The sequence below is a fragment of the Nipponia nippon genome, unplaced genomic scaffold (assembly GCF_047370975.1).
Source record: "Nipponia nippon isolate SJK-2023a ecotype South Korea unplaced genomic scaffold, ASM4737097v1 scaffold_44, whole genome shotgun sequence".
In the NCBI taxonomy this organism is placed as follows: Eukaryota; Metazoa; Chordata; class Aves; order Pelecaniformes; family Threskiornithidae; genus Nipponia; species Nipponia nippon.
The window spans coordinates 880,835-1,002,730 of NW_028262363.1; the positions used below are offsets into that span (position 1 = coordinate 880,835).

Sequence of the window (121,896 nt, forward strand, 5' to 3'; positions counted from 1 at the left end):
CATCCATATCTCCACCCAATGATGCCTCCATCCATCTGTCCATCCATCCATCCCTCCAATGATTCATTCCTCTGTTGATCCCTCCATCTATCCGTCCATCCCTCCGTCTGTCCCTCCCTCCCTTCATCCAACCGTTCCATCCTCATCAGAGGATGGTCCCTCCGTCCCTCTGTTCCTCCATCCATCCATCCATCCATCCATCCATCTGTCCCTCCATCCCTCCAACCATCCCTCCATCCCTCTGTCCCTCCATCCATCCATCCATCCTTCCATCCATCTGTCCCTCCATCCAGCAGTTCCTCCACCCCATGGTCTGGCCATCCCTCCCTCCATCCATCCCTTCATCCATCCAACCATCCATCTGTCCATCCATCCAACCATCCATCCATCTGTCCCTCCATCCATCAATTCCTCCACCCCATGGTCTGACCATCCCTCCATCCATCCAACCATCCGTCCCTACATCCCTCCGTCCTTCCCTCCATCCATCCCTCCATCCCTTCATCCCTCCATCCATCTGTCCCTCTATCCGTCCATCCAACCATCCATCTGTCCCTCCATCCAACCATCCGTCCATCTGTCCTTCCATCCATCAGTTCCTCCACCCCATGGTCTGACCATCCCTCCATCCGTCCACCTATTCCTCCATCCCTCCATCCATCCAACCATCCGTCCTTCCATCCCTCCGTCCCTCCCTCCCTCCATCCCTCCCTCCATCCATCTCTCCATCCATCCATCCATCCATCCATCCATCTGTCCCTCCCTCCCTCCCTCCATCCATCTCTCCCTCCCTCCCTCCCTCCATCCCTTCATCCATCCCTTCCTTCATCCATCCATCCATCCATCCATCCATCCATCCATCCATCCATCCATCTCTCCACCCTCCCATTCATCCATCCATCCATCTCTCCTTCCATCCATCCATCCATCCCTTCATCCATCCATCCATCTGTCCATCCGTCCATCCATCCATCTCTCCCTCCTTCCCTCCCTCCCTCCCTCCCTCCATCTGTCCCTCCACCTCTCCATCCATCCATCCCTCCCTCCATCTGTCCCTCCCTCCATCCGTCCCCCCGTCCCTCCCTCCCTCCCTCTCTCCAACCATCCCCCCATTCCTCCATCCCTCCCTCCACCCCCCATGCTCTGACCATCCCCCCCCGCCCCCGCTCCCCTCCCCCCCCCAGCACCCAGGCCTCCGGGCAGGGCCCTGTTTGGGGACACCCGGGTCCCTCTGCTCTCCTGCTCCGGATAATTGGGGCTGCGACAGGGCAGGAGCCTTTTGTTCTCCAGAACAATAGATTGGGGGGGGGGGGAGGGGGGGGGCACCGATGGACCCAGCCCTCCAGGGGGTAGGGGTTGGCCAGAGAGCCCCACGGAGCACCCAGGGGCCTGGGTGGGGAGGGGGACGCAGGCGTCTGGGGGTGACACCTCAAATGTCCCCAAGGACCCCCCCGCCCAAAGATCTCCTGCCCCCTCCCATCCCCTCCAACAGGGACCCAGGCGTCTGGGGACCCTCCCCACCCCCCAAAAGGGACCCATTGAGGTATCCCCTCCCCACGTCCCCCCTTGACCCCCACCCTAGGCACCCAAGCGTCCCCTTCCCCATCCCTCCCCTACCTTGGGGGGACCCTCCCCACCCCCCAAAAGGGACCCAGGCACCTGGGGACCCTCCCCACCCCCAAAAAGGACCCATTGAGGTACCCCCTCCCCACGTCCCCCCACCCAAGGGACCCAAGCGTCCCCTTCCCCATCCCTCCCCTACCTTGGGGGGACCCTCCCCACCCCCCAAAAGGGACCCAGGCACCTGGGGACCCTCCCCACCCCCCAAAAAGGACCCATTGAGGTACCCCCTCCCCACGTCCCCCCACCCAAGGGACCCAAGCGTCCCCTTCCCCATCCCTCCCCTACCCTGGGGGGACCCAGGCACCTGGAGACCCTCCCCACCCCCCCAAAAGGGACCCAGGCATCCAAGGGCCCTCCCCACCCCCCAAAAGGGACCCAGGCACTTGGGGACCCTCCCCACCCCCCCCAAAAGGGACCCAGGCACTCGGTTGTGGGTCAGCCCCTCCCTCGTCACCCTTAATTACTGAGCAAATGAACAAATGGCACCGGGACATCACGGTCCAGAGAGCGGCTAACGAGGGGCCCCGGATGCCTGGGTCCCCCCCCCGGATGCCTGGGTCCCCCCTGAACGCCTGGGTCCCCCCCAAACTCCTGGGACCCTAAAATGATCTGCGGAGGTCAGGACCCCACCCCATGTCTGGATGCCTGGGTCCCCCTCCGCCACCCAGATTGGAGGTCTTGGGGGAGGAGGGGGGGGTCCAGGGCAGGTTTGGGGGTCCCTGAGGGGGTTTGGGGGGTCCCTGGGGTGGCTTTGGGGTTCCCTAGGGTGGTTTTGGGGTTCCCAGGGGGGATTTGGGGCTCCCAGAGGGGATTTGGGGGGTCCCCTGAAGGGGTTTTGGGGTTTCAGGAGGGCTGAGGGGGTCAGCAGGGGAGGTTTGGGGGTCCCTGAGGGGGTTTCGGGGGTCCCTGGGGTGGTTTTGGGGTTCCCAAGGGGGATTTGGGGTCCCCAGAGGGGACTTGGGGGGGGCCCTGAAGGGGTATAGGGGTTTCTGGAGCGTTGAGGGGGTCCACAGGGGAGGTTTGGGGGTCCCTGAGGGGGTTTCGGGGGTCCCTGGGGTGGCTTTGTGGTTCCCGGGGGGATTTGGGGGGTCCCCTGATGGGGTTTTGGGGGTTTCAGGAGGGCTGAGGGGGTCAGCAGGGGAGGTTTGGGGGTCCGTGGAGGGGTTTGGGGGTCCCTGGGGGGGTTGGGAGGTTCCTGGGGTGGTTTGGGGGTTCCCAAGGAGGATTTGGGGCTCCCAGAGGGGATTTGGGGGGTCCCCTGAAGGGGTTTTTGGGTTTCAGGAGGGCTGAGGGGGTCAGCAGGGGAGGTTTGGGGGTCCCTGAGGGGGGTTTGGGGGGTCCCTGGGGTGGCTTTGGGGTTCCCGGGTGGCTTTGGGGTTCCCGGGGGGGATTTGGGGGGTCCCCTGATGGGGTTTTGGGGTTTCAGGAGGGCTGAGGGGGTCAGCAGGGGGGCTTAGGGGGCCCTTGGGGTGGTTTAGGGGGTCCCTGAGGGGGTTTGGGGTGTTCCTGGGGTGGTTTTGGGGGTTCCAGGGAGGATTTGGGGGGTCCCCTGGATGGGTTTTGGGTTTTCAGGGGTGCTGAGGGGTCCCCGGGGGGTTTGGAGGGTCCCCAGGGGGTTTGGGGGGTCCCTGGGGTGGTTTTGGAGTTCCCAGGGGGGATTTGGGGGGTCCCCTGAAAGAGTTTTGGGGGGTCCCCTGAAAGAGTTTTGGGGTTTCAGGGGTGCTGAGGGGTCCCCGGGGGTTTGGGGGGTCCCGGGGGGGGGTTTATGGGGGTCCCCAGGGAGCTTTGGGGGGTCCCTGGGAGGTTTAGGGGGTCCCCGGAATGGTTGGGGGGGTCCCTGGGGTGATTTGGGAGATCCTCGGAGGAGTCTGGGGGTCCAAAGGGGGTTTAGGGGGACCCCAGGGAGGCTTATGGGGTCCGCAGGGGGGTTGGGGGTCCCCGGGGTGGTTTTGGGGGACCCCAGGGTGTTTTGGGGGGACCCCAGGGTGGGTTTGGGGGTGGGAAGCAGAGAAAAGCGCCGGGAGAGAAAACCATTTTTTCCCCATTTTTTTTTTTCCTGTGCCTTTGTGCGGGAAGGAGCCGGGGAGTCACAAAATTGGGGGAAGAAATGGGGATTTGGGGTCTGGTGTGGAGGAATTGCCCCCCCCCCCAATCCCACCGGGATGCCCCGATCCCCCAGGATCCTCTGGATGGGATCCCCCCTATACTCCAATCCCTCTGGAATGCTCCATCCCAAATCCCCCCTCGATGCCCCAATCCCCCAGGATGCCCTATCCCAAATCCCCCTCGATATCCCAATCCCCCAGGATGCCCCATCCCAAATCCCCCCTCGATATCCCAGTCCCCCAGGATGCCCCATCCCAAATCCCCCCTCGATGCCCCAATCCCCCAGGATGCCCCATCCCAAATCCCCCCTCGATATCCCAATCCCCCAGGATGCCCCATCCCAAATCCCCCCTCGATATCCCAATCCCCCAGGATGCCCCATCCCAAATCCCCCCTCGATATCCCAGTCCCCCAGGATGCCCCATCCCAAATCCCCCCTCGATGCCCCAATCCCCCAGGATGCCCCATCCCAAATCCCCCCTCGATATCCCAATCCCCCAGGATGCCCCATCCCAAATCCCCCTCGATATCCCAATCCCCCAGGATGCCCCATCCCAAATCCCCCCTCGATATCCCAGTCCCCCAGGATGCCCCATCCCAAATCCCCCCTCGATGCCCCAATCCCCCAGGATGCCCCATCCCAAATCCCCCTCGATATCCCAATCCCCCAGGATGCCCCATCCCAAATCCCCCTCGATATCCCAATCCCCCAGGATGCCCCATCCCAAATCCCCCCTCGATATCCCAGTCCCCCAGGATGCCCCATCCCAAATCCCCCTCGATGCCCCAATCCCCCAGGATGCCCCATCCCCAACCCCCCCTCAATGCCCCAATCCCCCAGGCCTCTCCAGTTGGGACTGGGATCCCCCGCCATCATCCCCCCACGACACCTTCCAGTGCCTTTCCGGGGGGGGGGGTGTGTGTGTCACCCTCAGGGTCCCCCCCGGGGCAGGCAGAGCCGCCGGCCACCCCGCACCCCGCACCCCGTCCCCGGCGGGCAGCGAGCGCCCTCGCAGACCAGGGTGCTGTGCAGGTAGCAGGTACAACGCCGGCTGCAGTTACCCACGAAGACGTCCTCCAACACCTACGAAACCCAGGAGAACCCCTGACGCCATCACCCCCACCCCTCCAACGCCACCCCCAGATTTCCGCACCCCGTCACCGGGGAGGGGGGGGGCTCACCGGGAGGTACCGTCCCTCCTGGAAGCAACCGCAGGTGCTGGGGAGCAGGCACCGGTGGCCGTCGGTGAAGAAGCCCTCGGCGCAGCGGCAGCCCTCGAAGCAGGGGCCGGCGCAGGGCAGGGGGTGGGCCAGGCGGGCGCAGCTGCCCTCGCAGGAGCGGGCGCAGAGGGCGTAGAGGCTGTGCTCGCCGCAGGGGAGGGCTGGGGGGGGGGGGGGGAGGAGAGAAGGGGACCCTTGGGTGCTGGTGCCATCCCCAGATTGGGATTGAAGCCTGGAACGATGGTGTCTCCATCCCAGGGTTGCAATCCCATCCCAATCCCATGGTGGCAATCCCATTCCCTGGTTGCAATCCCATCCCCTGGTTGCAATCCCATCCCCATCCCATTTTTGCAATCCCATCCCCATCCCATGGTTGCAATCCCATCCCGATCCCATGCCCGCAATCCCATTCCCTGATTGCAATCCCATCCCGATCCCATGGTCGCAATCCCATCCCATGGTTGCTATCCCATCCCCATCCCATGCCCGCAATCCCATCCCGTCTTTGCAATCCCACCTCCCCCACCTTTCCCGCCCGGTGAGGATACTCACGGCAGAAGCTCGCCGTCCTCCAGCCCTCCACCGGCGCTCCGGCCTCCTGGCAGGCCGTGCCGTAGGCTTGCAGACTGCGGCACAGGGTGGCCGTGGCCCCGGCGCTGAGGACCATCTCCTGGAGGCAGTGCTCGAAGAAGTCCTCAGGGCCAACCTGCCCGTGGCAGCCGCTGAAGGGCCCTGGTGTCACCACCATCATGCCACACGAGTTCTCTGCGTGGTAGGGCCCGGTGGCATCCGGTGGGTGGAGAGGACACCTTTCACAGATGTCCGAGCAAGGTACGGATTCATCCGGCAACTTCCAGGCCACCACCAACTCCTGGGTCCCGTTGACTTGGTTGCCGTTGGGTCCCGTCAAATCGTTGTCGCCGTTGCCGTCAAAGTCACCGCAGAGGCCGCACATCTGCCCCGCGTAGGTGCTGGGGACGGTGACCAAGAGGATGGCGGTGGCGGCGTAGACGAGCCGGTGGCCCGGGGCCGTTTGAAGGACGATGTTGTTCCCTTCTTGGGTCACCCAGGTCTTCCCATCGTCCACCGAGAGCGGCAGGGCCCGCATCTCCCCGTCCACCTGCGGGCAAGGGAGGAAGGAGATGGAGGGGGTGAGATGTCCTCCCACCCTGCCCCACCACCCTTGGGTGCGCCCGCGGCGACGGAGGAGGTGCGCCAACCCCACGCGTGTCCCTCCGGAGCTCCCGGATCCCACCCTGCGGCTTTCTCCGGCATTTTTTTTTTTTTTTCCCAGTGGATAAACCCCCTTTTGGTAGGGTGATGGGGCAGGATTCGTTCCCCAGCAGAGAAACTGAGGAAGAGGGAAAGGAGAAATCATGGCAGAAGGTGGTGGAGAAAGGGGGATGAAGGCCAGGAGAGCCGTTTTGGGGAGAGGAAGAGGAGCAGAAGGATCTTGGAGAGCTTTTGGGGGAAAGAAGAGAAGAACAAGGATCCTGAAGAGGTTTCTAGAAGAGATGAAGAGGAGAAGAAGGATCTCGGACATCTTTTTTGGGAAGAAGAAGGATCTCTGAGCGCTTTTTGGGGGAGAGAAGAGGAGGAGGAGGATCCTGGGAAGCTTTTTAGAAGAGAAGAAGGATCTTCGGGAGCTTTTTAGGGCCGCTAAAGAGGGACAAGCAGCATCCTGGCGCACGAGGTCAGTGGGATCCATCCATGGGCGACCAATTGGGATGGGGCTACGGCTCAAAGAGGTTGAGCCGATGGTTGCCCACCAAGAAGAGAAACACTCACGTCAACGCTCCACGTGCTCCCGTTCCACATGGTGATCTGGGAGCCCCCGACCGCCACGGTGACGCCTCCGTCATTTTCCAACGTCACCTCCAACTCGCGGCCATCTCCTTGGCAGACCTTGGCCAGGACGTACCGGCAAGAGCCGCCGAGGGTGAAATTCAACCCATCGAAGGTGACCAAGCGCCGGGAGCCCAAGAGGACGCAACGGCCACGCTGCCCGCCGTGACAACCCCGTACGCCTCTCTCCACCCGGCATTCCTGTCCCGGCGGACACGGGGCCGCCCAACACGCCACCGTCCCCACCGCCGTGCAACGGCAGCGCTCGGCGCACCCATCCCCGGCGTAAAACTCCTCTCCCCGGTGGTAGTAACGTCCCCGATGGTGACAACCGCAGGCGGGTGGTGGCACGCAACGCTCGCCGCTGAGGAGGAAACCCTCGTCGCAGAAACACCCCTCGGTCCCCGGTAGGTCGCAGGTCTCCGGGTTGTCGGGGCGGCCGCACGCGGCGGGGCAAGCGGTGCCGTTGAGCTCGTAGTGCGAGTGCGGGGGGCAGGCGGGCGCTGGGGGCGGGGCAGGAGGAGCAGTCAGCGGTTTGGGGTGAAAAAGGGGGAATTGGGGGACGGGGCGTGGGACGAAGGTGGTGTCCCTAAAATTACTCAACTTTGCGTATTCTAGGGAGGTTTTTTTGGAGGACGGAGGTGCCTATTGGGATTTTCCTCCTCCGTGGAGCTTCCCCGTCTCCTTCTCGACCCCAAACCCAATGGAAATCCCAATCCGGAGATTTTGGGGGGATTTTTGCGCTGTGATGACCTCAGGTAGAGATCCCCATTCGGGCTCTGTGGATGCTCCCATCTCCCTTTCCACCCCCAACTTGGATGAAGATCCCCATCCAAGGATTTTTCTACTCCAACTAGCTCGGATTGAGATCCCAATCTGGGAATTTCCTCCTCCGAGAATGCTCCCATCTCCCTCTTGACCCCATTTCCAATGGAAACCATGATCCAAGGATTTTCCTACTCCAGCTAGCTTGGATGGAGATCCCAATCTGGGATTTTCCTCCACCAAGGATGCTCCCATCTCCCTCTTGACCCCATTTCCGATGGAAACCACTCCCCAAGGATTTTCGTACTCCAACCAGCTCTGATGGAGATCCCAATCTGGGAATTTCCTCCACCAAGGATGCTCCTATCTCCCTCTTGACCCCATTTCCGATGGAAACCATGATCCAAGGATTTTCCTACTCCAGCTAGCTCGGATGGAGATCCCAATCTGGGATTTTCCTCCACCAAGGACGCTCCCATCTCCCTCTTGGCCCCATCTCCGATGGAAACCACTCCCCAAGGATTTCCCTACTCCAACTAGCTTGGACAGAGATCCAAATCCAGGGATTTTCCTACTCCCACTATCCTGGCAACCCCCTGAGGCCACCTACCGCAGAAGGTCTTGGAGCGCCAGGGCTCGAGGACAACGCCAGCCTCCTGGCAGGCAGCGGCGTAGCCCGTCACCGCCTGGCAGACGACGGTCTTGTGCCCTCGGAAGATGCAGTAATCGGTGACGCAAGCCTGGAAATAGCTCTCGGGGTCAACCAGGGGGTGACAAGACCGGAACGGCCCCTCGGCTGACAGGATGAGCCCACATTCCTCCCCGTTGGCCCGTTGTTTGCGGCCGATGATGGCACGGCTGGAGCATTGGCGTGGTGTTGGCTCGTCGCAACCCGGCGCCGCCGTTGTCACCGCTTTGGGGATGTCATTGTGGGGGTCACCGTCGAAATTGCCGCAGAGGCCGCAGAGAGCCCCGGCGTAGGTGCTGGGGACGGTGACAGCCAAGTGGCTCTGCCCGTCAAAGGAGATGGTCAAGTGGAAGTCGGTGAGCAAGAAGGTGCCCCAGCCCCGGCGGGCGATGGAGATCTTGCCCTCAAGTAGGGTGTGGGGTAGGTTGACCAAGAGACCATCAACCTGTGAGGGGACAGGGGTGAGTTATGGGGGGCTCGTTGCGGGGGGGGGGAGCACCCCGAGGGGGGTTGAGCTTGGGGAGGGGTGGCAGCGGTGTTGGTAGAGCCCCAGTGTTGACCCCAAACCAGACCTAAACACAAAGGTCAACTCCAACCTTAACCCCAAACCCCGATCTCAACCCCAAACCCCAACCTGAACCCCAAATCCCAACCCCAAACCCCAACCTGAACCCCAAATCCCAACTTCAACCCCAATCCCAACCCCAAATCCCAACCCCAAACGCCAACTTCAACCCAAATCCCAACCCCAAATCCCAACCTCAACCCCAATCCCAACCCCAAATCCCAACCCCAAATCCCAACCCCAAACGCCAACTTCAACCCCAGTCCCAACCCCAAATCCCAAATCTCAACCCCAAACCCCAACCCCAACCCCAAACCCCAAACTCAACCCCAAACCCCAACCTCAACCCCAAATCCCAACCCCAAATCCCAACCCCCAACCCCCACCTCCACCCCCAACCCCAACTTCAACCCCAGTCCCAACCCCAAACCCCAACCTCAACTGCAAACCCCAACCCCAAATCCCAACCTCAACCCCAAACCCCATCCCAACCCCAAATCCCAACCCCAAATCCCAAATCCCAACCCCAAATCCCAACCCCAAACCCCAACCTCAACCCCAAACCCCAACCTCAACCCCAAATCCCAACCCCAAATCCCAACCCCAAACCGCGACCTCAACCCCAAATCCCAACCCCAAATGCCAACCTCAACCCCAAATCCCAACCCCAACCCCATCCCAAAGACCAGTTTTAAACTCAACCCCAAACCCCCACCTCAACCCCGAGCCCAACCCTACCTCAAACCTCAAATCCAGCTTCAACCCTAAACCCAACCTCAGTCCAAACCCCAACCCTCAGCCCAGCCTCAAGCCCAAACTCAACACCAGCCCCACCATCACCCCCCAAACCAGCCCCAGCCTCACCCTCCAGCATTAACCCCCGCTGGAACCTCAAGATCAACCCAAACCCTAACACCAACCCCCAACTCCAAGCCCAACCCAGATCCAGTCTCCACCCAAACCCAATCCCACACTCACTACCCAACCAGGAAACCCAACTTCAGCTTCAACTCCAACCCCAACCTTAAGCCTGGCCTTGACCCAAACCCTAATCTCAATCCCAAGATTAACCCCATCTCAAACCCCATCCCCAAGCCCAACCCAAAGCCCAGTCTCAACCCCGACCCTCTACTCAAACCTCAGACCTCACCCCAACGCCGAATGCGGTGCCAGCCCCATCAACCTGAAACATCAATCCCAGTCCCAGTCCCAGTCCCAGTCCCAGTCCCAGTCCACATCCCAACCCTAACTCAGACCTAACTCCAATCTCAACCTCAACACCAAACCCAAGGCCAAATCCAGCCCAAACCTCGACCCCATCCTCATTCAACCTCAGCCTCAGCCCCATCCCCACCCTCGATCCAACCCAAACTCCAACCCCAAATCCAATCGTAGCCCAAAACTCAACCCCAACCTCAACCCCGACCCCAAAGCCAAGCCCAAAACTCAACCCCAACCCAAAACTCAACCCCAAAGCCAAGCCCAACCCCAAAGCCAAGCCCAAAACTCAACCCCAACCCAAAACTCAACCCCAAAGCCAAGCCCAACCCCAAAGCCAAGCCCAAAACTCAACCCCAACCCAAAACTCAACCCCAAAGCCAAGCCCAAAACTCAACCCCAACCCAAAACTCAACTCCAACCTCAAAGCCAAGCCCAAAACTCAACCCCAACCCAAAACTCAACCCAAACTCAAGCCCCTTCCCCCCCCCCAGTCCCCCCATCCCTTTCCCCACACCCATCAGGACCCCACCACCCTCCCGTCACCCCCCCAAAACCCTATCGAGGCCCCGTGGTGGGGCCACCCTCACCATGGCCCTTCCCGGGAAATCGTGACTGAGGGTGACGTTGTACCCGGAGACGATGACCTGGACCGAGCGGGCGAAGGAGGCGCCGTGCGGCCCCTGCCCCTTCTTCTGCACCAAAACCTGGAAGCCCACCAGCCCCCCGCTCGCCCCGCACGTCCCAGCGAACTCGTAGAGGCAGCTGCCTCCAAAATCATAGCGCTGCCCGTCGAAGGTGACGTAACGCAGGTCCCTCCCGGAGCTGCACGTCCGGTACTTCTCGGGGTAGCACCCGGTGACCCCCTTCTCCACCGCGCACCGTTCGCCTCTGCGACACCCGGCTTCCCGACACCGAACCTGCTGCACCTCGGGGTCGCAGAGGCAGCTGTGGGTGCAATTGTCACCCGCCCAGAAGCTCTGCCCGGGGGCGTAACGGCGGCCGGCGTGGTGGCAACCACAAGCCACTGCCGCCGCCACGCAGCTGCCGTTGAGGAGGACGAAGCCCTGGGAGCACTCGCAGGTCTCTTGGCAGGGAGTCGAGCAGTTTTCGGGGCTGTCGAGGTGGGCGCAGGTGCGGGGGCAGCCGCAGGGGTTGTAGTGGCTGTTTGCCGGGCAGGGCAGGGCTGTGGGCAGGGGGGGGAGAGGTGAGCGACGGGTCCCGAAAACCGCAAAGCTGCAGCACGGGCATGAGATGGTGGTGGTGATCCGCGGTGCAAGCTCTGCATTGCAAATCCTGAGCCCAGTAGCAACCTGGGTGTTGCAAACCCCAAATCCCGTTGCAAACCCCAAATCCTGGTGCAAACCCCAAATCCCAGTGCAACATCTGCACTGCAACCCCAAATCCCACTGCAAACCCCAAATCCCGGTGCAAAGTCTGCATTGCAAACCCCAAATCCCGGTGCAAATCCCAAATCCCAGTGCAACATCTGCACTGCAACCCCAAATCCCACTGCAAACCCCAAATCCCGGTGCAAAGTCTGCATCGCAAACCCCAAATCCCGGTGCAAATCCCAAATCCCAGTGCAAAGTCTGCATTGCAAACCCCAAATCCCGGTGCAAACCCCAAATCCCAGTGCAACATGTGCATTGCAAACCCCAAATCCCAGTGCAAACCCCAAATCCCGGTGCAAAGTCTGCATTGCAAACCCCAAATCCCGGTGCAAATCCCAAATCCCAGTGCAACATCTGCATTGCAAACCCCAAATCCCAGTGCAAACCCCAAATCCCGGTGCAAAGTCTGCATTGCAAACCCCAAGTCCCAGTGCAACATCTGCACTGCAACCCCAAATCCCGGTGCAAACCCCAAATCCCAGTGCAACATCTGCATTGCAACCCCAAACCCTCTGCAAACCCCCTGCAAACCCCGACCCCAGGCCAACGCATGCATTGCAAACCCCGACCCCGGCGCAACTCCCCATCCCGGCGCAACATCCGCGTCGCAACCCCGAATCCCAGCGCTTTGCAAACCCCAGCCCCCCCCGTTCCCCACTCACCGCACCCCTCCGCCCGCCGCCACTCGGGCACTGGCACTCCCCGCTCCTCGCACGCCGCCGCGTAGCTTGCCAGGGCCCGGCAAGCGCTGCCGTTGCTGCAGGCCTCCCCCATGCACCCCTCCAGGTACCCCCAGGGATCGACCACCCCTTGGCACACCCCGAAAAGCTCCCCCCGGGCCAAGCGCCCGCAAAAAGCTTCGGGGCCGGTGGAGGAGCCGGCGTCGGCATCGCCGCAGACGCCGCAGATGCTCTTGGCAAAGGCGTCGGGGACGGTGACGTTGGCGACGCCTCGCCAGTCGTAGGCCACGCGCAGGGAGAAGTCGGTCTCCAGCAGCAGCCCGGCGTCGTGCCGCGACACCCGGACGCGCGCCCCGTGCAACGTCACCGGCAGCGGGCGGCTCCGGTTGTTCACCTGCCGCGGCGGGAGACGGAGGAGGGTGGTTCGGGGTTTTGCAGGGCGGGTGTCGCGCGCAAGGGTGTGGAAAAGCACGCCCGGGTGTGCAAGGGCCTGCAGACGCTTGCAAGAGCATGCAAACACGTTCAGGAGCATGCATTAGCGTGCAAGAGCACGCGGTTGTGCAATAGTGATAAATTGCATGCAAGAGCATGCAAAAGCCTGGATGAGCATGCACGAACCTGCATGAGCGTGCAGTCCTGTGCAACAGCGATAAATTGCATGCGAGAGCCTGCATGAGCGTGCACAAGCCTGCAGTCACGTTGAAAAGCGTGCGACTGCATGCAGAAGCGCGCATCGGCGGGCAAGAACATGCACGCGCCTGCAAGAGACCACGGCGCGAGAGCGTGCGCTAGCATATGAGAGCGTGCAGTCGTGCGCAGCAGCGATGAATCGCGTGCACGAGTGTGCACACACATGCAAGAGCATGCACGGGCGTGCAAGAGTGTGCATCAGCCCCACCCCTTGCCCCCCAACCCCCAATCTGCTCGCCACGCCCCTCACCCGGACGAATCCCTCCTCGCCCCAGGCGGTGGCCACGGTGACGTTGTAGACCCGCACGAGGAGGGAGGCGACGCCGGCGTCGAGCACCGCGGCCTCCACGCTGAACGCGGGCAGGGAGGCATTGGGGCCGCAGGTCCGCGCCGCGACGTAGCGGCAGGGGTTGGGCAGGGTGAAGGCAGCGCCGTCGAAAGTGCGGGCAGCGGCTTGCAGCTGGCACGTGGCAGCGGCCACGGCCTCACAGCGGGGGCGGCAGGAGGAGACGTGGCAGCGCTCGCCGGGGCGGCAGAGGATGCCGCGGCATGGGTCGGGGTCGTCTGGGTGGGGAAGAAAGGGAGGTGGTGGTGAAACCAGGTGCAAGCAGGAGGGGCTGCAGCCCCGGGAGCGTGCTGCAGCGGCGTCGCACCCTGGGAGCTTGCAACACCGCCATTGCACCTCGAGGAGCGTGCAAGATCAGCGTTGCACCCCGAGGAGCATGCAGCATCGGCGTTGCACCCCGAGGAGCTTGCAACACCGCCATTGCACCTCGAGGAGCGTGCAAGATCAGCGTTGCACCCCGAGGAGCATGCAGCATCGGCGTTGCACCCCAAGGAGCGTGCAACGAGGAGGTTGCACCCCAAGGAGCGTGCGATACCTTTTTGGCACCCTGAGGAGCGTGCAACACCGCCGTTGCACCCCAGGGAGTGTGCAACAGAAGGATTGCAGCCCAAGCAGCGTGCAATACTGAGATTGCACCCTGAAGGAGTGTGCAACAGCAGCGTTGCACCTCGAGAAGCGTGCAACACCACCACTGCACCTCGAGAAGCATGCAACACCACCACTGCACCCGGAGGAGCGTGCAACACCACCACTGCACCTCGAGAAGTGTGCAACACCACCATTGCACCTCGGGAAGCATGCAAGAGCGCCGTTGCACCCTGAGGAGCATGCAACGCCGCCACTCACCGCACTCGCACACCGCCCAGCTCCTGGAGGCCGCCTCATCCCGGCCGCCGCCGTAGCTCAACACCCCGAAGGTGCCGTTGGGTCTCTGCAAACGGTGGCTGCCGCCGGCGTCCCCCAACGCCACCTCCTGCCACCAGAACTCCCCGCCGGGCACCCGCCGCCAGCCAGCGGCATGCAACGGCTGCCCGTTTACCGTCACCTCCGCTCCGCCACCCGCTGCCACCAGCACGACGGTGGCACCGGGCGGGGCGCGCAGGCGGTAGGAGCTGCAAAACTCGCCCAGGGGTGCCACGGCCGCCACGAAAGGCTCGGTGCCGGCGTGGAAATAGTAAACGGCCACGGCGGAGCTTGCAATAACGGCCACGGCTTGCAACGGCCGCAGGGCGATGGGGAGCACGTCGCCGGCTTGCAACGTGACCCAAGCGGCGGCGGTGCCGGTGGCGTAGCGGAGGCGGGTGCCGCGTGCCGCGAGGACGTAGGCGACGTCACCGCAGCTTCGCGTCGTGCCCAGGGGCGCCACCACGAAGCGACGTCCCCAGCGTGGCGGCGGCGGCGGCTCGGCCGCGTGGGCGGCGGCGGTGGCGTTGAGTCGGGAAGGGAGCACCCGCCTGGCGCCGAGGTTGTGGGTGCTCTGGAGGTGGAGGGTGCTGGTGGGGACGGGGCGGTGGAAATGTGGCCGGGCGCGGCCGCTGCCGGGGTTGAGGATGGCGAGGAAGCGGTGGCCGACGGCGGGGGAGGCGGTGGAGGCTGCGAGGGGGGAGAGGGCGGCTGTGGGGGCCAGTGGAAGGGAGGGCGGGGAGAGGGGTGCAGGATGGGGTGCAAAAGTGGGTGCAAAGGGGCGGCGCGAGGACGGGGTGCAGAGGGCGAGGCAGGAGGAGTGCGCAAAACTGCAGTGCAAAAGGGGATGCAAGAGGGGATGCAAGAAGCGATGCAAGAGGGGATGCAAAAGGGGATGCAAGAGGGGATGCAAGAGGGGATGCAAGAGGAGCGTGCAAAACTGCAGTGCAAAAGGGGATGCAAGAGGGGATGCAAGAGGAGCGTGCAAAACTGCAGTGCAAAAAGGGATGCAAAAGGGGATGGAAGAAGGGGTACAAAAAGGGGAGGGAAGGGGGTTGCAAAAAGGGGTGCAAGAGGAGAACGTGAAATTGCAATGCAAAAGGCGCTGCAAAGGGTGATGCAAGGGGCGGCGCGAGAGGAGCGTGCAAAAATGTGGTGCAAAAGGGAATGCAAAAGGGGATGCAAAAGGGGATGCAAGAGGAGCGTGCAAAAATGTGGTGCAAAATGCAGCGCAAAAGGAGATGCAAAAGGGAATGCAAAAGGGGATGCAAGAGGGGATGCAAAAGGAGTGTGCAAAAATGCGATGCAAAAGGCGATGCAAGAGGAGCGTGCAAAAACGTGATGCAAAAGGTGATGCAAGAAGGGGTTGCACCCCTTGCACGGCGGGGATGCGGAAGGCAAAGCAAAAGGGGTTGCAAAACGGGATGCACGAACAGGGTTGGAAAAAGAGGGTGCAAGGAGCGGGCGCAAGAAGGGGATGCAAAAGACGGTGCAAGAGGAGCGTGCAAAAAGGGGAGACAAAGGCAACGCAAGAAGTGGGTGCAAAAATGCGATGCAAAAGGCGATGCAGGAAGGGGGTGCAAAAGGGGATGCGCGAACAGGGTGCAAAAAGCGATGCAAAAAGGGGGTGCAAGAACAGGGTGCAAAAAGGGGATGCAAAAGGGGGTGCAGAAGGGGGTGCAAGAACAAGGTGCAAAACAGTGATGCAAAAGGGGAATGCAACCATGTGCAAGAAGGGGGGCAATAGTGCACATGAGCAGACACTGGCATGCATTAGCATAGATTAGCGTGCATTAGCATGCATTAGCATGTCCCAGGCAGGGCAGCAGATGGCAGCAGCGACACGAGAGTGGGAACATGGGTGCAGGAGCACCCAGGTGTCCACCCCCCACCCCCCCCCCCGGGGTCCCAGGCACCCCAGGTCCGCCCCCAGGGGACCCAGGCGTCCGGGCCCAGCCCGCCCCCCCTCAGCACTTACCTCCCAGTAAGACCAGTGCGACCCCCACCAGTAACTTCCTGGCTGTCCCCATCATGGCTGTAAAGCAAGGGGGGCCGGGGGGTCACGGGGGGCCCCAGATGCTTGGGTCCCCTTGCAGGAAGGGGGTCCCCAGATGCCTGGCTCCCCCCAAATGCTTGGGTACCCCCCAGGACCCCTGGGTCCCCCCCAGACCCTGGGTCCCTTCCATGGAGGGGTCTCCTTGGACGCCTGGGTGCCCCTGGACACCTGGGTCCCTCCTGGACACCCAGGTCCCCTTCCATGGAGGGGGTCCCCAGACGCCTGGGTCCCCCCCAGGACCCCTGGGTCCCCCCCAGACCCTGGGTCCCTTCCATGGAGGGGTCTCCTCGGATGCTTGGGTGCCCCCAGACACCTGGGTCCCTCCTGGACACCCAGGTCCCCTTCCATGGAGGGTCCCCAGATGCCTGGGTCCCCCCCAAATGCCTGGGTCCTCCCCCAGGACCCCTGGGTCCCTTCCATGGAGGGGTCTCCTTGGACGCTTGGGTGCCCCTGGACACCTGGGTCCCACCTGGACACCCAGGTCCCCTTCCACTGAGGGTCCCCCCAGATGACTGGGTCCCCCCCAGGACCCCTGGGTCCCCCCCAGACCCTGGGTCCCCTTCCATGGAGGGGTCTCCTTGGACGCCTGGGTGCCCCTGGACACCTGGGTCCCTCCTGGACACCCAGGTCCCCTTCCACGGAGGGGGTCCCCAGATGCCTGGGTCCCCCTGGGTGCCTGGGTCCCCCTCAGGACCCCTGGGTCCCCCCCAGACACCTGGGTCCCCCCACCCCAAGGGAGCGTTACCGCGCGACGTCTCCGCAGCAGCAGGTGACCCAACGGGTGTCTGGCTGGACTGGGAGCACCCATGGGTGCTGCCACCAACGATGATTTCATCACAACCCGGCTGGGTGCCAGTGTCCCCCGCGGCTGGGAACCTACGGCAGATATCGGGGTTGATTGTCACCGGCCCCAGGGCACCCAGGCCTCCGGGAGCACCCAGGGACCTGGGAGGGACCCAGGGATCTGGGAGGAACCCAGGGGTTTTGGGGAGACCCAGGAGTTTTGGGGGCACCCAGATGTCAGGGGGGGACAACCCACCCATCTGGGACTGTTTGCATTTGCACCCAGGCTGGATCATTCCTCCCTCCTTTTGCATTTGCACCAGGTTTAATCGTTGCATCGTTTGCATTTGCAACGAGTTTATTTCTCTCGTTTATTTTGCATTTGCATCTGGTTAAGTCATTGCACCGTTTGCATTTGCATCGGGTTTAATTATTTCTCTCAATTTTTTTGCATCTGCACTGAGTTAAATCCTTGCACCATTTGCTTCTGCACTTGGGCCTGCTTATTCCTCCCTCCTTTTGCATCTGCGTCATTTTTAATCATTGCACCCTCTGCATTTGCACCCAGACTGGATTTTTCCTCCCTCCTTTTGCATCTGCGTCATTTTTAATCATTGCACCCTCTGCATTTGCACCCAGACTGGATTTTTCCTCCCTTCTTTTGCATCTGCGTCATTTTTAATCATTGCACCCTCTGCATTTGCACCCAGACTGGATTTTTCCTCCCTCCTTTTGCATCTGCACCGGGTTAAATCATTGCACGTTTTGTGTTTGCATCCAGCCTGGGTTATTTCTCCTGATTTTTGCATTTGCACCGAGATTAACCATTGCACCGTTTGCATTTGCAACGAGTTTGATTATTTCTCTCATTTCTTTTGCATTTGCACCGGGTTAAATCATTGCACCGTCTGCATTTGCACCCAGCCTGGGTTATTTCTCCTTATTTTTGCGTCTGCACCGGGTTAAATCCTTGCACCATTTGCTTCTGCACTTGGGCCTGCTTATTCCTCCCTCCTTTTGCATCTGCATCATTTTTAATCATTGCACCCTCTGCATTTGCACCCAGCCTGCGTTATTTCTCCCTATTTTTGCATTTGCACCGAGATTAACCATTGCACCGTTTGCATTTCCAACGAGTTTGATTATTTCTCTCGTTTCTTTTGCATTTGCATGGGGTTAAATCCTTGCAGTTTGCATTTGCACCCAGCCTGGGTTATTCCCCCCCCCCTTTTTACATCCCTGCTCTGCCCCATTGCAGCACCCTCCCTCCCCACCTCTCCTCCACCTCCTCCAGAGGAATTTCAAACCAACCCCACCAAAACCTGCCCAGATCCGGGTTCCTTTTGGGGAAAAAAAAGCAGAAAAAAAAAAGATTAAATTACAGAAGACTTTGCTTTTCGCAAGCCAGCAGCCGGATTGCGAAAGGTCGGCAGGGGATTAACCCCTGGAGAAGCCTTTTGCTCCTTGCAAAGCTTTGCTTTTTGCAGGGGGGCGGGGGGGAAGGAACCCCTCGGCGTTTGCACGCTGCAGCCTTTTCCCCCCTCGCCCGCAAACTGCGTCCGCAAACCCGCGCGCCGCCGGCATTTTTGCAAAACCTTGCCAAAACCAAAAACCCTTTGGGCGAAACCTTGCCAAATGAAAAAAAAAAAAAAAAAAAAGCTTTTGGCATGGCTTTTCTTGCAGCATCCCGCCTCGTTCTTCCTCGCAACCCCGGCCTGGCCAACCGCCCGCAGCTCAGGTTGCAAAAACAACCGGGCGCTTCGCCAGCTCCTCTCGGATTTCTGGGAAATTCGGGCCTCCCGCTGCCAAAGGCGCTTGCTCCCACCGCCCTCCTGCGTCTCCTCGCTTCGGCTTTTGTTTTATGATTAATCTTTATTTATTAGATTTTTTTTTATTTATTTTTTTTTTTTTGCAATGCAGACAGCTGAGATGGGGCCACCCCGGGGGAGGAGACACCTGATATTTCTGCTCCCCCCGGAGGTAAATAAAAAAGCAAAGAAGGGTTCCGCCGCCTCCCGGGGGTCTTGCACAATCGGGGCGGCAAGGTGGAAAGCGGGGCGGCGTGACGGCCGCTGGCTGGCGGTGGCGGGGCGCGGGGAGGGGGTTGGGTTGCGGGGCGAGAGGCGCTGAGGGGCGCGAGGCCTCGCTGGGATTCGCGACGGGCGTTGGTGGGGTTTGCGGTGCTCGTTGCTGCAGGTTGCAGTGCCTCTCGCCGGGGATTGCGATGCCCCTCGCTGCAGGTTGCAATGCCCCTCGCCGTGGTTTGCAATGCCCCTCGCCGTGGATTGCAATTCTGCTCGTTGCAGATTGCAATGCCCCTCGTCGTGGTTTGCAATGCCCCTTGCTTCCGTTTGCAGTGCCCTTCACCGAGGTTTGCAATGCCCCTCATTGCAGGTTGCAATGCCCCTCGCTGCAGATTGCAATGCCTCTCGCCGTGGTTTGCAATGCCCCTCGCTGCAGATTTCAAAGCCTGCTGCTTTGGATTGCAACGGGCCTTGCTTTGGTTTGCAATGCCTGTTGCTTTCATTTGCAATGCCCCTCATTGCAGGTTGCAATGCCCCTCGCTGCAGATTGCAATGCCTCTCGCCGTGGTTTGCAATGCCCCTCGCTGCAGATTTCAAAGCCTGCTGCTTTGGATTGCAACGGGCCTTGCTTTGGTTTGCAATGCCTGTTGCTTTCATTTGCAATGCCCCTCATTGCAGGTTGCAATGCCCCTCGCTGCAGATTGCAATGCCTCTCGCCGTGGTTTGCAATGCCCCTCGCTGCAGATTTCAAAGCCTGCTGCTTTGGATTGCAACGGGCCTTGCTTTGGTTTGCAATGCCTGTTGCTTTCATTTGCAATGCCCCTCATTGCAGGTTGCAATGCCCCTCGCTGCAGATTGCAATGCCTCTCGCCGTGGTTTGCAATGCCCCTCGCTGCAGATTTCAAAGCCTGCTGCTTTGGATTGCAACGGGCCTTGCTTTGGTTTGCAATGCCTGTTGCTTTCATTTGCAATGCCCCTCATTGCAGGTTGCAATGCCCCTCGCTGCAGATTGCAATGCCTCTCGCCGTGGTTTGCAATGCCCCTCGCTGCAGATTTCAAAGCCTGCTGCTTTGGATTGCAACGGGCCTTGCTTTGGTTTGCAATGCCTGTTGCTTTCATTTGCAATGCCCCTCGTTGCAGGTTGCAACGCCCCTCGCCGTGGTTTGCAATGCCCCTCGCCGGGGATTGCAATTCCGCTCGTTGCAGATTGCAATGCCCCTCGCCCTGGTTTGCAATGCCCCTTGCTGGAGGTTGCAGTGCCCCTCACTGCAGATTGCAGCGCCCCTCACTGTGGTTTGCAATGCCCCTCGCTGCAGATTGCAATGCCCCTCGCCATGGTTTGCAATGCCCCTCGCTGCAGATAGCAATGCCCCTCGCCGTGGTTTGCACCCCCCATTGCACTGGTAATAAAATTGCGCGTGATTTTTTAGGGTTGGGGGGCTAAAATGCAATTCCTCCACCCGACCCGGGTCCGATCCCCCGTTTTCATGCACCCTGTTGAGTTTTTCGCCGTTGCACGACCTAGCTTGGAAAGGCCGGACCTCCCGGGGTCGCCTCCACTCATTTTTTGGGGGGGAAAAAAGGCAATTTCTTCATCCCCGGGGATTAATTCCGCAGGAAAACACCCTTCCCTAGAACAGAGGCCACCTACGCTGTGAGCAACGGCGGAGAAAACATTTTTTCCGAGGAAATCATCGAACTCCGTCTCCTCGCAAATATTTGGGCTCGAAAAAGAGCGAGTGAAGTCCTGGGCCTGGGGAAGGTGTCCAAAAGCCACAAGTGATTTATTCCCTTTATCTTCGGGTGGATTTTCTGGGATTTCTGGTGAATTGGGTGCTCTGGGGAAGATCACCCCTGCTGGATGTTTCCCTGGCAGGTTGCGAGAAGCCAAAATTCGGTGATTTATCCCTTTTTTTTTCCCTCGTCGCTTTGATTTTGTTAGAATTCTTCAGGGATAATTTATAAATACGGTGGGATTTTATGTCATTGCGTTGGGATTTGCCTTAATTGCGTTGGGATTTGTCTTAATTGCTTGGGGATTCGTTTAATTGTGTTGGGATTTGTCTTAATTGCGTTGGGATTTGTCTTAATTGCTTGGGGATTCGTTTAATTGTGTTGGGATTTGTCTTAATTGCGTTGGGATTTGTCTTAATTGCGTTGGGATTTCTTTTAATTGCGTTGGGATTTCTTTTAATTGCGTTGGGATTTGTTTAATTGCGTTGGGATTTATTTAATTGCGTTGGGATTTCTCTTAATTGCGTTAGGATTTGTCTTAATTGCGTTGGGATTTGCTAGAGTTCCTTTGGGATAATTTGGAAACGCTTCGGGATTTTTCCGTAATCGCTTTGGGATTCGTTAGGAGCGTTTTGAGGTGACAGCGAAGTCGTTCGGAGTATTTTACGATTAATTTGAGATCGTGCGATTACTCTGGGAGGGGTTTAGGATTGCTTTGGGATTTGTTCGAATGGATTTCCTGGGAATTCTTTCTCATGAATCCCTTCAGGATCTTCCCCTGCTCTCCCTGGATCGCCCAAAACCTGGAATTCTTCAAGCGCAAAACCCCAGACGTCGAGCAGCTGCTGACGGCACCGCTTTCCTGCTGACTCGGCGAAAAAAAAGGTTTTGGTGGAAACGGATTGACCTTGCAGGAAAAAAAATTGGTGGTTTTTTTTTGTTTTTTAATATTTCAACATGGGGATATTGAAATATTGTCTTAAAAAAGCTCCCAGGGAGAGGGGCGGTGGATGCACAGCGTTGTGCAGTGTTTCACCATGGGAGACGTGTTGGGTGGGTTGTTTGACCATGGGAAGACACGTTGGGGTGTTTCCTGACAGGAAAATTGTGGTGTTTCACTGTGGGAGATGTGTTGGGTGGGTTGTTTCACCATGAGAAGACATGCTGGGGTGTTTCCTCACAGGAAAATTGAGGTGTTTCACCATGGGAGACGTGTTCGGTGGGTTGTTTGACCACGGGAAGACATGTTGGGTAGGTTGTTTCACCGTGGGAGAGACATTGGGGTGTTTCTCCGTGGAAAATTGTGATGTTTCACCATGGGAGACGTGTTGGGTGGGTTGTTTGACCATGGGAAGACACATTGGGGTGTTTCCTGACAGGAAGATTGTGGTGTTTCTCTGTGGGAGATGTGTCAGGTGGGTTGTTTCAGCATGGCAGACGTGTTGGGTGGGTTGTTTCACCATGGGAAGACACGTTGGGTGGGTTGTTTCCCTGTGGGAAGACATGTTGGGTTGTTTCCCCATGGGAAGACATGTCGGGGGGTTTCAATGTGGGAGATGTGTTGGGGTGTTTCACCGTGGGAGATGTGTCGGGTGGGTTGTTTCCCCATGAGAGATGTGTCGGGTGGGTTGTTTGACCATGGGAAGACACGTTGGGGTGTTTCCTCACAGGAAAATTGCTGTGTTTCACCACGGAAGATGTGTTGGGTGGGTTGTTTCACCATGGGAAGACACGTTGGAGTGTTTCACCCTGGGAAACGTGGATATTTTCGCTGGGGGAAACCACACCGTTTCGGGGAGTTTTTCCCCCACAGGAAAAATGTTGGGGTGTTTCCCCCCCGACAGCGGGAACAGAGAAGACAATTCCCATTTTTTCCCCCCACCCCCGAATTTACGAAGCAAAAAAAAACCCCAAACCACCAAACCCACAAGAAAAAACTTTGTAAAAAGGGTTTATTGATTTACCCAACAGCAGGCAGCGTTATACTGAAAACAGTCAACAGGAACAGTGCATTTCTGGGGGAAAATGGCTGGGATTTGGGTCTGTGGATCTCAGTTTTCTGTTTATTTTGGTTTGAGGTGTTTATCTCGCTTTCCTTCAGGCCACTCCGGTGTAGATGGATCATCTCGCCTTTGGGCTCTACCTGAAGTAGATCAGGTCTTTAAAATACACCTTTTTTCTCCCTGATTTCAGGCCAGATCAAGCGTTTGCCCTTTTTTTTTACAGGTATTTGAGGCCACGTGACCTGCTACCATAGGCGTCCATCATAGCTCAGTGCTGGTTTCCCTTCTGCGCTTGCAGAAACTCAACCCGAGACGCCCATCGGTGCTTCCAGAGGCGTGAAAACCTCGGCGGGAGTATTTACAAGAAGTACGTGAACTGCGAGCGTGTGCGGAAACCGTTCCCTCGCGTCGGTCCCCGCGGGGTTTCGCCTACTGCATAGGGTAGACGGGGGCTTCCGCTTCCATCCGCACGAGGTTGGAGGTGCGGCTGAAAGAGATGAAACGTGGGCAGCCGTCAGGGTTCCCCTTTGAAGAGGAACCAACAGCCCTTCCTCACCCTCATCATTGCATCCCCGCCGGGAGGCAGAAAGTTGCATCTTCCCCTTCCCGCAAGGCGAATTTTCCTCGACGCCACCATGTTTTTCTGGGGCCGATCCCATCCCCGCGCATGAGATTGCGCTCAAAAAGTTTCCAAGCCTGGCTACTGCCTTACGGCGTTGTTGGCTTCATCTTCCACGTCAGGGACGTCGCCAAAAAATTGCAGTTCCTTCCCCACCCGCCACCCCGTTGTTGCAACGTTGTCCCATCTCCCCCAGGAGCATCCTGGTAGCCGGCAGCAGAGGGGAAGCAAGGGTTAAATGATCGTGTTAGGGCACGTGGCGGGGTTCGGAGTTGGTGTGGAGGTGCTGTGCGGGACAGGCAACGCGGTGGGAGGGCCGGGGAAGGCGGCGGAGCGAGGACAAGCTGGCAGGCATGAGAGGGCGAGGCGTGCAGGCGAGCAAGCAGAAGGTGGAGATGGGATGGCCCTCGGGGGGATCTTCATTGCCCGGTGGCGGTGGCTTTGGCTTTGCTCTGTGGTCAGTAAAACGGCGCTATAATGGGCAAACCGGCTCTATAATGGGCAAAATGGCTCTCTATTGGGCAAAATGGCTCTCTATTGGGCAAAATGGCTCTCTATTGGGCAAAATGGCTCTATAATGGGCAAAACGGCTCTATAATGGTCAAAATGTCTCTCTATTGGGCAAAATGGCTCTATAATGGTCAAAATGGCTCTACATTGGGCAAAACGGCTTTCTATATTGGGCAAAATGGCTCTATAATGGGCAAAACGGCTCTATACTGGGCAAAAGTCCTCTATATGGGGCAAGATGGCTCATTATTTGCCAAAATCACTATGTATTTGACAAGATCACCTTAGATACAGCAAGATCACCTTATGTTCAGCACGATTGCTCTATATTTGGCAAGGTGGCCCTCTATTCAACTGGATCGCCCTATATTCGGCAAAATCGCTCTGTATTGGGCAAGATCAGCCTATATTTGGCGGAGTTGCCCTATAGTTGGCAAAATCACTCTGTATTTTGCAAGAAGGCCCTGTGTTCAGCAAGATCCTTCTATATCAGGCGAAATTACCCGATATTCAGCAAGATCCTTCTATATCGGGCAAAATTACCCGATATGCAGCAAGATCCTTCTATATCGGGCAAAATTACCCGATATGCAGCAAGATTCAGCCAGTGAAATCTCTCTATAGTCAATAAATCAGCCTGTATTTGCCTCTCTGCTTCTCGTGGGGACAAACCCGAGCAGCGTAGCGAAGCAGAAGCCATCCCATGAGACCCCAAAGAACCAATTTTCGGTTTGCTCTTGGCTCGGTTTTTTCTTTCTGCGAAGGCAACTTTCCCGGGCGTCGTGATTTTGGTCGATAGCCATTTTGTCCTCCGGGTAGGACACGCAAAGCTGAGGCATTGGGTGTCTACTCCTCATACGTGTCTCTCTAAGAGACTCTCTGGTCCATGCTGAAACCAGAACCCCCCAATTATTCAGGTAATTAATTAGGGAGGGTCGAACAAATTAAGCCGTATCCAATCATGGAGCTGCAGGAGCATTTGTAGCGTGAGATGTGACAGCGAAGGAGGAGAAGAGTCACTCACCAGAATAATTTCCTTGGGTTTGTGTGTCAGTCGCTGTGGATGAAACCAAAGAAGATGGAGAAGTCCTTCCCCGATGCCGCCTAGCCCAACCCGCTGATGCCCCATGGAGGTTGTTCCCTACCCTCTTGCTTGCCCAGGCTTAAAAAAACATCAACCCATGGTTTGGGGCGGGGTCGGGTCTTTTGGGGGTCACTCACCATCCCGCAAAATCCTTGGCTTTCCAGGCATCGACAACCTCTCCGATGCTCCTCACGGTCCGGCCATCAGGCAGCTTCAGGTCATCGCGGGGGTCGCCATTGAAGTTGCCGCAGGGAGCGCAGAGCTGGTTGACCAAGGCGGCTCCTACCGTCACCGTCACCTCCCCGCTGGGGCTGAAGAGCACATCCATCCCCGACGTATGGGAGATGGTGATGTTCCTCGCCGCCGTGCTCAAGGAAATGGCTTTGGACACCACAGCTGGAAGGCGGGTGAAAAGACCGTTCACCTGCAGCGAGGCAAAATGCCAGAAACAGGTTAAAAAATCCCAGACTGCCCCATCAAAATAGGACAAAGCACACAGATATCCTTGAGGTTGAACACCTAAGGGCGTCTAAAGGACGAGGAGAGAAATCCCACCCAAATTCCAGGTCTTCATTTAACTACTCATCTTGCTCGGCCGCAATGGTTGCCCACGCCCTGCCCCGGCTTACCCACACCTCCATGTTGTTATTCACAGTGATAAAAGCTTCGCGGAAGAAGATGAAGACGGCCACGGCAGCCGGGATGCTGTTGTCCCGGCACTCGCTGACCTCCACCACCACCTTGAACCAGTTGGGTGATTGCTCGTTGCAAAGGGAGGCCACTTTGTAAGCACCGCTGGCGAGGAGCCTTCCCCCGGCGCCGTCGAACGTGGTCAAGGAGGCCCCCGGAGAGAGCCGGCACTGGCCTTCCCGCTTGACGCAGCGCTGCGCCCCGTCCCGCGTGGCGCAGACCTCGTCCCGGGGACACTGTACGTCCTCGCAGACAAGTCCCTGGGATGGGTGGCAATTGCATTTTGTGGAGCAGTTGCCGGAGATGATGGTCTCACCCGCCTGGAAAGGAAAGGCTCAGAGGTTAATCCATATGGACGCCGTCTCCGAATTTTGGGGGAATTTCCCACCTTTAAGGGGGGGAAGAAATCCCGGAGAGAGAAAGAAAAACGGTGAGATGGATTTGGTGGAGTTTGTGCAACTCAACGAATTAATTGTCCTTTTTTGCCTGGTCCAGCGAATCAAAATATGCATTTGAGGATGTTATTAATTGCATTATTTTGGACGTGCGTCCTTAAAATGAAGCGGCAACCCACCTCGTCGAAGACCAAGTCCCAAAACGAGTTGCATTGACTAACTGGGACAACCCACCTCATCAAAGATGGAATCCCCAAATCCGTTGCATCATCTAGGTGGGACAACCTACCTCATCAAAGATGGAATCCCCAAACCTGTTGCATCATCTAGGTGGGACGACCCACCTCACTGAAGATTGAGACCCCAAGTTGCATCGATGAGATGGGACAACCCAACTCATCAAAGATTGAGGCCCCAAACCGGTTGCATTGATGAGATGGGACAACCTACCCCATCAAAGACTGACTCGCCAAACCAATTGCATCATCCAGATGGGACAACCCACCCCACAATCCTTCCTCAACTTGATTTTCACCAAAACCACCAACGCCAAGCCTTGATGGTCAACCTCACCTTGAAATACCGTCCCTGGTGCATGCAACCGCACTGCTCCAAGGACACGCAAGCTTCTCCATCGAAGAGGTACCCATCGTCGCACTGGCAACCCTCGAAGCACGTCCAGCTGCACGGGGCCGGCACGGAGAGGCTGGCGCAGGTGAAGTCACAAGTCCGGGTGCAGAGCTCATAGTGGCTGTGGGGTGGGCAGGAGAGGGCTGGAATAAAGGGAGAAATACAAAAAAAACACCAAGTCAAGACCCCAAAACCCCCCCAAAGATCATGACCCTTTTTTTCTGGACCCACCGGGGCATCCCCAATGGTCTTGGGCATCTCTGATAGCTCCAAGAGATGCTAAACCAACCAAATTTTGCTTTTAACGGCCGTATCGCTAATCACCTCGAGGCAAAGTAGAGGGACACCCGTTTCGAACTCATTGGACACAAATATCGATGTTTTGGAGGCGGTGAGCTGGAATTTCTTTCCTCCGGGGTATTTTTGGTGGGAAATAAGCGATTGAAGGCCCGAAAAGAGGGTTTTGGGGGAGGTTTAAAAATAATTTCTGGGCTATTTAATAGATTTTTGGGAGGAGTTAAGCAAAAGGCAGCCTTGCATGATATTGCACAAGTCATTCGTATGTCGTCTTGGTTCGGACAGTGAAGGCAACTTTGCCTCGAAAGCAGGGGAAAAAAAGCCACGATTGCAAAATTGGAGGGGTTTGCTGGGGGAAAATGTGGCTTTGGAGGAAAATAGGAGTTGAAGTGGCTCCATGGAGATATTCTGGAGCACTTACGGCAAAAAGCGGTCGTTCTCCACCCGCCGATCTCGGCCCCGGCGGCTTGGCAAGCGGCAGCGTAGGCTTGGAGGTTGTGGCACAGGACATCACGAGCACCGTCGGCAGCACAAACGTCATGGAGGCAGTGGTTGAAATATTCCACCGGGCTCACCCAGGGGTGACACGGCCCGAAAGGTCCCGCTGGGTCGCGGATGAACCCGCAGGAGTCACTGGCGCCGTAGGGAGCAGCGTCGGTGGCATCGCACACGGGGCAGACCTTGCCGTTGCAGCCGTCGGTGCACGCTCTGTCCTCCATCGGCACCTTCCAGGAGGTGACGAATTCCTCGGTGCTCTGTGCCAGGGACCCACCGGGCAGCTGGAAGTCATCACCGGGGTCGCCATTGTAGTTGCCACCCAGTCCGCACACGCGGCCCCGGTAGGCGTCGGGGATGGTGATGAGGAGGTAGGTGGCCACGTTGTAGAGGAGCCGGAGGCCGGCGGCGGTCTGGAGGACGATGTTGTTCCCTTCTTGGCCAATCCGTAGCTTCTTGTCCTTCGTCACCAGCGGCAGCGTGTAGCGCTCCCCGTCCACCTGGGATGTGCACGGAGGATGGGGAGGGGTTTGCACTCATGCGCGCACCGGGGGATTTTGCACGCGTGCGCTCGCCGATGGATTTCTTCCTGCACAAGTGCACCGACGGGTTTTGCATGCATCGAGGCATTTTGCACGCGCTCGTGCAGCAGGGGCTTTTGCAGACATGTGTGCACCAGGGGATTTGGCACGTGCCAGGGGATATTACACACACGTGTGCACCGAGGGACGGGGACACCCCAACTTCCGGATCAGGGGATTTTGCACGCACGCAGCCACCAAAGGATCTTGCACGCACGTGTGCACCGAGGGAGAGACGTCCTGACTTACCAGTGGAGGGATTTTGCATGCACCAGGAGCTTCTGCCTGCGCGTGTGCACAGGGGCTTTTGCACAGATGGCTGCACCGAGGGATTTTGCACGCGTGCGTGCACCGAGGGATTTTGCGTGCACGTGCGCACCACGGATTTTGCACGCCCACGTGCACCGAGGCGCGGGACCCTCCTGACTTACCGTCACCTCCCACTTCCGTCCCCTCTCCATGCTGACTGTGTACCCGTGGATGGAGATGACCACCTTCTTCATCAGGGCCACATTGCCCCGACCGCCCACGTCGTGCTCCAGCAGCACCGAGAAGTTCGTCAACCGTGGATCCGGTTTGCAGAGCCGCGCCAGGACATAGGTGCAGGAGCCCAGGAGGTCGAAGGCTCGCCCGTCGAATGTCACGTAGTGCGGGTCGCCTGACACCACCAACCGCCCGTAGCCGGTGGGGTAGCACCCCAACACCCCATCCTCTACTCGACACTCCTCGTGGGCGCTGCAGAAGACCTCCTCGCACTCCACCACCCCTTTGGCTTTGCAACGGCATCTCTCCCGGCACGAGGCGTAGAAATCCTCACCCTTCTTGTAGTAGCGGCCCCCGTGCTCGCAGCCGCACTCGCCCGCCAGCACGCACTCGTCACCGCTGAGGACGAAGCCCTCGTCGCAGAAGCAACCTTCGATGCACAGCACTGACGTGCAGTCCGCAGGGATGGATCGACCCTGACACGTGGCCGGGCAGCTGCTCCCGCAGAGCTCGTAGTGCGAATGACGGGGGCAGGAAGGGCCTGCAAGAAGCAGAGGAGAAAAACGTGAAGCCCTACTTGGCTTTGCAACCGAAAGCATCAGGGTGAGTATTTCCATCGTTGCACCGAAGCTTGGGGGGCAAATGCAAGCGAGTCTTCAGTGGTGGAGCATCAATATCACTCTGGAGGGCAAAGGGGATTTATTTTGCGTTCCCTTTCCTTGCGTTAATGAAATACGTGGAGAGCAACGGGGATTTATTTTGCATTCCCCTTCCTTGCGCTAATGAAATATGTGGAGAGCAATGCGGATTTATTTTGCATTCCCCTTCCTTGCATGAAGGAGGGAGGTGGAGGAAAAATACGGATTTATTTTGCTCTGTTGCACAAAGGAGGAACAAATTTTGCTTGGGAAATGGGTTGGAGGGAATTTTCCTGCATCCATATTTGCATCTAAACTCATCGTTTGGCCTCGGGGCTGTGGAGGGAGAGAATAAAATAAGTTTTCTGGAAGGAATGGTTGGAATAGGGGGCAGATAAATCCTCTCCTTTCATCAGCCCAAAGCCTGGGGTGCAAATCCAAGCAAATCTTGAGTGGCTGAGCCTCAGTATTGCTCCGGAGAGTGATGGGGACTGATTTTGCGTTCTCCTTCCTTGCATCGGGGAAGAATCTGGAGGGCAACGGGGACTGATTTTGCACCGTTGCATGAAGAAATGAATTTTGCTTTGGAAACGAGTTGGAGGGAATTTCCCCACATTCGTATTTGCATCTAAACTCATTGTTTGGCTGAGGGGCTGCGGAGGGAGAGGATGAAGTAATTGCGTTACAAGGAGATGTTGGAACTGGGGCAAATAAACCCGATTTTGGAGACGTTTTGTGTTTCCATTGGCTCTAAGCAAAGCCAAGAATGGGCGGTTGGGCTCAAAACCTTATTTTTACCGCCAAGCGCGAGGGGGAATCCCCTTCTGGCCCCGCTCACCGCAGAAGGACGGCGTCCTCCACTGCTCCACGCCGACGCCGTGGCTCTGGCACTCCGTCACGTAGGCAGCGATGGCTTTGCACAAGGTGTCTCGCTGGCCTTTGTAGTGGCAGGCGTCGAAGGCGCAATCCTCGAGGAAGGGCGCGGGGTCGATGGCGCGGTGACAAGCCCGGAAAGGCCCCCCAGCTCTGGCGATCACCCCGCAATAGCCGTCACCGCGGTAGGGCTGTTTCTGCTCCTCGTTGCACACCGGGCAATCCCCCACACAACCGGCCGAGCAGCCGGGGACGTCTCCCACCTTCCAGCTATCGGCCAGCTGGATTTCATCCGCAGCCCGTTTGCCGTCGCGAGTGATGAAGTCATCATCGGCGTCGCGGTTGGCATTGCCGCAGAGGCCGCAAACGGCGCCGGCGTAGTCGTCGGGGAGGATGACGCGGGCGTAGCTGTACCAATCGAAGCTGACCCGCAAACCGAAGGCGGTGCGGGCGAAGCCGTGGACGCCGCTGTGGTAGAGCTCGAACTGGTCCTTCTGGGTGAACGGGAGCTCCACGAAGGCGCCGTTGACCTGGGGAAGGCGGGGGGGGGAGGTCAGTGGTGGCAGCGGGTGCCAAACGGCTCGTGCAACCCACTCGAGATCTGGGCGGTTTTGCAAAACCTTTTGCAGGGGGAGGATTTCCGTGCGAATGCGAATTAGTTGAAATTTGAGTGGTTTGGGTTTTTTTTTTTTTTTTGCAAACCCCTTTGCACGAGGAGGATTTCTGGGAGAATTCAAATCAGTCAAGTTTGGGGTAAACGCTTTGCATGAGGAGAATTTCCCGAAAACAAATGCGAATCCCTTGAGATTCGGGGGTTTTGGTGAAAATCTTTTGCCCGAGGAGAATTTCCAGGCGTAGGGTTCTATATTAAATGGAAAATATTATGGTTGGGAGGGAAAAATAAAGGAGAAGTTGTAGCTCAGCCTTTTGTGCAACACTTTGGCTAAAACAAGCTGGGAATTGAACCTTTCCCAAATTAATTGAGTCAGTTTGCAGCTGTCAGGGAGGAGGGGAATACAAACTCAGAAAGCCGCATGGGAGCAAAAAAAAAAGAAGCCGAAGACGTCAAGCAAAGTGGCTGCTTTTGAACGTGGAAGTATTTTTGCGATTATTCATGGTTATTTTTCCCCTCGCTTAGTTTCCCAGAGCGAAAATGGGCTGTTTCCAGCACGCCATGAACAAGTTGTAGGGTTTTTTTTTCTTTTTTTTTTTTTTTTTATATTGAGTGTTTAAAAAGAAGGTGTTTAAATCCGAATTAGCTGCTCAGGGCTCCCTCTGGAGACGGCAGACAGAAATTGAGGCTTCCATGAAGGCATGCGTGAGGAAAAAAAGGGAGATTTAGGGGAAAACGGAGAAAATAAGCTGTTTAGATGCAGGTTGCATGAGGTCCTTGGCGGCCACCTACCTTGACCTTGCGCGGATGCTCCTGGCTCATGCTGATGACGTTACCGTAGACCTCCAACGTGACGGTTTTGGTGAAGGACACGGCTTTGCTGCCCCGGTTGTTGTTCTCCACCTTGACGGTGAAGGGGACCAGTTTGGGGTCCTGGGTGCAGAGGGCTGCGAACTGGTAGATGCACGTCCCTTGGAAGTCGTATCTCAACCCGTCGAAGGTGGTGTAGTGAGGATCGCCCGTCCCGATGCAGGTGAAGTACTTGTTCGCCTGGCAGCCGGAGACGCCGTTGACAGTGACGCATTTCTCATGGGCTTTGCACCCAGCCTTTCTGCAGGCCACCTTGCCTCCCGCCTCACATCGGCACCGGCTCTTGCAGCTCCCATCCTCCCAAAACTCCTCCTGGACCTTGTAGGAGCGACCATTGTGGAAACAACCGCAGGTTTCCACCGGGACGCACGTGTCGTTGTGGAGGATGAAGCCCTCGTCGCACTGGCAGCTCGCCGTGCACGGCTTGCTGCAGGACGCGGGGGCTTTGGGGTCGGTGCAGGTGGCAGGGCACGCCGTCCCACAGGCCTCGAAGTGGCTGTTTTGGGGGCATCTCTGAGCTGTGGGGATGATATTTGAGAAGAAGATCTCAAAAAAAAAAAAAAATAGAGGGCAACGCAAGGGATGAGCTAAGCGCTTTCCTGAGAGGGACACCGGGCTCCTATGCTGGAGATGTTGGCTCGGCTGATGCCTACAAGTGATTCGGAGTCCATGAGACACCCGGTGGGGATGGTCCTCGAGAAAACCCTTACATAATTCTGTGCGTTATGGATGCCTGAAGTCAGATAAGGTGGATTTTGGGGTGGTTTAGCATGGAAAGAGCAACACAACACTTCCCTGATGCTGGAGATGTTGACTAAGTTGATGCCTACAAGCATCAGCTTGGTGGGCTGGGCAGCAGCTCTCAGGTACCCCATGGCCAGATCCCCCTTTTTTCTCCCCAAAATGCTTGGGGGACCCCCCCATCTGAGCTCACCACAGCCTGGCGTGTCCTGCAGCGTCTCCTGGTCTCCGCAATCATCCCGGCAGGAGGGATCTCGCCAGGTCTCAGCCCAATCCTCCACACTGGAAGCCTGAGTGCCATCGGCAAGCGTCATCTCGTCCTCCGTGTCCTCGTTGAAGTTGCCGCAGAGTCCACAGGTGGCCCCGAAATAGCTGCTGGGCACCGCCACCATTATGGCCCAGTCTTCATCGTAGGTCACCTGCAGCCCAAAATCCGTTTGCAGGATAGTCCGACCCTCGTTTTGGGAGATCTGGATCTTCCCCGCTTCTAGGGTGGCTGGTAGGTTGATGAGTTTGTTGTTGACCTTGGGGAAAAGAAGGATTAAATCTCATTGGATGGTGGCTTTGCTGAGTTCACAACCCCAAAAAAGCATATAGATACAATCAGAAAGAGAAATTTCTTGCAGGAAGAAGGAATTAGCAGCATAAACCAGCAATTTTGCCCCATGTCCCGTAGAGAGGCTGTAGCGGGAAAAGATCAAAACCCCAAGGTGTCATGGGAGAACCATCGTCTTCAACTTCGGAGCTTAAAATCTCATTTATGTTAAGAACCCCGAAGCGTACGGCTGGGAGAACCCTCATCTAACCTTGCAGAACAGACTGACGTCTCACCTAGACTCCCTTTTTGTGGTAGATCTCCACGGTCGGTGGACCTCATGGAGGAAACCAACCTCGCGATAGAGCTGCATCCTTAAAATTGCCTTTTCCTCGATGCTAACCAAAAAGTCAGCATGGGTTCATTGGAGACACCTCTGAGGACACCTCGAGCCAGGTCCAAAACACCCCTCTCCTTTGCCATGCCTTGATTTGTAACGCAAAATTTCCCAATACTCTCTGTCTTCGGTGGTTCTCCTCATTTTTTTAACTTCAACCTCTCCCGCCACAATGTTTTATCCCCTTCCACTTGGCACAAAAGGCTTTATCCGGAATACCGCTGCCACAGCCTGGAAAAACCCACCTGGATTTTGCCTCCTTCTCCTTTGTGGATGGAGATGTTGTAGGTGTAGGCGTAGACGTTGGTCAACCCCTTCTTAAAATCGCCTTCGCTCTTCTCCTCCTCCACGACGAAAGGCACCAGGGTGGGATCGTTGCCGCAATACTTGGCAACGGTGTAGGTGCAGCCGCCTCGGATGTCCACGGTCATCCCGTCGAAGGTGTGGTATTGCAAAGACTGAGAGCCCATGCAGGTTCCCATGTAGTCGTGCACGCACGCGGCCTCCCCCTTCTCCAGCTTGCACGTCTCCTTCGCGCGGCATTTCACGAGCCGGCAGGGATCTGGAAGAAATCGCAGGCGATTATTTGGGGGGGGGGGGGGGGGCGGGATGACTTTGCTGCCAGATGTGGCCTCGGGGACATCGCTCCCACCGCAGATGGTCAACCAGCACCTCCGGATCTCTACTATATTAAAGCAGGATTTATCCCAGGTAGGTTTAGCTACCTTAAAATTAGACTTGAATATCTGGGTTGATTGCTTCAGGCTCCTTTCCTCGATTGTTTAATTATACATGATTGATTTATGGATTATTTATAGATAAAAATTTATCCCAGGGAGGTTTAATCACCTTCAACTTAGACTTGAACATCTGGGTTGGTCGCTTGAAGCTCCTTTCATTGATTGCTTAAATATAGATGATTGATTTATCGATAAAAATTTATCCCAGGTAGATTTAATCACCCTCAACTTAGGCTTGAACATCTGAGTTGATCGCTTGAGGCTCCTTTCCTCGATTGTTTAATTATACATGATTGGATTATTTATAGCTTATATATTTCTAGAAGAAATATCCCTTCCAACGCTACGTTGGATGAATTACCCCCTTTTAGACCTGCCTATCCTTGCTCTACAAGAGAAAAGCTGCGTTTCAGCTCAAACCAGCTCATTTTAGATACTTTTCTAGATGCGAGCTCGGCGTTTATCAGCTACGGGGAGAGAAAGGGGTTGTTACAGGCACCCGGCTCGGGGAACTCAATTTTATTGGCAGGAGAGAAGCAAAAAGGGGGGGAAGGGAGCTGGAGGTGGCCATGGGGCACTCACCACTGTCGCAAACGGCCACCGACCCGTAGGCTTTTTGCTCCCGGATCCCCACGCTGAGCAACCCGAAGGGGGAAGTCTTATGCTCCACCGTATGCACGGCGAATTGGCCGCCCAAATTCTGCCCGGCCCAGGAGTAATCGGTGCCCGGGACGGGCTTCCATGCGACGTTTCTCAACGGCATTTTGTTGAGCATCAATCCAGATGTCTCCGAGCTCTTGGCTATCAGCAGGGCGTAATTATCGTAACCATCCAGGGCATAGATGTTATAGGAGTGGCAGTAGCTGGAGACGTCTGGGATGGTCATAAAAAAGGGGTCGTAAGAGATGGCATCTTTATTACCTCCGTCGGCAAAAAAAATGACCTGGATGCCGGCGTTGGCCGAGAGGTACAAGGTATTTAAGGCTTGGAGTCCGTAGAGCGTTGACCGGCTGGGCCGGAGCTCCCGAACAGTCTTGGTCACCCCGTGTTGAGACTCCACGCGCGTGGGTTGGGAGGTGGAGACGTAGATGATATCAGACTGAGTCTCGAAAGGCAACGGTGGGACGATGAAGGTGGTGCCCCAGCTGGAAACGGGTTGGAGCTGCTCTACCAAATGGTCGCATTGGGTGAATCTGGCCAAGCAAGTGTGGCCGGTGAAGACGGCCACGGGTTTCTGCGCCACGATCCTCGTGCCGGACATATCGGAGGGGCTTTGGAGCTGGGCTGCTTGGAAGGGCTCCAGTCTGATGGGGAGCACCGAGCCCCGGGGGTAAGACCGGCCTTGGTAGGTCACCGTGGCTTTGAGGTGCACGTCAACCACGGTGGGCTCATCCCAGGCGGCCACCACGAACTCGCCATAGCGGTCAGTGCCCACGTTGGGGGTCACGACGTGGTACTCCGTGCCCCAACTGTGCACTGGGTAGACCACGGCTGAGTCAGTCGAGGTGGGTTTCTCATTGACCATCACCAAGGAGATGGCATTGTTGGCCCTCACCGCCACGGTGTTGTCGAAGGTTTTACTTCCCACCATCTCTGCTTGGGGCGGGATCTTCACCAGGATGGTTTGGCCCGTGGTTGCCTGCACCGTCATCCTCAAGCCCGGCTTCTTCATGGAGATGGTTACGGACGTGAAGGGCGAATAACCCGTGATGAGCAGCTTGAAGTCGCTGTTGAGGGTCTGCTGCAAACCGTTTTGCATGAAGGCCACCACGAAGTCTTCCCCCAGGTGACGTGGAGCCGACGCAGCGACACCGAGCAAGTAAAAAGCACCTAGAAGAGCCCGAGGAAGAGGAGAATTGAGCATCAGTGCCTTCGTCATCCAGAAGGTCAGATTTGGCTGGCGACCAAGACTCAAGTTGGGCTTGAGGTGGCACCTGATTTAATCTTGGTGGCTAAGGGATAGCGATTGGATGGCCTCTTGACTTGATGGGATATTAATTTCGAGAAATAACAGCTTGAATTAACGTCGATTTGATAAATTATTGATTTGATGGCCTATTGATTTGATAGGATATCGATTTTGAGAAATAACAGCTTGAATTAACTTTAATTTGATAGATTATCGATTTGATGGACTATTGATTTGACGGATTATTGATTTGATGGACTTTTGACTTGATGGGATATTAATTTCGAGAAATAACAGCTTGAATTAACATTGATTTGATAAATTATTGATTTGATGGCCTATTGATTTGATAGGATATTAATTTTGAGAAATAACAGCTTGAATTAACGTCGATTTGATAAATTATTGATTTGATGGCCTATTGATTTGATAGGATATCAATTTTGAGAAATAAGAGCTTGAATTAACTTTGATTTGATAGATTATCGATTTGATAGACTATTGATTTGACGGACTTCTGATTTGATGGACTTTTGAGTTGATAGGATATTAATTTTGAGAAATAACAGCTTGAATTAATGTTGATTTGATAAATTATTGATTTGATAGGGTATTAATTTTGAGAAATAACAGCTTGAATTAACGTTGATTTGATAGATTATCGATTTGATGGACTATTGGTTTGATGGATTATTGATTTGATGGACTTTTGATTTGACGGGTTATCAAGTTGGAGAAACAAAGTCCGTCGATTTGAGCAAATATTGAATTGAAGAAATTGCTTTGAAGGAATATCGATTGAGAGGCCTATCAATTTGAAGAAACAACAATTTGAAGAAATAGCAATTAATTCCCTGGGCATTTTTGGGGCGGTTTCATGCCCGATGGAGGAATTTGGAAGGAGCAATTGGGATTTTTAAGGCGTCTCCTTTCACCTCCAAAAGGCCACGGGGATGGAAACGGGGAGAGCCACGCTCAGAGATGATGCTGAAGGACCGCGGCCGGCGCTGGGTTGCAACCAGGGGGAAAATTGCCCTATTTTCAACCAATCCCCCCCAAAATACGTCTTGCGTTGGGTCTTTGCCTCTTGGTTCCCCCTCTACGTGTCACGGCGGGGGGGAATTTTGTCTCTTCTCAATCGTTGCGTGGGATGGGGGTGCGAAATGTGGCCTCTTGGCCTGGAAAAATCTTATTTTGAGGCGATTCACGTTTCGGGGGGGGGGGGGGGAATTTTACAGGTTACGATGCGTTTCTCCACCCTGTTTGAACTCACTCCATAACACGACGTTCCGGACCCGCAGCGGCACAGCAGCTTTTCCCCTGCCCGGGCTGTCGTCCATGGTCCTTTGGCTGCAGAAGGTAAGAAAACGTTCAAATTCTCTGTTTTTTTTAATAAATTGCACTTGTGGTCGCCCACAGCCCAAATTTCTGAGGTTCATTGCGCTTGCACGTGTCCTAAAATTCAACATTTTATTGCACTCGGACTCACACGCATCCCCCAAAATCTGGTTTTTCCCCTCACGCTCATCCACAAAATAAGTGTTTTATTGCATTTGCCCCCAAAATCTGTTTTTTTCACTCATCCCAAAATTCTACATTTTATTGCAGTCGCACTTGACCCCCAAATCTGCTTTTTTTTGGCGTTTACATGTGCCCTCCCCCCGCATCCAAGGACCCCCCGCCCCATCCCTTCACATCTCCATGGAAACCGAGCCAGGACCAAGCATCTGGGTCCCCCCTGAAATTTTTACAAAATTCAAGCTCTCCTCTGAGCCTATTCCCTTTTTTCCCCTCTTCCCCCCTTTTTCCCCTCTTCCTCCCCTTTTTTCCCTTCTCCCCCCCCTTTTTCCCCTCTCCCCCCCTTTTTTCCCCTCTCCTCCCCCTTTTTTCCCCTCTCCCCCCTTTTTTCCCCTCTTCCCCCCCTTTTTTCCCCTCTTTCCCCCTTTTTTCCTTTCTTTCCCCCTTTCCCATCCTTTTCCCCTTTTTTTCCCTTTTCCTCTTTATTTCCCTTTCCTCTCTTTTCCTTTTTCCTCCTTTCCCCCCTTTTTTCCATCCCCCTTTTCCCCCTTTTTCCTTTTTCGCCCTATTTCCCTTGTTCATTTTTCCCAGTTTTTCCCTTCCCCCCAAATCCTTTCTTTTTTCCTCCTTTTCCCCTTTTTCTATTTCCCCTTTTTCCCCCTTTTTCCTTTTTTCCCTATTTTTGGCCCCTTTTTTTTTCCCCTTTTTTTTTTCCCCCCTTTTCCCTATTTTTGGCCTCTTCCCTGCCAAAACCCCCACATTTATTTATATTTCTATTTAACCTTACCTTTCGTTTTTATCCGACCCCAAAAAGCTCCGGTTTGTCCTCAAATCCCTGCTGCGAATGTCGGGAGCGACCCCGGGGGCAGCCGACTCCTGCTCCTCCCTTTATTATTTATTGCAGAAAAAAAGGGGGGAAAAAAATTAATTCGAAAAGGACAAATAGGGAGGCCCCCGGGGGCCTGACCCACCCAGCGCCTTGACATCATTTTTGGCGAGCAAAAAAGGTGAAAAACGGGGAGAAAAAACATCATTTTGATGAAAGCCAGGCCGGGCCCGGATGCAAATGGCCCAAAAAAAAAAAAAGGTCTGAATGACTAAATATGGATTTTTTTATTTTTTTTTTTTTTTTTGGTGCCAAATTATCAGCGGGGGAGAGAGGTACAAAATTTGGGGGGGGGTTGGGGTGGTTGTGGGCTGAAGTTGGGCCAAAAAAAGCAAAAAAAGGGAGAAGGGCGGGGGAGGAGGGAGGGTTTTTACCCCCACCCAAAAAAATCCCTTTTTGGGGCTGACGGAAAGGGGCTCCGGGGGGCGGGGGGGGGGGGGGGGCGAAGATGTGGGTTGTGTGGTGGGGTTTTTGCGCCACGTTGTGTGTTGTGTCGTGGTGTGGTGTGGATCCAACTTTTGGGGGGTGTTTGTGCTGAATTGGGTTGTGTGGGTGTTGTGTGGGTGTTGTGTTGTGTCGGAGCATGGTGTGGGTGCGGCGTTTTGGGGGTGTTTGTGCTAAATTGGGTTGTGTGGGTGTTGGGTGTGTTGTGTTGTGTCAGAGCGTGGTGTGGGTGCGGCGTTTTGGGGGTGTTTGTGCTAAATTGGGTTGTGTGGGTGTTGGGTGTGTTGTGTTGTGTCAGAGCGTGGTGTGGGTGCGGCGTTTTGGGGGTGTTTGTGCTGAATTGGGTTGTGTGGGTGTTGTGTGGGTGTTGTGTTGTGTCAGAGCGTGGCGTGGGTACGGCCTTTTGGGGGTGTTTGTGCTGAATTGGGTTGTGTGGGTGTTGTGGGTGTTGTGTTGTGTCAGAGCGTGGCGTGGGTACGGCCTTTTGGGGGGTGTTTGTGATAAATTGGGTTGTGTGGGTGTTGTGTGTGTTGTGTTGTGTCAGAGCGTGGTGTGGGTACGGCCTTTAGGGGGTGTTTGTGCTGAATTGGGTTGTGTGGGTGTTGTGGGTGTTGTGTTGTGTCGGAGCATTTTTGGGGGTGTTTGTGCCAAGTTGTGTGTTGTGGGTGTTGTGTCATGTCGGAGCGTGGTGTGGGTGCAACTTTTTGGGGGTGTTTGTGCTAAATTGGGTTGTGTGGGTGTTGTGTGGGTGTTGTGTGTGTTGTGTTGTGTCAGAGCGTGGTGTGGGTGCGGCGTTTTGGGGGTGTTTGTGCTAAATTGGATTGTGTGGGTGTTGTGTGGGTGTTGTGTCGGAGCATGGTGTGGGTGCGGCGTTTTGGGGGTGTTTGTGCTAAATTGGGTTGTGTGGGTGTTGTGGGTGTTGTGTTGTGTCGGAGCATTTTTGGGGGTGTTTGTGCCAAGTTGTGTGTTGTGGGTGTTGTGGGTGTGTTGTGTCGGAGCGTGGTGTGGGTGAAGTGTTTTGGGGGTGTTTGTGCCAAGTTGTGTGTTGTGGGTGTTGTGTCGTGTCAGATCGCATGGGTGTTTGTGTCATGGTGTGTGTTGTGTCATGTCGGAGCATGTTGTGGGTACAATGTTTTGGGGGGAGAGGTGCCAAGTTGTGTGTTGTGTTTGTGCACAGTAGTGCGTGTTGTGCGCATGCCTGGGCATCCGGGTGTGTGTTGTGTCACTTGTGTTGTGGTTGGCATTGTGTACGTGTTGTGCGCACATGTGGTGGGTGTTGTCCTGTGGTGCGTGTAGCGTTGTGCGTTGTGCATGTTGTGTGCACGCCTAGCGTGTGTTGTGTGTTGCGTTGCACACGTGTTGTGTGTTGTGCACATTGTGTGCACACCTAGTGTGTTGATTGTTGCTGCACACGTGTGTTGTGCGTTGTGTGCACACCTAGCATGTGTTGTGTGTTGCGTTGCACACGTGTTGTGCACACCTAGCGTGTTGAGTGTTGCCGCACATGTGTGTTGTGCGCTGTGCACACCTAGCGTGTTGAGTGTTGCGTTACACGTGTGTTGCACGGCGTGCAAAGGCACACCTAGCGCGTGTTGTGTTGCTGCACACGTGTGTTGTGTGTTGTGCACGTTGTGTGCATGCCTAGCGTGTGTTGCGTGTTGCATTGCACACATTGTGTGCACACCCAGCACGTGTTGTGCATTGCAGCACACGTGTGTTGTGCGCTGTGAACGTTGTGTGCACGCCTAGCGTGTTGTGTGTTGTGTTGCACACGTGTGTTGTGTACGTTGTGTGTACGCCTAGCATGTGCTGTGTGTTGTGTTGCACACGTGTGTTGTGCACGTTGTGTGTACGCCTAGTGCGTGTTGAGTGTTGCTGCACGTGTTGTGTGTTGTGCACGTTGTCTGCACACCTAGCGTGTGTTGTGTGTTGCGTTGCACACGTGTTGTGTGTTGTGCACATTGTGTGCACACCTAGTGTGTTGATTGTTGCTGCACACGTGTGTTGTGCGTTGTGCACACCCAACGCCTGTTGTGTTGCAGCACACGTGTTGTGCGCTGTGAACGTTGTGTGCCCACCTAGCGTGTTGTGTGTTGTGTTGCGCACATGTATTGTGCACGTTGTGTGTACGCTTAGTGCCTGTTGTGTTGCGTTGAACACGTGTGTTGTGCTGTGCACGTTGTCTGCACACCTAGCATGTTGTGTGTTATGTTGCACACGTGTTGTGCGTTATGCACACCTAGCGTGTTGTGTGTTGCTGCACAAGCGTGTTGTGCGCTGTGCACACCTAGCGTGTTGAGTGTTGCGTTACACGCCTGTTGTGCACACCCAGCGCGTGTTGTGTTGCTGCACACGTGTTGTGCATCGTGCACGTGTGCACACCTGGCGTGTGTTGTGTGTTGCGTTGCACACATGTTGTGCACACCTAGCGTGTTGTGTTGCGTTACACGCGTGTTGTGCGCTGTGCACACCTAGCGTGTATTGTGTGTTGCATTGCACACGTGTGTTGTGCATTGTGCACGTTGTCTGCACACCTAGCGTGTGTTGTGTGTTGCGTTGCACACGTGTTGTGTGTTGTGCACATTGTGTGCACACCCAGCGCGTGTTGTGTTGCTGGGCACGCGTGTTGTGCGTTGTGCACGTTGTGTGCACACCTAGCGTGTCTTGTGTGTTGCGTTGCGCGTGTTGTGCACTCCTAGCGTGTTGTGTGTTGCTGCACACATATGTTGTGCGTTGTGCACGCCTAGCGTGTGTTGTGTGTTGCGTTGCACACGTGTTTTGTGTTGTGCATGTTGTGTGCACACCTAGCGTGTGTTGCGTTACTGCGCACACGTGTTGAGCGCTGTGCATGTTATGTGCACACCTAGCGTGTTGTGTTGCGTTGCACACGTTGTGCGTTGTGCACGTTGTGTGCACACCGAGCATGTGTTGTGTGTTGCGTTGCACACGCGTGTTGTGTGTTGTGCACACCCAGCGCGTGTTGAGTGTTGCTGCACACGCGTGTCGTGCGTTGTGCACACCCAGCGCCTGTTGTGCTGCAGCACACGTGTTGTGTGTTGTGCACGTTGTCTGCACACCTAACGTGTTGTGTGTTGTGTTGCACACGTGTTGTGCACATTGTGTACACACCTAGTGCCTGTTGCGTTGCGTTGCACACGTGTGTTGTGTTGCGTTGCACACGTGTTGTGCACACCTAGCGTGTTGTGTTGCGTTACATGCGTGTTGTGCGCTGTGCACACCTGGCGTGTTGAGTGTTGCTGCACACGTGTGTTGTGCGTTGTGCACGTTGTGTGCACGCCTAGTGTGTTGTGTGTTGCGTTGCACACGTGTTGGGTGTTGTGCATGTTGTGTGCACACCTAGCATGTTGTGTTGCACACGTGTTGTGCACACCCAGCGCGTGTTGAGTGTTGCTGCACACGCGTGTCGTGCGTTGTGCACGTTGTGTGCACGCCTAGTGTGTTGTGTGTTGCGTTGCACACGTGTTGGGTGTTGTGCATGTTGTGTGCACACCTAGCGTGTTGTGTTGCACACGTGTTGTGCACACCCAGCGCGTGTTGAGTGTTGCTGCACATGCGTGTCATGCGTTGTGCACGCCCAGCGCCTGTTGTGTGTTGCTGCACACACGTGTTGTGCGCTGTGCACCCCCAGCGCATGTTGACTGTTGCGTTAACGCGCCTGTTGCACGGCCTGCGGAGGCGCGTTGTGCGCACAGCGCGTTAGCGTGTAGCCCCGTGTGTGCACGGGTGTTGCTCGCCTGTTGCGCACCCCCGCGCGTCGGTGGTCATTTCCCCGCGCGACCCCCCCTTTCTCCTCAGGGAAAAATTCCCAATTTGTGGGGTTTTTAGGTAATTTTTTTCCTGTAAAATTGGGATTTTTTCCCCGAAATTCATCACTTGGGCTCTTGGCCCAACCCAAACCTCACGGCTCTGGAGGAAAACGCCCCAAAAATGGGAAAAAAATCCGGGATTACGACAAATAAAATGAGGTCAGAGCATTTAAAAACCATTTTTTGGCATTTTGGGCATTGGTTTTGGTTGGTTTTTTTCCACCAAAGCCGGGTTTTTCGCAAAACCACGTGAATTTCTTTTGCAAGAAGCAGCGCTTGAGAGCGGAAATTCTCCCTCTGATGCTCCCAGAGCAAAAAAAAAATCCTAAATTTCTGCAAAAAAGGGGGAAAATAACCCGCAAGTGCATGATGTAGAGTACGAGAAATTGTAAATTTAAACACAGGGTGCAAAAAAATCACGCATGCGGGGGCAAAAAAAAAAAAAATTCATGCACGGAGTGCAAAAAAACCCAGAAATTTGTGCTCATAAAGGGCAAAAAATGAGAAATTTACGCACACGGAGGGCAAAAATTATAAATTTGTGCACATCGTGCAAAAAAAATCAGGAATTGATGCCCACAGAGGGCAAAAAATCCTAAATTTGTGCAAATGGGACAAAAAATTGTTTTCACGGAGGCTGCAAAAAATTAAAATTCATGCACGGCGACAAAAAAAATATTAAATTTATGCAGAGAGAGGGCAAAAAAATCATCAATTCTTGCGCGCAGAGGGCAAAAAATCATGAATTTGTGCACAAAGAAGGGAAACCTTCATAAATTTGTGCACAAAGGCAGCAAACTTTCATAAATTTGTGCGTGCAGAAGGCAAAACTTCATCAATTTGTACAGAGGAAAAAAAATGGGAAATTTACAGGCAGAGGGGCGAAAAAATTCATGAATATATGCACAGAGAACGAAAAAAAATTCGGCCGCCGAGGGCAATAAATCCTAAATTTGCGCACGCAGAAAAAAAGCATAAATGCACGCGGAGAGGCATTAAAAAAATCACAAATTTGTGCCCGTAGAGTGCAAAAATTCACAAATTCCTGAAGATGCAGGCGAAAAAAATGAGAAATTTAGGCCCGCAGGGGGCAAAATTCAGAAATTCTCGTCGGGCGTACCAAAAAAAATCCTAAATTCATGGGCGCGGAGGGCACTAAATCATAAATTCGCGTATACAGACACAAAACCCCCGTATGTTTGTGTGCGCGGAGGGTCAAAATTGGTAAATTCATGCAGGCGCAGTGCAAAAAACCCACAAATTCATGCACAAAGCGGCCCAAAATTGATGAATTTACGGACATCTGGTCCCACCGCCCCCCAAAAGCAGACGGACGGACGCGAGGAACGAAGACGCGGGAGCCGCCATGTCGCAGCTGCAATTTTATTGCTCTGGGAGAGGTCGATGCGTCCCGTTGCGCGACCCCGCCCTACGCACGTGACGGGGGGACAACGGGGACGATGGGGATGACGGGGACGATGGGGACGGTTCCTCTGCCCCAGACGCCTCGATTTATCTGCGGGAAGGAACCAAGAACTCAAGAGGAGGAAACGGTTTCCCACCTAATTCTCAATTCTCCCTTTTTTCCTAGGTTTTCACCCCAAAAACCCCAACTTACAACCAGCAGTTGTTGCTGTCGACCACCTTGGGCATCTCAGTGGGGACCCCCGTCACCTTGAAGTCATCGACTTGGAAGACCCAACGCCCGGGGACGTTGACGTTGGAGGTCTTGGTGATGTTGATGATGGCTTCGGTCTGGGAACCGGGGATGTTGTAGAAGTTGGTTTCATCTCCGCTGTTGAAGCCGGCCTGGAGGGGTCAAAAAATGGAGGATTCGGAGGGATTCATGGTGTGGGACAACCTCCTACTGGTGGGGGGGGGTGTCCCCAAAAATTGTGGGCCAACCTCCAACCTTCCTCATCGTTGTCCGCAGAAGATGGTAGGGGACAACCTCCTACCGTGGGTGAACTTGGTGGTTTCCCCCCAAAAACGTTGTGGGCCAACCTCCAACCTTCCTCATCGTTGTCCGTAGAAGATGGTAGGGGACAACCTCCTACCGTGGGTGAACTTGGTGGTTTCCCCTCATTGTGGGCCACCATCCTCCATCCTTTGTCTTCTACAAAAACCCCACGGGCCAAAGTCCTACCTTCGGCAAACCTGATGTTGTCCCAGAAAAACCCATTTCTGGTCAACCTTCCTCCCAAATTCCCAAACTCCATCCCATGTCCCTCCGCTTTTCCTTCAGCCCCACGTACGTGGGCCGGGGTGCCGCCGAGCCCCGTTTCGACGTCACCGCCGCTTGCCCCCCCCGTAGTCCACTGGATGTCCCAATAGTTGAGGATGATGAAGGAGGTCTTGGTGTTGGTGGTCAGGGTGGCTTGGAAGGTGTTCCCCTACGAAAAGGAAGGAGGAGATGACACCGTCGGTGGTGGGATGAGCAGATCTGGATGGGATTTAGCCCTGAGGGCTGCACACAGGTGTAGACTCCTTGCCCAGAGCTGTGCAAGGAAGCCATCTTGGTCAGGCATGGTCCATCCAGGCTGGTTTTTTTGGTGTCTACCTTCAGACGAGTACTTTTGGTGCTCTACCACAGCCTCTTTCTCTGCGCGAGGTGGCCAGAGGAGCAGCGCGGTGGAAAAGCTGGCTTTCAACCCAGAAAAAAACCCCCGTAAATTAATTGGGGAGTAAAGGTTTGGATGTGACACCTGCACGTCAGCGCCTAGGGACAGTCGAGGAGCTCCACCATGGGGTTTTGTGGACCCATCTAGGGCATGGATGGGTCAGGGAGGCCAACGAATGGGTCGTGAAGGCCAGGAATGGAACACGAAGGCCAAGGAAGAGGTCACAAAGGCCAACAAATACATTGTAAGGCCAACAAATGGGTCATGAGGCCAACAAATGGGTTGCGAAGGCCAACGAATGGGTCAGGAAGGCCAATGAGTGGAATGTAAGGCCAACAAAAGGGTTGCAGGGCCAACAAATGGGTCATGAGGCCAACAAATGGGTTGTGAAGGCCAACGAGTGGGTCAGGAAGGCCAACAAATACATTGTAAGGCCAACAAATGGGTCATGAGGCCAACAAATGGGTTGTGAAGGCCAACGAGTGGGTCAGGAAGGCCAACGAGTGGGTCAGGAAGGCCAACAAATACATTGTAAGGCCAACAAATGGGTCATGAGGCCAACAAATGGGTTGCGAAGGCCAACGAGTGGGTCAGGAAGGCCAACGAGTGGGTCAGGAAGGCCAACAAAAGGGTTGCAGGGCCAACAAATGGGTCATGAGGCCAACAAATGGGTTGCGAAGGCCAACAAGTGGGTCAGGAAGGCCAACAAGTGGGTCAGGAAGGCCAACAAGTGGGTCAGGAAGGCCAACAAATGGGTTGCAGGGCCAACAAATGGGTCATGAGGCCAACAAATGGGTTGCGAAGGCCAACGAGTGGGTCGGGAAGGCCAACGAGTGGGTCGGGAAGGCCAACGAGTGGGTCATGAGAGGCCAGGAGTGGGTCGTAAGGCCAACGCGTGGGTGGTGAGAGCGAAGGAATGGGTTGCGAGGGCCAAAAAACCGAGCACCTGGGTTTGGCTTGGCTCAATCCTCGGTCATCAAATCGAGGACGGATTCGAGGCCACGATTTCGTTTTGCTCTCCACAACGCGTTGGCCCGTGGCCGCGCGCTCGTCTCTGCACCGTGTCGGGGGGGGTTAAATTAATTTTCCCGTGCGTGACCTTATCTGGCTTTCGAGTCCTGACTGTGGACCTTACCTTATTGGTGGTAGAGCCGTAGTAGGCCACGTGGTCCCAGGTAGCCACGAAAGCCCATGTGGCGGTGTAGGGGATCGTGGGGAAGTATTCGTTGATGTTCTTGGTGATGCGTGCCAGCAGGGTCGGGTCGGTGGTCTCTCGGTAGAAGACATCCCCTCCCAGTACATTGTTGACATCCGCCCAGTACGGGGCCACGAAGGGGCGTCCGTCAGCCAAGGGGAAGGGGTCGGGGGTGTATTGGTTGACCCGGGTGTCAAAGGAAATCACGCCATTGTTGTTCACCTGTAAAAGACACCGGGTCAACCCCGATGCGGCGACAGCCCGTGTCGGAGCCCTGTCACGGGGTCAACACCTTGACTTGGTGTCACCTGGAGATGGACACGGGCTCCAGATGTGGTCTTCCCACCGACTTCTGCATCTCTACGACCATATCGGAGGTGTTTAGGTCACTATTGCATCTACGGCTCTATCAAAAAGAGGGTGGTGATGGGATATAACACCCTAAATTTGGCCACGCACCTCCCAACCGCTGCTCCCGAAGGCTGCAGGTCTCCTCCCAAGCCCCACCAACCGTACGAAGATGCTTTGATGCACCAAAAAAATAAAACCATATTAAGGCAACCAGGTCAATCCCGTGGACGAGGAGATTTTGTTGGGGGGCAAGTGACAAAATGGATCGGAAAAAGGAGCAAAGAAAGGGGAAATCAGAAAATGGAGCGACCCGCAAGGAAGAGACGGAATTTTGGCTCACGTACGTAAAGGGTTTTGTACTCTTTGCTGTAGAAGGTGAAGGTGACGGCGAGGGAGACCTTCTCCGATGACCCATCATCAAGTTTGGGGTTCTTATGGTCATGCTGGTCCGGACCGTAGGGGTAGAGCAGGGATGCTGCAGGAAGGCAGAGGGTGAGGTATCGGGGGGACCCCCCCAAACCCTCCCGACCGCGCGCATTTTGGGGTGAAACCCACCGGCTTTGGGATTCCTGAGTTTAAACGGGGCCTCTTTGCCCTGGGGTTACCTACAAATGGGGTTGGGGTGTCCAACGGTTGGGGTGAAAGTGGGGCTGAAGGGAATCGCCCCATGGGGTGTACGGACATTTGAGGACAAACAATGCGAAAATAGAACATCCGATTTCCGTAGGCCCACAACGCAGCCGTGAGGAAGCTCTGCTCCCTCCCCGCTTCCCAAACCAAAGCAGGAACCACCCCGTTTTGGGTGGAAATACCGTCTATTAATGCAAGACTCCGCAACCCACCTTTTTCTTGTGTCGGTTGGGCGTCCTTGACAGCTCCTGGAGAAGAGACGGGGGGAAATATGAACCCAGGAACAACCATCACCCCTGACTTTTCCATCTAACAGCATCCTCAGAAGAAAACCGTCTTGGTTTTTTCTTTAACCTACCTAACATCAGGAGCAGGAAAGCGAAGGAGAGCTTCATCCCAGCTCCTGCAAAATCATAAAAATTCTGTAAAAATGAAAAAAAAAAAAAACAACAAAGTGATGAAGCAGCTCAACGATGCTCCGGAGGTGAAAAATTTCTCATTAAAATACCTGCCAGGCTCTTTTCACGGCATTTTTGCCCCATGGTGCGGTGGGGATGAATTATTTTGACCATTTTGGAAAGAATCGCATGACTGGGAAAGTTTTTCTTTTTACTGTGGACTGAGAGTGGAGAAAAATCAGATTTTCCGAGTGTATTTTAACCCTTTATTCATCCCATTTTGCCCCAACCTGGGGACTGAACCCAGGGGTCCTGCCTATGGGAATCCCCCCGCCTCCTCCCGGAGCAAAGCTAGGCATAAACTGGAGGAGTTTTGGTGAAAAAAACACCCACCGAATTGTTTTCCTGGCTGGAAAAAGAGAAACTGAGGCAGGAGGGAGGATGCACGATGCGAGCGGGGTGATTTGATGAGCACCCACGTGTGCGTTTTGCAAAAGAAACTCCGGATCCGGAGCAACGCGACCCTTTGCACCGAATCGGGTGCTTTTCCGGGAGCGTTTCTGTTCGATTCGTGCAATTTTAAGCCGTTTGAAGAGAGAGCGACTGCTCGAATTCACGCAATTTGAAGCAATTTGGAGAGGGAGGATTTAAAGGAGCGACGGACGTTCGCGGCGGAAAGAAAAGCTCTTACCTCAATATCTCGCTGCGGGCCGCTTTCCCCAGGGAAAGGCAAGAAGAGGAGAAAAGAGGCACCGACGCGAGCTCAACCACCAAGAAATGCTTTTGCTGTTGCCTCCTGCCCCTTCTTTTAACCCGCGGCCCTCCCGGCCCCCCTCCACCGGGAAAAAAAAAAACCCCGTAAACACAGTGGAATCCGCCAACTTTCTGCCCCAGCAAAGCGGCCTGGATCCGTGGTCTTCCGAGGTCTCCGGAGAGGCAAATTTCAGGACACGGGAGACATTTGGCTCCTCCTGATGTTGTCGGAATCCCAGATAAGGTTTTGGCAAGGAGACAGATGGCAGATGCAGGAGGGGGCTTGCAGTTCTCAGGAATTCCCCTAAGAGATTTGATTAATTACCGTCAAAAAACACCCGGAGGCAGCGACCGGGGGTCACTGGGCAAAATGTGCTGCAAGCGCAGCATTTCCAGCGGTTGGAGGGAATTTGGGGGGGGGGGGGGGGGGGGGGTCGGCGGTGGGGGGAAGAGCGAAAGGCTCGGAAGGGTGATGGGGCGCAGCTGGGGACGTCGCGCGTGCGGCGGGGTTTGTTCGTCCGAAGGCATTTGCAACAGCAAAGAAATAGTCAATGAGGTGAGCGGGGATGGCTGGGGGTCCTACACCCGTCACAATGACCCCTGGGGTCCTACACCTGTTGCAACATCCTCCCTGGGGGTCCTCCACCTGTCGCAACGACCCCTGGGGGTCCTACACCCGTCGCAACGAACCCTCTGGGGGTCCTACACCTGTCACAACAACCCCTGGGGGTCCTATACCCATCACAACGACCCCCCTGGGGGTCCTACACCTGTCGCAACACCTGCTGTGGATCCCGCACCCATCGCAACGTCCCCTGTGGACCCCGCACCCGTCACAACGTCCCCTGTGGATCCTGCACCCACTGCAACATCTCCTATGGATCCAGCACCCATCGCAACGTCCCCTGTGGACCCTGCACCCGTCACAACGTCCCCTGTAGATCCTGCAACGACTGCAACATCTCCTATGGATCCAGCACCCGTCACAACGTCCCCTGTGGATCCTGCACCCACTGCAACATCTCCTATGGATCCAGCACCCATTGCAACGTCCCCTGTGGATCCTGCATCCACTGCAACATCTCCTATGGATCCAGCACCCATCGCAATGTCCCCTGTGGACCCCGCACCCGTCACAACGTCCCCTGTGGATCCTGCACCCACTGCAACATCTCCTATGGATCCAGCACCCGTCACAACGTCCCCTGTGGATCCTGCACCCACTGCAACATCCCCTGTGGATCCTGCACCCGTCACAACGTCTCCTATGGATCCTGCACCCGTCACAACGTCCCCTGTGGATCCTGCACCCACTGCAACATCTCCTATGGATCCAGCACCCATCGCAACGTCCCCTGTGGACCCTGCACCCATCGCAACGTCTCTCGTGGATCCTGCGCCCATCGCCCCCTCCTCAGCAGACTTCGTGCGAGGGAACTGCTGCAGGTGAAGGAAAGCAGCTGCACGTTTTCATCTCCTGGCTCCGCCACGCGCACCAGAAACTCCACTTCTCAGGAACTCCGGGGGCAGTTTCGCAACCTGACCTCCTCCGACCGGGCCAGGACTCAGCAGCCCCTACCCCATCCCCTTTCCACACCATTCTGCTGAATCAGCCCAAATCGGCCCTTTTTGGAGCCAATTCCTCTCCTGCTGCTCCCAGGGGGGAGCTCTGCGAGGAGCTTCTCAGGAAAACAGAGATAAGCCCCATCTGGTTATAAAAAGCGAGATTTTGGGACCGACCGTGCAGTTTTTTTTTTTCCATCCATCCATCCTCACGTGTCCATGGGCTTCGGGGAGAGCAAAGAGAGACGCTGAGGCAGAAAGGAGCCTGCCGGTAAGTGGTGTGGGGCTGGGCTCTTCCGTTGCTTTTTTTTTTTTTTTTTTTTTCCTTTCATTTTTGAGCTTGGCCCAAGTTTATCCCATCTGAGCAAACGAAGGTGTCGATGATGCCTTCACCAAGCAGGAGCCCCAGGTGGGTTAAATCGACTATAAAACTATATAAGAAAGGGATTTTTCTTCTCTCCCAAGCCCAGGTTGCGTTGGTTTTGGGGAAATCTGTGCTGTAAATCCTCTTTGGGTGCAACGATCTGGTTCTTAACCCCAATAGATGTTGAGTGATGGTGGGGGACCAGCATCTCTGAGAACCTCCAGAAGGTGGGAGGGAGGGTTCTCCTAGCCATTCGGTCTTTTTTTTTTAGACCTGAATTTTGGTAATTTGGGGGGGGATTTCATCCTTCGGAGGTTCCCGGGAGGGTTTGATGGAAAAATGGGGGAAGGATGGGGTCTTCGAGGTGGCATCAGGAAGGGTTTGGGGGTTGCTGGGGCGCACGGGGACAGTTGGGTGGGATTGGGCCACTGGGGTCGAGCAGAATTCAGCCCCAACCCAAAATAAGCTGCGAGAGGTTTCCGTGGGGTAGAAAAAAGCTCTGGGGACAATTTTGGGCCAAGAAGGGAAGGATGGGGTCTTCGAGGTGGCATCAGGAAGGGTTTGGGGGTTGTTGCGGCGCATGGGGACAGTTGGGGTGGGATCGGGCCACCGGGGTCGAGCAGAATTCAGCCCCAACCCAAAATGAGCTGCGAGAGGTTTCCATGGGGTTGAAAAAAAGCTCTGGGGACAATTTTGGGCCAAGAAGGGAAGGACGGGGTCTTCGAGGTGGCATCAGGAAGAGTTTGGGGGTTGTTGCGGCGCATGGGGACAGTTGGGGTGGGATCGGGCCACCGGGGTCGAGCAGAATTCAGCCCCAACCCAAAATGAGCTGCGAGAGGTTTCCATGGGGTTGAAAAAAAGCTCTGGGGACAATTTTGGGCCAAGAAGGGAAGGACGGGGTCTTCAAGGTGGCATCAGGAAGGGTTTGGGGGTTGTTGGGGTGCACGGGGACAGCTGGGGTGGCATTGGGCTGCTGGGGTCGAGCAGAATTCAGCCCCAACCCAAAATGAGCTGCGAGAGGTTTCCGTGGGGTAGAAAAAAAAAGCTTTGGGGACAATTTTGGGCCACACGGGGATGTTGGGGACACCTGGGGCCTCTCTGGGCTCCTCCTCATCCTCGTGTGGCTTTTTTTGCCCCCCAAAAAGTGCATTTTTCCTATTTTTCGGGCTTTTTACCCCCAGCGATGGCGACGGGCAGGACGTGGCGGCTCCCAGCCTGGCTTCTTCTCTTCTGTGGTGAGCAACAACCCAACCCCATTCCCTCCCTCCCCCAAAAAACCCCAAATTTCCCAGCTTTGGGTGTTATTTTAAGGTTTTCTGCAGCCAAAAATCCTTATTCCCTCTTGATTTGTTTCTCCGAAAATTTCCCTTATTCCCTCATTTTCCCCCGGCAAAAAGATTTTGGGATGGCTTTGCCTTTTCACCAAAAATCTCTCATCCCCTGATTTTTTTTTTCGCACCGAAAATCCCTTATCCCCTGCTTTTTTTTTTTTAGCAAAGAGCCCTTCTCACCTTTTTTTTCCCCCGAAAAAAAGCCCTTATTTCTTAATTTTTTAAAGAAAAATGCACTTGTTCCCTGTTTGGGGTTTTTTTTTAAGGTAAAAAAATTAATTCTTATTACCTGTTTGGGGTTTTTTTCCAGAAAAAAAAAGCCTTTATACACTGGGGCTTGCTTTTAGTGGGGGAAAAAGCCCTTATTACCTTTTTTTTTTAAGGAAAAAACCTTTTTATTTGGTTTTATTTTAAGAAAAAACATCCTTATTCCTCATTTACCCCTTTGCTTTTTAGCTCAGGGAAAAAAGCCTTTATCTGGTTGGGTTTTTCCCCAGGAAAAAAGTCTTTATTCCCTATTTCTTTCAGAAAAAAAAGCCCTTACCACCTATATATATATTTTTTTCCCCCAAAAAAAGTCATTATTACCTGTTTTCTTTCACTCAAATGCCCCTATTACCACTTTTTTCCCCCAAAAAAGCCCTTATTACCTTTTATTTCCAGAAAAAAAAAGCCCTTATCACACTTTCCTTACAAGAAAAAGCCCTTATCCCCCTTTTTTTAGGTAAGGAATTCCTGGTTTTTCACCAACCCTTGCTCTCACCCCTTTATTTTTCAGCAAAAAAAACCCCTTATTAGCGATTTTCTTTCTGAAAAAACTCAATTTTGGAGGAAAAACCCCTAATTACCTGTTTTTATTTCCAGCCAAACCTCGTTATTCCCTGTTTTTCACCAAAGCGCCCTCATTCCCTGTTTCCTTTAAGGGGAAAAAAAGGCCTAAATTTCTTGGTTTTCCCCCAAAAAAGCCTTTATTACCTGTTTTTTCCTTAAAAAAAAACCCTTATCACCTGTTTTTTTGTTGGTTTTTTTGCTTGCTCAGTTGGTTTTATTAAGCAAAAACCCTTTATCACCTCTTTGTTGGTTTTTTTTTTTCCCGGTAGACCCCTAATTTCTTGATTTATTTTTTTTTTTTCCCCAAAAAATCCCTATTACCTCTTTGGTTTGGAGCATAAAGCTCTTATTCCCAAGTTCTTAAGGAAAAAAATCTTATTTTCTATGGTTTGGGTGGGGTTTTTCCTTAAAAAAATACGCTCCTCACCTGTTTGTGACCCAAAATGCCATTTTTTTTTCCCCTCGTTCGGGTTTTTTTTAATTATTATGATGAAAATTAAAGCCTATTTTACCTATTCGGTTTGCGGGTTTTTTGCCTTTAATAGAAAAAAAACCTTTTTAACCCGTTTTTGGTGGTGATTGGGTTGTTTTTGTTTTTTTTTTAAGAAAAAGCCCTTAATCTCTTGTGGTTTTATAGCGTTAAAAAGCCCGTAATATCGGGGTTTTTCAGTTTGTGGAATTTGGGGTTTTTTAATTACCTTATTACCTATTTTCTCAGAGGAAAAAAAAAGCCCTTATCACCTGTTTCTCACCAAAACCTTAATTATTTTTATTTTCCTTTCAGAAAAAGCCCTTATCACCTGTATTTTTTACGAAAAAAACCTTAATATTTTTTTTTTTAGGAAACAGCCACCCACCTGGGTGTGTGTTTTTGGGGAAAAAAGAGGGGAAAAAAGGAAAAAAAGAGGGGAAAAAAAGAAAAAAAAAGCGCTTTTAACCTGTTTTTTCCTTGGGTTTGTTGGTTTTTTTAAAGAAAAACCTGTATTTCCTCAGAGTTTTTCGTCAAAAAACCCTGACAATTTGGGGTTTTTTCACCAAAAATCCCTTCTTACTCCTTTTTGGAAAAAGCCCATATTCCCCGCTTTTTTCCCCGTAAAAAAATCTTTATTTCCCTCAGCAACAAAAGCCCTGAGAACCTGAGGTTTAAACCAAAAACCAATTTATTTTTATTTTTATTGGAGGCTTTTCAGGACATTCGACTGCAATTTCTGCATCCAAAAAACCTTTTTTCCCCCTTTTTTTTTTTTCCCTGCAGATTTCTTCTGCAAAATGCCCTTATTCCCGATTTTATTTGGGGGGCTTTTCTATTACAATTTCTGCAATAAAACTCCTTTATTATGTGCTTTAAAAAAACCAAAAACAACACCAAAAAAACCCCAAAAAGCCCCAACCCCACGCTTTCTATTGGAATTTCTGCAGCAAAAAAAGCTTTTATTCCCCTATTTTTAGTTTTCAAGACTTTCCGACTGTCCATTTCCGCAAGAAAAAAATACGAATTTATTCCCTAATTTCCAATTTTCAGAAATTTCTGTCGCAATTTCCGGAGCAAAATTTCTTCCCCCGTTTCTTCACAACTTTCTACAGGGTGATTCTGCAGCAAAAAAAAAACGTTATTCCTGATTTTTTAAAAAATTTTTTCTAGAATATTCTACGGCAGGTTTTTTCAGGCAAAAAATCCCGTCATTCCTTGGTTTTTGTAAAAATTCCTATCACAAGTTTCTGTACCAAAAAAAAAAGCAGATTTACTTCTTGATTTCGCTTATTTTTTTTGCCGAAAATTTCTAATTTCTGCCAAAAAAAAACCCACCAAACCCCCTTTTTTCCCTGCTTTTTCCCAGGTCTTTCCACCGCGACATTCCGCGGCAAGGAATTCTTCACCGTCTTCCTCCAGAACGATGAGGAAGGCACCCTCCCCAGCATCCAGCTCCTCATCACCGCTTACTCTGACTCCACCAAGGTGACGGTGACGATGAGCGGTGGCACCTTCACCGAAACCGTCACCCTCGGGAAAGACGAAACGGTTTCTGTCCGCGTTCCCGGGACCTTGCATCTCATCGGCAGCCGCCGTTCGGATAAAGCCATCTTGATTGAGTCCACCAAAGACGTCTCCGTGGTCTCCGTCAACTCCAAAAGTTACACCGTGGGTGCCACCGCCATTTTGCCCGTAGATAAGTTGGGCAACAAATATTACGTGGTGACGCCAGAGGGTAGCAAGAAAGAAGGCTTGAAGGAGTTTGTCGTGGCCGCCGGGAAGACTTCGGCCACCGTTTCCATCAACGTGAAGGGCAAGTTTTATTACAGAGGGAGGAATTACTCCCCTGGGTCGACGCTCCGCATCTTCTTGGACCCCTACCACAGCTTCCAACTGCAAAGCAGCTATGATTTGTCAGGCACCAAGATCACGTCGGACAACGCCGTTGCCGTCCTCAGCGGGCACACCTGCGTGAAGATGCACACGGGCTGCGACTACGTGGTCGAGCAGCTTCTGCCCGTCGCCGCATGGGGGAAAGCCTACGTCGTCCCCCCCAACCCCTTGCAGAAGGACGCCAACTTCATCTACGTCGTGGCGGACGAGAAAGCCTCCATCACCTACAAGAAGGGTAATTCGGCTGCCACTAAGGACATCGCGGCCGGGGAGGTCCGCAAGTTTGAGATCGGTGAAAATTCGCCTTTTTACGTGAGCGCTTCGGCTGCGATTCAGGTGGTTTACTTCTTCACCGGTGCCAAGAAGGGCTCGCTTCGGCAAGACCCCTTCCTACTCAACGTCCCACCCGTCTCCGCCTACTGCACGTCCTACCGGATCAGCAGCCTGGATGGCTACGAGAACCACATGGTCCTCGTTGCCCGAAACGCGGACGCCAGCACCACCACCCTCAACCAGAATCCGGAGAGGAGCGTGTCCTGGCAAGCGATTCCCGGCACCGAGTTCTCCTGGGCCACCGTCACCATGAGCAAACCAACAGAAATCCAGACCGTTGAGCACCAGCGGACACCCTTTGGGCTCCTGGTCTTCGGCTTCCAGAATTACGCCGGTTACGGTTTCACCGGTCTTTGCGCCACGCGTAAGTAGGACCAACGCATGGTTGCGTCTTGCCAATGGCCAGGTCTTCTCCGTGGTTGCCATCCATGTTTTGTTTTGTTTTCCTTTTTCTGCAGCTTCTGCTCCGTCTTCCCCCGAAGACTCGAGCTGCGAGGAGAAATGCGAGGTGGTGGACAGACACAGCACGCACTTCCAAGACACCTCGACCTGCTGGGCCACCGGCGATCCCCACTACCAAACCTTCGATGGGAAAACCTTCGATTTCATGGGCACGTGCACCTACACCTTGACCAAGACCTGCGATCCGGATCCGACCCTGCCCATCTTCAGCGTCGAGGCCAAAAACGAACACAGGGGTAACCTGAAAGTCTCCTACATCGGCTCCGTGACCGTCCGCGTCTACGATATTACCATCGCTGTGGGCAGGTCCGAGAACGGGATCGTGAAGGTATGCAAGACAAATAATTATCAATATTATGGTATTTCTCTGGAATAATGTGTTTAATGATGATCTCAAGGGTCTTTTCCAACCTAAATGATTCTATCATTTGCTTCGCGTGAGTTGGTGACGCTACTGCACGGTCATCTCTTGCAAGAAGACACCTCAAAGCTCAACAAACTCCTTTTTTTTGCCCCATGTTTGGTGTTATTTGTCTGGTTTTTTCCCATGTTTTCTTTCTCTCCTCCAGGTGAACAACCAGCGCTCCCACCTCCCCATCTCCCTCGCCCAAGGGAACCTCCAGCTGCAGCAGAAGGGCAAGTCCGTGCTGATTAAAACCAACTTTGGGCTGAAGATTCTCTACGATTGGGATGACCACGTGGTGGTGGAGCTCCCCGGTACGTTCTCCGGCAAAGTGTGCGGGATGTGCGGCAACAACAACGGCGATCCCCAGGATGATTCCCTCATGCCTGATGGCAACCTGGCGCTGGATGCCGTGGAGCTGGCCCGGAGTTGGAAGGTGGCCGATGAGAGCCATCGCTGCTGGGACACCTGCAGCGGGGACTGCGGACGTTGCCGATGGGACGAGGCGGCGAAATATAGGGGGGAGACGTCGTGCGGGTTGCTCACCAAACGCGCGGGACCCTTCGAGCGCTGCCACGCCACCGTCAACCCCAACATCTACCTGAAAAACTGCGTCTACGACGTCTGCGTGAACGATGGGCTCCACATGAAGCTGTGCCAAGCCCTCAAAGCCTACGCGGACAGCTGCCAGGAGGCGGGAATCACCGTTTCTGACTGGAGGACGCTGGCACGTTGTCGTGAGTAGCTCCTGGTTGCCAGAAAATCTTCCTCCTGGGTGGGCAGGGTGCTGTGACTTTAAGGTGGGTGTAATGAAGGTGCGATGGGATGGGACTGAGCAAGAAACAGCCATGGAAGGGAAATTGCACCAACGGGGATGTTTGTCTCTTCTTAGTGCTCTTGATCTCGCAAACGAGGTGGAGCTGGGTCATTTTGGCTGCCCAAAGCTGGGCCTGAAAGGGCTGCAGGTCCCAAGCGTGCAGGCTGGAAACGGTTAATGAAGCGAGTCCAAGCAGAAAGCCCAAAAAGTCCATGCAGACTCCAGCAAGTTGATGGAAACTCCAGAAAGTCTATGTAGAAAGTCCAGAAAGTCCACGTGGAAAGTCTGTGTAGAAACTCCAGAAAGTCCAAGCCCCAAAAGTCCAAGCAGAAAGTCCAAAAAGTCTGTGCAGGCTCCCAAAAGTCTCTGCTGAAAGTCCATGCAGGCTCCAGAAGCATGTCCATGCAGAAGGTCCCGGGAGTCCATGGAGACTCCAAAAAACCCATACAGAAGGTCCCAGGAGCCCATGGAGACTCCAAAAAACCCATGCAGAAGGTCCAGGGAGTGCATGGAGACTCCCAAAAGTCCTAGTAGATAGTCCTGAAAGTCCAACTCCCAAAAGTCCATGCAGAAGGTCCAGAAAGTCCATGGAGACCACAAAAAACCCCATGCAGAAGGTCCCATGAGTCCATGGAGACTCCAAAAAACCCATGCAGAAGGTCCGGGGAGTGCATGGAGACTCCCAAAAGTCCTAGTAGATAGTCCTGAAAGTCCAAGTCCCAAAAGTCCATGCAGAAGGTCCATTCAGGAGGTACAGAGTCCTTGGAGACTCTAAAAAGTCTCTGCTGAAAGTCCAGGGAGTCCATGCAGGCTCCAGAAAGTCTGTGCAGAAAGACCAAGTCCCAGAGTCCATGCAGAAGGTCCCAGGAGTCCATGGATACCACAAAAAACCCCATGCAGAAGGTCCCATGAGTCCATGGAGACTCCAAAAAACCCATGCAGAAGGTCCCGGGAGACCATGGAGACTCCAAAAAATCCATGCAGAAGGTCCCGGGAGTCCACGGAGACTCCAAAAAATCCATGCAGAAGGTCCCGGGAGTCCATGGAGACTCCAAAAAATCCATGCAGAAGGTCCCGGGAGTCCACGGAGACTCCAAAAAATCCATGCAGAAGGTCCCGGGAGCCCACAGAGACTCCCAAAAGTCCTAGTAGATAGTCCTGAAAGTCCAAGTCCCAAAAGTCCATGCAGAAGGTCCAGAAAGTCCATGGAGACTCCCAAAAGTCCAGGTAGATAGTCCAGAAAGTCTAGGAAGTCCATGCAGACTTCAGAAGATCCACGTAGAAGGTCTGGAAAGTCCATGGAGACTCTAGAAGGTACATGTAGGACTCCAGAAAGCCCACGCAGGTTTCCTTAGCTCTCTGTTGCACCTTCTGATGGCCAAGGAGCATTATCCCCACCGTGACCATGGCGTCCCATCCCTTCGACAGCTCTCTCCTGCCCGAAGAACAGCAATTACACCACGTGCGGCACCGCCTGCCCCGCCACCTGCAACAACGGCGCGATGCCCGCCAACTGCGCCGCCTCGGCCTGCGTGGAGACCTGCCAGTGCCAGGAGGGCTTCGTGTTCGATGCCAACGAGTGCATCCCCCAGCACGAGTGCGGCTGCGTCTTCGAGGGCCTCCTCCACAGCCTCCACGAGGAATTTTGGGGGGACAGCACCTGCACCAAACGCTGCCTCTGCAACGCGCAATCCCAGAGCGCCGTATGCCGCTGGGCCGGCTGCCGTGCCGGGGAAGAATGCCGGGTGGAGGACGGCATCCGGGATTGTTATCCCAAGAGCTACAAGACCTGCGCAGCGGTCGGTGCCACCCACTACAAGAGCTTCGATGGCGGGGAGTTCATCTTCCAGGGCACGTGCCAGTACCAGTTCGCTGGGTTGTGCGAGAAGAGCCAAGGTCTGGTGGACTTCCAGGTGCTGGTGCAGAACGGCCGCCAGGACGACAAACTTTTGTCCTCCATCGCCCTCGTGACGGTCAAAGTCTACGGCAAAAACATCGTGCTCAGCCAGGAACACCCCGGCAAAATCACGGTGAGTTTAGCAACCGTTTCGTTATTTCATCTCTACGTTCTTCGCTTTCTGCTCCTCACCCCGGCCTCCTTGTCCCATTTCTTCTTTTCCTCTTTTTTTTTTTTTTTTCCTCCACATTGGGTAACGCTGATTATTTTTCGCCAACCGCGCTGCTCAGATCCAGAGCTACCAGGTCTCTCTGCCCCATGTTAATCAAGATGAGATTTAATTGCCTAAATATAAGGCTCGCCACCTGAAGCGGGAGATTGGCGCCTTGATGTAAGCTGCGGAGCTTCAATTCCCCTCAAAGCTGGCGGGCATCTGCATTTGGGGCAGATGATTAAATCTAAAAAGGCTTCGTCTACGTAATTTGGGTGCTTTGGCTGGAGCCCGAATCGCAGGCGGCGTGAAAACGCAATTTGCCTTTGCTGTTGGATGCCAAATTTGGGTTTTTTGTTTGTTTTTTTTTTTTGCTTTTGTCCCCAGATTAATGACCAGTTGGCCAACCTACCGTATCACCACAGAGATAAGAAGGTCTCCATCTACAGAGCCGGGCAGGAGGTGGTGGTGGAGACAAACTTTGGCCTCACCGTCACCTACGACTGGCAAAGCCAAGTCACCGTGACAGTGCCCAGCAGTTACGCAAACGCCGTCTGTGGCCTCTGCGGGAACTACAACGGGAACGTGGGCGATGAGATGATGATGAAGAACGGCCAAGTGACATCAAACCCAGACGCTTTGGGGCACAGCTGGAAGGTGACCGACATCCCGGGTTGCGTGGAACTGTCGAAGTCACAATGTCCTGGCATGGTGGCGGCTCTGCAGCACCAGGAGAGCTCCAAGATGGGTTGTGGGATCATCTCGCGAGTGGGCGGACCCTTCGGAGCTTGCCATGCTCACGTGGACGCCGTCAAATACTTCCAAAACTGCGTGCATGATTTTTGCCTCTTCCCGGATCAGAAAAATGCGATATGCCTGGTCATCGCCCGCTACACCGCTGCCTGCCAGGCTGCTGGCGTGACTGTCGGGAGCTGGAGGACGGACGATTTCTGCAGTAAGTTGGGCTAATTGGTGGGATTTCTTCTTCGTGAGGGATCATGAGCGTCGAAGGGAACCCCAATCCTAGGCCAAACCCTTGCGGGGACAAACCGGAGGTGGGAATCGCCTCATTTAACGGTGCTTCATCCCACCCAAAGTCTAGGTTGGTCTCCTCATCTCTTTTTACAGCCCACGCCCAGAAACAAACCCTTCCAGGGAACTGGATGTCCCATCTGGCTACGATGGGTCGAATAATTTAGCCTTAATAAGCAGCAATTTCTTTGCGTTGGCTAAAACGAGAGTGAGGGTTGATTGCCTGGATCGTTTAGGGGACAAAACTCATGTAGATGCCCCAAAAATATTTAAATTAGGGGAGAGGGACCTGGAGGTTGACTGGGGACCCAACGCCGGAGCAATTCTGTTGCTTGAGGGAACGTCCTCGTTTCAGTGGGGAAAACCAAGTGGTTTGGGGCCTAAAACCCTTACGGACACCCCTTCCCTCGTCACGTCCGCCGTGAGGAGGAGATGAGATTTAACCACGGAGCAATTGGGTAAAAAAAAAAAATATCTGCATCGGATGAACCTCATCGCCAGGCACAACTATCCCGAATTGCAGGAAAATTGCAGGATCCGACCTGTAATTTCTTTGCTCCTAAGGAATCTCCGTGTCTCGTGGCAGGTATTTCGTGTCCCACGAACAGCCACTACGAGCTCTGCTCCCAGGACTGCGGCCAGACCTGCAGCAGCATCTACACCCCGATGAAATGCTCGGAGCGGTGCAAGGAGGGCTGCGTGTGCGACGAAGGCTTCGTGCTCAGCGGTGACGAGTGCGTCCCCATTTCCCGGTGCGGATGCCTCCATCAGGGCTTCTACTACAAGGCGGAGGAGATCTTCTTACCCACCAAGGAGGAGAAATGTCAGTGCCACGCTGGCGGCACTGTGGAATGCCAAAAAATTTCTTGCCCCGAAGGCAGCGAAGGTAAAATCATCGATGGGGTCTTCCAATGCACGTCTGCCAGGCTCAGGGCCTGCGTGGCCACCGGTGACCGCAACTATATCTCCTTCGATGGGATGGCTTTCAACATCTCGGGCACCTGCTCCTACATCCTCACGGAGACCTGCGACGGTGATGACGTCAAACCATTTGTTGTGAAAATTGAGAAGGACGCCCGGCAAAAGAGGAAGGTCTCCGGCATCCAAGCGTTGTCCGTTGAAGTCTACGGGCTCACGTTGACCTTGACACGAGGCAAGAGGGGAGACGTCAAGGTAAGGCGGCGCTTCGTGGTCCACCTCTTTCTGGGCGCAAAGGTGCTGGTGACAAAGTCTACGGGCTCACGTTGACTCTGCCGTGAGGCAAGAGGGACGCCGTCGCGGGAGGGACGCCGTCGCGGGAGGTCCGCGCGTGGTGGTCCACCTCTTTTAGGGTGCAAATACGCTGGCGTCAAAGTCTACGGGCTCGCGTTGACTCTGGCGTGAAGCGAGAGCTGCGTGGTCGCGGTAAAGCCGTGTTTTGTTGTCCACCTCCTTTTCGGGTGCGAACATGGGAGGCTAAAAACTGGTTTTGCTTGATGGAGGGAAGCCCTCGCTCCTATCTCCAAAACAAAGCCACGCTCGTCCCCACTTTGCCTTCCAGTTTCAAACTGGGAGCCATAAATTCGTTCAAAGGTTGGTTGGAATGTGTTTTCCCCCAAAGTTTTTTTTGTTCCTGCCTCCGTAGCCGTCTCCTTGTAGCGTCCCTGAGGCTCATGGGAGGATTTCTCTCTCCCTGCCCCAGGTGAACTCCATATCCCACCACCTCCCGGCCATCCTGAGCAAGGGACGGGTCCAGGTGCACCAACACGGGATGGGCGTCCTGCTTCAGACTGACTTCGGCCTCATCATACGCTATGACCTCCTCCATCACGTGATGGTCATGGTCCCGCAGAGCTACCGGGGCCACCTCTGTGGGCTTTGTGGCAACTACAACGGGCAACGCAACGATGATCTCCTCCTCCCCAGCGGCCAACAGGCCCCCAACGCGATGGTTTTTGGCTCTGCTTGGAAAACTCCCGACGTCTCCTGCAACGATGACTGCTCCAAGGACGACTGCCCCGTCTGCACGCAGGAGAAGAAGATGGTCCTGCAGAAACCCAACTACTGCGGCATCCTCACGGTCTCGAGGGGCCCCTTCGAATCCTGCCACAGCCTCATCGACCCGGCCCCGTATTTCCAAGCCTGCCTCCACGACGTTTGCCTCGCTGAGGGGGACACCCGCGTCCTCTGCCAGAGCATCCAGAGCTACGCCGCCACTTGCCAAGACGCCGGCGTCATCATTGAGGCTTGGAGAAGACCATCCTTCTGCCGTAAGTGGGGGGGACACGGGTGGGAAACGTCCTCCATGGCCGGGAAGTCAAATCTCATTAGGATTAATTGCAAAATAGGGCTTTACAATTTATTTCAAAAGGACGTTGGGGCCGGGTGGCCGCGCTGACCACCCTTGACGCGTGGGGTGACGCAAACGGTGCCGTTGGGTTGGGAGCTCAGGGTGGGGAGGACGACGACGGCGTGAAAATAATTGCAGCGTTGGGAGACGCCAACGCCAGGGGGTGCGTTTTCATTGGGGCTGAATGCGAAAAGCCAACGGGGGGGAACTTTCCCTGATGCCGGGGGCGAACGGGGAAAAGCCGACGCCAAGAAAAACGCGCCAGCCAGGTGATCGCGTTGGCTTTTCCCTCTCGCCCCCAACACCGTTGCGTTTTGCGTCAGCGTTCGGGCTCTGCCGTCTCCCTGGGGTGCAACCCCGGGTTGGCACCGCTCTTCCACCCCGTGATGGGTCTTGGGCTTCTCACCCTTTTTCCTTCCAGCCCTCAGCTGCCCGGCCAACAGCAGCTACTCCCTCTGCACCAACCTCTGCGTCAACAGTTGCCCAGGGCTTGTAGATGCCTCCAAATGCCCCAAAACCTGTGCCGAAGCCTGCCAGTGCGATAAAGGGTACACCTTTGACGGGGACGGCTGCGTCACCGAGGACAAATGCGGATGCTTTGTGGATGGGAGATACTACAAGGTAGGCATCTCCTCGATTTGGGGGGATTTGCGGGGGTTTTAACCTTTTCCTCCTGCCTGTCTCGCAGCACGTGGCTCTGAAGGCGACGTCCGCGCGGCCCGAAGCAGAAAAATAACCCTCAAAATCTTCCACTCTTGCCGAGAGATTCTGTGCTTTCCTATGAAGAAAATCGGGGCGTTTCCATCTCTTTTATCGCTTGCCATAACGGTGCCAGCACAGACGTGGATGCCCAGAGAGTAGCTACGCTTTCCGCAGCTGAAGGTGCTAAATAATAACGTATTTTTCCTTCAGAGGAGGTGGAAGAGGGCAAAAAGTTGGATTTTCTCTGCGTGTTTTTTTTTTCCTTGCGACAAAAGCGATAAATTCCTCGGCCATTTTACATTTTGCATTTTGCAAAGCTGCTTATTCTCTCCAGTGGCCCTCGAGAGACGGGGTTTTTTTCCCCCTTTTACGTATTTTTATGCGCTTACGTGTAACGCAGTTCGCTCTTCTCATCGCGACGCTTTGCGACCTCTCGCCCCGCAGCCCCACGAGTCGGTTTTGAAGGATAACTGCCAGCGGCGTTGCACGTGCGACCCCAGCAAGGGCTTGGCTTGCGGCAGCCACAGCTGCACTGATGACGAAACCTGTGAAATAAAGGACGGGGTCTTGGGTTGCATCAATCACAGTAAGGAAAAACAAAAAAAAATGGGGTGATTTAGAGGTGTGGGCTGAGGTGGAAACCCTCCAAGCAAGAGGAGATGGAGGCCACAGGTCCCATCTCCAACCCAAAGAGGGTCCGGGATGCGGATTTCGGAGGAGCAAAGCGCTTCAGGAAAAAAAAATGAGCCCTTGGCTTCGCGTCCACCCAGATGTCCTCTTTTAACCACGGTGGCACCTTCCTGAAGGACGGGTGCCATCTTGGGTAACGATGAACCCCATCTTGACGCTTTTCCAAGCAATGGGTGCAGAAAGGCAGCCAAAAAGGGAAAATTTGGGGTTGGTGATGGTTTGTCGGGCTCCGATTTACATCTCGGAGCTGCCAGTCTCCTGCCAAAGCCCAAAGGGGAGCAGAGGACACTTGGTGGGACCCCAACACCGGTGAAGATGCTTGGTTTGCATGGTGATATGGGATCTGCCCCTCACCAGGACATCTTCCGTGGTTTCTCCCATGGTTTCTTCTCCTTCCAGACCCCTGCAAAGCCATTCAGTGCCGGCCCAAGGAGAAGTGTGAGTTGAAGGACGGCCAAGCCAAGTGTGTCCCAACCCTGGTTGCTACCTGCTGGGGTTGGGGGGACCCCCACTACCACACCTTCGACCAGCTCGATTTCGACTTCCAAGGCACCTGCACCTACACCATGGCCGAATCCTGCGGGAACGACAGCAGATTGGTACCCTTCAAGGTGGAGGGCAAGAACGACATCCGCGGCGGGGTGAAATCAGTCTCCTACGTGAGCTTGGCCAACATCAAGGTCTATGGCCAACACGTCTCCATCCACCGGAGGGAAGTGGGCAAAGTCAGGGTGAGTTGGCCTAAAATGGAGGGAAAATTGGCCTTTCCCCACCTCTTTTTTTTCATCCATCTCTTCCCCACCTCCTTTTTTTTGTCCGTCTCCTCCATCATGTTCAACACCTCTTCCCGCTCCATCAGGGCCACCGTGATTTTTAGCTGAATCAATCAAACTGGAATGGGAATTTTTGAAATGTTGGGATATGCCGGGAATACGCTGCCTTGTGTGGAGCAGCCTCAGGTTGGTTTCTGCCCCTTTGGGGAAGCCAAACCCACCAAAGGTGGCTGCGGTAGGTCTCCAAGAAACCTCAAAGCCGGTGGGACGCCCCCCCGGCAGGTTGGCGGTGGCAGCCGGCGCGGGTGAGGCAAAAGCAAAGCTTGATGAAGGCAGTGATGTCATGAAACTGGAGGGGGTTTGAGGCACGGAGCATCTCGGCAGCCCCTGATGGGGCTTGGCTCCAAGTTTGGAGCTCACGGTGGGTGGTTGCACGCCGTAATGGTGTTTTGCTCGCTGCAGCAGTGATTGCACGCTGCAGCAGGTGGTTGCACGCCCTAGGAGCGCTGCAAGGCTGATTGCACGCTGCAGCAGGTGGTTGCACGCCTTAGGAGCGCTGTGACGCTGATTGCACACCCCAGCGAGTGGTTGCACGCCCTAGGAGCGCTGCAAGACTGATTGCAAATCCCGGTGAATGGTTGCATGCCGCAGCGCCATGCTGCGTGCTTGCATTGCTACAGCGGGTGATTGCATGCTGCAGCATCACTGCAGCAGGCAATTGCATGTTGCAGCAGGCAATTACGCTCCTCAGCAGTGCTTGCACGCTGTGGCAGGCCTTGGTCCACCGTCCCAGCAAACATTGCACCCTGCAGCAGGTGATTGCATGTTGCAGCATCGCCGTAGCGGCAATTGCACGCTGCAGCGGGTGACTGCGTGCTGCAGGATCACTGCAGCAGCGATGGCACATCAGGCAGTGGTTCCCCGGCCTCAGCATCGCTGCAGCAGGGGGGTTGCGTGCCATAAAGGTGGTCGCCTGTTGCAGCAACACCCCAGCAGTAACCGCGTGCTGCAGTGGGCAGCTGCAGAGACGTGGCATGCTGCTGCAAGGCGATGGCACGGTGCTGCGAGCACGTGCGCGCCACTGCAAAGCAATTGCCCGCCGCTGCATCACCACAGCAAGGCAATGGCGTGCTGCAGCACCCCGGTAGCAACTGCCCACCGCAGCAGGCCATCAAGTGCCACGGCGAGGCGATCGCGCGCCGCAGCGAGCAACGGCCGCGGAAGCGATGGCGGGGTGATTGCGTGCCGCAGCCGAGGCGGTTGCACGCCCCGAGCCGGTGCGTGTGCTTCAGGCTCCCGTTTGGTGCTCCTCACCCGCAGGTGGACGGCGTGGTGACGCTGCTGCCGGTGAGCCTGGAGGATGGCAAGATTCAGGTCTTCCAGAGCGGGCTGACCGCCGTGCTGGAGACGGATTTTGGGCTCCGGGTTACGTACGACTGGAACTGGCATTTGGTCATCGACCTCCCCAGCAGCTACTACAAACACACCTGCGGCCTCTGCGGCAACTTCAACCTCAAACCCGAGGACGACGTCCCCCAGCGCGGCAGCGACGTCGCCGCCGTGGTGGCCTGGGCTGAAGGCTGGAAAGTCCTTGAAGACGATGACCCGTTTTGTTGGGATTACTGCGAAGGCAACTGCCCGGTGTGCGAGGAAGAGAAAAAGGAGCTCTACGGGGGCAACCAGTACTGCGGGCTCATAAAAAAAACCTTCCAAGGGCCCTTCAAGGCTTGCCACGACGTCGTCAAGCCCCGGGATTTCTACCGCAACTGCCTCTACGACGTGTGCATAAACGATGGAGCGAAGAAAATCCTCTGCCAGGTGCTGGAGGCTTACGCGTCCACCTGCAAGAAGAACGGGGCCGTCGTGCATGACTGGAGGACGCCCTCGGGCTGCCGTAAGCAAGGGGTTTCCTCCTCAGTTTACGTGGCGGGGTGGTTTTTGCAAAGAAGGGGAATATCTAGCATGGGATGATGCGTGCAGAGCGCTCGGCGCGTTTGCACGGCGCAAGATCCCTCCCCGGGACGTTGCGTGCAAAGCGCTCGGCACATGAACTCCGCGATACCCATGTGATGCTGCTGCATCCTCCCTCTCTAATCACCCCGTTTCCTCCCGGCAGCGTTACCCTGCCCCGAAAACAGCCACTACGAAGCCTGCGGCAACGCCTGCCCGGCCACGTGCACCAACCGGAACGCGCCGGATGCTTGCACCCAGCCCTGCGTGGAGACCTGCGCCTGCAACGAGGGCTACGTCCTCAGCGGTGGCCAGTGCGTGGCGGTGGCCAAATGCGGCTGCACCCACGACGGTCGCTACTACCCTCCCGGTGAGGAGTTTTGGGGCGATGAGAACTGCCGATCTCAGTGCAGGTGTGACCCGGATTTGGGCATGGTGGTGTGCAAGGAAGCCGGTTGCAAGTTGAACGAGAAATGCGTCATGGTGAAGGGTGTGCGGCGGTGCGTGGCCAAGAGCCGCTCCGTCTGCGTGGCCACCGGCGACCCCCATTACACCACCTTCGACGGGCGCCGCTATGATTTCATGGGCACCTGCGTCTACCAGTTGGCTGCCCTCTGCTCCGAAGACCCCACCCTCGTCCCCTTCACCGTCACCGTGGAGAACAACCAGCGGGGCAACCGCGTCGTCTCCTACACCAAGGAGGTCACCTTGAAGGTCTACAACATGACCCTCAGCCTCAGCCAGGAGCACCCCCAGAAGCTCAGGGTAGGGGAGAATGAGGTGCTGGGTGGGCCGCGAGGTCCTTGCGCGGCGTCTGGGTGGGCCGTGAGGTCCTTGCATGGTGTCCTAATGGGCTGCAAGCTCATTGCAAGGCAATTGGTTGGGCTGCAAGGTCGTTGTGTGGTGTTTGGTTGGGCTGCAAGGTCCTTGCGTGGTGTCCTGCTGGGCTGCAAGGTCCTTGCAAGACAGTTGGTTGGGTTGCAAGGTCGTTGCATGATGTCGGGCTGGGCTGCAAGGTCGTTGCATCGTGTCCTGCTGGGCTGCAAGGTCGTTGCATCGTGTCCTGCTGGGCTGCAAGGTCATTGCGTGGCATCTGGGTGGGCTGCAAGGTCCTTGCATGATGTCAGGCTTGGTTGCAAGCTCACTGCAAGGCAGTTGGGTGGGTTGCGAGGCCGTTGCATGGCATCGGGTTGGGCTGCAAGGTCCTTGCGTGGTGTCCTGCTGGGCTGCAAGGTCCTTGCAAAGCAATTGGTTGGGCTGCAAGGTCGTTGCGTGGCGTTTAGGTGGGCTGCAAGCTCATTGCATGGATTTGAGGAGGGTTGCAAGGTCGTTGCATGGCGTCCTGCTGGGTTGCAAACTCATTGCGTGGCATCTGGGTGGGCTGCAAGGTCCTTGTATGGTGTTTAGGTGGGTTGCAAGGTCATTGCATGGCATCGGGTTGGGTCGCAAGGTCGTTGCAGGTGTCCTACTGGGTTGCAAGCTCATTGCGAGGCAATTGGTTGGGCCGCAAGCTCGTTGCGTGGTGTTTAGGTGGGTTGCAAGCTCGTTGCGTGATGCCTGGTTGGTTTGCAAGGTCCTTGCTTGGCATCTGGGTGCATTTTGAGGTTGCACGGCACACGGTTGAGTTGCAAGCGTGTTGCATGGCGTCTTGGTGGGCTTCGATGTTGTTGCGCGGCATGGTGCAACCCATGTTGCCCTTCCAGGTCAACGGGATCCTGGTGAATCTGCCCTTCGACCACGGCAACAAGCTCCACGCCTACGTCAGCGGCTTCCACGGCTTCATCAAGACCGACTTTGAGGTCATCGTCACCTTCGACTGGTACAGCTACGCCAGAGTCATCCTCCCCGACACCTACTCGCGGGCCGTCTGCGGCCTCTGCGGCAACGCCGACGGCGACCCCCAGAACGACTTCGCTTTGCCCAACGGGCAGCAGGCCACCGAGGAAATGCAATTTGGCGATTCCTGGAAGGTGGCCGACGTCCCCGGTTGTTGGGCCGGATGCACCGAAGATTGCAAAGTTTGCACCGAAGCGGAGAAACGTGCCTACCGGGGCGACAAACACTGCGGGCTCCTGGTGAAGAAGCAAGGCCCCTTCGCCGCTTGCCACGCCGTCATCGACCCCGCCCCCTACTTCGAAAATTGTCTCTTCGACACGTGCCTCTACGAGGGGCATCAGGAAACCGTCTGCCACTCCATCAGCGCCTACGTCACCGCCTGCCAGAGGAAGGGCATCCGCATCCGGCAGTGGCGCACCGCCGCCTTCTGCAGTACGTGGGGCTCGGGGCGGGGTTTGCGCACACGGAGGCGGTTGGCTTTGCGCATGCAATGCTTTTTTGCTTGCACTAAGGGTTTGGGGCTTGCATGCTTTTGCATTTGCACGAAGGGCTCAGGGCTTGCACGTACAAATGCTTTCTAGTTTGCACCAACGTGGTTGGGCTTGCACGCACGAAGGCCGCCTAGTTTGCACCAACGTGGCGGGGCTTGCACGCACAAAGGCTTTCTAGTTTGCACGCACAAAGAGTTTGGGGCTTGCACGCACAAAGGCTTTCTAGTTTGCACGCAGGCTTTCGGGCTTGCACAAAGGTGGTTGGGCTTGCATGCATGAAGAGTTTGGGGCTTGCATGCACGAAGGCTTCCGAGTTTGCACAGAGGGTCTGGGGTTTGCACGCACGAAGGCTGTCTGGTTTGCACAGAGGGTTTGGGGTTTGCACGCACGAAGGTGGCCGGGGTTTGCACGCACAAAGGTCTGCTTTGCACAGAGGGTCTGGGGTTTGCACGCACGAAGGCTGTCTGGGGTTTGCACAGAGGGTTTGGGGCTTGCACGCACGAAGGTGGCCGGGGTTTGCACGCACAAAGGTCTGGTTTGCACAGAGGGTCTGGGGTTTGCACGCACGAAGGCTGTCTGGGGTTTGCACAGAGGGTCTGGGGTTTGCACAGAGGGTCTGGGGTTTGCACAGAGGGTCTGGGGTTTGCACGCACGAAGGCTGTCTGGCGTTTGCACAGAGGGTTTGGGGCTTGCACGCACGAAGGTGGCCGGGGTTTGCACTCACAAAGGTCTGGTTTGCACAGAGGGTCTGGGGTTTGCACGCACGAAGGCTGTCTGGTTTGCACAGAGGGTTTGGGGTTTGCACAGAGGGTTTGGGGCTTGCACGCACGGAGGTGGCCGGGGTTTGCACGCACGAAGGCTGTCTGGGGTTTGCACTGGAGATTCCGGGCTTCCATGCGCAAAGGGTTTGGAGCTCTGCAACCCCCCGCCCTGCTGATTTCCACCCCCCCCGCCCTGCAGGCCCCATCTGCCTCCCGAACCAGCACTACGAGCTCTGCGGCCCAGCCTGCCCGGCCACGTGCTGGGGCCAAGCAGAACCGGAGGAATGCGAGCAAAACGCCCCTTGCACCGAAGGTTGCTTCTGCGACGACGGCTTCTTGCTGAGCGGCGACCGCTGCGTCCCCCTGGCCCAGTGCGGCTGCTTGCACGAGGGTCGCTACTACAAAATCGGCGAGGAGTTTTTCGCTTGCCCGCGTTGCAGCGAGCGTTGCGCTTGCAAAGGAGCCGGGGCGGTGGATTGCAAGCCGGCGGGTTGCGCCGCGGGCGAGATGTGCATGGTGCAAGACGGGGTGCAAGGGTGCTACCCCCAGGAATGCGGGCGCTGCCAGGTGCTGGGAGCGGTTTCCTACAGCACCTTCGACGGGCGCTTGTTGCATTTCGCCGGCACCTGCACCTACACGCTGGCGGCGGCGGAGGCCGGCAGCCCCGAGGACGCGCTGGTGCCCTTCGCGGTGGAGATGGAGAAGGAGAAGGGCAAGGAGGGACCCGTCATCCGCCGGCTGCTGGTCGCCGTGCAGGGAGTCACCATCGGCCTGGCCCGGGGCGGCCGGTGGGAGGTGACGGTGAGCGGAGCTGCGTTGGGGTGCAAAAACCGCGTTGGGGTGCGAAGCGCAGGGTGCAAACTCCTCCCTAGGTTGCAAATGCTATTTTTGGGGTGCACAGCGAGAGGTGCAAAGCCTGCTTTGGGGTGCAAACCCCGCTTTGGGGTGCACGGCAGGACATGCAAACCCCGCTTTGGGGTGCAAACCCTGCTTTGGGGTGCACGGCAGGACGTGCAAACCCTGCTCCGGGGTGCAAACTCTGCTTCGGGGTGCATGGCAGGCTGTGCAAACCCCGCTTTGGGGTGCAAACCCTGCTTTGGGGTGCACGGCAGGCTGTGCAAACCCTGCTCCGGGTTGCAAACCCCACTTTGGGGTGCAAACCAGGACATGCAAACCCTGCTCCAGGTTTGCACTTTGGGGTGCAAACCCCGCTTTGGGGGGCACGGCAGGATGTGCAAACCCTACTTTGGGGTGCAAACCAGGACGTGCAAACCCTGCTCCAGGTTGCAAACCCCACTTTGGGGTGCACGGCAGGACGTGCAAACCCTGCTCCAGGTTGCAAACCCCACTTTGGGGTGCAAACCAGGACGTGCAAACCCTGCTCCAGGTTTGCACTTTGGGGTGCAAACCCCGCTTTGGGGTGCACGGCAGGACGTGCAAACCCCGCTTTGGGGTGCAAACCCCGCTTTGGAGTGCACGGCAGGCTGTGCAAACCCTGCTCCAGGTTGCAAACCTCACTTTGGGGTGCAAACCAGGACGTGCAAACCCCGCTTTGGGGTGCAAACCCCGCTTTGGGGTGCACGGCAGGACGTGCAAACCCCGCTTTGGGGTGCAAACCCCGCTTTGGGGTGCACGGCAGGACGTGCAAACCCCGCTTTGGGGTGCAAACCCCGCTTTGGGGTGCACAGCAGGCTGTTTCGGGGTGCAACCCCCCTTGTTTTTCCCCCTTTCCCCGCAGGTGGACGGCGAGCGGCAGCTCCTGCCGCTGGTGCTGGCCGGGGGGGCCGTGACGGTGTCGCAGGAGGGCACCTACCGGGTGCTGCTGGTGCAGGGGGGCCCCAAGCTCCTCTACGACGGCGACGCCTACGCGCTGCTCACCCTCCCCGCCGCCTACCGCCACCGCACCACCGGCCTCTGCGGTGACTTCAGCGGCGACGCCGGCAATGACCTCATCGACCCCGATGAACTGGGGGCCGCATCGGGCACCCTCACGGATACCTGCACCCATGGGCCCCAACCTCCCGTCTGCCCCTCGGCCAATCCGGGCCCCTGCGGGGTGCTGTCGGAGGCGACGGGACCCTTCGCCGGGTGTCACGGGGTGGTGGCGCCCCAGGAGCACGTGGCTGCGTGCATGCTGGAGCAATGCGTCCGGCCGGACGCCGCGGCCTTGTGTCGCAGCTTGCAGGCTTACGCCGCTGCTTGCCAGGCCGCCGGCGGGCAGTTCCAGGAGTGGCGGACGGCTGCGAAGTGCCGTGAGTTGGGGGATTGCAGGGGGGGTTGCACGCAGCAGGTTGGCATTTCTGCAAGGGTTGCATGCAGCTGCTTTTCGGTTTCGCAAAGGTTGCAAGGAGGGAAGTGGTTGCATGCGGCGGGATTGCATTTCTGCAAGGAGGGAAGTGGTTGCATGCACCAGCTTTGTGTTTCTGCAAGGAGGGAAGTGGTTGCATGCAGCAGGTTTGCATTTCTGCAAGGGTTGCATGCAGCTGCTTTTCGGTTTCGCAAAGGTTGCAAGGAGGGAAGTGGTTGCATGCGGCGGGATTGCATTTCTGCAAGGGGGGAAGTGGTTGCATGCGGCGGGATTGCATTTCTGCAAGGGGGGAAGTGGTTGCATGCGGCGGGATTGCATTTCTGCAAGGGGGGAAGTGGTTGCATGCGGCGGGATTGCATTTCTGCAAGGGGGGAAGTGGTTGCATGCGGCGGGATTGCATTTCTGCAAGGGGGGAAGTGGCTGCATGCGGCGGGATTGCATTTCTGCAAGGGGGGAATTGGCTGCATGCAGCAGCTTTGTGTTTCTGCGAGGGAAAGCAGTTGCATGCAGCTGCTCTTTAGTTTTGCAAAGGTTGCAAGAAGGAAAGCGGTTGGATGCAGCAGGATTGCAAATCAAGAAATTTGCAGAAATGCAGAGGTTGCAAGGAGGAAAGCGACTGCACGCAGCGCGTTTGCGTTTCTGCAATTTCAGTTTTGAGTTTCTGCAATTATTTTTTTTTGTTTTTAAATTTCTGCAAGGGGGAAGGAGTTTCCTGCGGCGCTGGCTTAGTTCTTGCAAATTTTTGGCAAGGGGGAAGGCGGTTGCATGCAAAACTTGGGTTTGCTTTGCGGTTTTTTTTATTCCCCCCCCTCCCCCCCCAGGGAAAGCCAGCGGCGCCAGTTCGGGGAGGGGGATTTTTTTTTTTTGTGCTGGGGGAAGTGGTTGGCGTGCAACCTCCGCCTTTGCGCAATATTTGCTCTCGCGGCGACTTCTGCAACGCGCCGTTTTCTTTTTGCGCCCGCGGAAAAGGGGAAAATAAAGAGCAAACAGCAAAGGCGCCGCTTTTTCTCTCTGCTTGTCACCCGCCAGCCCTCTCCTGCCCCGCCAACAGCCACTACGAGCTCTGCACCCGCACCTGCGACCACACCTGCGCCAGCCTCTCCGCCAGCACCCGCTGCACCACCAAGTGCTTCGAGGGCTGCCAGTGCGACGAGGGCTTCCTCTTCAACGGCAACAAGTGCGTCAGCATGGACCTCTGCGGCTGCCTGCACCACGGACGCTACTTTGAGGTGGGTGCTGCCGGGGGAGCGTTGCACCCTTGCAGGGGGAGCGTTGCACCCTTGCACTCCCCGCAGGCGATTGCATCCTTGCAAGGGGAGCGTTGCATCCTTGCAAGCCCCGCAGGCGATTGCATCCTTGCAATGGGGGGCATTGCATCCCTGCACGCCCCACAAGCGATTTCATCCTTGCAAGGGGAGCGTTGCATCCTTGCAAGCCCCACAAGCGATTGCATCCTTGCAAGGGGGGCGTTGCATCCCTGCACGCCCCATGGGCGCTTGCATCCTTGCAAGGGGAGCGTTGCATCCTTGCAGGGGGAGCGTTGCACCCTTGCACTCCCCGCAGGCGATTGCATCCTTGCAAGGGGGGCATTGCATCCCTGCACGCCCCACGGGCGCTTGCATCCTTGCAAGGGGAGCGTTGCATCCTTGCAAGCCCCACAAATGATTGCATCCTTGCAAGCCCCACAAATGATTGCATCCTTGCAAAGGGGGCGTTGCATCCCTGCACGCCCCACGGGCGATTGCATCCTTGCAAGGGGAGTGTTGCATCCCTGCACGCCCCACGGGCGATTGCATCCTTGCAAGGGGAGCGTCGCACCCTTGCACGCCCCACGGGCGCTCGCATCCTTGCAACTCTGCAAGACACCGGTTGCACGCGACCTTTTTTCCTTCTTGCAACCTGTGCAAGGGGAAGCCCCTTGCATGCAGCCGTGTCTTTCTTTTGCAGCCCTTGCAAAGGGAAAACCGCTTGCATGCAGCATTTCTGTGCACGTTTGCAATCCTTGCAAGGAGGACGTGGGTTGCACGCAGCCTTTCTTTGCCTTTGCAAGGGGAAAACCGCTTGCATGCAGCATTTCTGTGCATGTTTGCAGCCTTTGCAAGGAGGACACGGGTTGCACGCAGCGTTTCTTCGCCTTCTGCACCTTTGCAAGGGCATGCAGCATTTCTTTGCCCGTTTGCAGCCTTTGCAAGGAGGACGTGGGCTGCACGCAGTGTTTCTTTGCCTTTGCAAGGGGAAAACCGCTTGCATGCAGCATTTCTGTGCACGTTTGCAATCCTTGCAAGGAGGACGCGGGTTGCATGCAGCGTTTCTTTGCCCGTGCAAGGGGAAAACCCGTTGCACGCAGCGTTTTTCCCCGGTTTTGCAATCTTTGCAAGGGGAAACCCGTTGAGCGCGGCGGTTTTATCGCCCCTCCGCAGATCGCCGAGACCGTCCTCTCCCCCGACTGCAGCGAGAGGTGCACGTGCCAGGCGGCGGGCGGCATGCGGTGCAATCCGGCCAGCTGCTCCTTCGGCCAAACGTGCGGCCTCAAGAACGGCGTCCGGGGTTGCGTGGAGCAACCGGGCCGTTGCAGCTTAGCTCCCGCCTCTCGTTTCGTCTCCTTCGACGGAGCCACCGCTACCACCACGGTCACCGGCGTCTACGTGCTGACCGCCCTGTGTGACCCTCAGCGTTCCCGCTGGTTCCGGCTCTTGGTTGATGTTTGGGAGGACCAAGACCGACCGGCCGTGGTGGCCCTTCACCTCTTCAACTCCCAGCCTTTCCTCACCATCAAGAGGGACAAGAAGGTCTGGGTAGGTTGTCCCCACCCCGTAAAGTCCCTCTGCCCTTAATTTTAACCAAAATCCATCTTTTTTTTCCACCAATATCTTGCAAAGTCCGTCAGCGTCGTGCAATGGAAGCGCCTGCGTGGGCTGTCCTTCATCCCGCCGTCGTCGTGAGATGTCCACCCGTTGAGTCATTCCTTCCTTTTGACCAAAATTGCCTTTTTTTCCTACTGGTTTCATGCAAACGAGGCACCCATGGGTGTCATCCTCCATCCCACCGCCATCGAGGGACGGCCGTGCATCTGCTCAGCCCGTTTAGATTGACCAAAATCGCCTTTTTTTTCCCCCAGTAATATAAAGGGAGCACCCATGGGTGCCCTCCTTCCCCCCAGACCCCTCTCCCACCCCCATGGAGGGCACCCAGGTGTCCAGGTCCTCATCCCACCTCCATCCCCCGTATCCCCCCCGTCCCGGGGTGCTTCACTCCATCTCTCCGTACCTAAAATGGAGGGATTTCATCCCGATTTGGGTTCCACCACTATGGAGAAGGTCGGGGGTGGAGAATGGACCGATTTTTCCGGCTTTTTTCACCCCAATTTTGAATTGATTTCAACGTCGCGTCGCACGGGGCCAGGTTCTCCCTATCGCTGTCTTCTCCAGGTCAACGGGGTCCCAGCCACCCTCCCTCTGGAGCTCTCCACCACCTTGACCGTCACCGAGAGCCGAGGAACCATCTGGATCACCCAAAAACCCGAATTAATCATCGGCCTCAGCCCCACTGGGGAGGTGACGGTGACGGTGACCAAGGACCTGAGCCAACACCTCTGCGGCCTCTGCGGGAACTACGACGGGAACGCGGCCAACGACCTCCGAGGGCCCGATGGGAAATTGTTAGGGGACGTGGCGGCGGCGGCCAAGGCCTGGAGAGCACCCGACTTCACCCACGTGAGTGTCCCCGGGAGGTGACGACATTTGGGTCTTGGTTTGGGTGCTCTTCGTCATCTTTCGTGTCTTCCGTCGCGTCCCTCGGTGCCACCGCCCTGAAGAAATGGCCACCGATTGGTCCCATCCCTTCATATTAACCAAAATTGCTCTTTTTTTTTTTTTCCCCCCCGATTTGGTCCCAGGAGAGCGTTGTCCATCATCCCACCATCCTCAGATCTTCATCCATCAGCCCATCCCTTCAGATTAACCAAAATGGCCTTTTTTTTTTTTTTTCCCCCACCAATTTCATGCAAGAGAAGCCCCCACGGGTGCCAGCCTTCGTATTAAGCAAAATAATCCTTTTTCCTCTCAAATGGGGCCCAAAAATCACCTGCAAGGAACCAATGGGTTCGTTGTTGGACCCTGTCATCATGTGCGCAAAAAGAGGGGGGGGAAGGAGCCCAAAATGGGGGGGAAGGAGCCCAAAATGGGGGGGAAGGAGCCCAAAATGGGGGGAAGGAGCCCAAAATGAGGGGGAAAACCTGAAAGGAGGAGGAAAGAGCCCAAAAAGAGGGGAAAAACTGAAAAAGGGGGGAAAGAGCTCAAAAAGAGGGGAAAAGAGCCCAAAAAGAGGGGGAAGGGGACCAAAACGAGGAGAGAAAACCCAAAATAAGGGGAAAAGAGCCCAAAATGAGGGGAAACGAGCCCAAAAAGAGGGGGGAAACCCCAAAGAGAGGGGGAAATGAGCCTGAAACGAGGAGAAAAACCCCAAACTGAGGGGAAAGAGCCCCAAATGAGGGGAAATGAGCCCAAAAAGAAGGGAAAAACCCAGAATGAGGGGGGAAAGAGCCCGAAACAAGGGGAAAAACCCGAAATGAGGGAGACAGAGCCCAAAAGGAGGCGGAAAGAGCCTGAAACGAGGAGAAAAACCCCAAAATAAGGGGGAAGAGCCCCAAAAGGGGAGAAAAGAGCCCAAAATGAGGGGGAAACGAGCCCAAAAAGGGGAAAAACCCAAAAATAGGGGGAAACGAGCCCAAAACAAGGCGGAAAACCCAAAATGAGGGGGAAAGAGCCCAAAACGAGGGGGAAACAAGCCCAAAAAGAGGGGAAACGAGCCCAAAACGAGGGGGAAAAACCCCAAAAGAAGGGAAGAACCCAAAACGAGGGAGAAAAACCCAAAACGAAGGGGAAACGAGCCCAAAAAGAGGGGGAAAGAGCCCAAAACGAGGGGAAACGAGCCCCAAGCGCGGGGGGAAAGAGCCCCAAAATGAGGGGAAAAACCCCAAAAGAGGGGAAGTGAGCCCAAAAAGAGGGGAAACAAGCCCAAAACGAGGGGGAAAGAGCCCAAAATGAGGGGAAAAACCCCAAAAGCGGGGGAAACGAGGCCAAAAAGAGGGGGAAAGAGCCCAAAACGAGGGGAAAAAAACCCAAATGAGGGGAAAGAGCCCCAAAATGAGGGGAAAAACCCCAAAAGAGGGGTATGAGCCCAAAACGAGGGGAAACGAGCCCAAAACAAGGGGAAAAACCCAAAACGAGGGGAAACGAGCCCAAAAAGAGGGGAAATGAGCCCAAAACAAGGGGGAAAGTGCCCCAAATGAGGGGAAATGAGCCCAAAACGAGGGGAAGAACCCCCAAAAGAGGGGAAATGAACCCAAAAAGAGGAGAACCCCCCCCCAAAAAGGGGTCCCTCCCCCCCCCAGATTGGGGGCTTAACCCTCTCTCTTCTCTTCCCCCCCTCAGTGAGGCGGAGCACCGGCGTTGGGAGGCGGGAAGGCGGCCGCCGCGCCTCATCGCTGAGGTCATCGCGGCGCAAAGCGAAGCGTATCCGGCCCAAACCCCCGATTCCCGCCAAAATGGGGCTCCCTGTCCAAAAAAAAAAAAAAAAAAAAAACCAACCCAAAATAGGGGAAACCGCCGCTTTTATTGCAATAAAAAATGGCTAAAATGGCAAAGCGTGGGAAGAGTGGGGGAGGGGAGGGGGGGCCCGATCCCTGGGTGCCCCCAGGGGGGTGCGGGGTGCCCTGGGTGCCCCTGCCAACCCTCGCTCGCCCCGGGGCGGTTCTTGCCCCCCTCCCCCCATCCCCTTTCGGTCAATATTTCCCGTCACGGCCTCGCCCGCGGGGCCCGGACGCCTGGGTCCCCTGGGGGGGTGGGGGTGGGGGGCACCCGGATGCCATGGGTGGGGGTGGGGGTGGGGAGGAAGCTCCCGGATCCCCTGCGGGGATCCCCTCTCCAGTCCCTCCCAGTATATCTTAGTCCCTTCCAGTTTGTTCCAGTTCCCTCTAGCGTGTCTCTCAGTGTCCCCAGTCCCTCCCCAGTTTGTTCCAGTCCCCTCCAGTGTGCCCCCCAGTACGTCCCAGTCCCCACCAGTACATCCCAGTCCCCCCCAGTATCTCCAGTCCCCTCCAGTACAACCCAGTCCCCTCCAGTTTGTCCCCATCCTCTCCAGTGTGCCTCTCGGTGTTCCCAGTCCCTCCCCAGTTTGTCCCAGTCCCCTCCAGTGTGCCTCTCAGTGTCCCCAGTCCCCCCCAGTGTACCCCCCAGTCCCTTCCAGTATAAGCCAGTCCCCCCCCAGTTTGTCCCAGTACCCTCCAGTGTGCCCCCCAGTACATCCCAGTCCCCTCCAGTGTGCCTCTCAGTGTTCCCAGTCCCCCCCCAGTTTGTCCTAATACCCTCCAGTGTGCCCCCCAGTCCCTTCTAGTCTCCTGCAGTTTATCCTAGTCCCCCCCAGTGTCCCCAGTGTCCCCCAGTTTGTCCCAGTCCCCTCCAAGTGTGCCCCCAGTCTGTTCCAGTCTCCCACAGTTTATCCCAGCGTGCCCCCCAGCCGACCCCAGTTTGTCCCAGTCCCCTTCAGTGTGCCCCTCAGTGTCTCCAGTCCCTCCCCAGTCCCTTCCAGTCGCCCCCATTTTATCCCAGTCCCCTCCAGTGTCCCCAGTGCATCCCAGCTCCCCTAGTGTCCCCATTTCTCCGCAGTATGTCCCACTCTCCCCAGATGTGTCCCCCAGTGTCTCCCCAGTCTCTTCCAGTCTCCCCCAGTGTTCCCCCACCCTGTGTCCCAGTCCCTCCCCCACTGTCTCCTCCAGTATCCCCCACAGTGCTCCCAGTCCCTCCCAGTTTGTCCCAGTCCCCCCCAGTGCCAACCAGTCCTCCCCCACTGTCTCCCCCAGTATCCCCTACAGTGCTCCCAGTCCCTCCCAATTTGTCCCAGTCCCCCCCAGTGCATCCCTGTGCCCCCCCCCAGTGTCCCTCCCGGCATTCCCAGTCCCCCCCAGCATGTCCCAGTCCCCCCCAGTGTCCCCCCACAGGACCCACAGTCCATCCCAGTCCATCCCAGTTCCCCCCCAGTGGCGCTGTGGGCAGAGGCGGAAGCGCCCGAGGCCCTGGGAGGTGCCACCTGCCCCCCCCGCCCTGTCCCCAGCCCTGTCCCCTCCCTGGGGATAAAGTGGCTCCAGCCACGTTGCGGGCACAGACTGGCACCATGGGACCCCGGTGAGTGTGGGGACACTGGGGACACTGGGGGGGGAGACAGGGACATGGGGGACATTGGGGACACAGGGACATGGGGGACAGGGGACATTGAGGGACATGGGGGGACAGAGGGACATGGGGACATGGGGACATCGGGGACAGGGACATGGGGGACATGGGGACATAGGGGACATTGAGGGACACGGGGACATGGGGGGACATGGACATTGAGGGACATGGGGACATGGGGGGACACAGGGACATGGCAGACATGGGGACATGGGGGACATGGGGAACATTGAGGGACGTGGGGACATTGGGGACACAGGGACATGGGGACATTGGGGACATGGGGGACATTAAGGGACATGGGGGACACAGGGACATGGGGGACACAGGGACATGGGGACATGGGGGACAGGGACATGGGGGACATGGGGACATAGGGGACATTGAGGGACATGGGGGGACAGAGGGACATGGGGACATGGGGGACATGGGGACAGGGACATGGGGGACATGGGGACATAGGGGACATTGAGGGACACGGGGACATGGGGGACACGGGGACATGGGGGACACAGGGACATGGGGGACATTGGGACGTGGCAGACATGGGGACATGGGGGACATGGGGACATTGGGGACATTGAGGGACACAGGGACATGGGGACATGGGGACTTTGAGGGACATGGGGACATTGGGGACATTGAGGGACACGGGGACATGGGGACATAGGGACATTGGGGAACATGGGGGACACTGGGGGACCTGGGGGACATCTGGACACATGGGGACATGGGGGACGTGGGGTCCTGGGGGACACAGGGACATGGTGGGGCATGGGGACAGGTGGACAGGGACACGTGCATGGGGACAAGGACACCCACAGGGACAAGGACACCCATGGGGACAGGGACACCCAGGGGACACGTGCGTGGGGACAGGGACACCCAAGGGGACGGGGACACCCATGGGCACCCCTCCTCCCAGGCCTGGGCAGATGAAGGCTCCCCTCGTTCTCCTCCTCCTTCTCGGACACGTGGATGAGTGGGGACCCTTGGGGACATGGGGGGCACCCATGGGACCCCCGGGTGAGTGGGGACACCGTGGGGACATGGGGGGCACCCACGGGACCCCCGGGTGACTGGGGACACTGTGGGGACATGGGGGGCACCCATGGGACCCCCGGGTGAGTGGGGACACTGTGGGGACACCGTGGGGACATGGGGGGCACCCACGGGACCCCCGGGTGACTGGGGACACCGTGGGGACATGGGGGGCACCCATGGGACCCCCTGGGTGACTGGGGACACCGTGGGGACATGGGGGGCACCCACGGGACCCCTGGGTGAGTGGGGACCCTTGGGGACATGGGGGGCACCCACGGGACCCCCGGGTGAGTGGGGACCCTTGGGGACATGGGGGGCACCCATGGGACCCCCGGGTGACTGGGGACACTGTGGGGACATGGGGGGCACCCATGGGACCCCCTGGGTGACTGGGGACACCGTGGGGACATGGGGGGCACCCACGGGACCCCTGGGTGAGTGGGGACCCTTGGGGACATGGGGGGCACCCATGGGACCCCCGGGTGAGTGGGGACACCGTGGGGACATGGGGGGGAACCCACGGGACCCCCGGGTGAGTGGGGACACCGTGGGGACATGGGGGGGAACCCACGGGACCCCCGGGTGACTGGGGACACCGTGGGGACATGGGGGGCGCCCACGGGACCCCCTGGGTGACTGGGGACACCGTGGGGACATGGGGGGCGCCCACGGGACCCCCGGGTGACTGGGGACACCGTGGGGACATGGGGGGCACCCACGGGACCCCCGGGTGAGTGGGGACACCCTGGGGACATGGGGGGGAACCCACGGGACCCCCTGGGTGACTGGGGACACCGTGGGGACATGGGGGGCGCCCATGGGACCCCCTGGGTGACTGGGGACACCGTGGGGACATGGGGGGCGCCCACGGGACCCCCTGGGTGACTGGGGACACCCTGGGGACATGGGGGGCGCCCATGGGACCCCCTGGGTGACTGGGGACACCCTGGGGACATGGGGGGCGCCCATGGGACCCCCTGGGTGACTGGGGACACCGTGGGGACATGGGGGGCGCCCACGGGACCCCCTGGGTGACTGGGGACACCCTGGGGACATGGGGGGCGCCCATGGGACCCCCTGGGTGACTGGGGACACCGTGGGGACATGGGGGCTTCTGGGCCACCCTGGAGGTCCCAGACCCCCAGTGCGGGGGTTCCCACTCCTCACTGTGGGGCCCTGATGGGTGCCCCCCGCAGGTGGGGTGCTCTACCCCTACGGGCCGGCGGTTGGGGACGAGGCCACCCCCCATGAAGACGACGGGATGAGCCCCGAGATCCCCCTCCGGGAGACCTTCTCCTTCTACGGCCAACCCCACCACTCCCTCTACGTGGGTCCCGGGCCCCACGGCACGGAGGGGCAGGGGGTGCTGTGGGTTGGGGTGCTCAGGGTGCTCAGGGTGCTATGGCTTGGGGACACCATGGTTGGGGACACTATGAGTTGGGTGGCACTGTGGTTGGGACACCGTGGGCTGGAGACACCATGGGTGGAGACACCATGGTTGGGTGACACCATGGGCTGGAGATGTCATGGGTTGGGGACACCATGGTTGGGTGACACCATGGGTTGGGGGCCACCATGGGTTGGGGACACCATGGGTTGGGGACACCATGGGTGGAGACACCATGGGCTGGGGACATGATGGGTTGGGGACACCATGTTTTGGGGACACCATGAGTTTGGGCCACCATGGGTTGGGGACACCATGGTTGAAGACACCATGGGTTGGGGATGTCATGGGTTGGAGACACCATGGTTGGGTGACACCATGGGTTGGGGACACCATTGTTAGGGGACACCATGGGTTGGGGACACCATGAGTTTGGGCCACCATGGTTGAAGACACCATGGGTTGGGGACACCATGGTTGGGTGACACCATGGTTGGGTGACACCAGGGGTTGGGGGCCACCATGGGTTGGGGGCCACCAAAGTTGAACAGACCATGGTTGGGGCTCCATGGGTAGGTGACACCATGATTAGAGGCCACCACGGTTGGGGGTCAAGATGACTGGGGCCACCATGGATTGGAGACATCATGGTTGGGGCCACCATGGTTGGGGCCACCACGGTTGGGGGTTAACGGGGTTGGGGTCACCATGCCTGGAGATACCATGACTGGGATCACTGTGGTTGAAGACACATCACTGCGGGGGGCCACCACGGCTGGGGCCACCACGGTTGAGGGCCACCAGAGGTGATGGCCACGCACCGTGGGTGGATCACCACGGGGTGACGGTTGCCTCCTACAGGTGAACAACAACGGAGTGGTGTCATTTGGGACGGGGGTCCCCGAGTTCACCCCCCAACCCTTCCCGCTGCCCGGCCACCGCCCCTTCGTGGCCCCATACTGGGCCGACGTGGACACCAGACTGGGAGGAGATGTCTTCTACCGGCAGAGCCAGGAGCCGGAGCTGCTGGCCCGCCTGGCTCGTGACCTGGCCATCGCTGTCACCCCCCCTGACCCCGCCCCTCAGCCCACCTGGGCCTTCGTGGCCACCTGGCATCGCGTCTCCTTCTTTGGGGCCGCCTCCAACAAGGTGGGGACACGGGGGTCAACCATCTTGCCCCTCCCCCCCCCCCACCCCCAACCAACCGTGGTGGCCTCCAATCGTGGTGGCACCTACCCATGTGGGGGTGGGGGACGCGGGGACGGGCCACGAGGACACGGGGACAAAGGGAGACATGGAGGGGACATGGAGGGGGGTCGCTCGATAGAGGGGTGGAGATGGGGCGGGGGGACGTGGGGGGCACGGGGGGACATGGGGGACACGGGGGACACGGGGGACATGGGGGGACACAGGGGGACACGGGGGACATGGGGGACACGGGGGACATGGGGGGACACAGGGGGACACGGGGGACACGGAGGACACGGGGGACATGGGGGGGACACAGGGGGACACAGGAGGGCACGGGGGACATGGGGGGGACACAGGGGGACATGGGGGACACGGGGGCATGGGAGGACATGGGGGACATGGGGGGGACACAGGGGGACACGGGGAGACACGGGGGGACACAGGGGGACACGGGGGACATGGGGGGGACACAGGGAGACACGGGGGGACACGGGGGGACACAGGAGGGCATGGGGGACACGGGGGACATGGGGGACACAGGGGGACACGCGGGAACACAGGGGGACATGGGGGACGTGGGGGGACACAGGGGGACACGGGGGGACAGGGGGGACACAGGAGGGCACAGGGGACACAGGAGGACACGGGGGACATGGGGGGACACAGGGGACACGGGGGGGCACAGGAGGGCACAGAGGACTCGGGGGACATGGGGGGACACGGGGGACATGGGGAGACACGGGGGGACACGGGGGGACACGGGGGGATGCAGGAGGGCACGGGGGACACGGGGGACATGGGGGGACACAGGGGACACGGGGGGACACGGGGGACACGGGGGGACACAGGGGACACGGGGAGGACATGGAGACGTGGGGATGGGCCCAGAAGGTGGCCACGTTGTGGAGGACACGTGGGGACGTCGGGGGACAAGGACCACGGGGACGGAGACACGGAGCCGGGGGGTGGGGGGTGGGGGGGGGTGTCACGGTGACATCACAGTGACATCACGGCGACATCATCACACCTTCTGACCCCGCCGTAGGTGAACACCTTCCAGGCCGTGCTGGCCACCGACGGGGCCACCTCCTTCGTCGTGCTCAACTACGGTGACATCCAATGGACCACGGGCATCTCCAACCAGGGGGATCCCCACAGCGGCCTGGGGGGGACCCCGGCCCAGGTGGGGGCGGGGACGGGGGGGGGGGGGCGGGGTTAAGGGGATTTGGGGCGGGGTTTAGGGGATTTGGGGCGGGGTTCAGGGGATTGGGGGGAAATAAGGGGATTGGGGGTGGAGTTAAGGCGATTGGGGGTGGAAATAAGGGGATTGGGGGGGGAATTAGGGGGGTTGGGGCGGGGTTAAAGGGATTTGGGGTGGGGTTAAGGGGATTGGGGTGGGGTTAAGAGGATTTGGGGCGGGGTTAAGGGGATTTGGGGGGAAATAAGGGGATTTGGGGTGGAGTTAAGGGGATTGGGGGTGGAGTTAAGGTGATTTGGGGTGGAAATAAGGGGATTGGGGGGAATTAGGGGGTGGGGCGGGGTTAAGGGGATTTGGGGCGGGGTTTAGGGGATTTGGGGCGGGGTTCAGGGGATTGGGGGGGAAATAAGGGGATTTGGGGTGGAGTTAAGGGGATTGGGGGTGGAGTTAAGGTGATTTGGGGTGGAAATAAGGGGATTGGGGGGAATTAGGGGGGTGGGGTGGGGTTAAGGGGATTTGGGGCGGGGTTAAGGGGATCAGGGCGGGGTTAAGGGGATTTGGGGTGGAGTTAAGGGGATTTGGGGTGGAGTTAGGGGGTTTGGGGTGGAGTTTAGGGGGTTGGGGCGGAGTTAAGGGGATTTGGGGTGGGGTTAAGGGGATTTGGGGTGGAATTAAGGGGATTTGGGGTGGAATTAGGGGTGTTGGGCAGAGTTAACATTATTTTGGGTGGAATTAAGGATATTGGGGTGGATTTAAGGGAATTGGGGCAGAATTAATGGAATTTAGGGTGAAATTAAGGGATTCCAGGTGAAATGAAGGGGATTTAAGGTGGAGTGAAGGGGATTTAAGGTGGAATTAGGGGGTGTAGGACTGGAATTAAGGGATTTGGGGTGGAATTACGGGGAATTGGGGTGGAATTAGAGGGATTGAGGAAGAATTAAGGGGATTAGGGCTGAATTAAGGGAATTTAGGGTGAAATTAAGGGGATTGAGGCAGAATTAAGGGAATTGGGGGTGGAATTAAGGGGATTTGGAGTGGGATTAAGGGGATTTTGGGGTGGAATTAAGGGGATTTGGGCAGAGTTAAGGGGATTTGGGCGGAATTAAGGGGGATTGGGGAGGAATTAAGTGGATTTAAGGTGGAATTAGGGAGTTGGGGCAGAGTTAAGGGGATTTGGGCGGAATTAAGGGGATTTGGGCAGGGTTAAGGGGATTTGGGTGGAATTAAGGGGGATTGGGGTGGAATTAAGGGGGATTGGGGTGGAATTAAGTGGATTTAAGGTGGAATTCGGGAGTTGGGGCAGAACTAAGGGGATTGGGGCAGAGTTAAGGGTATTTTGGGCGGAATTAAGGGGATTGGGGCCGAACCACAATTCCTCGAACCCCGATGGCTCCTGTCCCCCACCTTGTCACCACCACCCCCCATCCCCAGGCCGGGTTCAACAGCGGGGACGACGTGCACTACTACAACATCCCGGGCTCGCGTTCGCCGGCGGTGCTGCACGTCGGCCGCAGAAGCAACGTGGGGGTGCCGGGGCGTTGGATCTTTCGCGTGGACGAGTTCACGGCCACCGAGGGACCCCCCATCTTCACGGAGACCCCCACCACCCCCTCGCCGGCCCCCACCCCCCCTTCGCCGGCCCCCACCCCGCGCAGGACCACCGAGGAGAGGGTGTACATCTGCAAGTGGTGAGCGGTTGACCCGGATGCCTGGGTGCTCTTGGGGGTAGGGGGGTGACACCCGGACGCCCAGGTCCCCTAACGCCCACCCCCCACCCCCCCCCGCAGAAGGACACGCCACCGCGGAGGCCACGTTACCATGGAAACACCAATAAAGACTCACCGAGCACCGTGTGCGCGTGCGTACGCACACGTGTGAGCAGCGACGCGCGTGTCACGCGTGTCCTCATCGCCGCCTGTCCCCGTGAAGGGGGGACACAGGGGGAGGGGGGGGGAATGGTTGTCAGCGTTGCTGTCCCGGCATGGGGTGACACCACCTGACGCTGACACCACCACAGGCCCGGTGCCAACAGGCGGAGACACCCCCACCCCCAAACACACAAACACCCCCGATGCACGCCGGGACACCCAGCAAGGACTGACACGCGCATGCGGTGACACACAGCTTGCCGTCGCACCGCCACGCTGTGCTACACCGGGATAACACCTACCACCGTACCGCGCTACACCTGGCCAACACCCGGCTTGCACACCGGCGTGACATATACACACCCAGATAACACCCGCTTCCATACGGCGCTACACCAGGACAACACCCGGCTCACGCACTGGCGTGACATATATACACCCGGATAACCCCCCCTCTGCCTATTTCCTACACCTGGTTAACACCCACTACACCGAGAGAACACCTGGCTCAGGCACCGCCATGCCACCACGCCAAACTACACCCGGTTAACAGGGCTGGCACACCGCCACATTGCATTACACCCACACAACACCCGGCTTGTGCACCCCCACATCGCGCTGCACCCCAAGAACACCTGGCTCACGCACCGCCGTGCCGCTGTGCCACGCTACACCCAGAGAACACCGCGCTACAGCCAGCGGCACACCGCCACACCGTGCTACAGGTGGAGAATAGCTAGCACCCACACCGTGCTGCACTCAGCTGACACCCAGCACCCATGTCACGCTACAGCCGGTGACACACAGCACTACAGCCAGTGACACCCGGCACCCACACCGTGCTACACCCGGTTGACACCCGGCACCCACACCAGGAACACCCCATGGGGTGGGGGGGGGCACAGGGTCACCCGGACGCCTGGGTCCCGGGGTTGGGGGTGTAGTGGGGGTGTCAGGGGCAGAGCCAACAACCGGACGCCTGCGGCCCCTCCCTGTCAGCCGGTCAGGAATGTGTCGTCCCCCGCTACACCCCGAGAGGGGACCCAGGCGTCCGGGTGTCCCCACCGTAACCCCCCGGGGGCGGCGGGAAAGGCCTCAATGGGACCCTTGTGGGGCGGCAGCCGGGGTCAACGGGGTCAAGGCCGAGGGGACCCAGGCGTCCGGCTGTGCGGCCGGGTGTGCGTGGGAGAACAAGGCGCCATTGAATCGTCCAAGGGGCACAGGCGGCCGGGTGGGGGAAGGGATCCAGGCGGCCGGGGGGCACCCAGAGGGGACCCAGGCGTCTGGGAGGGGACCCAGAGGGGACCCAGGGGTCTGGGGGGGGCACCCAGAGGGGAGCCAGGGGTCTGGGGGGGCACCCAGGGGTCCGGGGGCACCCATGGGGGACCCAGGGGTCTGGGGGGGCACCCAGGGGTCCGGGGGGGGCACCCATAGGGGTCCCAGGGGTCCGGGGGGGGCACCCATGGGGGACCCAGGGGTCTGGGGGGGGCACCCAGAGGGGAGCCAGGGGTCTGGGGGGGCACCCAGGGGTCTGGGGGGGCACCCAGGGGTCCGGGCCGACAGCCCCCACCGAGCACCCCAGGGACCCAAGCGTGCGGGTGGGGTGGGTGTGGCTCCCGCCACCTGTGTCCCCGCCCACCTCGGTGTGACCCCGCCCTTCTCAGGTGTAGCCCCGCCCCCTCCTAGGTGTGGTTCCCCCCCCCCCCCCCCCATTCCTGTTTTGTCCGTTGCCGGTGTGGGAGGTGAGTAGGGGCCCCCGGGACGCCTGGGTCCCCTGGGGGGGGGGGGCCCCAAAAGGGACCCGGATCGTGGCACCCCCCCCCCCCCCAAAAGGGACCCAGGGGTCGGGGTCCCTCCCACCCAAAAGGGACCCTGGCGTTAGGGTGCCCCCCACCCAAAAGGGACCCAAAAGGGACCCAGGGGTCGGGGTCCCCCCACCCAAAAGGGACCCAGGGGTCGGGGACCCCCCCACCCAAAAGGGACCCAGGGGTCGGCGTCCCCCCACCCAAAAGGGACCCAGGGGTTGGGGTCGGGTCCCCCCCACCCAAAAGGGACCCAGGCACTCGGATCGTGTCCCCCCCACCCAAAAGGGACCCAGGGGTCGGGGACCCCCCACCCAAAAAGGACCCAGGGGTTGGGGGCCCCCCCACCCAAAAAGGACCCAGGGGTCGGCGTCCCCCCCACCCAAAAGGGACCCTGGCGTTGGGGTGCCCCCCACCCCAAAGGGACCCAGGGGTCGGGGTCCCCCCACCCAAAAAGGACCCAGGGGTCGGGGTCGTGTCCCCCCCACCCAAACGGGACCCAGGCGTTCGGGTGCCCCCCACCCACGGGCCCTCCCAGTAACGCCCCACTCAGGAATCCGCCGTGACTCACCCTCCCCTCCCCCACCCGGACGCCTGGGAGCGTGGGGGGAGGGGGGGCACCCCCTCCCCCACCCCTGGATGCCTGGGTCCTCAGGATTGCCTCCCCTCCCCCCCCCAGGGGTCAAAGGTCACAAGATGGTGGGGGGCAGCCTGGGGGTCCTGGTGTTGCTGGCAGGTACTGGGAGGACTGGGGGAGGGGACTGGGAGTAATTGGGGAGGAACTGGGGGAATTGGGAGTAATTGGGGGGGAACTGGGAGGGGATTGGGGGGAACTGGGGGAAACTGGGGGGGAACTGGGGGTAGCTGGGGCAGAACTGGGGGAAACTGGGAGGGAACGGGGGGTAGTTGGGGCAGAACTGGGAGGGAACCGGGGGTAGTTGGGACAGAATTGGGGGAATTGGGAGGGAACTGGGAGGGAACTGGGGGTAGCTGGGGCAGAACTGGGAGGGAATTGGGGGGAACTGGGAGGGAACTGGGGGTAGTTGGGGCAGAATTGGGGGAATTGGGAGGGAACTGGGAGTAATTGGGGCAGAATTGGGGGAACTGGGAGGGAACTGGGAAGGAACTGGGGAGAACTGGGTGGAACTGGGAAAGCTGGGAGGGAACTGTGGGAAACTGAGTGTAATTTAGGGGGTAACTGGGGGAACTGGGAGGGAACTGTGGGAAACTGAGGGCAATTTAGGGGGGAACTGGGGGAACTGGGAGGGAACTGGGAGGGAACTGGAGGTACTGGGAGTAATTGGGGGGGGACTGGGAGGGAACTGGGGGGGGGAATTGGGAGGAACTGGGGAAACTGGGAGGTAACTGGGGGGCACTGGGACAGTTGAGCCTCCCCAACTGGTTTTTGCCCCCCCCTCCAGTTTTGTCCCCAGTGAGAGGGAACCCCCTCCCCTCCGGTGAGTGACTGGGACAAACTGGGACAAAGTGGGAGGAGGGGAGGGGCTGTACTGGGACGGGGAGGGGGTTGGATTGGGGGGGAATCATACTGGGAGTGGGGGGCATACTGGGAGTGGTGGTGGGGGTCATACAGGGAGTGGGGGTGTTATACTGGGAATGGGGGTTATACTGGGAGTGGGGAGGAATCATACTGGGAGTGGTGGGAGGTCATAGTGGGATATGGAAGAGTCTTACTGGGAATGGGGGGGGTCTTACTGGGAATGGGGGGGGTCTTACTGGGAGTGGGGAGGAATCATACTGGGAGTGGTGGGAGGTCATAGTGGGATATGGAGGGGTCTTACTGGGAGTGGGGGGGTCTTACTGGGAGTGGGGGGATCATACTGGGTGTGGGGAGGAGCCATACTGGGAATGGGAGCGATTCATACTGGGAGTGAGGGAGTGTACTGGGAGTAGCGGCGGGGGTCATACTGGGAATGGGAGTGGGTGATACTGGGATATGGGGGGGGGGGGGTCCATACTGGTGCCCCATACTGGTGTCCCATATTCTGACCCCTCCCTCTCCCCACCAGATGCCACCAGTCCCTTCCAGTATGGTGAGTGGGATGGGGGGGTCCCCAAGGAGGGGGTGACAGGGGGGTCCCTAAAGGGGGTGACAAGGGGGTCCCCAAGGGGGGTGACAAGGGGTCCCCAAGGGGGGGGGTGGCAGGGGGGTCTCCAAGGGGGTGACAGGGGGGTCCCTAAAGGGGGGGTGACAAGGGGGTCCCCAAGGGGGGGTGGCAGGGGGGTCCCCACGGGGGTGACAGGGGGGTCCCCACTGTGTCGTCCCCCCCCAGACTGGTACCGCCTGCGCGTGGCAGGGCTGGTGGTGGCTGCCGTCCTCTGCATCATCGGCATCATCGTCCTCCTCAGTGAGTGTCACCGGGGGGGGGTCCCCGTGTCACCGTGGGGAGGGGGGGTGTCCTTGTGTCACCTGGGGGTCCCCACGTGTCGTTGGAGGGCTCCTTGTGTCACCTGCGTCACTCGGAGGGTCCCCATGTCACCTGGGTGGTCCCCCATGTCTCCTGTGCCACCTGGGGGGGGGGGTCCCCGTGTCGCCGGGGGGGTCCCCAGGGTGTCCCCTGGGCTCGATGTCCCCTTGGGGGGGGGGGGGGGGGAGTGACGTGTCCCCTCCCCAGCACCCGTCACCTCTTGTGTCCCCTGCCAGGTGGGAAGTGCAAGTGCCGGAGCAAAGCCAGGTGGGACGTGAGGGGACATGGGGGACACCGGGGACATGGGGGCATGGAGGACACTGGGGACGTGGGGACTTGGGGGGACATTGGAGGACATGGGGACGTGGGGGACATGGGGCTGTGGAGGACATGAGGGACATGGAGGACATGGGGACTTGGGGGGACATGGGGACATTGGGGACATGGGGGAAACAGGGGACATGGGGACATTAAGGACATTGGGGACATGGGGGGACATGGGGACTTGGGGGAACATGGGGGGTCATGGGGACACGGGAGGACATAGGGACATTGGGGACATGGGGGAAACAGGGGACATGGAGGACATGGGGGGACATTGGGGACATGGAGGACATGAGGGACATGGAGGGACATGGGACATGAGGGGACATTGGGGACATGGGTATGTGAGGACATGGGGGGACATTGGGGACACATGGGGACATGGGGGATCATGGAGGACATGGGGGATCATGGAGGACATGGGGACATTGGGGACATGAGGGACATGGGGAGGTGGGGACATGGGGGGACATGGAGGGACATGGGGACATTGGGGGACATGGGGACCGTGGGGACATTAGGGGACATTGGGGACACGGGGGATCATGGAGGACATGGGGACATGGGGGACATGAGGGACATGGGGAGGGGGGGACATGGGGGGACATTGGGGACACATGGGGACACGGGGAATCATGGAGGACAAGGGGGACATGGGGACATTGGGGTGTCACAACCACCCTGACCCCTCCTCCTCCCCCAGCCGCCGCTGTCCCCCTCCGGAGACGTCCCACCTCGTCGGTCCCGGTAAGTCCCCTCCCCCCACCCCGGGGGACCCGGGTGGCCCAGAAGGGACCCGGGTGGCCAGGAGGGGACCCAGGTGGCCAGGTCAGGGGGACCTGGGTGGCCAAGAGGGGACCCGGGTGGCCAGGAGGGGACCCAGGTGGCCAGGTCAGGGGGACCCGGATGGCCCAGAAGGGACCCGGGTGGCCAGGAGGGGACCCAGGTGGCCAGGTCAGGGGGACCTGGGTGGCCAGGAGGGGACCCGGGTGGCCAGGAGGGGACCCAGGTGGCCAGGTCAGGGGGACCCGGATGGCCCAGAAGGGACCCGGGTGGCCAGGAGGGGACCCAGGTGGCCAGGTCAGGGGGACCTGGGTGGCCAAGAGGGGACCCGGGTGGCCAGGAGGGGACACAGGTGGCCAGGTCAGGGGGACTCGGGTGGCCCAGAAGGGACCCGGGTGGCCAGGAGGGGACACAGGTGGCCAGGTCAGGGGGACCCGGATGGCCCAGAAGGGACCCGGGTGGCCAGGAGGGGACCCAGGTGGCCAGGTCAGGGGGACCTGGGTGGCCAAGAGGGGACCCGGGTGGCCAGGAGGGGACACAGGTGGCCAGGTCAGGGGGACTCGGGTGGCCCGGAGGGGACCCGGGTGGCCAGGAGGGGACCCAGGTGGCCAGGTCAGGGGGACCCAGGTGGCCCGGAGGGGACCCAGGTGGCCAGGTCAGGGGGACCCAGGTGGCCAAGAGGGGACCCAGGTGGCCCGGAGGGGACCCAGGTGGCCAGGTCAGGGGGACCCAGGTGGCCAAGAGGGGACCCAGGTGGCCCGGAGGGGACCCGGGTGGCCTGGAGGGGACCCAGGTGGCCAAGAGGGGACCCAGGTGGCCAGGAGGGGACCCGGGTGGCCCGGAGGGGACCCAGGTGGCCAAGAGGGGACCCAGGTGGCCAGGAGGGGACCCGGGTGGCCGGGAGGGGACCCAGGCACCCCCTGACCCCCACCTCTCCGCAGGAGCCGCCAGCACGTGTTGAAGTGTCCCCAGGTTGTCCCCAACCCCAGGGGGGGACCGCGGCGCCCGGGTGGCCCCGGTGACACGCGGAGACAGGGAGGGGGGAGGAGCAGGTTTATTTTGGGGCGCCCCCCCCCAAAAAAAGCCAAGAAAAGGGGAAATTAATAAAAAAATGTTAAAAAAAGGTAAATTTGGTTATTTGCGGGCAAGGGGTGGCCCCTGGGGTGACATCGGGGGGACAAGGAGGGGACAGGGGGCCAAGGGGCCGATGGTGGCACCAGGGATGGGGATGGGTGGGTGGCGGCAGCAGGAGGCGACGGGGTGGCACGGGGGTGGTGGTGGCCTTGGGGACGTCGGGTGGATGGTGGCAGCAGGAGGTGGCAAGGTGACGTGGGGCTGATGGTGACATCGGGTTGATGGTGGCCTTGGGGACGTCAGGTAGATGGTGGCAGCAGGAGGTGACAAGGTGACGTGGGGCTGATGGTGACATCGGGTTGACGGTGGCCTTGGGGACATTGGGTGGATGGTGGCAGCAGGAGGTGGCAAGGTGATGTGGGGCTGATGGTGACATTGGGTTGACGGTGGCCTTGGGGACATCGGGTAGATGGTGGCAGCAGGAGGTGGCAAGGTGACGTGAGGGCCAGTGGTGACATTGGGTTGACGGTGGCCTTGGGGACATCGGGTGGATGGTGGCAGCAGGAGGTGACAAGGTGACGTGAGGGCTGATGGTGACATCGGGTTGATGGTGGCCTTGGGGACGTCAGGTAGATGGTGGCAGCAGGAGGTGGCAAGGTGACGTGAGGGCCAGTGGTGACATTGGGTTGACGGTGGCCTTGGGGACATCGGGTAGATGGTGGCAGCAGGAGGTGGCAAGGTGACGTGGGGCTGATGGTGACATCGGGTTGATGGTGGCCTTGGGGACGTCAGGTAGATGGTGGCAGCAGGAGGTGACAAGGTGACGTGGGGCTGATGGTGACATCGGGTTGACGGTGGCCTTGGGGACATCGGGTAGATGGTGGCAGCAGGAGGTGGCAAGGTGACGTGAGGGCCAGTGGTGACATTGGGTTGACGGTGGCCTTGGGGACATCGGGTGGATGGTGGCAGCAGGAGGTGACAAGGTGACGTGAGGGCTGATGGTGACATCGGGTTGATGGTGGCCTTGGGGACGTCAGGTAGATGGTGGCAGCAGGAGGTGGCAAGGTGACGTGAGGGCCAGTGGTGACATTGGGTTGACGGTGGCCTTGGGGACATCGGGTAGATGGTGGCAGCAGGAGGTGGCAAGGTGACGTGGGGCTGATGGTGACATCGGGTTGATGGTGGCCTTGGGGACGTCAGGTAGATGGTGGCAGCAGGAGGTGACAAGGTGACGTGGGGCTGATGGTGACATCGGGTTGACGGTGGCCTTGGGGACATTGGGTGGATGGTGGCAGCAGGAGGTGGCAAGGTGATGTGGGGCCGATGGTGACATTGGGTTGACGGTGGCCTTGGGGACATCGGGTAGATGGTGGCAGCAGGAGGTGGCAAGGTGACGTGAGGGCCAGTGGTGACATTGGGTTGACGGTGGCCTTGGGGACATCGGGTGGATGGTGGCAGCAGGAGGTGGCAAGGTGACGTGGGGCCAGTGGTGACATTGGGGACAGGGGTGGCATGGGGCTAAGGGTGATGCTGGTGACAATGGTGGATGGGGACACTGGGAGGGGACAGGAGTGACGTGAGATGTTGGGGACAAAGTGGTGCAGGTGGTGACACCAGCAGGGGACAAGGTGACGTGGCAGCTGACATCCCCATCTCCACAGCGACGTGGTGGCCAGTGTCCCCATGTCCGCAGGTGCCCACATCCATGGGGACACGGTGACCAGGTGGCCCGTGTCCCTTTGGCACCCAGGTGCACCATGACCTGGTGGCTGATGTCCCCACATCCTTCAGGCCCCCGGGTCCATGGTGAGGTGACACGATGGTTGATGTCTCCATGTCCCCGTGTCCCTCAGGTGCCACCTCCGTGGTGCCGTGACGGCTGGTGGCCATGTCCCTCAGGTGTCCAGGTCCACAATGACGTACGGGTTGATGTCCCCATGTCCCAGGTGCCCAGGTCCATGATGAAGTGACAGCTGATGTCCCCATGTCCTTCAAGCACCCAGGTCCACAGTGACATGATGGCCGATGTCCTCGTGTCCCTCAGGTGATCCAGGTCCACGGTGACATCATGGCCGATGTCCCCATGTCCCTCAGGCACCCAGCTCCATGGTGACATCACGGCCGATGTCCCCACGTCCTTCAGGTGCCCAGCTCCAGAATGTTTGATGTCCCTCAGGCACCCCAGCTCCACGGTGACATCACGGCCAATGTCCCCACGTCCCTCAGGCGCCCCAGCTCCACAGTGACATCACGGATGATGTCCCCACGTCCCTCAGGTGATCCAGCTCCACGGTGACATCATGGCCGATGTCCCCACGTCCCTCAGGCGCCCCAGCTCCACGGTGACATCATGGCCGATGTCCCCACGTCCCTCAGGCACCCAGCTCCACGGTGACATCATGGCCGATGTCCCCACGTCCTTCAGGTGCCCAGCTCCAGGATGTTTGATGTCCCTCAGGCGCCCCAGCTCCACAGTGACATCACGGCCGATGTCCCCACGTCCCTCAGGTGATCCAGGTCCACGGTGACATCATGGCTGATGTCCCCATGTCCCTCAGGCGCCCCAGCTCCACGGTGACATCACGGCCAATGTCCCCACGTCCCTCAGGCACCCAGCTCCATGGTGACATCATGGCCGATGTCCCCATGTCCTTCAGGTGCCCAGCTCCAGGATGTTTGATGTCCCTCAGGCGCCCCAGCTCCACGGTGACATCACGGCCGATGTCCCCACGTCCCTCAGGCGCCCCAGCTCCACGGTGACATCATGGCCGATGTCCCCACGTCCCTCAGGCACCCAGCTCCACGGTGACATCATGGCCAATGTCCCCACGTCCTTCAGGTGCCCAGCTCCAGGATGTTTGATGTCCCTCAGGCGCCCCAGCTCCACGGTGACATCACGGCCGATGTCCCCACGTCCCTCAGGCGCCCCAGCTCCACGGTGACATCGCGGCCGATGTCCCCACGTCCCTCAGGCCCTCACCTCCATGCCGTGATGGTTGATGTCCCCGTGAAGCACCCAGCCCCGTGACGCTCGCCGTCCCTCGTGTCCCTCAGCCACCGCAACGTGACGCTGGCCGTCCCTCAAGCCCCCAGGTCCACGGTGACGTGCCGGTAGATCTGGGTGGCCCCCTTGAAGCTGGAGGCCACCAGAAAGTGCCGGTGGCCCAGGGAGAGGGGGGCGAAGGCGCGGGGCGTGGGCGTCAGCAGCTCCTGGGTGGGCTCCAGGTGGCCACCGGGACCGAGGCGGTAGACGCGGCTCGGGGCGTAGTCATTGCCCAGGATGACGTAGCGTTGGCCGGCCACCGCCAACGGTTGGAAGACCAACGAACCCCGCGCCGGTACCTGCTGCACCTCCCGGAACATGGAGCCTTCCCAACGCATCACCTGGACGCAGAGAATCATGGGAAGGGGTGGGGGGGGTGGCAAAGGTTGGGTGGTGGGCATCATGGGAAGGGCCTCCATGGACCCATGATGCCGGTGGCCCCCCCATAAACACGTGATGGTGGTAGACCCCCCCCCCAAAGACCCATGATGTTGGTGGCCCCCCATAAACACGTGATGGTGACACACCCCAACGGACATGTGATGACCTCCATGGACCCATGATGCTGGTGGTCCCCCATAAACACGTGATGGTGGTAGACCCCCAAAGACCCATGATGCTGGTGGCCCCCCATAAACACGTGATGGTGGTAGACCCCCAAAGACCCATGATGCTGGTGGCCCCCCATAAACACGTGATGGTGACACACCCCAACGGACATGTGATGACCTCCATGGACCCATGATGCTGGTGGCCCCCCATAAACACGTGATGGTGGTAGACCCCCAAAGACCCATGATGCTGGTGGCCCCCCATAAACACGTGATGGTGACACACCCCAACGGACATGTGATGACCCCCCAAGGACCCATGATGCTGGTGGCCCCCCATAAACACGTGATGGTGGTAGACCCCCCCCCCCCAAGGCCCCATAACGGTGATGAACCCCTGTGGACCCACGAGCTGCCGGCCCCCTCCCCCAAACACGTGGCCAGCCCCGCCCAGCCCCGCCCTCACCTTGGCGTCCCCCAGGAAGCGGGTCAGGCAGAGGAAGACGTGGCCGCGGAGGCGGAAGTGCTTGGCGGCGTAGACGTCGGGCACGTGGGGGATGTCGGTGTGGGGGGCGAAGGCCGCCCCGCTCCACCGGTAGACCAAGGGTCTCCGCGTGCCGCTGCAGACCACCAAGGCCGGCCGCCCCCCCAGCTCCAGGAACTCCAGGTGGGTGTCCCGGTGCCACGGTCGGAGGGCTTGGTGGGGGTAGAAGCCCCGCCCCCCCCACCGGAAGAGGGTGCTGGTGCCCCCCTTGGAGCTATCGGCCACCCCGAGGTACCAGTGACCTCCAAGACGGGCGCTGGCCACCGCGTGGGGACGGCGTAACCGACCGTTCCCCAACGCCTGCAGCCGGACGAAACGGCTACCGGGGCCACCGGCCCGGCGCCAGACGGCCGAGCCCCCACCGAGTTGGGCCACCACCACCACCAACGCCCCGCCCAGCTGCAGGGGGTGGCAGGCCACCGGTGACGAACCTGCGGGGACAAGGACATGGGTGGTGTTGGGGGAGGGGGGGTGGAGGTGACCGGGGGGGGGGGTGGGGGTGGGGACAGGGTGACGGAGACAACCCTATGGGGACAGTGGGGCTGGGGTGATGGGGACAACTCTATGGGGACATTGGGGACAGGGTGATGGGAACAACTCTTTGGGGACATCGGGGACGTTGGGGTTGGGGTGATGGTGATGACCCTATGGGGACACTGGGGACATTGAGGACATTGGGGTGATGGCGATGACCCTATGGGGACATTGGGGACATTGGGGTGATGGCGATGACCCTATGGGGTCAATGGGGACATTACGGTTGGGGTGATGATCCTGCGGGGACACTGGGGACACTGGGGACATTGGCATTGAGGTGATGGGGACAACTCTATGGGGACATCGGGGACGTTGGGGTTGAGGTGATGGCAATGACCCTATGGGGATACTGGGGTTGGGATGATGGCGATGACCCTATGGGGACGTTGGGGACGTTGGGGACATTGGGGTGATGGCAATGACCCTATGGGGACATTGGGGACGTTGGGGTTGGGGTGATGGCCATTTTTGGGGTCCCCCAGGCCATCTGGGGAGTGCCAGCATGGGGTTTGGGGTCCACAAGGGCATTTTTGGTGTCCCTCATGCCATTTTTGAGGTTCCTCAGCCCATTTTTGGTGTCCTTCATGCCATTTTTGGTGTCCCTCAGCCCATTTTTGAGGTTCCTCAGCCCATTTTTGGTGTCCCTCATGCCATTTTTGGTGTCCCTCAGCCCATTTTTGAGCTCCCTCAGCCCATTTTTGAGGTTCCTCAGCCCATTTTTGGTGTCCCTCATGCCATTTTTGAGGTCCCTCAGCCCATTTTTGAGGTCCCTCATGCCATTTTTGAGGTTCCTCAGCCCATTTTTGGTGTCCCTCATGCCATTTTTGAGGTCCCTCAGCCCATTTTTGAGGTCCCTCATGCCATTTTTGAGGTCCCTCAGTCCATTTTTGAGGTTCCTCAGCCCATTTTTGGACCCCTCCCCGACCATTTTTGGGATCCCCCAGATCTGTTAGGGGTTCCTCCTTACCAGGGTGGGTTTTGGGGTGCCAGGACTCACCGTTGATGATGGTGGGTGCCCGGAAGCGCCCGGCCAACTGGTCCCACTCCAGGAGAGCGCAGGCACCGGCGAAGGGCTGGGCCAGGGCCACCCCTGGGTGCCCCCCCAGGGCGAAGGGCTCGGCCGCCAGCGAGGAGAAGGGCAGCGACTGGAAGGGTCGCAGCTCTGCGGGGGGGACCCCCCCCACCCTGTCACCCACCTGGGTCCCCACCCCGACACCGCGTGCACACAGGGCAGGGGGCACCCAGGTGTTGGGGACCGAGGGGACCCAGGTGTCAGGGATGGGGGGCACCCAGGTGTCTGGGATGAGGGGACCCAGGACATTTGGGACCGAGGGCACCCAGGTGTTGGGGACAGGGGCACCCAGGCGTCAGGGACAGGGGCACCCAGGTGTCCAGGATGGGGGCACCCAGGTGTTGGGGACGAAGGGGACCCAGGTGTTGGGGACAGGGGCACCCAGGTGTCCAGGATGGTGGGGACCCAGGCATTTGGGACCAAGGGGACCCAGGTGTCGGGGACGGGGGCACCCAGGAGTTGGGGATGGGGGCACCCAGGTGTCCGGGATGGGGTGGACCCAGGTGTTGGGGACAGGGGCACCCAGGTGTCCAGGAAGGGGGGCACCCAGGTGTCCGGAATGGTGGGGACCCAGGCATTTGGGACCAAGGGCACCCAGGAGTTGGGGACAGGGGCACCCAGGTGTCGGGGATGGGGGCACCAAGAGTTGGGGATGGGGGCACCCAGGTGTCAGGGACCAAGGGGACCCAGGAGTTGGGGACAGGGGCACCCCGGTACCCGGGACTGGGGGGACCCAGGACGTTTGGGACCAAGGGCACCCAGGAGTTGGGGACGGGGGCACCCAGGTGTCTGGGATGGGGGGGGACCCAGGTGTTGGGGACAGGGGCACCCTGGTACCCGGGACTGGGGGGACCCAGGACGTTTGGGACCAAGGGGACCCAGGAGTTGGGGACAGGGGCACCCAGGTGTCGGGGACGGGGGCACCCAGGAGTTGGGGACAGGGGCACCCAGGTGCCCGGGACTGGGGGGACTCAGGACATTTAGGACCAAGGGCACCCAGGAGTTGGGGACGGGGGCACCCAGGTGTCGGGGCCGGGGCGCCCGGGCCCCCAGGCCGTACCGGAGACGAGGCAGTGGAGGTCGCGGGGCTGGAGCTGGGCCAGGGGGGTGCCCTGGCGCGGGGGGGGGCCCCGGCAGCGCCCCGCTTCGGCGGGGGGGGTGGCGCGGCCCAGCCAGCTCAGCAGCCAGCGCAGGCGGCAGTCGCACTGGAAGGGGTTCCCCCGCAGGTCCCTGCCCCCTCCCCTCAGCAGGGCGCCGGGACCCCGGGGCTCCCAGTACATCCCAGTACCCCCCTGTAAAGCCCTGCGCCCACCCCGGTGTCACCCATGCCCCCCATGTCCCTCTCAGGTCCCTCCCAGTACATCCCAGTGCCCCCCAGTAAAGCCCTGCACCCACCCCGGTGTCACCTACAGCTCCCATGTCCCACTCGGGTCCCTCCCAGTACATCCCAGTGCCCCCCAGTAAAGCCCTGCACCCACCCCGGTGTCACCCATGCCCCCCATGTCCCACTCGGGTCCCTCCCAGTACGTCCCAGTGCCCCCCAGTAAAGCCCTGCACCCACCCCGGTGTCACCCATGCCCCCCATGTCCCACTCTGGTCCCTCCCAGTACGTCCCAGTGCCCCCCAGTAAAGCCCTGCGCCCACCCCGGTGTCACCTACAGCTCCCATGTCCCACTCGGGTCCCTCCCAGTACATCCCAGTGCCCCCCAGTAAAGCCCTGCACCCACCCCGGTGTCACCCATGCCCCCCATGTCCCACTCGGGTCCCTCCCAGTACATCCCAGTGCCCCCCAGTAAAGCCCTGCGCCCACCCCGGTGCCACCCATGCCCCCCATGTCCCTCTCGGGTCCCTCCCAGTACGTCCCAGTGCCCACCAGTAAAGCCCTGCGCCCACCCCGGTGCCACCCATGCCCCCCATGTCCCACTCGGGTCCCTCCCAGTACATCCCAGTGCCCCCAGTAAAGCGCTGCGCCCACCCCGGTGCCACCCATGCCCCCCATGTCCCTCTCGGGTCCCTCCCAGTACATCCCAGTGCCCCCAGTAAAGCCCTGCACCCACCCCGGTGTCACCCATGCCCCCCATGTCCCTCTCGGGTCCCTCCCAGTACATCCCAGTGCCCCCCAGTAAAGCCCTGCACCCACCCCGGTGTCACCCATGCCCCCCATGTCCCACTCGGGTCCCTCCCAGTACATCCCAGTGCCCCCCAGTAAAGCCCTGCGCCCACCCCGGTGTCACCCATGCCCCCCATGTCCCTCTCAGGTCCCTCCCAGTACATCCCAGTGCCCCCCAGTAAAGCCCTGCGCCCACCCCGGTGTCACCCATGCCCCCCATGTCCCACTCTCGTCCCTCCCAGTACATCCCAGTGCCCCCCAGTAAAGCCCTGCACCCACCCTGGTGCCACCCATGCCCCCCATGTCCCTCTCGGGTCCCTCCCAGTACGTCCCAGTGCCCCCCAGTAAAGCCCTGCACCCACCCCGGTGCCACCCATGCCCCCCATGTCCCTCTCGGGTCCCTCCCAGTACGTCCCAGTGCCCCCCAGTAAAGCCCTGCACCCACCCCGGTGTCACCCATGCCCCCCATGTCCCACTCGGGTCCCTCCCAGTACGTCCCAGTGCCCCCCAGTAAAGCCCTGCGCCCACCCCGGTGTCACCCATGCCCCCCATGTCCCACTCGGGTCCCTCCCAGTACATCCCAGTGCCCCCCAGTAAAGCCCTGCGCCCACCCCGGTGTCACCCATGCCCCCCATGTCCCACTCGGGTCCCTCCCAGTACATCCCAGTGTCCCCCAGTAAAGCCCTGCGCCCACCCCGGTGTCACCTACAGCTCCCATGTCCCTCTCGGGTCCCTCCCAGTACGTCCCAGTGCCCCCCAGTAAAGCCCTGCACCCACCCCGGTGCCACCCATGCCCCCCATGTCCCACTCTGGTCCCTCCCAGTACGTCCCAGTGCCCCCCAGTAAAGCCCTGCGCCCACCCCGGTGCCACCCATGCCCCCCATGTCCCTCTCGGGTCCCTCCCAGTACATCCCAGTGCCCCCCAGTAAAGCCCTGCACCCACCCCGGTGCCACCCATGCCCCCCATGTCCCTCTCGGGTCCCTCCCAGTACGTCCCAGTGCCCCCCAGTAAAGCCCTGCACCCACCCCGGTGTCACCCATGCCCCCCATGTCCCACTCTGGTCCCTCCCAGTACGTCCCAGTGCCCGCGAGTAAAGCCCTGCGCCCACCCCGGTGCCACCCATGCCCCCCATGTCCCTCTCGGGTCCCTCCCAGTACATCCCAGTGCCCCCCAGTAAAGCCCTGCGCCCACCCCGGTGTCACCCATGCCCCCCATGTCCCTCTCGGGTCCCTCCCAGTACATCCCAGTGCCCCCAGTAAAGCGCTGCGCCCACCCCGGTGCCACCCATGCCCCCCATGTCCCTCTCGGGTCCCTCCCAGTACATCCCAGTGCCCCCCAGTAAAGCCCTGCACCCACCCTGGTGCCACCCATGCCCCCCATGTCCCTCTCGGGTCCCTCCCAGTACGTCCCAGTGCCCCCCAGTAAAGCCCCCCGCGGCCCCGTGTCACCCACAGCTGGGTCAGCGTCTCCAGCCCCTGGAAGAGGCCCCGGGGCAGCGTCTCCAGGCGGTTGTTGGCCAGGCTCCTGCGGGGTCACGGGGTCACGGGGTCATGGGGTCACGGGGTCACGGGGACATGGGGACACGGGGTCATGGGGACGTGGGGACGTGGGGTCACGGGGTCATGGGGAGGTGGGGTCACGGGGACGTGGGGACACGGGGTCACGGGGACGAGGGGACACAGGGACACAGGGTCACGGGGTCATGGGGAGGTGGGGTCATGGGGATGTGGGGTCACGGGGTCACAGGGTCACGGGGTCACAGGGTCATGGGGACATGGGGATGTGGGGACACGGGGATGTGGGGACACAGGGATACAGGGTCACGGGGTCACGGGGTCACAGGGTCATGGGGACGTGGGGACACGGGGTCACGGGGTCACGGGGACGTGGGGAGGTGGGGACGTGGGGACACGGGGTCACGGGGACGTGGGGACACTTGGCCACGGGGTCCCCAGTGTCCCCAGTGTGTCCCAGTGCCCCCGCAGTGTGTCCCAGTGCCCCCCCCAGTGCCCCCCCAGTGTGTCCCAGTGCCGTCCCAGTGCCCCCCAGTGCCCCCCCCAGTGCCCCCCCAGTGCTCCCAGTGCTCCCAGTGCTCCCAGTGCCCCGTCACTCACAGGTAGAGCAGCCCCCGCAGCGCCGTGGGGGCGATCGTCCCCAGTGTGTCCCCAGTGTGTCCCAGTGCCGTCCCAGTGTGTCCCAGTGCCTCCCCAGTGCTCCCCCAGTGCTCCCCCAGTGCTCCCAGTGCTCCCAGTGCCCCGTCACTCACAGGTAGAGCAGCCCCCGCAGCCCCCGCAGCACCGTGGGGACGATCGTCCCCAGTGTGTCCCCAGTGCCCCCCCAGTGTGTCCCAGTGCCCCCCCAGTGTGTCCCAGTGCCCCCCCCAGTGCCCCCCCAGTGCTCCCAGTGCTCCCAGTGCCCTGTCACTCACAGGTAGAGCAGCCCCCGCAGCCCCCACAGCGCCGTCGGGGCGATCATCCCCAGTGTGTCCCCAGTGTGTCCCAGTGCCATCCCAGTGTGTCCCAGTGGCCCCCCAGTGCCCCCCAGTGTGTCCCAGTGCCCCCCCAGTGCCCCCCCAGTGCTCCCAGTGCTCCCAGTGCCCCGTCACTCACAGGTAGAGCAGCCCCCGCAGCCCCCACAGCGCCGTCGGGGCGATCGTCCCCAGTGTGTCCCCAGTGTGTCCCAGTGCCATCCCAGTGTGTCCCAGTGGCCCCCCCGTGCCCCCCAGTGTGTCCCCGTGCCCCCCAGTGCCCCCCCAGTGCTCCCAGTGCTCCCAGTGCTCCCAGTGCCCCGTCACTCACAGGTAGAGCAGCCCCCGCAGCCCCCACAGCGCCGTCGGGGCGATCGTCCCCAGTGTGTCCCCAGTGTGTCCCAGTGCCATCCCAGTGTGTCCCAGTGGCCCCCCAGTGCCCCCCAGTGTGTCCCAGTGCCCCCCCAGTGCCCCCCCAGTGCTCCCAGTGCTCCCAGTGCCCCGTCACTCACAGGTAGAGCAGCCCCCGCAGCCCCCGCAGCGCCGTGGGGGCGATCGTCCCCACCTCGTTGTCCTCGATGAACCTGGGGACCCCAGTACATCCCAGTCCCTCCCCAGTTCCCCCCAGTGCCTCCCGTGCCCCGCTCCGTGTCCCTCCCAGCCCTCCCCTGGCTCCCCCAGGGGCTCCCAGTATAGCCCAGTGCTCCCCAGTGTCCCTCCCGGTGCCTCCCAGTACTTCCCAGTGGCCTCCTGTGTCCTTCCCCGTGTCCCCCAGCACCTTCCACTTCCCTCCACCGCCTCCCAGTGCCTCCCAGTAAATCCCAGTGGCCCCCAGTGGCCCTCCTAGGGTCCCCCAGCACCTTCCACTTCCCTCCACCGCCTCCCAGTGCCTCCCAGTAAATCCCAGTGGCCCCCAGTGGCCCTCCTAGGGTCCCCCAGCACCTTCCACTTCCCTCCACCGCCTCCCAGTGCCTCCCAGTAAATCCCAGTGGCCCCCAGTGGCCCTCCTAGGGTCCCCCAGCACCTTCCACTTCCCTCCACCGCCTCCCAGTGCCTCCCAGTAAATCCCAGTGGCCCCCAGTGGCCCTCCTAGGGTCCCCCAGCACCTTCCACTTCCCTCCACCGCCTCCCAGTGCCTCCCAGTAAATCCCAGTGGCCCCCAGTGGCCCTCCTAGGGTCCCCCAGCACCTTCCACTTCCCTCCACCGCCTCCCAGTGCCTCCCAGTAAATCCCAGTGGCCCCCAGTGGCCCTCCTAGGGTCCCCCAGCACCTTCCACTTCCCTCCACCACCTCCCAGTACATCCCAGTGCTTCCCAGTACATCCCAGTGCCCCTCAATGTCCTCCACAGTCCCTCCCGAGTGATTCCAAGCCCCCCCCCGGCTCCTTCCCAGTCCCCTCCCAGTGCCCCCTAGTCCCCACTAGTCCCTCCCCAGTGCCCCCCAGTCCCCCCCCAGTGCCCCCCAGTCCCCTTCCAGTGCCCCCCAGTCCCCTCCCAGTCCCTCCCCAGTGCCCCCCAGTCCCCCCCAGTGCCCCCCAGTCCCCTCCCAGTGCCCCCCAGTCCCCCCCAGTCCCTCCCAGTACTACTCACAAGTACTCCAGCAGCACCAGCCCGGCGAAGGCCCCGTCCCCGATGGTCCCCAGGCGCCCGGCAGTGACCAACCTGTGGGGACACCACCACTGCCACCCCCAGGGCCACCCCACTGCCACCCCCGGGGCCACCCTGGAGACTCTCGGGGGGCTTTGGGGACACTTCAGGGACCTTGGGGACAACCTGGGGAGCTCGGGGCCACCCTGCTGCCACTGCCAGGGACACCTGGGGACACTCGGAGGACCTGGGGGACCCGAAGGACCCCCTTGGAGCCACCTTGGGGACACCCTGGGGACACAGCGTGGGTCTCAGGGACACCACGGGGACCTTGGGGACTTCAAGAGGACCTTGGGGACACCCTTGGGGACATCTTGGGGACACTGTGGACACCGTGGGGACACCATGGGGACCTTGGGGACACACTGGGGATGGCGTGGACACCTTGGGGACACTGTGGACACCGTGGGGACACCATGGGGACCTCAGGGACATATTGGGATGGCATGGGGACCCTGGGGACACCACGGGGACCTTGGGGACACCATGGGACTGGCGTTGGGACCTTGGGGACACCATGGGGACCTTGGGGACACTGTGGGGACACCACGGAGACCTTGGGGACACCATGGGGCTGGCGTAGGGACCTTGGGGACACCATGGGGACACCATGGGGACGTTGGGGACCCTGGGGACACGATGGGGACCTTGGGGACGCGTTGGGGACATGATGGGGACCTTGGGGACACCATGGGGACACTGTGGGGACCTTGGGGACACCATGGGGCTGGCATGGAGACCTTGGGGACACCACGGGGACCTTGGGGACACCATGGGGCTGGCGTGGGGACCTTGGGGACCCTGGGGACACGATGGGGACCTTAGGGACACCATGGGGCTGGCGTGGGGACGTTGGGGACCCTGGGGACCCCCTGGGGACCTTGGGGATGCATTGGGGACCTTGGGGACGCGCTGGGGACACGATGGGGACCTTGGGGACACCATGGGGACACCATGGGGACACTGTGGGACCTTGGGGACACCATGGAGCTGGCATGGAGACCTTGGGGACACCACGGGGACCTTGGGGACACCATGGGGCTGGCGTGGGGACAGCACAGGGACTTTGGAGACCCTGGGGACCCCGTGGGGACCTTGGGGACGCATTGGGGACACCATGGGGACACTGTGGGGACACAATGGGGACCCTGTGGGGACCTTGGGGACACCATGGGGCTGGCATGGAGACCTTAGGGACACCATGGAGACACCACGGGGACCTTGGGGACGCCGTGGGGACATGATGGGGACCTTGGGGACACCGTGGGGCTGGTGTGGGGACCGTGGGGACCTTGGGGACGCGTTGGGGACACCGTGGGGACCTTGGGGACACCAGGGGGATGGCGTGGGGACCTTGGGGACACCAGGGGGACACCATGGGGACACTGTGGGGACCTTGGGGACACCATGGGGACCCCCTGGGGACCTTGGGGACGCGTTGGGGACGCGTTGGGGACAGCGCGGGGCCCTTACAGCAGCTGCAGGGCCGGGGTTTCGCGGAAGCTGCCCTCGCCCAGGACGTCGATGTGCCACCGCACCAGGGACCTGCGCAAACGGGGGCAAACTGGGCCAAACTGGGCCAAACTGGGGGAAACGGGGGCCAAACTGGGCTGAACTGGGACGAGAGAGTCCTGAACTGGGCTAAACTGGGAGAAAGCAGGACCAAACTGGGCTAATCTGGGAGAAAGTAGGACCAAACTGGGCTAAACTAGGAGACGCCAGTCCTGAACTGGGCTAAACTGGGACAAACTGGGCCAAATCAGCCCTGAACTGGGCTAAACTGGGGGAAAAGAGGACTAAACTGGACCAAACTTGGTCAAAACAGTGCCTGACTGGGACAAACTGGGCCAGACCAGGGCCAAATCAGCCCTGAACTGGGCTAAACTGGAGGAAAAGAGGACTAAACTGGACCAAACTGGGCCAAACCAGTGCCCAACTGGGACAAACTGGACCAAGCTGGGCCAATCCAGTCCTGAACTGGGCTAAACTGGGAGAAACCAGGGCCAAACTGCAGCAAACCAGTATCAAACTGGGAGAAACTCGTCCAAGCCAGTCCTGAACTGGGCTAAAATGGGAGAAACCGGGACTAAACTGGGTTAAACTGGAGTAAACCTGCCCTGAACTGGGCTAAACTGGAGAAACCAGAGCCAAACCAGTATCAAACTGGGAGAAACCGGTCCCAGCCCATCCTGAACTGGGCTAAACTGGGAGGAACTGGGCCTAAACTGGGCTAAACCAGTCCTGAACTGGGCTAAACTGGGCAAAACCACCCCCCCCCCGCCCCCCCGCAAGCTCCCCACTGGTCCCAGTCCCTCCCCCCGCACTGGTTCCAGTCCCCTCCCGCGGGGGGGGCGGGGCTCCCTGGGATGACGTCAAGGGGGGGCGTGGCCTCGGGGGGTCCCATGGGGGGATTCAAGGGGGTCCCGGGGGCGTTCCCATGGGTGGGGGTCCCAGAGGGGGGTTCCCACGGGGGGGGGGGGTCCCATGGGTGGGGGGGTCGGAGGGGGGGTCCCGGGGGGTCCCATGGGTGGGGGGGGGGGTCGGAGGGGGGTCCCGGGGGGGTCCCATGGGTGGGGGGGGTCGGAGGGGGGTCCCTAAAGGGGGGGGGGGGGTTGGGGGGGTCCCATGGGTGGGGGTCCCAGAGGGGGGGTCCCATGGGTGGGGGTTCCCAAAGGGGGGGTCCCATGGGTGGGGGGGTCGGAGGGGGGTCCCTAAAGGGGGGGTCCCGGGGGGTCCCATGGGTGGGGAAGGAGGGGGGGTCCTTAAAGGGGGGGGGGGGTTGGGGGGGGTCCCATGGGTGGGGGTCCCAGAGGGGGGGTCCCATGGGTGGGGGGGTCGGAGGGGGGGTCCCTAAAGGGTGGGGGGGGGTCCCGGGGGGGTCCCATGGGTGGGGGTCCCGGGGGGGGGGGGTGGCTCGGAGGGGGGTCCCTAAAGGGGGGAGGGGGTTGGGGGAGGGGTCCCATGGGTGGGGGGGTCCCAAATTGGGGGTCCCGGGGGGGTCCCAGAGGGGGGTCCCATGGGTGGGGGGATCCCGGGGGGAGGGGGGGGGGTCCCAAGGAGTTGGGGGAGGGGCGTCACTCACAGCGTGGCCAGGCGGGGGGGCAGCCCCCGGGGCAGCCCCTCCCCCCGGCAGAAGGCGCCTTCCCGATCGCATTCGCACCCCCGGGCAGCCGCTGCCCCCCGGGGGACCCCGCCCCTCCCCCCGCCCCTCCCCCCGCCGCCACCAGCAGCACCAGTAAAAACCCGCGCCACCCCCCGCCCCCATCGGCACCCCCCCAAAATCCCCTCCCCCCCCTTGAACCCCTAAAACTCCCCCCTCCCCCCGCCCAAATCCACACAACCCCCCCCCCCCGGCTCTGACCCCCTCCCCCCCCCCAATTTACCCCCCTCAAACCGCCCCTCCCCCCTCCGGAGCTGCCCCCCCCCCCCCCCCAATACCCCCCTAAAGCTGCCCCTCCCCCCAAATCTGCCCCCCCCAACCTTCCCCCCCCCAAATCTGCCCCCTCACCTCTCCCCCCCCTAAAGCTGCCCCCCCCAAGCTGCCCCCCCCGACCCCCCCAAAATCTGGGCCCCTCCCCCCAATCGCCCCCCCCCAAATCAGCGCCCCCCCTTTGCCCCCCCCTCCCGCCTCGTCCCCGGTCTCGGCTGCGGCGCTGCCGATCGCGGCGTGGGGTGGGGTGTGGTGAGGGGGCGGGGCCGCCTTGACCACGCCCCCTTCCCAACCCCCCGCGCCTTGGCCACGCCCCCTTCGGCGCCTTGGCCACGCCCCCCCCCCGTGGACAAAGGCGGCGCTGTTGGGCCCTGGCGCGAGGCCGAGGGAGGGGCAGAGGGACTTTGTCTGGGGGGTGGGGGGGGGTACTGGGGGGACTGGGAGGGACTGGTGAGCTACTGGGGGGCACTGGGGGGGGGGTGGGGGGCTCTGGAAGGTACTGGGGGCGCACTGGGAGGCAACTGGGGGCACTGGGAGATCTTGGGAGTGGTACTGGGAGCTACTGGGAGTTACTGGGGGCGCTGGGGACTTACTGGGAGGCACTGGGAGGCAACTGGGGGCACGGGGAGTTCCTGGGAGTGGTACTGGGGGGGGTTACTGGGAGCTACTGGGAGTTACTGGGGGCGCTGGGGACTTACTGGGAGGCACTGGGAGGCAACTGGGGGCACTGGGAGTGGTACTGGAGGGGTTACTGGGAGCTACTGGGAGTTTCTGGAGGCTCTGGGACTGGGAGGCAACTGGGGGCACTGGGAGATCTTGGGAGTGATACTAGGGGGGGTTACTGGGAGCTACTGGGAGTTACTGGGGGCACTGGGAACTTACTGGGAGGCACTGGGAGGCAACTGGGGGCACGGGGAGTTCCTGGGAGTGGTACTGGGGGGGGTTACTGGGAGCTACTGGGAGTTACTGGGGGCGCTGGGGAGTTACTGGGAGGCACTGGGAGGCAACTGGGGGCACTGGGAGTTCCTGGGAGTGGTACTGCGGGGGTTACTGGGAGCTACTGGGAGTTACTGGGGGTGGTGGGGAGTTACTGGGAGGCAACTGGGGGCACGGGGAGTTCCTGGGAGTGGTACTGGGGGGGTTACTGGGAGCTACTGGGAGTTACTGGGGGTGGTGGGGAGTTACTGGGAGGCACTGGGAGGCACTGGGAGGCAACTGGGGGCACTGGGAGTGGTACTGGAGGGGTTACTGGGAGCTACTGGGAGTTTCTGGAGGCTCTGGGACTGGGAGGCAACTGGGGGCACTGGGAGATCTTGGGAGTGATACTGGGGGGGGGTTACTGGGAGCTACTGGGAGTTACTGGGGGCGCTGGGGAGTTACTGGGAGGCACTGGGAGGCAACTGGGGGCACGGGGAGTTCCTGGGAGTGGTACTGGGGGGGGTTACTGGGAGCTACTGGGAGTTACTGGGGGCGCTGGGGTGTAACTGGGGGTTACTGGGGAGGTGCAGGGTGGAACTGGGAGCTACTGGTGGCATACTGGTGGAGTCACTGGGGGCTGCAGGGAGGCACTGCCATTACTGGGGGGTGACTGGGGTTACTGGGGGATTACTGGGAGGTACTGGCGGGCACTGGGGTATAACTGGGGGGTACTGGGGAGGAGCAGGGAGGAACTGGGAGCTACTGGTGGCTTACTGGTGGGGTCACTGGGGGTTGCGGGGAAGCACTGGTGTTACTGGGGGGGCACAGGGGTTACTGGGGGGGTCAATGGTGTTACTGGTGGGCTACTGGGAGGACTGGGGTGTAACTGGGGGGTACTGGGGAGGTGCAGGGAGGAACTGGGAGCTACTGGTGGCTTACTGGTGGAGTCACTGGGGGCTGCGGGGGGGCATTGGGGTTACTGGGAGGACACTGGTGTTACTGGGCGGGTAGTGGGGAGTCACTGGGAGTTAGTGGTGAGCACTGGGGGTTACTGGGGAGGAGCAGGGAGGAACTGGGAGCTACTGGTGGCTTACTGGTGGAGTCACTGGGGGCTGCGGGGGGGCATTGGGGTTACTGGGAGGACACTGGGGTTACTGGGGGGGTAGTGGGGAGTCACTGGGAGTTAGTGGTGAGCACTGGGGGTTACTGGGGAGGAGCAGGGAGGAATTGGGAGCTACTGGGGTTACTGGGAGGACACTGGTGTTACTGGGCGGGTAGTGGGGAGTCACTGGGAGTTAGTGGTGAGCACTGGGGGTTACTGGGGAGGAGCAGGGAGGAACTGGGAGCTACTGGTGGCTTAGTGGTGGAGTCACTGGGGGCTGCGGGGGGGCATTGGGGTTACTGGGAGGACACTGGTGTTACTGGGCGGGTAGTGGGGAGTCACTGGGAGTTAGTGGTGAGCACTGGGGGTTACTGGGGAGGAGCAGGGAGGAACTGGGAGCTACTGGTGGCTTAGTGGTGGAGTCAGTGGGGGCTGCGGGGGGCATTGGGGTTACTGGGAGGACACTGGTGTTACTGGGCGGGTAGTGGGGAGTCACTGGGAGTTAGTGGTGAGCACTGGGGGTTACTGGGGAGGAGCAGGGAGGAACTGGGAGCTACTGGGGTTACTGGGAGGACACTGGTGTTACTGGGCGGGTAGTGGGGAGTCACTGGGAGTTAGTGGTGAGCACTGGGGGTTACTGGGGAGGAGCAGGGAGGAACTGGGAGCTACTGGTGGCTTAGTGGTGGAGTCACTGGGGGCTGCGGGGGGGCATTGGGGTTACTGGGAGGACACTGGTGTTACTGGGCGGGTAGTGGGGAGTCACTGGGAGTTAGTGGTGAGCACTGGGGGTTACTGGGGAGGAGCAGGGAGGAACTGGGAGCTACTGGGGTTACTGGGAGGACACTGGTGTTACTGGGCGGGTAGTGGGGAGTCACTGGGAGTTAGTGGTGAGCACTGGGGGTTACTGGGGAGGAGCAGGGAGGAACTGGGAGCTACTGGTGGCTTAGTGGTGGAGTCACTGGGGGCTGCAGGGGGGCATTCGGGTTACTGGGAGGACACTGGGGTTGCTGGGGGGGGTAGTGGGGAGTCACTGGGAGTTAGTGGTGAGCACTGGGGGTTACTGGGGAGGAGCAGGGAGGAACTGGGAGCTACTGGGGTTACTGGGAGGACACTGGTGTTACTGGGGGGGTAGTGGGGAGTCACTGGGAGTTAGTGGTGAGCACTGGGGGTTACTGGGGAGGAGCAGGGAGGAACTGGGAGCTACTGGTGGCTTACTGGTGGAGTCACTGGGGGCTGCGGGGGGGCATTGGGGTTACTGGGAGGACACTGGGGTTAGTGGGGGGGTGGTGGGGAGTCACTGGGAGTTAGTGGTGAGCACTGGGGGTTACTGGGGAGGAGCAGGGAGGAACTGGGAGCTACTGGTGGCTTAGTGGTGGAGTCACTGGGGGCTGCGGGGGGGCATTGGGGTTACTGGGAGGACACTGGGGCTACTGCGGGGGTAGGGGGGGGGCACTGGGAGGTAGTGGTGAGCACTGGGGGTTACTGGGGAGGAGCAGGGAGGAACTGGGAGCTACTGGGGTTACTGGGAGGACACTGGGGTTACTGGGGGGTAGTGGGGAGTCACTGGGAGTTAGTGGTGAGCACTGGGGGTTACTGGGGAGGAGCAGGGAGGAACTGGGAGCTACTGGTGGCTTACTGGTGGAGTCACTGGGGGCTGCAGGGGGGCATTGGGGTTACTGGGAGGACACTGGGGTTACTGGGGGGGTAGTGGGGGGTCACTGGGAGTTAGTGGTGAGCAGGGGGGGTTACGGGGGAGGAGCAGGGAGGAACTGGGAGCTACTGGTGGCTTACTGGTGGAGTCACTGGGGGCTGCAGGGGGGCATTGGGGTTACTGGGAGGACACTGGGGTTGCTGGGGGGGGGTAGTGGGGAGTCACTGGGAGTTAGTGGTGAGCACTGGGGGTTACTGGGGAGGAGCAGGGAGGAACTGGGAGCTACTGGGGTTACTGGGAGGACACTGGTGTTACTGGGCGGGTAGTGGGGAGTCACTGGGAGTTAGTGGTGAGCACTGGGGGTTACTGGGGAGGAGCAGGGAGGAACTGGGAGCTACTGGTGGCTTAGTGGTGGAGTCACTGGGGGCTGCGGGGGGGCATTGGGGTTACTGGAGGGGCATTGGGGTTACTGGGGGAGCACTGGGAGTTACTGGGGGGTTACTGGGCAGGTGCAGGGAGGAACTGGGAGTTACAGGTGGCTTACTGGTGGAGTCACTGGGGGTTGTGTGGGCGTACAGGGGTTACTGGGGGGGATAGCGGGGCGGCGGGGCGGGGGGGGGCGGTTACTGGGGTGTAACTGGGATCACTGGGGGCGGGACGGGGGCGCTGGGCGCAGCCGCGTGCCGCCCCGCTGACGCCGCCGGGTTAATTTTGGCCGAGGGTAAAAATAACCCGGGGAGGGCACCCAGCACCCGGGGGAGGGCACCCAGCACCCGGGGGGGCACCCAGCACCCGGGGGAGGGCACCCAGCACCCGGGGGGGCACCCAGCACCGGGGGCACCCAGCACCGGGGCCACCCCAGGCCTCTGCGGGACCCAGGTACGGGGGGGGGTGGGGGTGAGGGGGGGGGGGGTGGGGGCTGCACCCCAACTCTGCCCTTGGGGGACCCAAGCATGGGGGGGGGGGGGTGTTGGACCAGTTCCTTCCTGCGGCTCACCAGTAGCTCCCAGTGAGCCCCCCCATAACCTCCCCGTAACCCCAGTGCCTCCCCACAACCCCTAGTGACTCCACCAGTAAGCCACCAGTAGCTCCCAGTTCCTCCCTGCACCTCCCCACTAACTCCCAGTAGCCCCCCCAGTAACCCCAATGCCCCCCGTAACCCCAGTGCTTCCCCACAACCCCTAGTGACTCCACCAGTAAGCCACCAGTAGCTCCCAGTTCCTCCCTGCACCTCCCCACTAACTCCCAGTAGCCCCCCAGTAACCCCAATGCCCCCCCCGTAACCCCAGTGCCTCCCCACAACCCCTAGTGACTCCACCAGTAAGCCACCAGTAGCTCCCAGTCCCTCCCTGCACCTCCCCACTAACTCCCAGTAGCCCCCCCAGTAACCCCAATGCCCCCCCCCGTAACCCCAGTGCCTCCCCACAACCCCTAGTGACTCCACCAGTAAGCCACCAGTAGCTCCCAGTTCCTCCCTGCACCTCCCCACTAACTCCCAGTAGCCCCCCAGTAACCCCAATGCCCCCCCGTAACCCCAGTGCCTCCCCACAACCCCTAGTGACTCCACCAGTAAGCCACCAGTAGCTCCCAGTTCCTCCCTGCACCTCCCCACTAACTCCCAGTAGCCCCCCAGTAACCCCAATGCCCCCCCCGTAACCCCAGTGCCTCCCCACAACCCCTAGTGACTCCACCAGTAAGCCACCAGTAGCTCCCAGTTCCTCCCTGCACCTCCCCACTAACTCCCAGTAGCCCCCCAGTAACCCCAATGCCCCCCGTAACCCCAGTGCCTCCCCACAACCCCTAGTGACTCCACCAGTAAGCCACCAGTAGCTCCCAGTTCCTCCCTGCACCTCCCCACTAACTCCCAGTAGCCCCCCAGTAACCCCAATGCCCCCCCCGTAACCCCAGTGCCTCCCCACAACCCCTAGTGACTCCACCAGTAAGCCACCAGTAGCTCCCAGTTCCTCCCTGCACCTCCCCACTAACTCCCAGTAGCCCCCCCCGTAACCCCACTGCCCCCCCCGTAACCCCAGTGCCTCCCCACAACCCCTAGTGACTCCACCAGTAAGCCACCAGTAGCTCCCAGTTCCTCCCTGCACCTCCCCACTAACTCCCAGTAGCCCCCCAGTAACCCCAATGCCCCCCCCGTAACCCCAGTGCCTCCCCACAACCCCTAGTGACTCCACCAGTAAGCCACCAGTAGCTCCCAGTTCCTCCCTGCACCTCCCCACTAACTCCCAGTAGCCCCCCAGTAACCCCAATGCCCCCCCGTAACCCCAGTGCCTCCCCACAACCCCTAGTGACTCCACCAGTAAGCCACCAGTAGCTCCCAGTTCCTCCCTGCACCTCCCCACTAACTCCCAGTAGCCCCCCCAGTAACCCCAATGCCCCCCCCGTAACCCCAGTGCCTCCCCACAACCCCTAGTGACTCCACCAGTAAGCCACCAGTAGCTCCCAGTTCCTCCCTGCTCCTCCCCAGTAACCCCCAGTGCTCACCACTAACTCCCAGTGACTCCCCACTACCCCCCCAGTAACCCCAGTGTCCTCCCAGTAACCCCAATGCCCCCCCGCAGTCCCCAGTGACTCCACCAGTAAGCCACCAGTAGCTCCCAGTTCCTCCCTGCTCCTCCCCAGTAACTCCCAGTGACCCCCCTGTACCTCCCCAGTAACACTACTGTCCCCCCAGTAACCCCAGTGCCCCCCCACGACCCCCAGTGACTTCACCAGTAACCTACCAGTAGCTCCCAGTTCCTCCCCACGGCTCTCCAGTACCCCCCAGTTACCCCCCAGTGCTCCCCAGTAGCTCCCAGTGACCCCCCCCAGTAACCCCAGTGCCCCCGCGGACGCCTGGGGCCTTGGCAAGGGTGGGGGAGGGGCGTCCCCATGGGCAAACAGTGGGGGAGGGGCCAAGGTCACGTCTCCATGGCAACGGCCACTGCCCTCCCTTTGCCCAATTCTGCCCAGTTTGGCCCAGTTTGGCCCAAATTTTCCTTACTTTTGTCCAGTTTGGCCCAGTTTGGTCCAACTTTTTCCTACTTTTACCCCCATTTTGCCCAATTTCACCCATTTTGGCCCAGTTTGGCCCAAATTTCCTCACTTTTGCCCATTTTTGCCCGCTTTGGCTCAGTTTCGCCAATTTTGGCCCAATTTTGGTCCAATTTTGCCCAATTTTGGTCCAGTTTGACCCAATTTTGGCCCAATTTGACCCAATTTTGCCCAATTTTGCCCATTTTTGCCCAATTTGACCCAATTTTGGCCCAATTTGACCCAATTTTGCCCAATTTTGCCCGCTTTCACCTGATTTTCCCTACTTTTGCCCAATTTTACCCACTATTGCCCAATTTTGCCTCATTTTGGCCCTGTTTTCCCTAATTTTGGCCCAATTTTTGATATTTTGGCCCAATTTTTTTCTATTTTGGCCCAATTTTGCCTGGTTTTGTCCAAAATTGCCCAATTCTGCCTCCTTTTGCTCGCTTTTGCCTGCTTTCACCCGATTCTGCCCGATTTTGCCAAATTTTTGCCCATTTTTGCCCAATTTCACCCACTTTTGCCCACTGTGGCCCAATTTTCCCTGATTTTGGCCCAATTTTTCCAATTTTGGCCCAATTTTTTTCTATTTTGGCCCAATTTTGCCTGGTTTTGCCCAAAATTGCCCAATTTTTCTGATTTTGGCCCTTTTTTTTTGTATTTTGGCCCAATTCCACCCAATTTCACCCACTTTCACCTAATTTTGCCCCGTTTGGCTCACTTTGGCTGAATTTTCCCTAATTTTGGCTCAATTTTTCCTATTTTGGCCCAAATTTGCCTGGTTTTGCCCAAAATTGCCCTACTTTTCCGATTTTGGCCCATTTTTTTCTATTTTGGCCCAGTTTCACCCAATTTCGCCCAATTTGGCTGAATTTTGCCCAGTTTGGCTGAATTTTCCCTAATTTTGCCAAAATTTCCCTAATTTTGGCCCAAATTTGCCTGGTTTTGCCCAAAATTGCCCTATTTTTCCGATTTTGGCCCATTTTTTTTCTATTTTGGCCTAATTTTGCCTATTTTCACCCAGTTTGGCCCACTTTGGATGAATTTTCCCTAATTTTGGCCCGATTTTTCCAATTTTGGCCCAATTTTTTTCTCTTTTGGCCCAATTTCAACCAATTTCGCCCACATTGGCTGAATTTTCCCTAATTTTGCCAAAATTTCCCTAATTTTGGCCCCATTTTTCCTATTTTGGCCCAGTTTTGCCTGGTTTTGCCCCCAAATGCCCAATTTGCACGTGCGGTGCGATGTCACACCGGGGGGTGTGCACGGGTGTGATGTCACGTGAGGGGGTGCACGTGCCCGTGATGTCACCCAAGGCCTTGCACACGCCTTGCGGCGTCATGTGAGGGAGTACGCGCGCGCGTGATGTCACACGTGGGGGGCACACACACTTATGATGTCATACGAGGGGACGCGCGTGTGTGATGTCACATCGGGGCGTGCATGTGTGTGTGACGTCACACGTGTGTGTGACGTCACAGAAGCGTGTGATGTCACTTGAGGGGGCGCACACCCATGTGATGTCACACGAGGCCTCGCCCACACCTGTGATGTCACACGAGGGGACGCGCATGCACGCGTGATGTCACAGGAGAGGGTGCATCCGCGTATGACATCACGTGGCGGGGGTGCGCACGTGCGTGTGATGTCACCCGAGGGGGGGGTGCGCACACGTGTGTGATGTCACCCGAGGCCTTGCGCCTGCGTGTGATGTCACATGACGGGGGCGCACACGTCTGCGTGACGTCACCCGAGGGGCCGCGCCTGCGTGTGAGGTCACACAAGGGGGCGCGCGCCCGTGATGTCACCGCGGGGTCGCACACGCGCGCGATCTCTCTCCCCCCGCAGGGCCCGGACACGCGTGTGCGGGGGAGGGGCCCAGGGCAGCGGCTGCCATGGCCCCCGGCGCAGGTGAGGGGGGGGGGGGGGGGGTGGGGGAGGGGGGGTGCGGCCGCCTGGGCCCTGAACCTCCCCTCCCCCCACAGAGCCCCCGCAGGAGCGAGACCCCTTCCACTATGGTGAGTGGGGGCGGGGCGGGGCACGTGCGCGGGTGAACACGTGTGTGGGTGTACACGCGTGCGATTGTACACGCGTGCAGGTGTACACTCTTGCGGGTGTACACACGTGTGGGTGTACGTGTGCGATTGTACATGTGTGCAGTAGTACACGTGTGGGGGTGCACACGCGTGCGGTTGTACACGCTTGTACGTGTACACGTGTGTGGTTGTACACACTTGCGGTTGTACACATGTGTGGTTGTACACGTTTGCGGGTGTACACGCGTACGGGTGCACATGCTTGCGGTTGTACGTGTTGACTGTACATGTGCAGTAGTACACGTGTGTGGGTGTACACACGTGCGGGTGTACATATATGGTTGTACACCTGGGGGTGTACACGCATGCGGTTGTACACGCTTGCGAGTGTTCACGTGTGCGGTTGTACACGCTTGCAGGCATAGATGTGTGCGGTTGTACATGCTTGTGGGTGTTGACCTGTGTGGTTGTACACGTGTGCAGTTGTACACACGTGTGGGTGTACACACTTGCAGGTGTACATGCGGTTGTGCACACACGTGGTTGTACACCTGTGCGGTAGTACACGTGTGTGGGTGTACATGTGTGCGGTTGTCCACATGTGTGGGTGTACACATGCGATTGTAGACACTTGCATGTGTACACACGTGTGGGTGTACATGCATGCGGTTGTACACGTGTGTGGGTGTACCCAGATGCGGGTGTACCCATGTGTGGCTGTACACATGTGCGGATGTGGCTTTACACATGTGCGGGCGCACCCGAGTGCGGCTGTACCCGCGTGCGGCTGTACCCGCGCCCGGGTGTACAGGTGTGCGGGTGTACAGGCGTGGTTTTACATAGCGCAGTTGTACATGGCTGCGAGCGTACGCATGTGTGCACATGCGCGCCTGTACACGCGTGCGGTTGTATGCATGTGCGACTGCACCCAGGTGTTGTTACGCGGTTGTAGGCGGGGGGTGTGTGTGTGTGTGTGTGTGCCCACGGGTGTCCCCGTGTGGGTGACGGTGACACCCGTCCCCCCCAGACTACGACTCCCTGCGCATCGGTGGCCTCATCGTGGCCGGGGTGCTCTTCCTCCTGGGGGTCCTCCTCATCCTCAGTGAGTCGCACACAACCCCCCCACAACACCCCACAGCACCCCCAAACCCCCACAACACCCCACCAAACCCCACAACCCCCCACCAAACCCCCAATTCCCCTCCACACACCCCACAACCGCCCGCAACACCCCCACAACACCCATAACCCCCTCACAACACCACCCCAACACCCCCAAAATCCCCCTGCAACACCCTGCAACACCCCACAACACCCCACAACACCCCTACCCCCCCCAGCACCCCCGCAACACCCCCATCAACCCCCCCACAACACCCCCATCAACCCCCCCACAACACCCCCACAGCACCCTCCAACACCCCCCAACAGCCAACCCCCCCAACACAACACCCCACAACCCCCAACACCCCCAGTTCCCCCCAGAACCCCTCCAACACTCCGCACCCCCTGCAACACCCCCAACAACTCCCCTACAACACCCCACAACACCCCCAACACCACCCCAACACCCACAACCCCCCACAACCCCCCACAACAACCCCACAACACCCCCACATTCCCCACAATCCCCCACAACACCGCACTGCCCCCTACACCTCCCCAACACCCCCCAACAAGCCAAACACCCCCCTGCAACACCCCACAGCACCCCACAACCCCCCAACACCCCCCCAACAGCCAACCACCACCCCAACACAACACCCCACAACCCCCAACACCCCCAATTCCCCCCACAACCCCCATCAACACCCTAATACCCCCACAACCCCTCCAACACCCCGCAACTGCCCTGCAACACCCCCATCGACACCCCACAACCCCCCAACACCCCCACAGCAATCCACAACCCCCTCCAACAACCCCTGCAACACTCCATAACCCCCCCACAACCCCCCCAACACAACCCCCCATGACCCCCAACACCCCAATTCCCTCCACAACCCCCCCACAACCCCTCCGACACCCTGCAACCCCCCCAACACCCTCCAACACCCCCCAACACCCCCCAGCAGCCAACAACCCCCCACAACACACCACCCACAACCCCCATCAACACCCCAGTTCCCCCCACAACCCCTCCAACACCCCACAACACCCCACAACACCCCCACAACAGCCAACAACCCCCCTGAACACCCCCCAACACCCCAGTTCCCCCCACAACACCCCACAACCCCTCCAACACCCCACAACACCCCCCAGCAGCCAACAACCCCCCACAACACAACCCCCCACGACCCCCAACACTCCTAGTTCCCCCCACAACCCCCACAACCCCACATCAACACCCCAGTTCCCCCCACAACCCCCACAACACCCCACAACACCCCAGTTCCCCCCACAACACCCCACAACCCCCCAGCAGCACCCCACAACACCCCCCCATCAGCCCCCCCCATTTCACCCCTCCCTCCCCCCCAGGTCGTCGTTGCCGGTGCAAGTTTGACCAACAGCCGAAGTAACTGGGAGCACTGGGGGATACTGGGAGGGCTCTGGAGGATACTGGGAGGCACTGGGGGGGGGGGATTGGGGCCTATTGGGGGGTCAATTGGGAGGGGAATGGGGGGCACTGGGGTAACTGGGAGGGGGATTGGGGGCATTGGGTTAACTGGGGGTAACTGGGAGGGGAAAGGGGGGGAACTGGAGGGGACTGGGAGGGGAATGGGGGATACTGGGGTAACGAGGTAACTGGGAAGGGGATTGGGGGGAACTGGGGAGTAACTGGGAGGGGAATGAGGTAACTGGGAGTAACTGAGAGGGAAATAGGGGGCACTGGGGGGTAAAACTGGGAGGGGAATGGGGTAACTGGGAGTAACCGGGAGGGGAACTGGGTATTTGGGATAACTGGGAGGGGAATGGGGAGCACTGGGGGGTAAACTGGAAGGGGAATGAGGGGGCACTGGAGTAACTGGGGGGGGGCACTGGGAGCTAACTGGGGGTAACTGGGAGCTAACTGGAGGTAACTGGGCCCCCCCCAGGACGGGGGAACCCGACGAGGACGAGGGGCCCCTGCGACAGTCGATCCGCCGTGAGTCCGGGCTCCCCTGGGTGGGGGGCACCCAGACACCGGGGTGGGGGCGGGGTGGGGGGGGGGGGATGGGACCCCCCCGGGGGTCCCCCCCCCCCCCTCCCCCCTCCCCCCCCCCCCCCATTAACCCTCTCCTGTCTGGGCAGGTTTGTCCACCCGGATGAGATGAGGAGCGGGGTGAGTATGGGTGGGGGTGGGGACACCTGGGTCCCCTTTTGGGGGGGTGGGGTCCCCTGGTGGGGGAGGGGAGGGGTCCCTCCTCCATGGTGACCCCCCACCTTCCTCCTGTAGGTGCTCCTCAAGCCGGGACCCCCACCGCAGGTGGAGGGGGTTGTGTCACCCCACGGAAGGACAGACGGACGGACACCCACCCCCCAAGCTCCGCCCCCTCCCCCAATAAACGCTGCACCCCACCCCCACCCCCCACCCAGGTGTGGCTGCCTGCGCAACAGGCGGTGGGGAGGTGGTCTCCACCCCCGGGGCGGTGGTGGGACGGTGTAGGGTCGCGCCCGGGGTGGGGGGGTTGCGGTGGCCGGTGGGGGCGGTTCAAGGGTTGGAAGGGATCGCTGAGGTCATGTGGGCGTCTCCTGGGCATCCTCCACCTCACGGTTGTCCACCATCTCATGGTCGTCCTCCATCTCGTGGTCGTCTACCACCTCATGGTCACCCACCACCCCATGGTCACCCACCACCTCATGGTTGACCACCACCCATGGTCACCCACCACCCCATGGTCACCCACCACCTCATGGCTGACCACCACCCATGGTCACCCACCACCCATGGTCACCACCATCTCATGGTCACCCACCACCCCATGGTCACCCACCACCTCATGGTTGACCACCACCTCATGGTCACCCACCACCCCATGGTCACCCACCACCCCATGGTCACCCACCACCTCATGGTTGACCACCACCCATGGTCACCCACCACCCCATGGTCACCCACCACCTCACGGTCATCCACCACCTCATAGTCGTCCACCATCTCATGGTTGTCCACCATCTCATGGTCATCTACAACCTCATGGCCATTGACCCCCCCTGTGGTCACCCACCACCCATGGTCACCCACCACCTCATGGTCACCCACCACCTCATGGCTGACCACCACCCCATGGTTCTCCCCCCCCCCCGTGGTCACTTCACCCGGCCGCCGGTTGTAGCCCCACCAATGGCCACTGAGGTGACCCATGGCCCCGATTGGTCCCTCAGAGAGGGGGCGGGGTCTCCGTCCTTGGGGGTGTTCAACAACGTGGGCGTGGGGAGGTGACCTCAGAGGTGGTGTCACACCTCAACCAGCAGGGAGTCTGGGATTGTCGGGTGTTGCTGCGCCAGGTGTGGCCGTGGTGGGTGTTGCCTTGTTGGGTGTTGCTGTGCCGGGTGTTGCCTTGTTGGGCTTTGCTGTGATGGGTGTTGCTGCGCCAGGTGTTGCTGTGTTGGGTGTTGCCCTGTTGGGTGTTGCTGTGATGGATTTTGCTGTGATGGGTGTTGCTGTGTCCGTGGTGGTGGTGGGTGTTGAGATGGTGGGTGTTGCTGTGATGGGTGTTGCTGTGTCCATGGTGGTGGTGGGTGTTGCCTTGTTGGGTGTTGCTGTGTCAGGTGTTGCTGTGTCTGTGGTGGTGGTGGGTGTTGAGATGGTGGGTGTTGCCATCTTGGGGTGTTGCCTTGCTGGGTGTTGCTGTGTCCATGGTGGTGGTGGGTGTTGCTGTGATGGGTGTTTCTGTGCCAGGTGTTGCAGTATCCATGGTGGTGGTGGGTGTTGAGATGGCGGGTGTTGCCTTGTTGGGGTGTTGCCTTGTTGGGTGTTGCTGTGCTGGGTGTTGCTGTGTCCATGGTGGTGGTGGGTGTCGCGCTGGCGGGTGTTGCACCACCGGCTGCCACGCCATCGCGGTGTTGGCCGTGTTGCAGTCACGGGGGTGTTGCGCTGCTGGGTGTTGTTCTTGCGGGTGCGGCGGTGTTCTGGAGGGGGTGTTGTAAGGGGGTGGTGCTGCATTTTTGGCTGTTGCCGTGGCTGGTGTCCCAGTGATGGGTGTTGCGTCGCCGGCTGTTGCCGTGTTGTGCGTGGGTGGGGGTGTTGCGGTGCCGGTTGTTGGGGTGTTGTTGGGGTGTTGTTGGGGGTAGGGTGTTGCCCTCCCAGGGCCGTGGGTGGGTGTTGCATTGCCGGCTGTTGCTGCGTTGGGGGGGTGTCACGGCGGTGGGTGCTGCATTGCAGGGTGTTGCCGTGCCGGGTGTCGCGGTGCCGGTGGTTCGGAGGCACTACGGCGGTGGGTGTTGCGTCGACGATGAGTGTCGTGGGCGCGCGGCGGCGGTGGGGGTGTTGCAATGCCGGTTGTTGCGTGGGGGTGTGTGTGTGGGGGACCTGGCGGTGTCCTGCCGAGGGTGGGAGTCACGGTGCCGGGTGTCACCATGCCGGGTGTTGGGTGCCCGAGGCGGCTGCGGGTGTCACCGGGGGGGGGGTTGTGTGTTGCCTCGCAGGGTGTTGCCGTGAGGGGGGTTGGGGGGTTGGGGGGTCGGGGGGGG

The 121,896-nt window shown here is 59.0% G+C and overlaps 9 protein-coding genes and 1 long non-coding RNA gene across 16 annotated transcripts; 6 read left to right on the top strand and 4 right to left on the bottom strand.

Annotated features, from left to right (window-relative positions):
• Positions 1 to 58: 58 nt before the first annotated feature.
• LOC148052789 (uncharacterized) lies at positions 59 to 2,913 on the top strand. Its single transcript, XM_087778539.1, has 3 exons — positions 59 to 395; positions 428 to 1,209; positions 2,905 to 2,913. The coding sequence occupies exons 1-3, from the start codon at positions 59 to 61 to the stop codon at positions 2,911 to 2,913; spliced, it is 1,128 nt and encodes a 375-aa protein (XP_087634665.1).
• A 1,706-nt stretch (positions 2,914 to 4,619) lies between these two features.
• On the bottom strand, positions 4,620 to 16,929 carry LOC148052790 (IgGFc-binding protein-like). The gene is made up of 11 exons (XM_087778456.1): positions 16,846 to 16,929; positions 16,023 to 16,079; positions 13,988 to 14,734; positions 13,046 to 13,359; positions 12,088 to 12,499; positions 10,622 to 11,217; positions 8,171 to 8,693; positions 6,739 to 7,298; positions 5,503 to 6,070; positions 4,912 to 5,111; positions 4,620 to 4,813 (listed from the first exon to the last, which is right to left on the bottom strand). The coding sequence occupies exons 2-11, from the start codon at positions 16,075 to 16,077 to the stop codon at positions 4,661 to 4,663; spliced, it is 4,128 nt and encodes a 1,375-aa protein (XP_087634582.1). The 5' UTR covers positions 16,078 to 16,079; positions 16,846 to 16,929; the 3' UTR covers positions 4,620 to 4,660.
• Positions 16,930 to 18,767: 1,838 nt separating this feature from the next.
• On the top strand, positions 18,768 to 44,144 carry LOC148052791 (uncharacterized). Of its 3 annotated transcripts, XR_015709167.1 has the most exons (6): positions 18,768 to 18,863; positions 21,411 to 21,526; positions 21,825 to 21,892; positions 22,868 to 23,011; positions 36,983 to 37,103; positions 44,011 to 44,144. It is a non-coding gene; the product is annotated as an uncharacterized LOC148052791 (long non-coding RNA). The 3 variants fall into 3 exon arrangements; XR_015709166.1 differs by lacking the exon at positions 18,768 to 18,863 and having other exon boundaries at positions 19,967 to 21,526; XR_015709168.1 differs by lacking the exons at positions 18,768 to 18,863; positions 21,411 to 21,526; positions 21,825 to 21,892; positions 22,868 to 23,011 and adding an exon at positions 26,525 to 26,657.
• LOC104012603 (IgGFc-binding protein) lies at positions 22,996 to 38,342 on the bottom strand. 2 transcript variants are annotated; one of them, XM_087778455.1, is made up of 14 exons: positions 38,050 to 38,342; positions 37,018 to 37,094; positions 34,418 to 35,665; positions 33,341 to 33,657; positions 32,357 to 32,687; positions 31,345 to 31,940; positions 29,905 to 30,469; positions 28,377 to 28,969; positions 27,291 to 27,864; positions 26,516 to 26,715; positions 25,487 to 25,867; positions 24,995 to 25,281; positions 24,798 to 24,830; positions 23,001 to 23,131 (listed from the first exon to the last, which is right to left on the bottom strand). In XM_087778455.1, the coding sequence occupies exons 2-13, from the start codon at positions 37,082 to 37,084 to the stop codon at positions 24,824 to 24,826; spliced, it is 5,166 nt and encodes a 1,721-aa protein (XP_087634581.1). In that variant the 5' UTR covers positions 37,085 to 37,094; positions 38,050 to 38,342; the 3' UTR covers positions 23,001 to 23,131; positions 24,798 to 24,823. The 2 variants fall into 2 exon arrangements, with proteins under 2 accessions (XP_087634580.1, XP_087634581.1); XM_087778454.1 differs by lacking the exon at positions 24,798 to 24,830 and having other exon boundaries at positions 22,996 to 23,131.
• Positions 43,789 to 48,699, bottom strand: LOC148052792 (alpha-tectorin-like). 3 transcript variants are annotated; one of them, XM_087778492.1, is made up of 9 exons: positions 48,306 to 48,699; positions 47,725 to 47,835; positions 47,575 to 47,619; positions 47,429 to 47,464; positions 46,931 to 47,061; positions 46,176 to 46,457; positions 44,675 to 44,812; positions 44,038 to 44,228; positions 43,789 to 43,935 (listed from the first exon to the last, which is right to left on the bottom strand). In XM_087778492.1, the coding sequence occupies exons 2-9, from the start codon at positions 47,786 to 47,788 to the stop codon at positions 43,932 to 43,934; spliced, it is 891 nt and encodes a 296-aa protein (XP_087634618.1). In that variant the 5' UTR covers positions 47,789 to 47,835; positions 48,306 to 48,699; the 3' UTR covers positions 43,789 to 43,931. The 3 variants fall into 3 exon arrangements, with proteins under 3 accessions (XP_087634618.1, XP_087634621.1, XP_087634619.1); XM_087778495.1 differs by lacking the exon at positions 47,725 to 47,835 and having other exon boundaries at positions 47,575 to 47,638; XM_087778493.1 differs by lacking the exon at positions 47,725 to 47,835 and having other exon boundaries at positions 48,306 to 48,698.
• Positions 48,700 to 50,057: 1,358 nt separating this feature from the next.
• FCGBP (Fc gamma binding protein) lies at positions 50,058 to 77,419 on the top strand. The gene is made up of 21 exons (XM_087778453.1): positions 50,058 to 50,201; positions 51,476 to 51,529; positions 54,295 to 55,518; positions 55,613 to 55,944; positions 56,186 to 56,756; positions 58,265 to 58,866; positions 59,332 to 59,899; positions 60,563 to 61,149; positions 61,658 to 62,225; positions 62,727 to 62,926; positions 63,452 to 63,593; positions 64,097 to 64,428; positions 65,791 to 66,364; positions 66,587 to 67,185; positions 68,124 to 68,688; positions 69,708 to 70,309; positions 71,247 to 71,760; positions 72,846 to 73,045; positions 74,237 to 74,611; positions 75,245 to 75,529; positions 77,249 to 77,419. Exons 2-21 carry the CDS (start codon positions 51,478 to 51,480, stop codon positions 77,249 to 77,251), a joined length of 8,895 nt encoding a protein of 2,964 aa, XP_087634579.1. The 5' UTR covers positions 50,058 to 50,201; positions 51,476 to 51,477; the 3' UTR covers positions 77,252 to 77,419.
• A 1,504-nt stretch (positions 77,420 to 78,923) lies between these two features.
• On the top strand, positions 78,924 to 85,750 carry LOC104012606 (sushi, nidogen and EGF-like domain-containing protein 1). Of its 2 annotated transcripts, XM_087778591.1 has the most exons (7): positions 78,924 to 78,997; positions 79,971 to 80,071; positions 81,286 to 81,416; positions 82,338 to 82,625; positions 83,713 to 83,850; positions 85,297 to 85,553; positions 85,653 to 85,750. In XM_087778591.1, coding segments are annotated over exons 1-7 (927 nt in total). In that variant the 5' UTR covers positions 78,924 to 78,986; the 3' UTR covers positions 85,654 to 85,750. The 2 variants fall into 2 exon arrangements, with proteins under 2 accessions (XP_087634717.1, XP_087634718.1); XM_087778592.1 differs by lacking the exons at positions 78,924 to 78,997; positions 79,971 to 80,071 and adding an exon at positions 80,531 to 80,571.
• A 1,704-nt stretch (positions 85,751 to 87,454) lies between these two features.
• Positions 87,455 to 92,147, top strand: LOC148052793 (FXYD domain-containing ion transport regulator 3-like). Its single transcript, XM_087778586.1, has 8 exons — positions 87,455 to 87,475; positions 88,215 to 88,271; positions 88,957 to 88,992; positions 89,563 to 89,586; positions 89,827 to 89,901; positions 90,198 to 90,228; positions 90,989 to 91,032; positions 92,010 to 92,147. Exons 2-8 carry the CDS (start codon positions 88,232 to 88,234, stop codon positions 92,027 to 92,029), a joined length of 270 nt encoding a protein of 89 aa, XP_087634712.1. The 5' UTR covers positions 87,455 to 87,475; positions 88,215 to 88,231; the 3' UTR covers positions 92,030 to 92,147.
• Positions 92,148 to 95,223: 3,076 nt separating this feature from the next.
• On the bottom strand, positions 95,224 to 114,262 carry LOC148052794 (leucine-rich repeat LGI family member 4-like). Its single transcript, XM_087778540.1, has 10 exons — positions 114,210 to 114,262; positions 107,196 to 107,321; positions 105,587 to 105,658; positions 104,057 to 104,128; positions 102,980 to 103,051; positions 101,453 to 101,524; positions 98,950 to 99,119; positions 97,815 to 97,979; positions 96,203 to 96,711; positions 95,224 to 95,526 (listed from the first exon to the last, which is right to left on the bottom strand). Exons 1-10 carry the CDS (start codon positions 114,260 to 114,262, stop codon positions 95,224 to 95,226), a joined length of 1,614 nt encoding a protein of 537 aa, XP_087634666.1.
• On the top strand, positions 111,932 to 119,794 carry LOC148052795 (phospholemman-like). The gene is made up of 8 exons (XM_087778587.1): positions 111,932 to 112,093; positions 116,090 to 116,152; positions 116,227 to 116,259; positions 117,305 to 117,379; positions 118,762 to 118,798; positions 119,319 to 119,368; positions 119,515 to 119,545; positions 119,660 to 119,794. The coding sequence occupies exons 2-7, from the start codon at positions 116,137 to 116,139 to the stop codon at positions 119,535 to 119,537; spliced, it is 234 nt and encodes a 77-aa protein (XP_087634713.1). The 5' UTR covers positions 111,932 to 112,093; positions 116,090 to 116,136; the 3' UTR covers positions 119,538 to 119,545; positions 119,660 to 119,794.
• Positions 119,795 to 121,896: the final 2,102 nt, after the last annotated feature.

Bases quoted from the DNA above. Each gene is read 5' to 3' on its own strand.
- LOC104012606 (XM_087778591.1), top strand. The intron at 81,417-82,337 runs GTGGGTCCCGGG...TGCCTCCTACAG, and splicing joins AACCCCACCACTCCCTCTAC to GTGAACAACAACGGAGTGGT. The intron at 83,851-85,296 runs GTGGGGGCGGGG...CCCCATCCCCAG, and splicing joins TGGGGGGGACCCCGGCCCAG to GCCGGGTTCAACAGCGGGGA.
- LOC148052792 (XM_087778492.1), bottom strand. From the start codon at position 47,788: ATGGTCAAAATAATTCATCCCCACCGCACCATGGGGCAAAAATGCCGT. The intron at 47,620-47,724 runs GTATTTTAATGA...ATGATTTTGCAG, and splicing joins CCGTGAAAAGAGCCTGGCAG to GAGCTGGGATGAAGCTCTCC. The intron at 47,465-47,574 runs GTAGGTTAAAGA...TCTCTTCTCCAG, and splicing joins TTTCCTGCTCCTGATGTTAG to GAGCTGTCAAGGACGCCCAA.
- LOC148052789 (XM_087778539.1), top strand. From the start codon at position 59: ATGATTCATTCCTCTGTTGATCCCTCCATCTATCCGTCCATCCCTCCG. The intron at 396-427 runs CTCCATCCATCA...ACCCCATGGTCT, and splicing joins AACCATCCATCCATCTGTCC to GACCATCCCTCCATCCATCC.
- LOC148052795 (XM_087778587.1), top strand. The intron at 116,260-117,304 runs GTGAGTGGGGGC...CGTCCCCCCCAG, and splicing joins GCGAGACCCCTTCCACTATG to ACTACGACTCCCTGCGCATC. The intron at 118,799-119,318 runs GTAACTGGGAGC...GGCCCCCCCCAG, and splicing joins AAGTTTGACCAACAGCCGAA to GACGGGGGAACCCGACGAGG.
- FCGBP (XM_087778453.1), top strand. From the start codon at position 51,478: ATGGCGACGGGCAGGACGTGGCGGCTCCCAGCCTGGCTTCTTCTCTTC. The intron at 68,689-69,707 runs GTACGTGGGGCT...CCCGCCCTGCAG, and splicing joins GCGCACCGCCGCCTTCTGCA to GCCCCATCTGCCTCCCGAAC. The intron at 73,046-74,236 runs GTGGGTGCTGCC...GCCCCTCCGCAG, and splicing joins ACCACGGACGCTACTTTGAG to ATCGCCGAGACCGTCCTCTC.
- LOC148052790 (XM_087778456.1), bottom strand. From the start codon at position 16,077: ATGATGGGGACAGCCAGGAAGTTACTGGTGGGGGTCGCACTGGTCTTA. The intron at 7,299-8,170 runs GTAGGTGGCCTC...CCCCGCCCCCAG, and splicing joins GCGCTCCAAGACCTTCTGCG to CGCCCGCCTGCCCCCCGCAC. The intron at 5,112-5,502 runs GTGAGTATCCTC...CCCCCCCCCCAG, and splicing joins GAGGACGGCGAGCTTCTGCC to CCCTCCCCTGCGGCGAGCAC.
- LOC104012603 (XM_087778454.1), bottom strand. From the start codon at position 37,084: ATGGACGACAGCCCGGGCAGGGGAAAAGCTGCTGTGCCGCTGCGGGTC. The intron at 32,688-33,340 runs GTGGGTTTTTCC...CTTTTCCCCAAG, and splicing joins GAGAAGGAGGCAAAATCCAG to GTCAACAACAAACTCATCAA. The intron at 25,282-25,486 runs GTAAGCCGGGGC...GCCTCGCTGCAG, and splicing joins ATAACAACATGGAGGTGTGG to GTGAACGGTCTTTTCACCCG.
- LOC148052794 (XM_087778540.1), bottom strand. From the start codon at position 114,262: ATGGGGGTAAAAGTAGGAAAAAGTTGGACCAAACTGGGCCAAACTGGA. The intron at 104,129-105,586 runs GTAAGGGCCCCG...GTGTCCCCACAG, and splicing joins ACCCCGGCCCTGCAGCTGCT to GTTGGTCACTGCCGGGCGCC. The intron at 99,120-101,452 runs GTGGGTGACACG...GGGAGGGGGCAG, and splicing joins CTGGAGACGCTGACCCAGCT to GGACCTGCGGGGGAACCCCT.
- LOC148052793 (XM_087778586.1), top strand. From the start codon at position 88,232: ATGGTGGGGGGCAGCCTGGGGGTCCTGGTGTTGCTGGCAG. The intron at 88,272-88,956 runs GTACTGGGAGGA...CCCCCCCTCCAG, and splicing joins GGTCCTGGTGTTGCTGGCAG to TTTTGTCCCCAGTGAGAGGG. The intron at 89,587-89,826 runs GTGAGTGGGATG...GTCCCCCCCCAG, and splicing joins CACCAGTCCCTTCCAGTATG to ACTGGTACCGCCTGCGCGTG.